This window comes from Dipteris shenzhenensis, chromosome 6 (assembly GCF_047967505.1).
Source record: "Dipteris shenzhenensis isolate YYH24624 ecotype China chromosome 6, Dip_SZ_1.0, whole genome shotgun sequence".
NCBI classification, from domain to species: Eukaryota; Viridiplantae; Streptophyta; class Polypodiopsida; order Gleicheniales; family Dipteridaceae; genus Dipteris; species Dipteris shenzhenensis.
The window spans coordinates 55,759,109-55,903,287 of NC_141601.1; the positions used below are offsets into that span (position 1 = coordinate 55,759,109).

A 144,179-nucleotide genomic window follows, 5' to 3' on the forward strand; every position below is an offset into this window, starting at 1 on the left:
AAGGCAGAAATAGTGTGTTATGCTTGATCGACAATGCAAAGCATATTGGATGGGCACAATACTTTGCACACACCTTCAACTAGGTGGAATTGACTTACATGCAAAGTGGCATTCCCATCGCATAAGTACTTGATCGGATAACACACCTAGCAGCGTGTTTTTTTTATGGATGTGCATGACAGGAGCAAAAATAGTATTTAATGCTCGATGGACCATGCAAAGCATATCCGATGGGCACAACACTTTTTGTACACCTCAACTAGGTGGAATTGACTTACATGCAAAGTGGCACCCGCATCCCATTAGTGCTTGATTGGATAACGTACCTAGTAGGCTCATGTTTTTTTACGGATGTGCATGACACTAGAGCAAAAATAGTATTTAATGCTTGATTGACCATGCAAAGGATAACTTGGCATGTCCATTTGATGAGTACTTGATCGGATAACTTCTCCCACTAATAAATTAAGTACTAATTAAAAATTATAATAAATAAGTAGATTATTAAAAAGAGACTAATATTTATGTAATTGTTGCCACTGCAGCTTGCTTGCGAAGGACTCTCACAAAGGAGATGGCTATAGATTTTGTTCCAGGGATGGATGTGATTTTATGTAGCAAAAGAGAAGTAGTTGCATTTGCTACAATCCATGATAGTGATCCCAATTCACTTTGCCACTTTCGAAGACTTGGCGAAGATAAGGTAGCAGTTACTATATCCCATGGTACATATTGGGATTTAGTCACCAAGGCAAAGGGCGGCAACAAATTTAGCATTCACGGTAATAGAGGAAGGTCCAAATCAAGAATCTCAACTGTCAGGGCAGCAGCAATTTTACAAGACTTCATACATGAAAATGCTTTGCCTCAACCCCATATATCTACCAAACTCCCTAACGGTGACGCGATTACTGAAATGCACCTTCCAATGGGCTTGACAAAGCTCGAAGTGTTTGGCTCTATTGCGGAAAAGCAAAGGCAAAGAGGGGATGCTGTAGCTTCTTCTCATACTTTGTATACTCTTTGGAAGAAGAACTTTGGATATGTTAAAATCCCAAGGAGGCAAAAAATGTCAAAGTGCAATGTCTGTGATGATTTAAAGCGAGCGATTGAGAGTGCAACATGTCCAAATCAAAGGGAATTATACAAAAAAAACCGAAAATCTCATCATGACCTTATTCGACATTCCAGACAAAAATATGCATTTTGGAAGGAGCAAGCTATTTCGCATCCTGATGACTACATGTGCCTTATTGTAGATGGCATGGATCAGAATACAACAACATTGCCTCGTTTTGTTGCCACTCCACCTAAATTACAAGGAAAGCACTTTCTAAAGACACATCTATGTGGAGTGTTAGTGCATGGAATTAAGTTCTTTGCAGATATATGGATTGATTCCTTGCATCTACATGATAGCAATCAAGTTGTAACATCTATTATGAAGGCAATTCGCAATGTACATGCAGAAAAAGGTCGCCTGCCACCGACTTTGAGAATACAAGCTGATAATTGCTGGCGAGAAAATAAGAATGTACTTATGTTTGCCTTCTGCTCCATGCTAGTTGCTCATCGAATCTTCAATGAGGTCGAATGTGGATTTTTGTATGTTGGGCATACACATGAGGATATCGATCAGGTTTTTAGCACAGTCTCAAGGGAGCTTAAATGCAAGGATGTGGAGACAATAGATGACTTGGTAAGAAGATGTGGCAGGCAAGTTGGTGGTCGTAAGGAAAGTACAGTATGTGAGAGGCTCGAAAGAATGTATGATTGGAAGAGCTTCATTCTACCTTTCATACAAACGGGTGGTGATGCATTGACAGGTCATACCAATCCACACTACTTTCGTTTTTTTTTAAAAGATGAAAAACCCGTAATGCAATGGCAACAGTATTCTCATGATACAAAATGGGAACCTGAAGAACCTTACAGTCTCTTAACTTCAATTCCCAGCAAGGAAAGGTATCCAACATGGGCTCTTATACAAGAATTTAATGAGAGGTCTAATTGTGAAATAGATGGATTAAAAGCATTTATTACATACAAAGAGGAAACGCTCCAGAGATATCCTGATTCGAAGCCTACTTGGAGAGAACACACTACCACTGTAATTAACAAGACACGACATTTAATAAAGGACCTTGAGAGAATGCGAGGCTCAAAGGATGTCAAGGAAGAATGCAATATGTTTTGGCCAAATGTTCATAACGATTTGCGCCCAGCTCCAGTCTTTGAAAATGATTTTGTATCATTACTCCCACGTCCATATTGTGGACTGAAGAAGAGAGAGTTTATGCCACAAGTAGATATAGAGGTTGATTGTTTTGTTGTGGTTCGGCCATCGGATGATGAATATGAGAATGTGAAGTTTTGGGTTGCAAAAGTAGTTGATGTGCAAAGAGATGACCAAGGGAGAGCTACAACATTTACAGTGGTATGGTATGAGCCAAAGGGCAGGAAGGAGAATATGGATAACAACACATTATATACTAATTGTATAATGAAGGAGTGGGTCCCAAATGATGAAGCAGTCTCTCAAGTTTTGACGGAGACAATCATAGTGTCTTGGCATTCAAGGGCAAAGAAATCAAAGAAGCACATGGGATATGAGGTAGAAGGAAAAATAAAAATACCACAGCAAACTATTTTGCATATACACGAATTTTTAAGGATGCTCGCCATGGAGGAAGTAGAAGGAGATAGCGCAAATGAAGAATGTCCATGATTAAAGCTTTGTATTGAAGTCCATTGATTCAGAAGGATTTTATTTGGGTACTAGGCAAGGAGCCAATCCAAGACAATTATAATCAGAGTCATCACCTCGTATGTCAAATGAGAGTCAAAATATGCACTGGATGTCACCCAAGGGTCAAGGCTTGCCAAGACAATAGGGAGTTAATGCAGATGGCACCTGGCAAGGGACTATCACATTGAGCAATAAGACAATGGGGAGTCAATGCACCCAAGGGGCAAGGCTTGGCAAGATAACTTGTGGGAGTTAATGCAGATGGCACCTGTATTTTGCACTGGATGTCACCCAAGGGTCAAGGCTTGGCAAGACAACAGGGAGTTAATGCAGATGGCACCTGGCAAGGGACTATCGCATTGAGCAATAAGACAATGGGGAGTCAATGCACCCAAGGGGCAAGGCTTGGCAAGACAAGCCTAGGTCAAATTATGCAGATGGCAACTGGCAAGGGACTGTCGTGACATTGAGCAATAAGACAATGTGGTGTCAAATTATGCAGATGGCACGAATTGAGGCTCTTTAAGAGCAACAATTTAAATTGTAAACATATGTTCAATCTATATCATTTTGGATATAAAGACTCTAGCTAAGAGCAACGTCTCTCAATGTAATCATATACATAAAGCTACAATTGCTATTATCCCTCTTTGGTCTTATGGCATCATGTCTTCTTTCTATTTATTAAAAGTTTTGTTAAATTTTGTGCATATTGCCGAGTGACAATGTTATTTTCATGAAATATTTAAGTCTCCTTTCATGGATTTATAAATTTATCACGTCAACGAAAAACGTCAAGGAAAAATATTTAAAATAATTAAATTAACAAATAACTTAGATATAGCTAGAATTTCTAATATAGGATTATTTCAAATTCTTGCATGTTGGTGCAAAAGTATAGATTGAAAAAACAATATTTGTATGTGAATATGATAGAGCCACAAAGTGAACTTTTGATTTGGGAAGGAAAAACGTCAAGGAAAAATATTAAAAATAATTAAATTAACAAATAACTTAGATATAGCTAGAATTTCTAATATAGGATTATTTCAAATTCTTGCATGTTGGTGCAAAAGTATAGATTGAAAAAACAATATTTTTATGTGAATATGACAGTGCCACAAAGTGAACTTTTGATTTGGGAAGAAACTTTTTAGAAAGTAAAATTTTGATTTGGAAAGGATATTTTCATAAAGTAAAGTTTTCATTTGGGAAGGATTTTTGGGCTTCGTCCAAAAACAACACAAAAAGTCCAAAATTAATGAAATAGGTGTTAGATGCGGTTGGTACACCGCCCATGAATAATAGCTAGATGATAGCTATCCTTATGTACTCTAGTTCATGGCTCAGTTAGTATGCCACCTTAGTTAGCTAAGTTTGGTTTGAGACCCACATATAGGGTTCTTCTATTTCTTTGTACTAGAGTTCTTTTGTCTTTCACAACTAAGAAGAGGAAAACTGTTTTCAGCCTCCACCTTTGTGTGTATTCCCCCATTGTGTATGTGAGAAAGCCGCAAGAGAGACTCCTTCCTTCTCTCCCACTATCTTCACATGGTATCAGAGCCTGGTTCATGGTAAGGAGGTCAAGAAAGCAAACCAAGTTCACGGTGTCCTAGTAAGAGGATCAGTGTTGCTTTCCTTTTTCGAGTTTGAGAGCAAATCTCTGCAAGTAGCACAGCCGAAAAGTGCAAGAGTGCATTGTCTGAAATTGAGACACCCTTCACGGTGTGACGAGAGGGTAGTATATTCTGTGGAAAATGGGCGAAGCCCTCCGTGACTTTATTTTTCTGATTCGAGGCCATTTCGGGGCCCGTTTTGGAGGCAGTAGTTCTCCGCAACCACTGAGAAAAAGGCCCTATTTTTACTGTGCGACCACTGCTCTGCAGGTCGGTGAAAAGTTGTCGTAGAAATTGCATCAAATGCCTGTGCGCAGAGATATTAAGAGTTATAGAATCATCCTTATTGCCTGTTCATGCAAAATCGTCACTAGGAAGTGATTGTGTGGTCAAATACCACTTTCGTGAGTTTTGCATATTTACCCTTGTGAGGCAGAAGCTGTGTTTTTTGCAGTGACAGAATATTTTGTAGTGTTCTATAATGGCGTCTGATTCTCTTTCATAGATTGTCACTGAAAAGCTTGACAAGAACAACTTCCAAGCATGGAAGTTTAGAATGACGAATTTCCTTATGGGAAAAGGCTATTGGGAGTTCATTACAGGAAATGAAGAAGAACCAGTTCTTCCTAATGTTCCCAATCGACAGGAAATGCAGGCATTTAAAGGATGGCATGAAAGAGCCAGAAAAGTTATGTACTGGCTGCCTATCAGTATTTCAGATTCTATGATTGTGCATATTCAAGAAGCAAGTACGCCAAAGGAGACATGGGATACTTTGGCAAAAATGTACAACACAAATACGCAAGCCAGGAAAATGCAGCTCAAGTAGGAGTTGCACAATGTGCAAAGAGAAAATATGAGCATCAATGACTACCACATGAAGGTGAAGAAAATTGCAGATGCACTTGCTTCCATTGGGTCGCCAGTGGAAGATGATGATTTAGTTTCTATGACCTTGAATGGTCTAGGAAAGGATAATGCATAGTTCTAGACATCCATTGCCGTCCATGAAAAATTTCCTGATTTTGAGGAGTTGTTTGCTCTTCTAATTTCTAAAGAGCAGAGAAATGGTGGTGCATCTTCTTCAAGAGGAACTTCAAAAGAAAATGTCTTCTACTCAAATGCTGGAAGAGGTAGAGGCAGAGGTAGAGCAGGCTCTGGAGGCCATGGTAGAAATCAGAATATGCAGCAAACTCAAGAAAACGAGTCCTATGGAGGAGGATGTGGTAACTCTAGAGGCAGGGGGAGCCAAAGAGGTCGTGGTGGATGGCAGAGAGGCCAAAATGCAAACAGCAATGTTGAATGCTACTATTGTGGTAAAATGGGTCATATGGCTAAAGTCTGCTATAAAAAGCAAAATGACATCATGAATGGAAAATTGCAACAAGGGAATTATGCATCTTCTAGTAGACAGGGTGATGACAGAAATGAGCATCTGTTTATGGTGCACCACATGACCAATTCTGTGACAAGTGCAGAAGAAAGCAATGATGTGTGGTATGTTGACTCAGGTGTGTCAAACCACATGACAGGTCATGCAGAATGGATGCAAGATGCAAGGAAAATGGAAAGACCAGGATTTGTGGAGATTGGTGATGATACTGCACATCCTATTGTGCAGATTGGTAAAATTCCTTTGTCTATGAAGGATGGGAAAAAGGAATACCTGTCTTATGTATTTCATGTCCCGAATATCACCAAGAACCTAGTTTCTATTGGTCAAATGGTTGAGCAGGGCTTGCAGGTCAGATTTAACCCTCATGGATGCTTTGTTGAGGATATGAAAAATAACAGTCGCTTGATAGCAAAAGGAAAGAAGAAGGGCAGGATGTTTACATTGGATGTGGACATGCCTAAATTGAGTGTAGCAATGTTTGCACATGAGACCGGTGTAGTTGTAGATATTGACATCTGGCGTAAACACATTGGTCATGTTAATGTACAGCGACTTAAATCAATGCAGGCCCAAAATATTGTTGCAGGATTGCCTAAATTCAAGGTTGTAGAAATGCATAAGGTATGTGAAGCCTGTCAATTTGGAAAACAGGCAAGGAAACCATTTCCTAGACATGTTCAAGAGAGTAATAAGCCATTGGAATTAATCCACTCTGATGTGTGGACTACTAAAGTTGCATCTATTGGAGGCTGTCATTATTTTGTCACTTTTATTGATGACTATAGCAAAAAAGTTTAGGTGTATTTTATGAAAAAGAAAAGTGAAGTCTTTGGGCATTTCAAAGCTTTTAAAGCTATGGTTGAAAAAGAAACAGGCCTGCAAATAAAATGCCTAAGGTTAGATGGAGGGGGAGAGTACCTCTCAAATGAGTTTGCAAGGTTCCTACAGGAGCATGGCATAAAGCAGCAATATTCATGCAGTCATACCCCACTGCAAAATGGACTTGCAGAAAGGAAAAACAGGCATATTGGAGAGGTATCTCGGGCCATGCTAAATGAAAAAGACCTACCAGATTATTATTGGGCTAAAGCAGTTGCTACAGCAATTTACATAATGAACAAGACTCCCACTGCAGCAATACATGGCATGACGCCAGAGGAGATGTATACTGATAGGAAACCAGATATTTCTCATTTGAAAATTTTTTGTTGCATTGCCTATGTTCATGTGCCAGATGAGTTGAGGTCCAAGTTGGATCCAAAAGCTGAGAAGTGCATTTTTATTGGTTATTCTCTGCATCATAAAGGGTATAGATGCTATAACCCTTCTACTTGTAAGTTTACAGTGAGCAGAGATGTTTTTTATGATATGAGCAGCTGGTATAAACCAGTAAATGTGATTGATGATGTAGATGCACAAAATGGTAATGCTGCATAAAATTCACAGCAGCAATCACAAAATATTAGTGGACCTGCAGTGTGCTCTGGCAGTGGTTCACATACTTTGCCATGGACAGGCAGATTGAGATCAGGAGAATCTCCTCAAAGCAATGCAAATAGTGGTATGCAGGTATCACGAAAAGGAAAAGAGAAGGTAGATCAGCCCATGTTTGATGTGAATGCAGGTCACTCTTATGGATTTACAGCCATTCACTATGCCTATATGGTCAAAGTGATACAGGAACCAGAACCCACTTCTTTTGAGCAAGCCATGGGAAAAGAAAAATGGGAGAAAGCCATGGATAAAGAAATGGATTCCTTGAAAGCAAATGCTACATGGGAATTGGTGCCTTTGCCTAAAGACAAGAATGCAATTGGTTGTAAGTGGGATTATAAGGTGAAGCACAATGCAGATGGTTCTATGAACAGATACAAGGCAAGATTAGTTGTCAAGGGGTATGCACAGACATATGGCATTGATTATGAAGAAACATTCAGTCTGATTGCAAGGATGGCAACTGTAAGAGCAGTCATTGCTATGGTTGCATCAAAGGGATGGTCTTTACATCAGATGGATGTAAAGAATGCCTTCTTACATGGTGATTTGCAAGAAGAGATCTTTATGGAGCAGCCACCAGTTTATGTTCATGCTGTTCATCCTGAGTTTGATTGCAGGTTGAAGAAAGCCTTGTATGGCTTGAAGCAAGCACCTAGAGCATGGTCTGACAAGATAGGATAGTATCTTGTCACTATTGGCTTTCAGATTTCCAAGGCAGATTTCTCACTTTATGTGAGAAAAACAAAGAAAGGTATTATGATGCTTGTCATTTGTGTTGATGATTTGATCATCACAGGTGATAGTGATGAAGAAATCCTTCATATGAAAATGCTATTGAAGCAGAAGTTTGAGATGAAGGATTTGGGAGAGCTGCGTTATTTCTTGGGCATTGAGGTGATTAGATCACCAAGTGGGATACGGCTCTTGCAGAGGCAGTATGGATTGGACATGCTGTCCAAATATGGGATGACAGGCTATAAGCCTATTTCAGTTCCTTTGGAGCAGAATGTGAAGCTAAGCGTAGATGCAGGTGAGCTTCTGGAAGACCCTACTATGTACAGACGCATAGTAGGAAGTTTGATTTATATGACTATTACCAAGCCAGATTTGAGCTATGTTGTTGGATTGGTAAGTCAGTTTAAAGAGGCTCCAAGGAAACTGCATTTGGATGCGGCTAGATGCATACTCAAGTATGTGAAGTCCACATTGCAGTATGGACTATTTTATGAGACTGGGGTTCAGATACAGCTGCATGGATACACTGATGCTGATTGGGCTGGTAGTATTTCTGATAGACGATCTATGAGGATTACCAGAAAGCGAGCGGAGAAAAGCGAGCAGTCCCAAATAAGCGAGCAAGATTAAATAGGTTTCAAGCGAGTGAGAACCTCATCTAGCATCTTATTCCTCTCAATATCATTGGAACAATTGATGTGATCATAAGCAAATTAAACATATTCCAACAATGAAGGCATGCCTAAAACTCACAATTAACTTTTCTTTCATCCCCATACTATCAATTTGAGTCGTTGTGGAGAGGTAGAGACACAACAATACATAAAATTTGTGATAAAAAAGCAAACACTACTCAGATTGAACATCCACACAGCAAGATAATGATAGATCACAAGGTAGAATATATGACTAAAAATATGTAAACATGATCATGTGCTACATATACATATCATGTCTTTTATGCTTGCAGAAGATCATCCATACATTCAATCCAAAAACATGGAAATAGAACTAACTATGTCAAAAGAAAAAAAACACATTTTCATCATAAGGATTAATTTTGCTTAGTGAAAATACCTATGTAATCTGGACAATACCATGCTTTAAAAAACTTAGGGAGCCAAAAAAGGATTTTAGCCCTCCATACTTCTATTATGACCAATGTCTGAATGATAGTTCTATCGGAACTAGAAATGAATGCATCTAACCACTATGTTGAGTGCTCATCCAGTATCATGTAGACTATTATGTTAAACTCAATACGTGACCACAAACTCAAGCATAAGAGGAGCATGATTCAAGTGAAATAATTGGCAAAGACACTCTGTAACTAGTATCCTATTGCATCTAACAAAAAATATGCACCAGGCATTAACAAGCTTCTATTTCCACCCGTATAAGCAAACTCGTATCCTGTAGTATGAAAAACTTTAAGGAAAACATTGCACTCAATGCATCAAATAAGCCAGTGACTACTCATCATGCACAATCAAACAATCATCAAGGAAAGTCTAGTCAAGCAAATTGAAGCAAAAAACCAAATATCTATTCGGATCTATGCCATGGTGTATCCGCCAACCATGAAAAAGGCAAAATAGGGATTATGCCACTCTACCATGATCACTTCCATGCTAAAAATAAGGGAATACATAGGCGTTTTAGGGTGCTTTTAGGGTTCATTCCCAACCACTAAAAAGAGAGCCAATGCTATCTATTTTTATTCATAAAATCTTTATGAACATTATCATGTTCAATATAAGGATAGGAGCCAGCTCAATGGGTAGTCTTAAACAAATATAAATACTATTCGAATTTTAACCTTATGCAAAAGCTTTTTTTTTAACACAAAGTAAAACTTGATTATACATATAGATGGGAATCAGGTCACCATTGTAAGTATGTATTTAGTAATTAAATTGAAAATATTCCCTTAGAAAAATAGCTCAATCAACATAGTACCCATATTATATATCCAAAATTTACAAGATCTCATTCATACCATTAGATTGTTTTCATCACTTGTCATGAGTACTAACCTCAATTGGAATTATGTATTTGGGTCAAAATAGTTTTTAGTATAGGATATAATGGAGCATAGAGTAATGTTGTCATTCAAAAATGATAATATACCTTCCTTGACCATATACAAGTATCATGCATTAAAAAGTTAGTCATAAGCTACAATATAATGTGCCCATAATGCATGTACATTAAATCTTCACATGTTAGAATGTGAGAAAGGGAATAATTTAACTATGAAATCAGGGATCAATGTAGGAAATGGTCTTTTATGCACACATATATGCTAAGGGTCCATCTAATACAATATTGGAAATTGATGTGAGTATAAGTGTATGCATCCATCGGTGATGTATATGAGTGTATGCATCCATTTGTGATGTATATTGTTGTACTAATCCATGGTGCTTTACGGCTTGAGTTGTTTGTAGCGCAATTAATCACAACAATGTTGCTCGCAATTCCAAGGCTGTCCCTTCCCTCATTGGCCAACTCCTCTACTCCTCACGTCATCCTTCTCCTCATTTTGGTGTCTCCAATGAATAGCTTGGGGGTCTTGTTTTTGGAGGGGGGAAGCATAAGAATGGCAACACCTTAATGCGCTGTCATTTTTCATGCTTTTGCCACCCAAAAACAAGACCTGCAAAGCCCTTGCCTAAGCTTGAATGAGCCTCTTGATTTTGGGCGTGTTAAGCCATTTTTGACCATTATACCCCCAAAATCAAGAGGCTCATTCAAGCTTAAGCAAGGGCTTTGCAAGCATTGCAAGTCCAGTAAATGAAATCAATCAAATTAGGAATTGGCAAACTCAATTTGGGAATGGTCAGAAATACTTTGTCTTTGAATAATGCCTTGGATCATGGGATGGGGTCCCATGAACTTGCTGCCTATGATGACGAATGGTGCTGCCCTCGACTAAAGGTGATGCGTGTAGTAGTAAAAGGATAGCCCTCATGGAATCTCTAAGGGGTCTTGATTTTGGCCATGATTTGCACATTCTAGCACTTGAGCCATACATCAATTTCCAACACTTGAGGCATATAGTGGCTTTGCCCATGCAACATTTCCAGTTGCAATCCAAACATCAAGCAATCTCATATTCTGTATCCAGAGACATCATGAGGGGTAGAGCCTCATTTTGGTAGTCTCACTAGCAATATGTATTGAAAAAAAATGTATTCAATTATTATATTCTTCCTTGCTATATGAATGCTCTTAATGCATCCAAATTGTAGAACCACTTCAATACTACTTCTTAGTTATATTGTATAATAACCTCCATATGTATGCTCGTGAGACAACAAAAAAGAGACCTGGAAACCAAAAAATGATAGTGCATTGATGCGCTACCATTTTTGGGCTACTAGGCCTCTTTTTTAATGTCTCCTAAACATAAGAACAAGCACTTATGTTCCTTACCTTTCTTTCCAATGGGGGTCTTGATTTTGGGGGTGTATGCCAAAAATTGATAAACAACATTATTTGATGCATATAGTTTTATTAAATCGATAAAATAGGCATGAAAACATCTAAATTGGCTCTTGCCATTTGATTTGATGTATGACATGACCCCATTTGGATTTGTAATTCCAAAGATACGGGGTCTTACTTTTAGGGCTTGAATGCCTAAAATAGGCAGCGCATCAATGCGCTGCCTATTTCATACATTTAGGGGTCAAAAGTAGGACCCCATGTAGGACCAAATGAGGTCCTACTTTTGAGGCCTAAATGCATGAAATAGGCAGCACATTGACAAGCTACCTATTTCAGGAATTCAGGTCCTAAAAGTAGGACTCCGTATCTTTGGACTTACAAATCCCAATGGGATCATGTCCTATATCAAATCGAACAGCAAGAGCCAATGTAGATGTTTTTCATGCCTATTTTCTCCATCAATCAAAACTGTATGCATAAATATATACATCAATATATGCATCAATATATACATATGTATGTATGTATGTATGTATATATATATATAGATACATACATACATACATACATACATGTGTGTGTGTACACACACACACACACACACACACACACACACACACACACATATATATACACATATAGATATATATGTATGTATATACATACATATATACACACTTACATACATACAGCAAAATGGGGGTCTTGATTTTAGGGGGGGTATGCCAAAAATTGATAAACAACATTATTTGATGAATATAGTTTTAGTTGATGGAGAAAATGGACATGAAAATCATCTAAATTGGATCGTGCCATTCAATTCGATATATGACATGACCCCATTTGGATATGCACGTCCAAAGATACGGGGTGCTACTTTTAGGGTCTAAATGCCTAAAATAGGCAGCGCGTTAACGCGCTACCTATTTCATGCATTTAGGCCTCAAAAGTAGGACCCCATTGTGTTGCCAATGGGGTCCTGCTTTTGAGGCCTAAATGCATGAAATAGGCAGCGTGTTAACGTGCTGCCTATTTCAGGCATTCAGGCCCTAAAAGTAGGACCTCGTATGCATTAATATATACATCAATATATACAAATATGCATCAACATATACATACATACATACATACATATATATATATATATATATATATGTATGTATGTATGTATATATATATATATATATATATATATATATATATATATATATGTATGCATATATATATATATATATATGTATGTATGTATGTATGTATGTATGTATGTATGTATGTATGTATATGCATATATATACATACATACATACATACAAACATCAAAAGTAAGACCCCATTGGTTTCCCATGTCATGCATTTTGTTGTCTCATGAGCATAAGAACAAGCACTTGTGTTCTTTACCTTTCTTTGCAATGGGGGTCTTGATTTTGGGGGGGAATGCCCAAAAATTGATCAACAACATTATTTGATGAATATAGTTTTAGTTGATGGAGAAAATGGACATGAGAACCATCTAAATTGGATCTTTCCATTCGATTTGATATATGACATGACCCCATTTGGATACGCAAGTCCAAAGATACGGGGTACTACTTTTAGGGCCTGAATGCCTAAAATAGGCAGCGTGTTAACGCGTTGTCTATTTCATGCATTTAGGCCTCAAAACTAGGACCCCATTGTGTTGCCAATGGGATCCTACTTTTGAGGCCTAAATGCGTGAAATAGGTAGCGTGTTAATGTGCTGCCTATTTTAGGCATTCAAGTCCTAAAAGTAGGATCCCATATCTTTGGACTTACAAACCAAATGGGATCATGTCATATATCAAATCGAATGACAAGAGCCAATTTAGATGGTTTTCATGTCCATTTTCTTCATATATCAACATTGTATGCATCAATATATACATCAATATATACATATATGCATCAACATATACATATACATATATATATATATATATATATATATATATATATATATATTGGTTTCCCATGTCATGCATTTTGTTGTCTCATGAGCTTATGAACAAGCACTTGTGTTCTTTACCTTTCTTTGCAATGGGGGTCTCGATTTTGGGAGGGTATGCCAAAAATTGATCTCAACAACATTATTTGATGAATATAGTTTTAGTTGATGGAGAAAATGGACATGAAAACCATCTAAATTGGGTCTTGCCATTCGATTTGATATATGACATGACCCCATTTGGATATGCAAGTCCAAAGATACGGGGTGCTACTTTTAGGGTCTGAATGCCTAAAATAGGTAGCGCGTTAATGCGCTGCCTATTTCAGGCATTCAGGCCCTAAGAGTAGGACCCTGTATCTTTGGACTTAAAAATCCAAATGGGGTCATGTCATATATCAAATCAAATCGCAAGAACCAATTTAGATGATTTTCATGTCGATTTTCTCCATATATCAAAATTGTATGCATCAATATATACTTATATGCATCAACATATACATACATACATACATATATATATATATATATATATGTATGTATGTATGTATGTATGTATATGTTGATGCATATACATGCATACATACATACATACAAACATCAAAAGTAAGACCCCATTAGTTTCCCATGTCATGCATTTTGTTGTCTCATGAGCATAAGAACAAGCACTTGTGTTCTTTATCTTTCTTTGCAATGGGGGTCTTGATTTTGGGGGGGTATGCCAAAAATTGATTAACAACATTATTTGATGAATATAGTTTTAGTTGATGGAGAAAATGGACATGAAAACCATCTAAATTGGATCTTGCTGTTCGATTTGATATATGACATGACCCGATTTGGATATGCAAGTCCAAAGATACGGGGTCCTACTTTTAGGGCCTAAATGCCTAAAATAGGCAGCGCGTTAATGCGCTGCCTATTTTAGGCATTCAAGCCCTAAAAGTAGGACCCCGTATCTTTGGACTTGCGTTAACGCGCTGCCTATTTCATGCATTTAGGCCTCCAAAGTAGGACCCCATTGGGCAACCCAATGGGGTCCTACTTTGGAGGCCTAAATGCATGAAATAGGTAGCGCGTTCAGGCCCTAAAAGTAGGACCCCGTATCTTTGGACTTGCATATCCAAATCGGGTCATGTCATATATCAAATCAAACGGCAAGATCCAATTTAGATGGTTTTCATGTCCATTTTCTCCATATATCAAAATTGTATGCATCAATATATACATCAATATATACATATATGCATCAACATATACATACATACATACATATATATATATATATATATATATATATATATGTATGTACATGCATATACATACATACATACTTACATACAAACATCAAAAGTAAGACCCTCGCAAGGGAAGCAAAGGAGGGCAAAAGACTCACTCCAGAACAATTTGTAAAGATAAGCTCATTCCATTATACAAAGGAATATACAGGAGTTATTCCAGTTTGCAACCTTGAATCTTTCTGCATTTATATTAGAAAAACTGAATACTGTGTGAGCAATAAGATCAGTCCCTTTATATTTTGATATTCATAACTATATAGCTAAGTAGAGTTATAAAAAAATATACATTAGATCTCATGCATACGAACATTTTTAACATTAATGAAGGGAAGTAGCTAAGGAATCAGGTTTGATTTTCCCAGAGAATGGTGTATATACAAGATCTATACTTGAATGCTAGTTTGATGTGTGTTGTATAACAGAATGAGGGTTATTGCAGATAGTAGAACTGTGTACATATAGGAATGCTAGAAATTGAGATTGTACTTTTGGAATATAATTGAATAAGTGCAGTCCCCTAGAGGAAGTTTAGAATACTCCATATACATCTTTTGGAAAGTATCAAGGGAAGGGGACTTGTTAGCATGCTAATAATGACATTCTACCACTTTTTTATAACCATTTATTGATTATTTTTAAAGTTTCAAGTGCCAAAATGTGAGTGATTGCAAATCGGGAGGATTGACATGGATAACAACTATGTGCCAGCATGGAAGCCTACAGTCCCACGTTTAAAGATCCTTGTTCTAACTTGTTCTTTATGTGGGTGAGTTGGCACACTTCTCAACCAGATTTGCAACAACTGAAGGTTTTTTATGATTATACTGGCACACTATCTGCTACTGGCGGGATGGATAGATATAGCCAATTATCCTATCGTACTAGTTTTGCTTTTGCATACAACCTTTGGATAACATTGAGAATTTTGGGAGGTGATCTTCCTATGTATGGATGTATCATATACATGGGTGTTTTGTGATGACTCAATGATCCATAGTTATAACTATTAGCAAATAGTTTCTTGGAAGACCAAATATGTATCCTTTTGCACCCATCCACCTATTTACTATATGAGGGATTCAGAGAAAAAGGAATGTTAATGACAGTTTTGGGACAATTTATAACCCCTTTCCTAATTATATGTGGATGCTTATACCACAAAGACTTTGTCTTTTGCAATGTTAATCTACATATCTGTAGTGTATTTTGATTCCTCTAAATGGAAAATGAGAAGACTTGGAAGAAAAAGAATTTGGAAAGTTTCATATATGAGAGATATGATTATTGGAGTTGTGAATGGTTTATTTGGGGTTATTAATCAGTTTTAAAGTAAGAAGTGAGTAAGGGTTCCTGGAAGTAATGAAATAATATGATTCTAAAAATATCCATGGTATTTGATGGAATTATGGAAAAGGATAGTAGAAATATAAGAAACACACACACACACACACACACAGCAGGCTCATCGTAAACGAGGCCATCGAGATGGTGGGAGACAACGTAGGGCACTTGGCAGAGATATTCGACTAGTAGGTGTACATTGATAGCAGGGGTGACTTCTTGGTGTCACTTGAGCGGCCAAGCAGAGCCGGAGCTCTCACTTGGACAAATGAGGATTGATAGTGTGCATGCCCTACATGGGAATTGGTAAACCATGAATTTGAGAATGAACAGGATACGAGACCAGATTGGGTCAACCTAAAGGGAAAGAAATTTCTAGTTTGGGATGGAAACCATCGACTCAAGGCATCGTTAGGGAGGATAAACACAGGTACAATCTTTTGCATTTAGTGTATGTAAAATTTATTTCTAGCATGTGTTTTTTTTCCCCTTTTAAATATTAAGAGTGAACTTGCTTTACAATGTATTCAAATACAATGGATCAGCACATTTGAGTTCGTTGCACGTTCTTGCAGTTCGAGCATACATAGGAGGGTGAGGTGTTAGCTCTAGCCGAGGTCAATAGGTATGAATTCATTGTCATGCTTGTTGTTATGCTTTGACTTTCTAGTTTTTTGGTGTCTTAAAATGGTTATCTAACCAATTGTATGTCCAAGTGTAGGCTTGCACGTGTACATGTCCTGCACACTATCACACATGATATATTTATGATGCAAAAATTTGGCACTGCAAACAAAGAGACACTCATGTGCTATTTTGCAATAGCGGAGGACAAAAGATTGGTTGAGGATATGTTGTTGAAGGAGAGGAGTGGGCCCTTAAAGGCATGGTACAACTTGCCCATGTCCATACTTGGACAGTTTGTTTTTAGGTTGAGTGCCTTAAAGATGTTGGTTAATTACTTGGTAATGATTTCTAGATTATGTTATGTCAAAAAAGTTGTGGTTCCTTTTTTCATAGGATGAGTACCAAAAGAAGTACTAGGAAGAGATGGGCAAAATGGACACTTTGAACCTATCACTAGAGGAGTGTGAGAAGGTACAAGGCAAGGCATTGGAGAAGGTGAGGAGTAGAGGATATCATTTGCAATCGATTGCCAATCCAATGAATGGTGAGGGATTTTTTAGCGTCTTGTTCTCCATAAACTGGAAGCAGAAAGGAAAGATCATTACGGAGGACAAGCTTACCATGCTTGGTGCATCGAAACTATCTACAGAGAGGTTTCTCTTCCATCTCTTTTGTTTATTTCTTTGTGTTGTATGCTTCAACTTGTTGGAAGATAGATTTGATTAATGGGTTTTCTAATGGCAGGAGAAAAGAGGTCTTACAAACATGTAGATGGAGCTAGGCATGCCACGTGATAATAAGGAGTGGAGGAGGTACATTGCAAGGGAGACATATTGGTCTCAAATGATTGAGAAGGCATGCGAGATGATAGGATAGATGAATGTGCCATTTGATGGTCTAGGCATTTCAGTCCCCTGGTAATGCAGTGAAGTATTTTAGAGCATGCAGGCAGATTCACTTCCAGAATACGTTTCTGGACTTAGTAGGTGAGAAATTCTAGTTTTGGGAAATCGTTTGTGCAATCAAATATTTGAAATCATGCTGGAACATTCTCTCATAAAAATTTTGTCAATAACATACCAGGCGATATGAAGAGCTCAGTAGTTGCAAAGAAGTAGTCGCAAATGGCTGTCTGTACGGCATCTAGTGTACACGTAATGAATGTTGGATGCTCTAGTCCATACAGAAAGTCACATAATAATATATGATGATGGATTAATAGTTATGTGAATGGCTTGCAGGTGGTTTTTAAAGCTAGTAGGAGAGCATGCTCTAAATGAGGAGTGCCATGATTGGTTGATAATGAAAGGGACACTATGCATGTTTCCTGACACATGGTCACAGTGCCCTGGGGTTGTCAGAGTGGGAGATGCAAAGATGCCCTTGGTGGTTGGATTATCCTCTCAATAAGGTTCCTGAATCAGAGAAGGAGCTATGCAAAGGTAAATATGTGTTCCTCTCGATTCATTGCTTGTCAAAACCATTCATATTTCAAGGAATGCATTGGAATTAACATCATTTTTATGCATAGTTTAGAATTTGTCATGTGGAGGTAAGCACTAGGCAAGAGGACAAGAAACATTAGTTCCATGACAAAGGAGCTATGTACCAAGAGAAGGAATGATGGGAGAGCGTTGTAGGCAAGCAGGGTGTTGCAATTTGGTACTGAGGTCATTGAAGGAAGGGGTAGTCACAAAGATGAGGGGGACAACGAATTTGATGACACAGAATCAGAGAGGGGAGATGGTAAGGGAACAAAGGGAGAACAAAGGTGCCTCCAATATTATGTTCAACACCTATTTCATTAATTTTGGACTCTTGCACTGTCCAAATTTATTTTGTGAGATAATTCTGGATAAAACATTTCAAAAAAAGAGGCTCTTATAAAACAAAACATTGAGTCAAAAATGAAGATTTAAAAAAATCAAATTAGAAAAAATGACGTGAGATGTTAAAAATAGAGTACATCACATTGTTAAAAGAGACAAAAAAGTAAGATTTTAAAAAATCAAATTAGAAAAAATGGCATGACATGTTATGAAAACTAGAGTACATTTCAAAAAAGAGCACATCACATTTGTAAAGAAGTAGATCATATTACTCAAAGCCATATGGTGTCAAAAAACACCTTAATACAGTCTCTCTTAACATCATCTTAACATCACATTTGTACAAGAAGTAGATCATATTACTCAAAGCCATATGGTGTCAAAAAACACCTTAATACAAAGCCATATGGTGTAAAAAACACCTTAATACACCTTAATACAAAGCCATATGGTGTCAAAAAACACCTTAATACAGTCTCTCTTATCTAAGTCTAGAAGATCTCATCATTGGTCTCTCTTATCTTCTCAACAACCCAATCCTTCACTGCCTCCACAGCTGTATCCTCAACATAATTAAATGTGAAGAAGAAGTTTAAGCAATCACAAATTGTTTCTTTATAATTTCTTTGAGAGGCTCTTATTGTTCTCTCAGCATCCGCATCAAATCGCCCATGACGAGAGCTGCGATAACGCAGGTTACTTAAGAAGTCTAATAGATCTTGTCGTGCTTTTATCATACGTCTTAGAAGTCTTTCACTGTCTGCTATCTTGAGAGTCTCCTCCCTCTCTGCGTGCCTTTGTGTAGCAAATTCCTCTCTGTCCATGTGTGTCAAAGGAGAACCTTGTCGAATTCTGGCCTCTCTCTGTGCTCCTTGGTCAGCAATCCATTCTTTGAGATTGTTAATTCCGAACTCCACGTCTTCGACAATGCCAAGGACATCCATGGGTGGGGAGATGATAAAGAAAGGGAGATGGACTACGGTGCAAGAAAGAAGAGAGTGTCTGCGGAAGAACTAGGATAGAAGAATACTTGGTTATCAAGATGGATGAAAGAAGACTCTGAGAGTGTTTGCGGAAGGACTAGGATAGAAGAATACAAGTTAATGAGAAGCACTAGGATGCAAGAAAGAAGAGAGTGTCTGCAGAAGAACTAGGATAGAAGAATACTTGGTTATCAGGATGGATGAAAGAAGACTCTGAGAGTGTTTGCGGAAGGACTAGGATAGAAGAATACAAGAAGAATACAAGTTAATGAGAAGCACTAGGATGGATGAAAGAAGAGAGTGTTTGTGGAAGAACTAGGATAGAAGAATACTTGGTTATCAGGATGGATGAAAGAAGACTCTGAGAGTGTTTGCGGAAGGACTAGGATAGAAGAATACAAGTTACTCAAAAGGACTAGGATGTAAGAAATAAGAGAGTGTTTGTGGAAGGACTAGGATGGAAGAATACAAGTGCACTAAGGCACGATGTGTTCACTACGATAAGGATAAGGGTTGGAATAAAGTGAGTGGCACGATGTGTTCACTATGATAAGGGTTGGAATAAAGCGAGTGGAGATTGAATGCTCTACTTTAAGTGAGTGGAGATGATAAGGATAAGGGTTGGAATAAAGTGAGAGAAGCATTGCGAATGCTCTACTTTAAGTGAGTGGAGACTGTCCAACTGAATAAAATTCTCATCACACAAGGATTTATTTCCAAATAATCACATCATCACACATTCATATCATAAAATTGTGTGCATGAAGAAATATATTACAAATATTACATCATCACATATTCATATCAAAATTCTCATCACACAAGGATTTATTTCCAAATAATCACATCATCACACATTCATATCATAAAATTGTGTGCATGAAGAAATATATTACAAATATTACATCATCACATATTCATATCAAAATTCTCATCACACAAGGATTTATTTTCAAATAATCACATCATCACACATTCATATTATAAAATTGTGTGCATGAAATAAATATATTACAAATATTACATCATCACATATTCATATCAGAATTCTCATCACACAAGGATTTATTTCCAAATAATCACATCATCACACATTCATATCATAAAATTGTGTGCATAAAGAAATTATATAAATATCATGATTATGCCACTTAAGTAATAAGTCACAAATTGGTGTATAATCAACAAAAACTACAAACACAACATCATACATGCATCACAACTCTTGTGATGCTTCTAGTGGAGACTCTGGCAACTCTTCGGATGCTTCCAATGGAGGTTGTGGTGCTGTAGATGTACACTCGGTCTCTACTTCTTTTGTAGTATGTAGTGCTTTCGGAGTAGACTCAGTATCCTCTTCCTTAAATGCAAGCGGAGGCGGTGGCAACTCTTCTAATGCTTCCAGTGGAGGCTATGGTGCTGTAGGTGTACATTGGGTCTCTACTTCTTCTGTAGTATGCAGTGCTTTCATAGTAGACTCAGTCTCCTCTTCCTTAAAGGGAAGCTCTGGTATTGCTTTAGTTGCACGTTGTATTCTAATGGCAGCAATTAGGTCTCGAATGATTTCAGCCCTAAACAATTGTATATCCTCCTCTGAATATTTGAGCTCCAAAGAGTCTTCCGATGAGATCTGTGGCATAAGTGAGAAAATTTCTTTGAAAATCAACATGCAGTTGTAGGCAACTCTCCACCCACAACTATGCCCATCTTCCTGCTCTACTACTAAACGCTTTTGGAAGTCTACCGAGTCTTTGTACTGTCCTGTTTCTCTGATAGCAGATACCAACTTCTCAATCGACCTGCTCATCGTGACATATTAAAAAAACTTAGTGTATCTATCACATAAGGTACATAATATAGAAGTAACAACAGATTAATAGAATACTTACGTTTGCACTGAGCCATGAAAGCCTGCAATGGAGTTAACAAACCAACAATAGTTGTCTTCAAGGTTCCAAACCACCAGACTCCAATGTTCCCTACACGAATAATTAAGAACCATTATTATTTAACACAATGTTGCCAGTACAAGACGAAAATAAAGGTTGCCATGATACTTACATCTCATGATATGCCACAAATAGGACTCGCACGCCATGTAAATGTAAAGGCTATAATAATTTACAAACATCGGCTATTGTCTTTCTGCTATCGCTAAGTATAGGAGAAAGGAGGGAATCCAACATATACGCACGATTTTGTACGACTCTACCAAATCGTGAGATAACTATACTGCACCAACAAATAAATGAATATTAGCTTATTAGATTTAATCAAAATAAATGAATATTAGCTTATTAGCTTATTAGATTAAATCAAAATATTAAATTATCAAGTAGAGAAAAAGTTTGTATCAAACCTGAGAATGGCCATCATAACGTTGTTATTGACCTCATTTGAAGCTCTAGAGAGAATTGAAATCTCTTCTCCCCCAAATTCAAGATACTGAGGTCTATGTTGAATCATAACCCTAACATTAAAAGAGCTTCCCAATTCTTTTAATGAGGCCATGTTTGTAGAGTTGAGGTCATCTATCCTCTTTGACTCTTTGATGGCATTCATTTCGCAATCAATGATTGCTCGAATCGTACATGTTATAAATGCATAGAGATGCAAATCCGTATATGTTGATAGTGTGGTGTCATTTTGCATCTCAAAAATTTGACCAAGTACCAAAAAGCAATTGTAGCAAAGCAATTGTAGCCCACCCTCCATCCAAAATTATAGATGTGGCTATTATCTTGATGTGATACCTGACATGTTATATACTCTATTTGTTGTGCCAAGTCACATTGCCGCATTACTATGTCGATAGCATCTACTAATTTTCGAGCTGATCTGCATATCAAAACATATAACAACAGTGAATATGTGCATTGCATATCAATCTACATGTCAAGAAGTGACAACAAGTGTAGTCTATACTTACTCTAACACATTGCCATGGACGGATGTCATTGAGTTTGCAAAGAAGCACTTCTTCGCAAGGATGTCCACGACTACCAGACTCCAATGTGAGCTGCATTATCAATAAAGAATAATTACTGTGTTTGAGACAATTCTAGCAATGCAATAGAAAAAACAAGTAGGGTTTGATGCTTACTTCTCATAATATGCTGTAAAAATAACTCGTGCGTCATTCATAGGAATATGCTTCAACCACTTGCAAACATTCTCTATGGTTTCTTCTTTGTTGCTAAGCACTTCCGAAATACGAGGATCGAGCATATATGAAACGCTTTGTATATTTTGCGAAAAATTTGCTATAACATTACTATATTAAAAAAAAAAGTATTAGCTTCTTGGGTTTAATCAAAATAAGCAAAGTATAAAGCCAAGGAAAAGGCTGCATCAAACCTGAGGATGGTTGTAATGACTTTGACATTAATCTCATTCTTAGGATTCAAGAGGATTGAAATCTCTTCTTCACCAAATTCAAAAAAATGAGGTTGTTGTCGAATTAACAACATAGCAGTGAATGAACTTCCAATTTGCTCCAATAGATTCATATTTTTATGACTCATCTTATTGAGGGAGTAGTCTACATCGTATTCTTCTTCACTTGCTATGTCCTCCACATCCTCCTTCTGCCATAAAAATATAAAAAAGTTATGCGATGTACACATCCCAAATAAAGGCTTAAACAAGCAGATAAGGTTTCATACATGCTTTCATTAGTGTAAGTCTCTCCTCTGCTTGGAGCAAAAATTTAAAAAGGTTTCATACACGCTTTCATTAGAGTGAGTCTCTCCTTCTCTTGGATGAAAAATTTAAAAAGTTATGAGATTTACACATCCCAAATAAAAATAATGGTTTAAATAATCATAGAAGTATAAAGATAGCATGCTTTCATTAGACAAGTTATGAGATTTATACATCCCAAATAAAATTAATGGTTTAAATAATTATAAAAGTATAAAGATAGCATGCTTTCATTAAACTCATTCTCTTCTCCTTTTGGAAGAAAATATAAAAAAGTTATGAGATTTATACATCCCAATGAAAGGCTGGAACAAGTATACAAGTATAAAGATAAGGTTTTATACATGCTGCAATGTAGTCATATTTTCATGTTGTTTCCCAATGGTAGTAATTAGATGCTAAATACTCTCAGCCCGAAATGCTAGCAGATCAGCTTCTGTATATGATTCCATTTTGACTGGTAACTCCAGATCAAAAATCTCTCTAAGAAACAACATGCAGTTGTAGGCGACTCTCCACCCACAGCTGTGTCCATCTTTTTGCTCCACTGGCAGACGTCTTTTGAATTCTACTTGATCTTGTTGCTCCGTGGTTGTTCTGACAGCAGATACTAGCCGATATGCAGCACTATCCAGCATGACATATGAAATATATTAATATGTCATGATTATAAGATACAAAATAAGAAAGTATCAAAAATATTAAGAGAATAATTACCTTGGGGAGTTGGCATGATAGCCTTCTATTGAATTCACAAACCATAAATGGTTGAGTTCAAGGTCCCAGAAGATCAGACTCCAATGTGAGCTACACGACCAGAATAAAAATGATTATTGTTTTACACAAACTTGCCAAAGAAATAGTAAAAATAAGGTTAGAGTTGATACTTACGCCTCATGATAAGGCATTAAGATGACTCGCACCCCATCTAAATTCAAAGGGCTTAACCAGGTACAAACATCTTCTATAGTCTTTTGAGGAGAGCTAAGAATAGAAGAAAGGAGAGCATCGAGCATGTAGACACGATGCTGCACTGTACTAGGAAGTTGAGAAATAACTACACTGCACCAAGAAATAAACAAACATTAGCTCATAGAATTGATTTGCATTCTGCACTAGGAAACTGATATATAACTGAACTGTGAATAAATAAACAAATGTTAGCTTATTGAAGTAGCAATAAATAAATAAACATTACCTGAGAATGGCCAAGATAACATTGTCATTAACCTCTTTGAAAGGATTGGAGAGGATTAAAACCTCCTCTCTACCAAAGCTTAAATACTGAGGTTCTCGTTTCAAAACGATCTTGACTTGAAATGAGCTCTCCATTTTATCTAATGTAGCTAAATTTGATTTTTCAATCAAATTTAGAGGTGGTTGCATTGTTGAAGTAGAAGGGAGTGCCTCCGTATTGACTTCATCCATTTCTTCTCCCTCTATTGCCTGTAAACAAATATGAGAGATTAGATTCATTATCTTTAAATTTAAATCTTATTTAAAAAATTGTATTTAGTTGAGAAATAGAGAGTTCATACCGCTAAGTATTGTCGTAGTGGCCTTTTTTCATAACCCTGCGAGCCATAATTATCAAAGAGGGCATCATCATATTTGTCTTCATCCACCAACCTCTCTGTGAATGGGTCATGTAAGTCCATCTTTTCATCATCAACAACTGGGACATTATGATCTTCAAGGTAATCATCCATGTCATCGGTGTCCTTGTGGTCTATCTCTTTTTCATAGCCTGTGGTTAGATCTGCTTGAAGCTAGAAATAGGCCATGAAATGCTTATTTTCAATAATATTGGTGGAGTTGCCTTTTCTTAGGAGATCCTCAAATAAATATCCCATCCTGCACAAGGTGACCTCCCAACCTGCCGGCAGCAAATTCTCCATCATGGTAAGCAAGAGACTCCCACTTTTTGTAGGACTTCCATAGTTGTTTTTTTGATAATGTATGGACCTGGGAATATCTTGCTCTTCTAGCATCAATCTCAAATTATTTGAATTCCCTCTTATGTTCTTTTGTAAAGAGTGATCAGGGTTGGGACTCCGCATACACAGAAAGAATGATTCAAGAGTTTGAATCGCTATGCCACATTCTCTCTTGCCTCTCTTTGCTGCATAAACACCACTATAGATCTTCAAATCTGATGAATATGCTCACTCTAGAGTAACCTGCATGGCTTCTTTGTCTTTTTTATCAACAAATATGACAATGTTACAAATCGCCACTTTGCTAATGGTGGTATATACTATTCTATCAATGAAGTTATGGATATCATCGCTAGAAACTTCATTGATAAAGAATAGTTGTGGCTTATCCCATGCTGACTCATTCTTAAAGAAGTCATCTTCTGAGACTCCCCTGAAGTTGACAAGCTTTCTAGACTCTGTCGTAACCTCTACATTGAATTGAAAGCTTTGGTGCATATCTGTCGGCATTCTTATCTCGCTGATTAATCTTTCCACATATGCAACCACCTGTTGTGGGATCTCTTTTCTCATATAAGAGGTTACTATTTCCGACCCATCTTCATCCTTTTTAATCCACCTGTTTGCCCATAGCTTTACCTTGGGTGTTGACAAAGAAGCTATATGCTTCACCACATTATAGTCAATGTTACAATGAGTAAGTGGAATTTGTTTCTCTGACAGCAAATACTTGATGGCACTATGCACTGCATCATGCCTCACCTATACATTGATGCATTCTTCCATGCAGTGGTCTTTGTCTTTTTTTCCAAAAAACCATTCTTTCTTTAAAATTCTTTGTGCTGCATGGATGCATACTTATCAGGTAAATACTTTACAGGCCTCCACATCCTTGCCGTCAACTCCTTCTTATCCATTACCTTTGACTTGCTGGAGATAAACAAAGGAGCTTCATAGGTCAGCTGTCCACGCTCACAAGCAATGCACGTTTCAAGCATCTCATTGAACACTTCAACAGGACGAAATATGATAGAAGTATAGTCGGCATATCTGTCCCTCACCACCTTGAGGCTTGTCATACTTTCTTCCCGCTCTTAGGTTCCCCTAGGCACAACTGCACTCAAAGAAGTATAAAAGTTTGTGAGTGTGTCGGCGTCTGCTTTTGTGACCTTTCGCTTCAAATCAGGATGATTTGGGGAACCAAATGTTGTCCATATCACCCTTGCCTTCTGTAAGACCTCTAATGTTGAGGATATCTTACGCTTTCCATGGACATAATGATTAAGTCTTTCGGACTCAATCAAATACTTAATCTCATGCTTGAATATATAGATCGTTGCAGGATAAGCATAAGCCCAATGTTGACCATCAATGGGCTGGAATCTGCAATGAAGGAGAAATTCCTTCTTGACTTCCTTTAGCATATTCTCTCCTTGTGCCTCTTCGCCTTGTTCATGTGGAATATTTTTTAGAGTGTTTTTAAAGAATTGACTGAAGATCTCCTCGAAATGTGTAGGCCCTGTAAATGTTATTTGATCCAGAAAACTATTTTTGGTTGGACAAAACATTATTGGGCGCAACACCACATTACTTGCCACAGGTTTCTTACCATCTCTCAAAGCCTCGTATATTTGCATTGCATAGGATATATCAAGGCTTCGGCTATTAGTAAACAGAGCTGCAGCTTCCACATCTTTGGCATTCACAAACCACATCCTTTGACCCCAGATATATCCCACATCATCATCTGTAACTGCTTCATTAAGATGCAGATTAAGATTTTTAATTGATGTGAGTTCATCTTGATCATCTTCAACCTCGGATTCTGAGTCTTCTTCATCTTTCTCTTTTTTTGACCGTTTTTCATCCACATTATCTTTCTCTACAGTGGGACGATGTCTTTTCTTACTGCTTGGAACTGTGGCTCTTGCAGTACTAGCCTTTTGCATTTCATGTCGTGGTTTGCTAGCAAGAGCTTCTAGCATAACTGCAGTGGATCGACCTTGATCTTCTTCAATTTTTGCTAATTCCCGTGCACTCAAGGCTTGTTTTTCATCATCCTTAGTTACATTCACCATTTCTGGCTCTAGAAGTTTGCGCTCATGTTCTACAGGTTTGTGACAGTGTGCCTGTTCTTCTTGTCCCTGCATTGAAGTCTGAGCTTTTTGATCTCCTTCATGTGATGATTCTTGCATATGGAGAGCATATTCTGCATCCTGAAAGTATTCAAACATTATCTTTGCATGCATCCTTTTTGCCACCACACTAGGAAATTGCTCCCAAGTATATGAAAGAGTCTCCAATGCCCTTTGCAGCTCTGGAAACTTTGATGGTTGAGGAGGAGGCATCACAAAGGTCTTTGCGTCTCTCCTTGACACAATAAAATGCATACCGCCAACTTCAGGATCTGAACTCTTTGTTAAAATATCCACAAAGGTGTCTTTTCGCTGAATTATTATGCCTACTACAAGGCTTGAAGTCATATCTTTTTTGAAGAAAGTAGCATCCCATGGATCTTCAACACCATTGAACTCCCTTTTTGACATAAGTAGAAAGAGTCTCTTTTCCTTTTGATGAAGAAACCAAGCTCTTCTACCCATGTGATATCGAGTCCACCTACCAAAGCCATTGGGGCTATATTCCTTTCCTTTGAAATTCAAAGTGACATTAGAAACCCATTCTCTGATTTCAGAGTCATCTAGCATAGCCATCACATTAGCTGATTGCTCCATAATCCTACAAGAAAAGATAATGAAGAATTTAGATACATACAAGTAAAGTACAATATACAACCCTTGATACAATAAATGTGGAAAATAGCCCAAAAGGCTTTACAAGGCTTCATATGGCAATAAATGTGGGAAATAGCCTAAAAGGCTTTACAAGGCTTAAATATTTGTACAAATGTAAAAGAATTAGCCAATAAAGCTTTATAAGTAATATAAAATGTCGTCTAGTGATAAAGCTTCAATCTTCGTGAAGATTCATGTAATCTGTCCATCCATTGATATCTGAGCATTGATACCCAACTGGTGCAATCTATCCACTAAAAACTGTTCCACTGATATCCACTTATGCAGCCCACATGATATCCACTTATGCATCCCACTGATACTCGTTAATTAGTGAATGGTCGGGATGGTCGGGTTTATTACAAGGCGCTTCATATGACAATAAATGTAAAAAATAGCATAAAAGGCTTTACAAGGATTTTTATGACAATAAATGAGCTTAAATATTTATACAAATGCAATAAAAATAACCAATAATCATCAAGCTCCAATATGTCCCATGACATGTAATCTGTCCACTGATATATGCAATCTGTCCACTGATATCTGCTCATGCAATCTGCCCACTGATAAACTTCTTGGTAAATGGTAAAAGGTCTTATTTAATAGCATGTTATGAGTGTTAAACCGCATGTGAGCGAAGGGACTGACAACAATTAGGAACTAGTTAGAAAAATTTGAGCATGGCTTCGATTGGCAACTTGGAGAATTGTCTCTCCTCTAAGGCAATCTAATCTATGCTAAACTATGCTAAACCAACCGTCGAAGCGAAGAAAAGCAATAAATAATTTCTTTTTCTGTGTTCATTTTAATGTGCTGGGGTTTAAGAGGCTTAAATATGCAAAAGAAGGGGTTGTGATGTAGAGGCTAAACCTGCATGTGATATAAATAAAGAACAAGTATCTAAAGAAAAGTTAACATTTTTCAATTTAAAAGATGAATATATATAAAAACATTATCTCACCTTCAAAACAAACCATAAATTCACTCTTTTATAATTTTTTAAAAGTATAATATAAAAGGTGTAAATATATAAAACTCTCTTTACTTTCTCTCTCTCTCTCTCTCTCTCTCTCTCTCTCTCTACTCCTAAATCTCTTTGTAGCCATAGTCAAGACACCTCATTCTCTCTCTTAATCTCTCTCTCTCTCTCTCTATAACTCTTAAGTATTTTTCATTCCTCTCTCTCTCTCCCTCTCTCTCCCTCTCTCTCTTTCTCTCTCCCTCTCTCTCTTTCTCTCTCTCTCCCTCTCTCTCCCTACTCTCTCCCTCCCTCAACAAGCAGCCACGGTCCCCAAGAGAAGCCACGGTCCCCAAGAGACCCGCTTCTCTCTCTTAATCTCTCTCCATCTCTCTCCTCTCTCTTTCTTTCCCTCCCTACTCTTCTCTCTCATTTAAAAATATAATATAAAAGATGTAAATATATAAAACTCTCTTTACTTTCTCTCTCTCTCTCTCTCTCCTCCTAAATCTCCTTGTAGCCATAGTCAAGACACCTCATTCTCTCTCTTAATCTCTCTCTCTCTCTCTCTCTTTGACAACTCTTAAGTATTTTTCTCTCTATCCTCATCCCACTTATTCTCTCTCTCCCTCTCCCTCCCTCTAGCACAGAAGTTTCATTCCTCTCTCTCTCTCTCTCTCTCTCTCTCTCCTCTCTCTCTCTCTCTCTCTCTCTCTCTCTCTCTCTCTCTCTCTCTCTCCCTCTCTCTCCCTAAGTCTCCCTCTTCTCTTCTCTCTCTCTCTCTCTCTTTTCCTCTCTCCTCTCGCCACGTTTCATTCCCATAAACATCTCTCTCTCTCTCTCCCTCTCTCTCTTTCTCTCTCTCCCTCTCTCTCTTTCTCTCTCCCTCTCTCTCCCTACTCTCTCCCTCCCTCAAGTAGCCACGGCCCCCAAGAGACCCGCTTCTCTCTCTTAATCTCTCTCCCCCTCTCTCCTCTCTCTTTACCCGCTTCTCTCTCTTAATCTCTCTCCGCCTCTCTCCTCTCTCTTTCTTTCCCTCCCTACTCTTCTCTCTCATTTAAGGAGCCCCTCTTCTCTGTGTGAATCTCTCTCTCTCTCTCCCTCTCTCCCTCTCCTCTCTCATTTAAGGAGCCCCTCTTCTCTCTCTTAATTTCTCTCTTTCCCTCCCTCCCTATTCTCCCATTTCTCAAATTTACAAACTCAAATATAAACAAAAAACTAATTAAAATAGAACTCAAAAACTCAAATAAGAAACTAATTTAAAAAGAATTGTAATGCCTTCTAAAAGACCACCCTCCTCAAAAACTTTAAGAATAAACTAATTGAAAAAGAATTATTAGTAAAGAAAAAGAATTACAATACGAATTTTAAGAAATAGAACTCAAAAACCTTAACAAGAAACTAATTGAAAAGAATTGTAAGTAAAGAAATAGAATTACAAGACGAATAAAAAAGAATGCAAGTACCTGGAAAAAGTGAAAAAAGTAAGGCTCGGCTTATCCTTTCTCTTCCGCTCTTGGTTGCTTCAATGAAATGAGGAGAGAGTTAAAACTAGTCCACTCCTACGCATAAATTTGAATTTTCAAAAAAGAGAGGGAAATTTGAATTCATTATAAATTTGAATTCAAATTTGTGTTCAACATTCTTCTTATACTTTCTTCTCATACGTTCCTTTTGAATTCAAATTTATGTTCAACATTCTTCTTGATACTTTCTTCAACATTCTTCTCGATTCTCGTAAGTCCTTTTCATTCTCGTAAGTCCTTTTCATGTAAGTCCTTTTCATTCTCGTAAGTCCTTTTCATTCTTCTCGTAAGTCCTTTTCATTCTTCTCGTAAGTCAAATCTTATTTTTCGTTCTTGCTCGTGATAGTAAGTCAAATCCTCCTCTCCCATCTCTCTCCTTCTGCTCCCTCCTCTCCTCTCCCTCTCTCTCTCTCCTCTCTCTCCTTCCTCTCCTCTCCTTCCCTCCATCCATCCCTCGACCCAATCCTCTCCTCCAACCTCCTTCCCTCCCCTCCCTCCGCTGCCAAAACTCCTCCCTCGACCCCTCCCTTCCCCTCGCCCCCCCTCCTTCTCCAAAATCCCCCTCCCCCCTCCCCCCTCCCCCCTCCCCTCCCGCTACCCTTCCCCCTCTCCCGTCGCCTAACCTCTTCCTCCCCTACCCCTTTTTCCCCCTACCCCCTTTTAACCTTCCCCCCTTTTCCCCACCCCCCTTGGCGACCCCCCCAACCCTTCCACCCTCTTCCCCACTCTCCCTTTGGCCCCCTCTCAACCCTCCCTCCCTCCTTGGTGACACCCCCCTCCTCTCACCTAGCCCCCCCTCCGCAACCCCTCCCTGGGGCTGGCGGCCGCGGCCGCCAGCCCCCCCCCTCCTCTCACCTAGCCCCCCTCTCTTCACCCTCCCCCCCCCCTTCGCAACCCACCCATCCCCCCCCCCTTCACCCTCCCTGGCTGGCGGCCGCGGCCGCCAGCCCCCCCCCTCCTCTCACCCAACCCCCCCCCTCTCCTCTCACCCAGCCCCTTCGCAACCCACCCTCTCCTCTCTCCCTGGGCTGGCGGCCGCGACCGCCAGCCCCCCCCCCTCCTCTCACCCATCCCCCCCCCCTCTTCACCCTCCCTGGGCTGGCGGTCGCGGCTGCCAGCCCCCCCCCTCCTCTCACCCAGCCCCCCCTCTTCACCCTCCCCCCCCCCTTCGCAACCCACCCATCCCCCCCCCTTCACCCTCCCTGGCTGGCGGCCGCGGCCGCCACCCCCCCCCTCCTCTCACCCAGCCCCCCCCTCTCCTCTCACCCAGCCCCTTCGCAACCCACCCAGCCCCCTCTCCTCTCTCCCTGGGCTGGCGGCCGCGGCCGCCAGCCCCCCCCCCTCCTCTCACCCAGCCCCCCCTCTTCACCCTCCCGCCCCCCCTTCGCAACCCACCCATCCCCCCCCCTTCACCTTCCCTGGCTGGCGGCCGCGGCCGCCAGCCCCCCCCCCTCCTCTCACCCAGCCCCCCCCCTCTCCTCTCTCCCTGGGCTGGCGGCCGCCGCCAGCCCCCCCCCCCTCCTCTCACCCAGCCCCCCCTCTTCACCCTCCCCCCCCCCCTTCGCAACCCACCCATCCCCCCCCCTTCACCCTCCCTGGCTGGCGGCCGCGGCCGCCAGCCCCCCCCCTCCTCTCACCCAGCCCCTTCGCAACCCACCCAGCCCCCTCTCCTCTCTCCCTGGGCTGGCGGCGGCCGCCAGCCCCCCCCCTCCTCTCACCCAACCCCCCCCCTCTTCACCCTCCTGCCCCCCCTTCGCAACCCACCCATCCCCCCCCTTCACCCTCCCTGGCTGGCGGCCGCGGCTGCCAGCCCCCCCCCCTCCTCTCACCCAGCCCCCCCCTCTTCACCCTCCCCCCCACCCTTCGCAACCCACCCATCCCCCCCCCTTCACCCTCCCTGGCTGGCGGCCGCAGCCGCCAGCCCCCCCCCTCCTCTCACCCAGCCCCCCCCCTCTCCTCTCACCCAGCCCCTTCGCAACCCCCTCTCCTCTCTCCCTGGGCTGGCGACCGCGGCCGCCAGCCCCCCCCCCTCCTCTCACCCAGCCCCCCCTCTTCACCCTCCCCCCCCCCTTCGCAACCCACCCATCCCCCCCCCTTCACCCTCCCTGGCTGGCAGCCGCGGCTGCCAGCCCCCCCCCTCCTCTCACCCAGCCCCCCCCCTCTTCACCCTCCCCCCCCCCCCTTCGCAACCCCTCCCCCTCCCTGGGCTGGCGGCCGCGGCCGCCAGCCCCCCCTCTTCACCCTCCCCCCCCTCCCCCCCTCAGCCGCGGGCCCCCCCCTCCCCCTCTCAGCCGCTCACCCCTCCTTTGCTTCCCTTGCGATCTGATTACAAGCATAAGCCCAATGTTGACCATCAATGGACTGGAATCTGCAATGAAGGAGAAATTCCTTCTTGACTTCCTTTAGCATATTCTCTCCTTGTGCCTCTTCGCCTTGTTCATGTGGAATATTTTTTAGAGTGTTTTTAAAGAATTGACTGAAGATCTCCTCGAAATGTGTAGGCCCTGTAAATGTTATTTGATCCAGAAAACTATTTTTGGTTGGACAAAACATTATTGGGCGCAAGACCACATTACTTGCCACAGGTTTCTTACCATCTCTCAAAGCCTCGTATATTTGCATTGCATAGGATATATCAAGGCTTTGGCTATTAGTAAACAGAGCTGCAGCTTCCACATCTTTGGCATTCACAAACCACATCCTTTGACCCCAGATATATCCCACATCATCATCTGTAACTGCTTCATTAAGACGCAGATTAAGATTTTTAATTGATGTGAGTTCATCTTGATCATCTTCAGCCTCGGATTCTGAGTCTTCTTCATCTTTCTCTTTTTTTGACCGTTTTTCATCCACATTATCTTTCTCTACAGTGGGACGATGTCTTTTCTTACTGCTTGGAACCGTGGCTCTTGCAGTACTAGCCTTTTGCATTTCATGTCGTGGTTTGCTAGCAAGAGCTTCTAGCATAACTGCAGTGGATCGACCTTGATCTTCTTCAATTTTTGCTAATTCCCGTGCACTCAAGGCTTGTTTTTCATCATCCTTAGTTACATTCACCATTTCTGGCTCTAGAAGTTTGCGCTCATGTTCTATAGGTTTGTGACAGTGTGCCTGTTCTTCTTGTCCCTGCATTGAAGTCTGAGCTTTTTGATCTCCTTCATGTGATGATTCTTGCATATGGAGAGCATATTCTGCATCCTGAAAGTATTCAAACATTATCTTTGCATGCATCCTTTTTGCCACCACACTAGGAAATTGCTCCCAAGTATATGAAAGAGTCTCCAATGCCCTTTGCAGCTCTGGAAACTTTGATGGTTGAGGAGGAGGCATCACAAAGGTCTTTGCGTCTCTCCTTGACACAATAAAATGCATACCGCCAACTTCAGGATCTGAACTCTTTGTTAAAATATCCACAAAGGTGTCTTTTCGCTGAATTATTATGCCTACTACAAGGCTTGAAGTCATATCTTTTTTGAAGAAAGTAGCATCCCATGGATCTTCAACACCATTGAACTCCCTTTTTGACATAAGTAGAAAGAGTCTCTTTTCCTTTTGATGAAGAAACCAAGCTCTTCTACCCATGTGATATCGAGTCCACCTACCAAAGCCATTGGGGCTATATTCCTTTCCTTTGAAATTCAAAGTGACATTAGAAACCCATTCTCTGATCTCAGAGTCATCTAGCATAGCCATCACATTAGCTGATTGCTCCATAATCCTACAAGAAAAGATAATGAAGAATTTAGATACATACAAGTAAAGTACAATATACAACCCTTGATACAATAAATGTGGAAAATAGCCCAAAAGGCTTTACAAGGCTTCATATGGCAATAAATGTGGGAAATAGCCTAAAAGGCTTTACAAGGCTTAAATATTTGTACAAATGTAAAAGAATTAGCCAATAAAGCTTTACAAGTAATATAAAATGTCGTCTAGTGATAAAGCTTCAATCTTCGTGAAGATTCATGTAATCTGTCCATCCATTGATATCTGAGCTTGATATCTGAGCATTGATACCCAACTGGTGCAATCTATCCACTAAAAACTGTTCCACTGATATCCACTTATGCAGCCCACATGATATCCACTTATGCATCCCACTGATACTCGTTAATTAGTGAATGGTCGGGATGGTCGGGTTTATTACAAGGCGCTTCATATGACAATAAATGTAAAAAATAGCATAAAAGGCTTTACAAGGATTTTTATGACAATAAATGAGCTTAAATATTTATACAAATGCAATAAAAATAACCAATAATCATCAAGCTCCAATATGTCCCATGACATGTAATCTGTCCACTGATATATGCAATCTGTCCTTGAACATGGCTTCGATTGGCAACTTGGAGAATTGTCTCTCCTCTAAGGCAATCTAATCTATGCTAAACTATGCTAAACCAACCGTCGAAACGAAGAAAAGCAATAAATAATTTTTTTTTCTGTGTTCATTTTAATGTGCTGGGGTTTAAGAGGCTTAAATATGCAAAAGAAGGGGTTGTGATGTAGAGACTAAACCTGCATGTGATATAAATAAAGAACAAGTATCTAAAGAAAAGTTAACATTTTTCAATTTAAAAGATGAATATATATAAAAACATTATCTCACCTTCAAAACAAACCATAAATTCACTCTTTTATAATTTTTTAAAAGTATAATATAAAATATGTAAATATATAAAACTCTCTTTACTTTCTCTCTCTCTCTCTCTCTCTCTCTCTACTCCTAAATCTCTTTGTAGCCATAGTCAAGACACCTCATTCTCTCTCTTAATCTCTCTCTCTCTCTCTCTATAACTCTTAAGTATTTTTCATTCCTCTCTCTCTCTCCCTCTCTCTCCCTCTCTCTCTTTCTCTCTCCCTCTCTCTCTTTCTCTCTCTCTCCCTCTCTCTCCCTACTCTCTCCCTCCCTCAAGGAGCCACGGTCCCCAAGAGAAGCCACGGTCCCCAAGAGACCCGCTTCTCTCTCTTAATCTCTCTCCCTCTCTCTCCTCTCTCTTTCTTTCCCTCCCTACTCTTCTCTCTCATTTAAAAATATAATATAAAAGATGTAAATATATAAAACTCTCTTTACTTTCTCTCTCTCTCTCTCTCTCCTCCTAAATCTCCTTGTAGCCATAGTCAAGACACCTCATTCTCTCTCTTAATCTCTCTCTCTCTCTCTCTTTGACAACTCTTAAGTATTTTTCTCTCTATCCTCATCCCACTTATTCTCTCTCTCCCTCTCCCTCCCTCTAGCACAGAAGTTTCATTCCTCTCTCTCTCTCTCTCTCTCTCTCTCTCTCCCTCTCTCTCTCTCTCTCTCTCTCCCTCTCTCTCCCTAAGTCTCCCTCTTCTCTTCTCTCTCTCTCTCTCTTTTCCTCTCTCCTCTCGCCACGTTTCATTCCCATAAACATCTCTCTCTCTCTCCCTCTCTCTCTTTCTCTCTCTCCCTCTCTCTCTTTCTCTCTCCCTCTCTCTCCCTACTCTCTCCCTCCCTCAAGTAGCCACGGCCCCCAAGAGACCCGCTTCTCTCTCTTAATCTCTCTCCCCCTCTCTCCTCTCTCTTTACCAGCTTCTCTCTCTTAATCTCTCTCCGCCTCTCTCCTCTCTCTTTCTTTCCCTCCCTACTCTTCTCTCTCATTTAAGGAGCCCCTCTTCTCTGTGTGAATCTCTCTCTCTCTCTCCCTCTTTTAAGGAGCCCCTCTTCTCTCTCTTAATTTCTCTCTTTCCCTCCCTCCCTATTCTCCCATTTCTCAAATTTACAAACTCAAATATAGATAAAAAACTAATTAAAATAGAACTCAAAAACTCAAATAAGAAACTAATTTAAAAAGAATTGTAATGCCTTCTAAAAGACCACCCTCCTCAAAAACTGTAAGAATAAACTAATTGAAAAAGAATTATAAGTAAAGAAAAAGAATTACAATACGAATTTTAAGAAATAGAACTCAAAAACCTTAACAAGAAACTAATTGAAAAGAATTGTAAGTAAAGAAATAGAATTACAAGACGAATAAAAAAGAATGCAAGTACCTGGAAAAAGTGAAAAAAGTAAGGCTCAGCTTATCCTTTCTCTTCCGCTCTTGGTTGCTTCAATGAAATGAGGAGAGAGTTAAAACTAGTCCACTCCTACGCATAAATTTGAATTTTCAAAAAAGAGAGGGAAATTTGAATTCATTATAAATTTGAATTCAAATTTGTGTTCAACATTCTTCTTATACTTTCTTCTCATACGTTCCTTTTGAATTCAAATTTATGTTCAACATTCTTCTTGATACTTTCTTCAACATTCTTCTCGATTCTCGTAAGTCCTTTTCATGTAAGTCCTTTTCATTCTCTTAAGTCCTTTTCATTCTTCTCGTAAGTCAAATCTTATTTTTCGTTCTTGCTCGTGATAGTAAGTCAAATCCTCCTCTCCCATCTCTCTCCTTCTGCTCCCTCCTCTCCTCTCCCTCTCTCTCTCTCCTCTCTCTCCTCTCCTTCCCTCCATCCATCCCTCGACCCAATCCTCTCCTCCAACCTCCTTCCCTCCCCTCCCTCCGCCGCCAAAACTCCTCCCTTCCCCTCGCCCCCCCTCCTTCCCCAAAATCCCCCTCCCCCTCCCCCCTCCCCTCCCGCTACCCTTCCCCTCTCCCGTCGCCTAACCTCTTCCTCCCCTACCCCTTTTTCCCCTACCCCCTTTTAACCTTCCTCCCTTTTTCCCACCCCCCTTGGCGACCCCCCCAACCCTTCCACCCTCTTCCCCACTCTCCCTTTGGCCCCCCCTCCCTCCCTCCTTGGCGACACCCCCCTCCTCTCACCCAGCCCCCCCTCCGCAACCCCTCCCTGGGGCTGGCGGCCGCGGCCGCCAGCCCCCCCCCTCCTCTCACCTAGCCCCCCCCTCTTCACCCTCCCCCCCCTTCGCAATCCACCCATCCCCCCCCCCCTTCACCCTCCCTCTCTCCCTGGGCTGGCAGCCGCGGCCGCCAGCCCCCCCCCCCTCCTCTCACCCATCCCCCCCCCCTTCACCCTCCCTGGGCTGGCAGTCGCGGCCACCAGCCCCCCCCCCTCCTCTCACCACCCAGCCCCCCCCTCTTCACCCTCCCCCCCCCTTCGCAACCCATCCCCCCCCTTCACCCTCCCTGGCTGGCAGCCGCGGCCACCATACCCCCCCCCCTCTCACCCAGCCCCCCCCCTCTCCTCTCACCCAGCCCCTTCGCAACCCCCTCTCCTCTCTCCCTGGGCTAGTGGCCGCGGCCGCCAGCCCCCCCCCCCCTCCTCTCACCCAGCCCCCCCCTCTTCACCCTCCCGCCCCCCCTTCGCAACCCACCCATCCCCCCCCCCTTCACCCTCCCTGGCTGGCGGCCGCGGCCGCCAGCCCCCCCCCTCTCTCCCCCCTCCTCTCACCCAGCCCCCCCCTCTTCACCCTCCCCCCCCCCTTCGCAACCCACCCATCCCCCCCCTTCACGCTCCCTGGCTGGCGGCCACGGCCGCCAGCCCCCCCCCCCCTCTCACCCAGCCCCCCCCCTCTCCTCTCACCCAGCCCCTTCACAACCCACCCAGCCCCCTCTCCTCTCTCCCTGGGTTGGCGGCCGCGGCCGCCAGCCCCCCCCCCTCCTCTCACCCAGCCCCCCCTCTTCACCCTCCCGCCCCCCCTTCGCAACCCACCCATCCCCCCCCTTCACCCTCCCTGGTTGGCGGCCGCGGCTGCCAGCCCCCCCCCCCTCCTCTCACCCAGGGGGGTCTTCACCCTCCCCCCCCCCTTCGCGACCCACCCATCCCCCCCCTTCACCCTCCCTGGCTGGCGGCCGCGGCCGCCAGCCCCCCCCCTCCTCTCACCCAGCCCCCCCCCTCTCCTCTCACCCAGCCCCTTCGCAACCCCCTCTCCTCTCTCCCTGGGCTGGCGGCCGCGGCCGCCAGCCCCCCCCCCTCCTCTCACCCAGCCCCCCTCTCTTCACTCTCCCCCCCCCCTTCGCAATCCACCCTCCCCCCCCCCCCCCATTCACCCTCCCTGGCTGGCGACCGCGGCCGCCAGCCCCCCCCCCTCCTCTCACCCATCCCCCCCCTCTTCACCCTCCCCCCCCCCCTTCGCAATCCACCCATCCCCCCCCTTCCCCCCCTCAGCCGCTCCCCCCCCTCCCGAGCTGGCGGCCGCGGCCGCCAGCCCCCCCTCTTCACCCTCCCCCCCCCTCCCCCCCTCAGCCGCGCCCCCCCCCTCCCCCTCTCAGCCACGCCCCCCCTCCCTCCTCCCCCCCCTCAGCCGCTCCCCCACCCTCCCGGCCTGGCGGCCGCGGCCGCCAGCCCCCCCTCTTCACCCTCCCCCCCCTCCCCCCCTCAGCCGCGCCCCCCCCCCTCCCCCTCTCAGCCGCGCCCCCCCTCCCTCCCCCTCTCAGCCGCTCCCCCCTCCTCTCAGCTGCGCCCCCCCCTCCCCCTCTCAGCCGCTCCCCCCTCCTCCTCTCAGCCCCCCTCCCCACCCACCCGCTTCCCTCCCACCCGCCGCGCCAGCCTCCCCTCCCACCCCCTTCCCTCCCACCCACCTCCCTCTTCGCCCCTTCTTCCCCTCCCTTCCTCCTCCCTCCCCTCCCACCCTCTTCCTCCCCTCCCTTCCTCCTCCCTCCCCTCCCTCCCCTCCCCTGAACCTTTCTCTCTCTAGTTTCTCTCTCTTCAAATTTTAAAAAAGAAACTAGAAAAAAAAGTTTGCAAGTACCTGGAAACAGTTTGTAAGTTTGCTCTTTCTTGCTTTCTTGCTCTTCCTTCCTTGCTCTCTTGATCGTCCTTGCTTTCTTGCTTGAATGAAATGAGGGGAGAATGAATGAATGAAGGAAGACTATATATAAGAAAAATTAGGTTTTCCTCCTCCTCTCCTATTGGCTTTCCATTCCTCCCCTCTCTCCTATTGGCTTTTCATTTATCTCCTCTCCCATTGGCTCTCATTACTCCCCCTCTCCTATTGAACCCCCATCCCTCATCCATTAGCCCTCCTCCCATCCATCCATTTCTTCTTCCTCCCCATTGCCACCACTCCCATCCCACATTTCCACCACGTCCCATACTCCTCCCATTTTCCAAAATCCCATATTTCCCCATCTCATCCTCCTCTTTTTCATCCCCTATTAACTTCCTCACTCATTTCACTCCCTTATTAGCCTACTCCCCTATTACCTTCCCCTCTCCCATTCCATTCTTCCCTCCCCACTCTCACTTCCACTTCCCATTACTCACTTGCCATTTAAAAACTATTAATATATTATTATACTATTTTTTATACTTATTATCATACACCCTTATTACTTCCCTATCCTATTCCACTCCTCCCTCCTCATTCCCACTTCCACTTCCCATTACTCACTTGCTATACACATTTGCAAACTATTAATATATTATTACATGATTTTTTATACTATTTGTAAACTTACATATGGGCAAAATCACAGGTGTCAAAGCGATCCTATTGTGGTCATACAACAACTGTGCTTTTATTCAAGGGCATATTTATCCTCATCAACAAGCTTATTTACTCAAGGTATGAAGTGCATAATTTGTGCACTAGGTGTTTACTTTGTGCCAAAATTGTTTGCCACACACACACACACATATACATATACCGAGAATTTTCTAATATTATCGCATCTACATTTCTCCAATGGGCACAAAACTTTGTACACTCCTCAACCTAGGTCTTATTGACTTGCATACAAAGTGGTGCACCCATCTCATAAGTACTTGTTCGGATAACACACCTCCTATGTATTTTATGACGATTGTGCATAACACTAGCAACAAAATGGTGTATCATGTGAGACAGACTATGCAAAGCATATCCAATGGACACAAGACTTTACACGTTCCTCAACCTAGGCAGTATTGACTTGTGTGCAAAGTGGCATCCCCATCCGATAAGTACTTGTTTGAAAAATACACCTACGATCGTGTTTTTTGACGATTGTGCATGACACTAAGGCAACAATGGTGTTTTATGCTTGATCGACAATGCAAAGCATATCCGATGGGCACAATACTTTGCACACACCTTCAACTAGGTAGAATCGACTTACATGCAAAGTGGCATGCCCATCCCATAAGTGCTTGATCCTATAACATACCTAGAAACGTGTTTTTTGACGGATGTGCATGACACTAGAGTAAAAATAGTATTTAATGCTCGATCGACCATGCAAAGGATATCCGATGGGCACAAAACTTTTTGTACGCCTCAACCTAGGTGGTATTGAAATGTTCTCAATGAGGCACACCCATCCGATAAGTACTTGGTCAGATAACACACCTAATGGCGTGTTTTTTTGCGAATGTGCATGTCAATAGGAAAAAAATGATGTATAATGCGTGATCGACCATGCAAATCATATCCGATGGTGACAATACTTTGCACGCACCTCAACGTAGTTAAAACGGACTTGCGTGCAAAGTGGAGCCCCCATATGATAAATATTTATTTGAATAACACACCTATGGCCGTGTTTTTATATGGTTGTGCATGACACTAAGGCAAAAACGGTGTGTTATGCTTGATCGACAATGCAAAGCATATCCGATGGGCACGATACTTTGCACACACCTTCAACTAGGTGTAATTGACTTACATGCAAAGTGGCACACCCATCGCATAAGTGCTTGATCAGATAACACACCTAGCAGCGTGTTTTTTTACGAATGTGCATGGCACTAAGGCAAAAATGGAATTTAATGCTCGATCGACCATGCAAAGCATATCCGATGGGCACGATACTTTGCACACACCTTCAACTAGGTGGAATTGACTTACATGCAAAGTGGCATTCCCATCGCATAAGTGCTTGATCGGATAACACACCTAGCAGCGTGTTTTTTTACGGATGTGCATGGCACTAAGGCAAAAATTGTATTTAATGCTCGATCGACCATGCAAAGCATATCCGATGGGCATAATACTTTACCTACACCTCAACCTAGTTGTTATTAAAATGTTGTCAAAGAGGCACATCCATCCGATAAGTACTTGGTCAGATAACATACCCAAGGGCGTGTTTTTTTGCGGATGTGCATACCACTAGGGAAAAAATGGTGTATAATGCGTGATCGACCATGCAAATCATATCCGATGGTGACAATACTCTGCACGCACCTCAATTTAGTTAAAACGGACTTGCGTGCAAAGTGGAGCCCCCATCTGATAAGTACTTATTTGAATAACACACCTATGGCCGTGTTTTTATATGGTTGTGCATGACACTAAGGCAAAAACGGTGTGTTATGCTTGATCAACCATGCAAATCATATCCGAAGGTGACAATACTTTTCACACACCTCAACCTAGTTGAAACGGACTTGCGTGCAAACTAGAGCCCCCATCTGATAAGTACTAGTTTGAATAACAACTGCGTTTTTTTACGAATGTGCATGACACTAAGATAAAAACGGTGTTTTATGCTTGATCGACAATGCAAAGCATATCCGATGGGCACAATACTTTGCACACACCTTCAACTAGGTAGAATCGACTTACATGCAAAGTGGCATGCCCATCCCATAAGTGCTTGATCCTATAACATACCTAGAAACGTGTTTTTTGACGGATGTGCATGACACTAGAGTAAAAATAGTATTTAATGCTCGATCGACCATGCAAAGGATATCCGATGGGCACAAAACTTTTCGTACGCCTCAACCTAGGTGGTATTGAAATGTTCTCAATGAGGCACACCCATCCGATAAGTACTTGGTCAGATAACACCTAATGGCGTGTTTTTTTGCGAATGTGCATATCATTAGGGAAAAAATGATGTATAATGCGTGATCGACCATGTAAATCATATCCGATGGTGACAATACTTTGCACGCACCTCAACGTAGTTAAAACGGACTTGCGTGCAAAGTGGAGGCCCCATCTGATAAGTATTTATTTGAATAACACACCTATGGCCGTGTTTTTATATGGTTGTGCATGACACTAAGGCAAAAACAGTGTGTTATGCTTGATCGACAATGCAAAGCATATCCGATGGGCAGAATACTTTGCACACACCTTCAACTAGGTGGAATTAACTTACATGCAAAGTGGCACGCCCATCGCATAAGTGCTTGATTAGATAACACACCTAGCAGCGTGTTTTTTTACGGATGTGCATGGCACTAAGGCAAAAATGGTATTTAATGCTCGATCAACCATGCAAAGCATATCCGATGGGCACAATACTTTGCACATATCTTTAACTAGGTGGAATTGACTTACATGCAAAGTGGCACGCCCATCGCATAAGTGCTTGATCAGATAACACACCTAGCAGCGTGTTTTTTTACGGATGTGCATGGCACTAAGGCAAAAATGGAATTTAATGCTCGATCGACCATGCAAAGCATATCCGATGGGCACGATACTTTTCACACACCTTCAACTAAGTGGAATTGACTTACATGCAAAGTGGCATTCCCATCGCATAAGTGCTTGATCGGATAACACACCTAGCAGCGTGTTTTTTTACGGATGTGCATGGCACTAAGGCAAAAATGGAATTTAATGCTCGATCGACCATGCAAAGCATATCCGATGGGCATGATACTTTGCACACACCTTCAACTAAGTGGAATTGACTTACATGCAAAGTGGCATTCCCATCGCATAAGTGCTTGATCGGATAACACACCTAGCAGCGTGTTTTTTTACGGATGTGCACGGCACTAAGGCAAAAATTGTATTTAATGCTCGATCGACCATGCAAAGCATATCCGATGGGCATAATACTTTACCTATACCTCAACTTAGGTTGTATTAAAATGTTCTCAAAGAGGCATACCCATCCGATAAGTACTTGGTCAGATAACATACCTAAGGGCGTGTTTTTTTGCGAATGTGCATACCACTAGGGAAAAAACGGTGTATAATGCGTGATCGACCATGTAAATCATATCCGATGGTGACAATACTTTGCACGCACCTCAAAGTAGTTAAAATGGACTTGCGTGCAAAGTGGAGGCCCCATCTGATAAGTATTTATTTGAATAACACACCTATGGCCGTGTTTTTATATGGTTGTGCATGACACTAAGGCAAAAACAGTGTGTTATGCTTGATCGACAATGCAAAGCATATCCGATGGGCACAATACTTTGCACACACCTTCAACTAGGTGGAATTAACTTACATGCAAAGTGGCACGCCCATCGCATAAGTGCTTGATCAGATAACACACCTAGCAGTGTGTTTTTTTACGGATGTGCATGGCACTAAGGCAAAAATGGTATTTAATGCTCGATCAACCATGCAAAGCATATCCGATGGGCACAATACTTTGCACATACCTTTAACTAGGTGGAATTGACTTACATGCAAAGTGGCACGCCCATCGCATAAGTGCTTGATCAGATAACACACCTAGCAGCGTGTTTTTTTACGGATGTGCATGGCACTAAGGCAAAAATGGAATTTAATGCTCGATCGACCATGCAAAGCATATCTGATGGGCACGATACTTTGCACACACCTTCAACTAAGTGGAATTGACTTACATGCAAAGTGGCATTCCCATCGCATAAGTGCTTGATCGGATAACACACCTAGCAGCATGTTTTTTTACGGATGTGCATGGCACTAAGGCAAAAATTGTATTTAATGCTCGATCGACCATGCAAAGCATATCCGATGGGCATAATACTTTACCTATACCTCAACTTAGGTTGTATTAAAATGTTGTCAAAGAGGCACACCCATCCGATAAGTACTTGGTCAGATAACATACCTAAGGGCGTGTTTTTTTGCGAATGTGCATACCACTAGGGAAAAAACGGTGTATAATGCGTGATCGACCAGGTAAATCATATCCGATGGTGACAATACTTTGCACGCACCTCAACGTAGTTAAAAAGGACTTGCGTGCAAAGTGGAGGCCCCATCTGATAAGTATTTATTTGAATAACACACCTATGGCCGTGTTTTTATATGGTTGTGCATGACACTAAGGCAAAAACAGTGTGTTATGCTTGATCGACAATGCAAAGCATATCCGATGGGCACAATACTTTGCACACACCTTCAAATAGGTGGAATTAACTTACATGCAAAGTGGCACGCCCATCGCATAAGTGCTTGATCAGATAACACACCTAGCAGCGTGTTTTTTTACGGATGTGCATGGCACTAAGGCAAAAATGGTATTTAATGCTCGATCAACCATGCAAAGCATATCCGATGGGTACAATACTTTGCACATACCTTTAACTAGGTGGAATTGACTTACATGCAAAGTGGCACGCCCATCCCATAAGTGCTTGATTGGATAACATACCTATCAGCGTGTTTGTTTACGGATGTGCATGAAACTAGAGCAAAAATAGTATTTAATGGTCGATCGACCATGCAAAGCATATCCGATGGGCACAATACTTTGCACACACCTTCAACTAGGTGGAATTGACTTACATGAAAAGTGGCACGCCCATCACATAAGTGCTTGATCAGATAACACACGTAGAAGTGTGTTTTTTTACGGATGTGCATGGCACTAAGGCAAAAATGGTATTTAATGCTCGATCGACCATGCAAAGCATATCCGATTGGCACGATACTTTGCACACACCTTCAACTAGGTGGAATTGACTTACATGCAAAGTGGCATTCCCATCGCATAAGTGCTTGATCGGATAACACACCTAGCAGCGTGTTTTTTTACGGATGTGCATGGCACTAAGGCAAAAATGGTATTTAATGCTCGATCGACCATGCAAAGCATATCCAATGGGTATAATACTTTTCCTATACTTCAACTTAGGTCGTATTAAAATGTTGTCAAAGAGGCACACCCATCCGATAAGTACTTGGTCAGATAACATACCTAAGGGCGTGTTTTTTTGCGGATGTGCATACCACTAGGAAAAAAACGGTGTATAATGCGTGATCAACCATGCAAATCATATCCGATGGTAACAATACTTTGCACACACCTCAACCTAGTGGAAACGGTTTGCATGCAAATTGGAGCCCTTATTCGATAAGTACTAGTTTGAATAATACACCTAGGACCGTGTTTTTTCATGGTTGTGCATGACACCAAGGCAAAAACGGTCTTATGCTTGATCGACAATGCAAAGCATATCCGATGGGCACAATACTTTTCACACACATTCAACTAGGTGGAATCGACTTACATGCAAAGTGGCACGCCCATCCCATAAGTGCTTGATTGGATAACATTCCTAGCAGCGTGTTTTTTGACGGAAGTGCATGACACTAGAGTAAAAATAGTATTTAATACTCGATTGACCATGCAAAGGATATCTGATGGGCACAATACTTTGCACACACTTTCAACTAGGTGGAATTGACTTACATGCAACGTGGCATTCCCATCGCATAAGTGCTTGATCGGATAACACACCTAGGAGCGTGTTTTTTTACGGATGTGCATGGCACTAAGGCAAAAATGGTATTTACTGCTCGATCGACCATGCAAAGCATATCCGATGGGCATAATACTTTTCTCATACCTCAACCTAGGTGGTATTAAAATTTTGTCAAAGAGGCACACCCATCCGATAAGTACTTGGTCAGATAACATACCTAAGGGCGTGTTTTTTTGCGGATGTGCATACCACTAGGAAAAAAACGGTGTATAATGCGTGATCAACCATGCAAATCATATCCGATGGTGACAATACTTTGCACACACCTCAACCTAGTGGAAACGGACTTGCATGCAAATTGGAGCCCTTATCCGATAAGTACTAGTTTGAATAACACATCTAGGACTGCGTTTTTTTACGAATGTGCATGACACTAAGATAAAAACGGTGTTTTATGCTTGATCGACAATGCAAAGCATATCCGATGGGCACAATACTTTGCACACACCTTCAACTAGGTGGAATCGACTTACATGCAAAGTGGCACGCCCATCCCATAAGTTCTTGACCGGATAACATACCTAGAAGCGTGTTTTTTGACGGATGTGCATGACACTAGAGCAAAAATAGTATTTAATGCTCGATCGACCATGCAAAGCATATCCGATGGACACAAAACTTTTCGTACGCCTCAACCTAGGTGGTATTGAAATGTTCGCAATGAGGCACACCCATCCGATAAGTAATTGGTCAGATAACACACCTAGCAGCGTGTTTTTTTACGGATGTGCATGGCACTAAGGCAAAAATGGTATTTAATGCTCGATCCACCATGCAAAGCATATCCGATGGGCACGATACTTTGCACACACCTTCAACTAGGTGGAATAGACTTATATGCAAAGCGGCACGCGCATCCCATAAGTGTTTGATTGGATTACATACCTAGCAACATGTTTTTTGACGGATGTGCATGACACTAGAGCAAAAATAGTATTTAATGCTCGATCGACCATGCAAAGCATATCCGATGGACACAAAACATTTCTTACGCCTTAACCTAGGTGGTATTGAAATGTTCTCAATGAGGCACACCCATTCGATAAGTACTTGGTCAGATAACACACCTAATGGCGTGTATTTTTGCGCATGTGCATATCATTAGGAACAAAATAGTGTATAATGCGTGATCGACCATGCAAATCATATCCGATGGTGACAATACTTTGCACGCACCTCAACGTAGTTAAAACGGACTTGCGTGCAAAGTGGAGCCCCCATCTGATAAGTACTTATTTGAATAACACACCTATGGCCGTGTTTTTATATGGTTGTGCATGACACTAAGGCAAAAACGGTGTGTTATGCTTGATCGACAATGCAAAGCATATCCGATGAGCACAATACTTTGCACACACCTTCAACTAGGTGTAATTGACTTACATGCAAAGTGGCACGCCCATCGCATAAGTGCTTGATCAGATAACACACCTAGCAGCGTGTTTTTTTACGGATGTGCATGGCACTAAGGCAAAAATGGTATTTAATGCTCGATCGACCAGGCAAAGCATATCCGATGGGCACGATACTTTGCACACACCTTCAAACTTGTGGAATAGACTTACATGCAAAGTGGCACGCCCATCCCATAAGTGCTTGATCGGATAACATACCTAGCAGCGTGTTTTTTGACGGATGTGCATGACACTAGAGTTAAAAAAGTATTTAATGCTCGATCGACCATGCAAATGATATCCGATGGGCACAAAACTTTTTGTATGCCTCAACCTAGGTGGTATTGAAATGTTCTCAATGAGGCACACCCATCCGATAAGTACTTGGTCAAATAACACACCTAATGGCGTGTTTTTTTACGGATGTGCATATCATTAGGAAAAAAATGGTGTATAATGCGTGATCGACCATGCAAATCATATCCGATGGTGACAATATGTTGCATGCACCTCAAAGTAGTTGAAACAAACTTGCGTGCAAAGTGGATCCCCCATCTGATAAGTGCTTATTTGAATATCACACCTATGGCCGTATTTTTATATGGTTGTGCATGACACTAAGGCAGAAACGGTGTGTTATGCTTGATTGACAATACAAAGCATATCCAATGAACACAATACTTTGCACACACCTTCAACTAGGTGTAATTGACTTACATGCAAAGTGGCACGCCCATCGCATAAGTGCTTGATCAGATAACACACCTAGCAGCGTGTTTTTTTACGGATGTGCATGGCACTAAGGCAAAAATGGTATTTAATGCTCGATCAACCATGCAAAGCATATCGGATGGGCACGATACTCTGCACACATCTTCAACTAGGTGTAATTGACTCACATGCAAAGTGGCATTCCCATCGCATAAGTTCTTGATCGGATAACACACCTAGCAGCGTGTTTTTTTACGGATGTGCATGGCACTAAGGCAAAAATGGTATTTAATGCTCGATCGACCATGCAAAGCATATCCGATGGGCATAATACTTTTCTTATACCTCAACCTAGGTGGTATTAAAATGTTGTCAAAGAGGTGCACCCATCCGATAAGTACTTGGTCAGATAACATACCTAAGGGCGTGTTTTTTTGCGGATGTGCATACCACTAGGGAAAAAACAGTGTATAATGCGTGATCGACCATGCAAATCATATCCGATAGTGACAATACTTTGCACACACCTCAACCTAGCTGAAATAGACTTGCGTGCAAACTGGAGCCCCCATCCGATAAGTACTAGTCTGAATAACACATCTAGGACTACGTTTTTTGACAAATGTGCATGACACTAAGACAAAAACGGTGTTTTATGCTTGATCGACAATGCAAAGCATATCCGATGGGCACAATACTTTGCACACACCTTCAACTAGGTAGAATCAACTTACATGCAAAGTGGCACACCCATCCCATAAGTGCTTGATCATATAACATACCTAGCAGCGTGTTTTTTGACGGATGTGCATGACACTAGAGTAAAAATAGTATTTGATGCTCAATTGACCATGCAAAGGATATCCGATGGGCACAAAACTTTTTTTACGCCTCAACCTAGGTGGTATTTAAATGTTCTCAATGAGGCACACCCATCCGATAAGTACTTGGTCAGATAACAAACCTAATGGCATGTTTTTGTGCGAATGTGCATATCATTAGGGAAAAAATGGTGTATAATGCGTGATCGACCATGCAAATCATATCCGATGGTGACAATACTTTGCACGCACCTCAACGTAGTTAAAACAGACTTGCGTGCAAAGTGGAGCCCCCATCTTATAAGTACTTATTTGAATAACACACCTATGGCCGTGTTTTTATATGGTTGTGCATGACAGTAAGGCAGAAATTGTGTGTTATGCTTGATCGACAATGCAAAGCATATTGGATGGGCACAATACTTTGCACACACCTTCAACTAGGTGGAATTGACTTATATGCAAAGTGGCATTCCCATCGCATAAGTACTTGATCGGATAACACACCTAGCAGCGTGTTTTTTTTATGGATGTGCATGACAGAAGCAAAAATAGTATTTAATGCTCGATGGACCATGCAAAGCATATCCGATGGGCACAACACTTTTTGTACACCTCAACTAGGTGGAATTGACTTACATGCAAAGTGGCACCCGCATCCCATTAGTGCTTGATTGGATAACGTACCTAGTAGGCTCATGTTTTTTTACGGATGTGCATGACACTAGAGCAAAAATAGTATTTAATGCTTGATTGACCATGCAAAGGATAACTTGGCATGTCCATCTAATGAGTACTTGATCGGATAACTTCTCCCACTAATAAATTAAGTACTAATTAAAAATTATAATAAATAAGTAGATTATTAAAAAGAGACTAATATTTATGTAATTGTTGCCACTGCAGCTTGCTTGCGAAGGACTCTCACAAAGGAGATGGCTATAGATTTTGTTCCAGGGATGGATGTGATTTTATGTAGCAAAAGAGAAGTAGTTGCATTTGCTACAATCCATGATAGTGATCCCAATTCACTTTGCCACTTTCGAAGACTTGGCGAAGATAAGGTAGCAGTTACTGTATCAAAGATTCTTAGCGCACATGTTGAGCTAAAGTATAAATGTGGAGATATGGAAACACTTGGAGATGTTATGCCCTACAATACATCCAACAAATCATTTATAGCATGGGACAGAGATGAGACTTATGCTGAGACTTATGCAACAGACATTATCAAGAATACAAAGTGCACCACCTTGGATTTTACTATAGGGGACATTTTACAAATGAGATCATTTGCAAATAAGATTGTAGCAGAAGGTGAAGTATTGGGATTTGAACAAGTGGAGCAATGGTCATTTGCGCAGATGAGGATTCTAAAAGTCACTGATGATGGTATGGTTGATAACATAACATCCTTATGTGATCCCTACTATGAGGTAGGCAAGAATATGAGATGGAGCATGCAATTTTTAAACATGAGAAAGAGGCACGTGGTTTTCAATGATAAAGACAACGCATACTACAATATCAAAGGACCTAAAAAGCGTGCCCATGTGCCAGGCTCTATCACTTCAAATGTGGATGATTTCAATATACTCAATTATAGAAGTGACATCTTATCTGCAGTGGATGAGTTCATTGGTTCCAAGAAACAAAATGATTTTAGAAGCGAAGCCTTATCTAGGGTGGATGAATTCTTGCACAGTGAGAAGGGCAAAGGTTTCAATAGCGATGTCTTGTCAAGTGTGGATGAGTTCATGCATATTAACAAACCTGGTGTCAATCAAGGTTGTGGATTTGTGAAAGCCATGCAAGATGTCCCAATGAGTGATGTTCTCTCAGGAGTGGAAGAGTTTCAAGGTTCTCAATACTCTCGTAGAATATTGAATTCATTGAATGGTCCTAAGAGTATGTTAAAAATGAGGATGAGATCAACAGAGGATTATTCAGTATTTAACTTTGATTGTGATATGAACAAGGATGCAACGACCAATCATGGATGCTTGGTTACAAACAAATGTGAGGAGAAGAAGTGCATAAATACAGATAACAATGTGTACGAGGAACGAAAACGGTCATATATATGCATGAAGAGAAAGAGAATCCAGGCAGATCCACAAAAGCAACCAAAGAGGAAGAGAGTAATGAAGGAGGAGAACATGTTAAATGCATTGGGATATCTATGTTGCAAGCGAAGATATACTTCATTGATCTTGCAGACATCAGGGAATGTAGAGGACACGTGTGGCAAAGAAGGGGAAGCGAAAGAAATGAATACCTTCTCACAAGTCTCTCTTGCTTTCTTCAGAATGGCAATAAAAGGCTAAGTTCAAGACAAAAGGTAAAACCTCTCGTAAATGGAAAAAGGATTTGCAATAAGGCATATCGCAATATTACTAGATTATCCCATGGTACATATTGGGATTTAGTCACCAAGGCAAAGGGCGGCAACAAATTTAGCATTCACGGTAATAGAGGAAGGTCCAAATCAAGAATCTCAACTATCAGGGCAGCAGCAATTTTACAAGACTTCATACATGAAAATGCTTTGCCTCAACCCCATATATCTACCAAACTCCCTAACGGTGACGCGATCACTGAAATGCACCTTCCAATGGGCTTGACAAAGCTCGAAGTATTTGACTCTATTGCAGAAAAGCAAAGGCAAAGAGGGGACGCTGTAGCTTCTTCTCATACTTTGTATACTCTTTGGAAGAAGAACTTTGGATATGTTAAAATCCCAAGGAGGCAAAAAATGTCAAAGTGCAATGTCTGTGATGATTTAAAGCGAGCGATTGAGAGTGCAACATGTCCAAATCAAAGGGAATTATACAAAAAAAACCGAAAATCTCATCATGACCTTATTCGACATTCCAGACAAAAATATGCATTTTGGAAGGAGCAAGCTATTTCGCATCCTGATGACTACATGTGTCTTATTGTAGATGGCATGGATCAGAATACAACAACATTGCCTCGTTTTGTTGCCACTGCACCTAAATTACAAGGAAAGCACTTTTTAAAGACACATCTATGTGGAGTGTTAGTGCATGGAATTAAGTTCTTTGCAGATATATGGATTGATTCCTTGCATCTACATGATAGCAATCAAGTTGTAACATCTATTATGAAGGCAATTCGCAATGTACATGCAGAAAAAGGTCGCCTGCCACCGACTTTGAGAATACAAGCTGATAATTGCTGGCGAGAAAATAAGAATGTACTTATGTTTGCCTTCTGCTCCATGCTAGTTGCTCATCGAATCTTCAATGAGGTCGAATGTGGATTTTTGTATGTTGGGCATACACATGAGGATATCGATCAGGTTTTTAGCACAGTCTCAAGGGAGCTTAAATGCAAGGATGTGGAGACAATAGATGACTTGGTAAGAAGATGTGGCAGGCAAGTTGGTGGTCGTAAGGAAAGTACAGTATGTGAGAGGCTCGAAAGAATGTATGATTGGAAGAGCTTCATTCTACCTTTCATACAAACGGGTGGTGATGCATTGACAGGTCATACCAATCCACACTACTTTCGTTTTTTTTTTTAAGATGAAAAACCCGTAATGCAATGGCAACAGTATTCTCATGATACAAAATGGGAACCTGAAGAACCTTACAGTCTCTTAACTTCAATTCCCAGCAAGGAAAGGTATCCAACATGGGCTCCTATACAAGAATTTAATGAGAGGTCTAATTGTGAAATAGATGGATTAAAAGCATTTATTACATACAAAGAGGAAATGCTCCAGAGATATCCTGATTCGAAGCCTACTTGGAGAGAACACACTACCACTGTAATTAACAAGACACGAAATTTAATAAAGGACCTTGAGAGAATGCGAGGCTCAAAGGATGTCAAGGAAGAATGCAATATGTTTTGGCCAAATGTTCATAACGATTTGCACCCAGCTCCAGTCTTTGAAAATGATTTTGTATCATTACTCCCACGTCCATATTGTGGACCGAAGAAGAGAGAGTTTATGCCACAAGTAGATATAGAGGTTGATTGTTTTGTTGTGGTTCGGCCATCGGATGATGAATATGAGAATGTGAAGTTTTGGGTTGCAAAAGTAGTTGATGTGCAAAGAGATGACCAAGGGAGAGCTACAACATTTACAGCGGTATGGTATGAGCCAAAGGGCAGGAAGGAGAATATGGATAACAACACATTATATACTAATTGTATAATGAAGGAGTGGGTCCCAAATGATGAAGCAGTCTCTCAAGTTTTGACGGAGACAATCATAGTGTCTTGGCATTCAAGGGCAAAGAAATCAAAGAAGCACATGGGATATGAGGTAGAAGGAAAAATAAAAATACCACAGCAAACTATTTTGCATATACACGAATTTTTAAGGATGCTCGCCATGGAGGAAGTAGAAGGAGATAGCGCAAATGAAGAATGTCCATGATTAAAGCTTTGTATTGAAGTCCATTGATTCAGAAGGATTTTATTTGGGTACTAGGCAAGGAGCCAATCCAAGACAATTATAATCAGAGTCATCACCTCGTATGTCAAATGAGAGTCAAAATATGCACTGGATGTCACCCAAGGGTCAAGGCTTGCCAAGACAATAGGGAGTTAATGCAAATGGCACCTGGCAAGGGACTATCACATTGAGCAATAAGACAATGGGGAGTCAATGCACCCAAGGGGCAAGGCTTGGCAAGATAACTTGTGGGAGTTAATGCAGATGGCACCTGTATTTTGCACTGGATGTCACCCAAGGGTCAAGGCTTGGCAAGACAATAGGGAGTTAATGCAGATGGCACCTGGCAAGGGACTATCGCATTGAGCAATAAGACAATGGGGAGTCAATGCACCCAAGGGGCAAGGCTTGGCAAGACAAGCCTAGGTCAAATTATGCAGATAGCAACTGGCAAGGGACTGTCGTGACATTGAGCAATAAGACAATGGGGTGTCAAATTATGCAGATGGCACGAATTGAGGCTCTTTAAGAGCAACAATTTAAATTGTAAACATATGTTCAATCTATATCATTTTGGAGATAAAGACTCTAGCTAAGAGCAACGTCTCTCAATGTAATCATATACATAAAGCTACAATTGCTATTATCCCTCTTTGGTCTTATGGCATCATGTCTTCTTTCTATTTATTAAAAGTTTTGTTAAATTTTGTGCATATTGCCGAGTGACAATGTTATTTTCATGAAATATTTAAGTCTCCTTTCATGGATTTATAAATTTATCACGTCAACGAAAAACGTCAAGGAAAAATATTTAAAATAATTAAATTAACAAATAACTTAGATATAGCTAGAATTTCTAATATAGGATTATTTCAAATTCTTGCATGTTGGTGCAAAAGTATAGATTGAAAAAACAATATTTGTATGTGAATATGATAGAGCCACAAAGTGAACTTTTGATTTGGGAAGGAAAAACGTCAAGGAAAAATATTAAAAATAATTAAATTAACAAATAACTTAGATATAGCTAGAATTTCTAATGTAGGATAATTTCAAATTCTTGCATGTTGGTGCAAAAGTATAGATTGAAAAAATAATATTTTTATGTGAATATGACAGTGCCACAAAGTGAACTTTTGATTTGGGAAGAAACTTTTTAGAAAGTAAAATTTTGATTTGGAAAGGATATTTTCATAAAGTAAAGTTTTCATTTGGGAAGGATTTTTGGGCTTCATCCAAAAACAACACAAAAAGTCCAAAATTAATGAAATAGGTGTTGTTCGTAGATGGCATTGCAAGTACTTGCTTAACATTGTGTTTTCTACTAGCTGTAGAGGCGGCTATATCTCATAGGGTACTGGCTAGATGTGCACTTGTCCATGTGGATGGAAAGTGGCACTAGTATGTATTCAATAGTTTGCAGGTGTATTTTAATCAAAATGCTATGAATATGATTATTGATGTGAATGTCATTTTTCTTTAGGTCTCATGTGAAAGTAAGGAATTTTCTTAAGCTGCTGACCCCTCCATACATCACAATTGAAGAGAAAGAAACAAAGGCAGCTGCAAGCATGATGTGGGCAGACTTTCCTACATCATCTCTGGTTGAGCGCATCTCTAGAAAGTAGATTTCGGAGTGGAACTATTTAAATATGGGTCTTGTGGAGGCTATTCCAGCATTTGCAAACCATATAGTCAAAGATGGGGGGTGGCTCATCAGTACTTGCTTGCCAAAACATATGTGTTTTGTCTAGTTAGGAGCAATGGATAATGGATTTGAGCTAGTTCACACGGTGATGGTATACCTTGATTGCAGCTACATGAAAGAGAATCCCAAGTAGATGGTACATGAAATCTTATTTAAATGGTAGTACAATTTTAAATATGTTTATGCAAAAATTTGAGGAAGTTTGACTTGTTTATGTTTTCATGGTTACAGATGACCTGGCTAGTCTTGGGTATGGATGCAAGATCCCCACGTACTACAATAAAGCCTTAGCAGAGAAGAGCCTTGGCAATGACATATGTGCTAGCCAGTCAAACTGGATAAGGGAGACAAAAATCCACACCTTCAAAGGCACCCAAGAGGGATGCACATTCATGCGAGGTGGTGCGGAGAGAGAACTTTGGTTGAGCAGGTGATTTTAATTTATAGATGCTTTTTTCAATCTTTGTGTATGGTTGGTTTGTTAATAGTTGAGGATCTTGTTTCCAAGTTTCTCTTGCACACATTCACGTAGGAGGGGGACATGGTTGTGGCTACATTTGCAAGCACAGGCAACATGGCATGTGCATGTGCAGAGATAGGCAGACAATGTGTCTCTCTTAAGAAAGATGATGACATGGTGACTATTTACTTGAGGCCTTTAGAGCGTAGGCATCCAGATGCCAAGAAAGGGGAATGAGTCTTTCCTATTTTGTGATGACAATGTACATTTGTGCTTTAGGGCTTTGAATAGATGTTTATGTATTTGAACTTATATTTGTTTAATTTTATGGACCATTGATTTGAACAGATGTTTCATTTTTTCTCTATGGTTTGTGTTTTTCACTATTTGTTACATCCATTAGGAAAAAGAGTGTAGATAGCAATTTTTGAACATAGATATTAGATGATGTGTGAGGAATAGAGTAATGAAGTGAACTAGGAAGTTGTAGACCATTGAATGAGCTTTGATTTTGTTTTTGGAATCATGTTAATCGAAGGCCTAGAGAGAGATACATTTCATTTTATCTCTATGGTTTGTGTTTTTAACTGTTTGTTACATCCATTAGGAAAAAGAGAGTAGATAGCAATTTTTGAACATACATATCTAATGATGCATGAGGAAGAGAGTAATGAAGTGAACTAGGAAGTTGTAGACCATTGAATGACTCTGACTTTGTTTTTGGAATCATGTCAATCGGAGGCCTAGAGAGAGAGATAAATACGTTTCATTTTATCTCTATGGTTTGTGTTTTTCACTGTTTGTTACATCCATTAGGAAAAAGAGAGTAGATAGCAATTTTTGAACATAGATATCAGATGATGCATGAGGAATGAAGTAATGAAGTCCTTTAAAGGCTTGCATGGTGAGCCAATACTCCTTTCAAAGTGGAGCTGCTCTATTTATGTCTGACCTTTTCCATGGGATGCACCTCAAGATGCTACACCTTAGGAGGCAAACAACGATTGCATGAGCTTGCCTCTAATCACCCACTAGTGCATTGTAGCATGGCATAGCATAGTCCCAAAAATGCCCCAAAAATACTTTTTGAATTGGTACACCTGATCATGCATAAGCCTTGAATGATTCCCAAGAAGTCTCCCCTCAACAAATGTTTTCATGTCTAGTGGTCAGTTACATTCCATAATGCACATTATGGTAGTGAATAGTATTTTGGAGCCTCCTAGTACCAAATAAAAAAAACATGGTTCCCACATTATGGTGTAAAATAAGTAAGGCCCCACACTATGGCATAACACTTGTGACATCCCACACTATGGTGTAGTCAATAACATATGTTTCATGTCCATGGTGGCTTAGATAGACCAGTCCTAAACATAATTGGCTTGATGAGATGCCTCTTCCTCCTCCTTAGTATTATCTTCTTTTATGAGCAGTGTTTGGGTCTTATTTTGCAATGAGTGATTCTTTTCTATGTGATTTTTCTTGCCATAAAGTCCATGTGTCATTTTTTCCTTGGACTGGTTGTCGATGAAGAGGCTTCTTATTCTTGTTGTTGGTGAATTTGCTCTTGGAATAGTAAGCTCCATCATGACTATAACCTAGGTTATCTTGCCTTCTTTTATATTGTTCAAGTAGAGATTGCTCTATTCCATCAAGCTTAGGATCATGACAAATTTATAAGGTGGATACAAGGTGACCATATTCTTAACTTGGTGTGCTTTTCAATCATATTACCATTGCATATTCCTCATGAATTGGCACACCAATTTCCCACAAGCTTAGCCATAAGGCTTTTCATGTAATTCAAATGCTCTAGAAGGGTGTCATTTGACTTCATCTTAAGTTCAAAGAATTATATCTTTAAACTTGTTGTTGAGTTTTTTCACTTTGCACAAAAGTTCTATCTAGGGTGTCCCATGCTACATCACTTACATTGGTGATGTGATGTATGTAGCTGTCACTCAAACCAAGGCCAATAATGGTAAATGCTTCTTCATTACATACTAAAAATGTTCCCTGATATTCTCTTGGGTTCGGTTTCTTCTCCTTACCATTTGTTATTGTACATAAGCCTTGTCTGTTTGAGTAAAAAATTGATTTTGGTTTTCCATGTACGGAAACCTTTCCATTCAATTTATTGTGCAATCTCAACAGTGACTCGCGTGTCATGGGGATCTTGAAGGAATTCCATTGGAGCCTCCACTCCAAGCTACTTCCTTATGAGAATAATGCAAGCACAAGCCGTTCAGTTGTCACGCAAGCGACTTCCAAATTGTTGCAGTGTGTTTCCACGAGAGAAAGAGGGAAGGGGGAGAAGGGAGAAGAGAGGGAGAAGGGAAGGAGAAGGAAAGGGGAAGAGGAGAGTGAAGGGGGATGGAGTGGCAAACACAAAGGCACTACAAGGAGACAAGAGAACACCCAAAGGCACTCTTAGAGAGAAGAGGGAGCTTGTATTCCAAACTTGTGCATACAACAACGAAAACCAAAGTCAGCCATTTGGTCTTTTATACATGTCACCTTTAGAAGGGCGGGCCAACCCTTTTCCTTTTAGCACTCTCTCTTTCTTTACATTTAAAAGGTCTCTTGGGCCTGTAGGGTGCCAAGGCATCTTTGCTATCCTTTCCATCTCTCCCCTACTATTCCACTCTTGTATGTTGGAAATAGCACTTGTGTTAACCATATAAGAGCGCTAAATAGCGCTTGTGTTAGCCTCAAGCCTCCGAGGATGAAACTATTTGGGGCTCAAACCCCCTGTGTGAGGCTCAAAACCTAGAGTGGTCGATCTTTTGTAATGTGTCCATAGCTTTGGACGAAAATATATTGATTTTGTGGTTTCTATATCTAGCTTGGATCATTGTCTATTTACTAGTCTGCACGTCTATGTGAAGCACACAAGGTTAAGAAGCTTGTGATCCCCCACACACACACTCTGTGTGAGCTCCTGGGCTATTCTATCCAGCTTCCAATGTGCATACCTCTACAGGTCATATTTCTAACACTTTATTTGTCATTGGAGGGTGACGACTCCACTAACTCAAGTAATCTTGGGGTTTGGACTTTTACATGTTTCCTCACATGCATGCTCGGAGGAACTCCACATGCAACTCTTACAAGCTTGTTAAGACTTAACTTTGTGTGCAAATTTGCATGGACATCTTAGAGGACTTCCATGTCTGCACAAAAAACTCCGTGGATATAAAGGCAAAAAACTCCATGGAGATCTTGTGAAAGACTTGGAAGCCTTAAAATGAGTGAATGTAATGAACAGAGGCAAAGATGACTTGAGGATAAGTTTTGTGGTGACGTATGGTTGGAAGGTTCACACAAAGGTCTCAAAAAAGCACAATGACTTTCACCTTGATTAAAAAGGGTGAACTATATGTTCTTTGTGTAGCCCTAAAGAGTAGATTTTCTCTAATAAAACAATTATTTCATATCCATATTTATCCTAAAAGTAGTACTTGTTTTTGCCTTCACCTTCTATATATACCCTTTTGATGAATGCAAGAGGAAGTAGGTAAGTCTTATAGTATGTACTTGGACAAAAGGCTGGTTTTTGTGTGTGCAGTTTAAACCTGCTTCAATTTTAAGTGAAGGGTGAGGGAAATTTTTCGGCCTTTATATTTCATTCCGTCACATGTGCAATTGCTTTACTTCTTTACAAACATAATTAGTGCATTCTACTAACAAGGCATCTTCTAATTTTGGAAAAGAGAAGGCAACTCAAGTAGAATCAAACATCATGGTATTGCAAACTCTCACATTCACACAACATCCAACCTTTGGGAGTGTGTAGATTTCAAAAAAATACAACAAATTGGCAAGCCCACTAAGGAAACCTTCAAATTTATCAAAAGGAAAAGATGTCAAGAGGAGATTCCCCTTCCTAAAAGACCAAATAGCCCTCAATTATACGACTCTAAGGAGAATATTGAATATATTCAGAATCACCTCAAGGATCTACTCTCTAGCACTTACCCTCCTAATGAGGACACTAAGAGAGCAAGATAGCTTTACCAAATAATAAGAAATAAGGTTGTTAAATCTTTTGACCTCCCCTATCTAGAACAACCCTTCAATCTAGAAGAATTGAAAGAAGCTGTGAATGTCATGGCAGATGGGAAGACCCCAAGGGAAGATGATCTACCTATTTAATTCTACAAAGCATTTTTCAAGCGCTTGAAAAGCAAGGGGCAAGGAGTAGCACACTTACATTAAAGAATATTAAGTCTAGTATGGCAAACAGGCGCAAACCAATGTGCATCTCTTGGCCATAATGACAAACCAATCAAGTCCAACACAAGAACAAAACAATGTTATTACCATTGTGAGACCTGCCACCAAAGATCTTGTATACCTCAAGGAATAAGGGGACACTCGAATAATTCATTCCACATCTCAAATCTTGACTTTTGAGGAGTGGATATATGCTCAAGAAGAGAAGCAACATCAAAAGGAATACTGAGAGGTGCAAGATGCAAAAACAGAGAGCAACAATGGAGAATAATACCAGCCCCATATGCCCGAGATATGAGAGGATGGGGAGACATTTGGTCAAGCACTCGCGAAAGGAGCAACTAGAAATGTAGAAAGGAAGCACCATGATAGGAGCCTAGGTGATTAGGAGAGGAAGCTTCCATACACAACATTGGAAGTTGACAAGATGCCACCCATCATGCAGCAGTAATCATGCGTGGCACAGATGGTTTTGGAGGGCAAGAGATGTTTGGAACATGCTTGAAAGATTGCGGAGCCAATCACTTCCACCATTGCATGAATTAGAGCATTCTTCGTCCAATTTAACTTGTACGAATGCAAACATTTCCACCAAGTGTGCAATGCAATAGTGCCAAATGCACAATGCAACCCAAACGTTATACAGCATTTGTTCCAAATGCAAAATTATAAAGGACGAAAAATTGGAGTCCCAACCAAAAGATTAGCATGTAAGGGAGATGGAACTTGGAAACGAAACAAACGTGTTATTAGCCAGAAAATATCCTCTCCAATCAATGAGGCTGTGTCAACGATTCAAGGATCACAAAGCATACCCATAATTAGTTGCAATACACATTCATTGATTGCGACGAAGTATTTCTCCTATACATCAAACCAGTACTCGTGAGCACTGCCCTTAGAGGGATGAGTTCATTTGGGAAGAGAGAGAGAGAGAGAGAGAGTTGATTTGGGAAGGGGGGAGGAGAGAGAGAGAGAGATCACTCAGGATAGAAAGTGGAAAACGTGGCCTAAAATAACTGGAGGGACACTTTTTTTAAAAAGTGCCAGGAGAGCACTGCCTGCGGGGCAGTGCTAACAAAACAGTCCACACACATTAACTGCCTATTCACATACTACATTTCCTAAACAAAATCAACATGTGCCAAAGCAACATTGTCACTAATACTAGGGCGCTGCCCACGTATGAATAGTCAGTTTCAATTTGTTATGGAGGAACAATTATAATGACCTCCAAAAACCTGAAGATCATGACTACGCATTAGAAGATCAAAGACTATTTCGATGAAATGAGAAGTACTCACTATGCCATTAAAAGGCTCAAGAAAAGCACAAGCATGTTCACAACAAAGAACGGCCACAAAAGAGCCTACACAGCCTGCCAGCTTCACAAACCTCAGAAACAATAATCTGTGCAGACTCGTCTGATGTTCAACATTAGCTACAGCAACACAGTGGAAGAAGCACAGAATATTCAATCAACAGCACAAGCAGGAAGCATCATTGGCAACAGCTACAAAAGCACACAATACACAGCACACAGCGGTGCAGAAGTAATGAGGACACAGTAAGAAGATAGACTCAGCAGTAGTCAGCCAGAAAGTAATGTAGCAACTTGCAGTAACGCAGGTTTCCACACAGCAAAGCGAACAGTTGTTGTCCTGTACAGGGAATTTCAAACATGCTTATGGAGAGAATTATTTCATAATAAAGAACAAAGTGTCAATTCATTCTTGGACGGTAATAAATAGTCCCCATCGATATTCCCCCTCCCCCTTGATGATCAACCTCTCTTCCAGTCTCTTTCAGCTCCGTCCCCCCCAACGAATGACAATTTCAATGTTTGGAGACTATTTCAATGTATGGAGACTTGACGTTCACACATGCACACAAAGTAATGGACGTGCATTTTCCTCTTTTGATCGCAGAAGTTATATTCGGGGTTAGCTTCAAAGGGTCGACACTCAGAGGTAAACGAGAACAACCTTCTCGAGAGGATTAGAACAGATATCCCAACCTCATTCTTTGGAAGCGCAGCATCCAAGAAAAACCTCTACTGCCTCAATCCACAAAACAGAAGTATGTTCTATAACAATCCCAACAGAGACAATTACATCGTAAAATCAAGCAATCATCGTCGCATGAAAGTTGAAGTACAATCACACAGCCTGCCTCATCAGAGCGTAATCACCCAAAACAGGGGTGTCTCGAGAAGTCAAATCTGTAATCGAAAGGAGTACACCCCTCAACAACACTTTAATAGACGAAGCTCGACCTTCTACTGAATCTTCAAGATTATCTACCAAAGTATATGTTCACAAGGGTGCATAGGACGCATCCTAATCCATAGTGTTTGATTTCAAGCAACAAGTATTAAAATTGACGCAGCCAATTCATTTGAGGCATCATACACGTAACATGTCAACAAAAGAAGAAAAGTGAGCCGACTACAACTCTTTAGAAAACCAAAAAGCACAGAACTATAAAGCTTTAAGCAGTTACATCAGTTTGCATTTCCATCTGTTAGAACAACCATTATTTTCCTCAGATGGCGCACACCACACGCACATTTATCAACTAAGCTTAACAAAAGACTGTCACAAGTCGTCCCAACAGCTGGACCATTACGGCTTGCTGCTGAATGGTTCCTAGTTCGCACATGCACTATCTACATATTATCGATCACAAAACCTATATGGTCAACCACTAAGATGCAAGACCTTACTTCTAATATGATGATATCTCAAACATCATCGGTTCTCAGATCTGTTTCGCAGTCCACTCGCTCCAATCCGGAATTTGTCAGGATCCACTGCGAACTCTGGTTTCTTCAAAGAGAGTATATCACGACCCCCTCCTGTGCCTGTGATCCGGACTGTGATCTCCTGCCCCACCTTGAATAATCGCTCTAGAATAGCCAAACCACCAGTGAAATTCAGGTCTAATGCTGGAAGGTAACCTTCTCTGCCACTGGGCATCGTTACAAAGTAACCCACAGGCATGACGTCCTTGATAATAGCTTGGTAAGTTCCCGGCGAACCCTTCTCGAGCATCTTCTTCGGGTCCATATCAATGTTCTTTGCTTCCTCTTCAGCGTCAGCATTTTCCATTCTGTACGCATTCATGCGCCTCCTCCTCTCCGCTGCGTCCACGTAAGTGCGAGCGAAATGCTTGGCGGGGAACTCAGGCAACCTCTGAGAGAGAACCGCAAAGGACTGAGGAGCAGCTGGGCAAAGGACGTTACCCTTGAGCAAAGCATCGAAATCCTGGCGGACAAATGTGGCAAAGCCTCTCGAAGATAAATTTGCTCTCGCACCGAGGCCGGCAAGGTGAGCAACATTCTCAGTAGCAGGCGAGAATACAGGCTTAGTTGCAGAAGACTGAGAGACGAGGCGCGATGCAGGGCGGAGAAGAGCAGCTTGCTTCATCTTGACTGAAAGCTTGGGAGCAGAAAACACGATGATTCAAGAACTTCAAATTGAACAAGAAAGAAGCCCCTTCTTAAACCCTAGCCCCAGATGCCACTTCTAGAAACATCTCTTCTTTCAGCATAGGGGTTAAGTTTTAACTTTCCTCACCCGCGTTGGTCACAAGATTGGAGGAGACCAAACTTTAGGCACTTAAGCTCATCAAGGGGCTAACTGTAAGAAGAAAGAGTGCAAAAGGGCATGCACAAGAAGCATGTCAGGTGTTGCTGCCAATTGTTGAAGTGACGCCAAGACAAACTAGTAGGCTGCAATCGCACCACAAAACGACATCAAGTATGGACTGTGCAAAATGGTCATGAAAGCATGTTGGAACATTGTTGTTCCCAATGTGCTATATGGCCAAAAGCTTATTATATCAATTGTACTGTTGCAGGACTGAACTCATGCTAAAATGTCCCCATGGCTACAATTAGAGGGTTGGCTTCAAGGAATTCTTGCTCCGCATCATCATCCAACTCCCACCACATATTCACACATTATGCAATTGGTGGGTGATTTTCTTTTTTCAAGATCAGTTTTGGAATCATGTCCAACTTCAGTTTCTTTTTCCCACTAAGGATTGTGATTTTGGAAGCACCCCAACCTTGTTTGACTTTAGCTTCTTTGAACTAGGGTCTCCCCAATGACATTGGGTATGGTATTTCCCCTTCCTCCATTGCAAGAACTACAAAATTGACATGAAACGGTAGCCCTTGTACCAAAATCTACTGGTTTTGAATAATATCCAGTGGTTGTACCTTACATTGTTATGCTATTTTTACCTGAAATGGTGTCGGATCTAAGTTCGTCAGGTCCATCCTGTCATACATGAATTGACAAAATATGAAGAGGGGAGAGGAGAAGAGTGGAGATGAGGAGAGAGGGCACAGCTAGAGAGCACACCACAAATGACTACCTGTACACTAGATTTAGTTGAAAATGTAGAATATATACAAACCCATTTAGGGTTAGGGTTAGGGCATCTAACCCTTTCCTTTACAGCACTCTATAAGTGTTAGTGCTATGCACATGTAATCACATGATGTTGAGCGTGGTCTCTCAACACCTTCCCTCAAGATCAACATCATGAAGTAGGCCTTCCCTTAGGATGAATATTTTGGGGAATTGAAGAAGGACTGAGCATCACATTCCATCACACCCTTGTAATGGGAATGTCCTTCCTCTGCGTCAAACCAAGAGCTTGTCGATGTTTCTCGAAAAGCTCTTTACCGAGTGGTTTGGTAAAGATGTCTGCAACATTCTCTTTGCTATCACAATGTTGCAATGTGATGTCACCAAGTAACACTCTTTCTCTGATGAAGTGCTCTCTGACATAAATGTGGTTTGGTCCTAGAGTGATATACTGAATTCTTGGCCAATGCTTGAGCCAATTGATTATCACAGTATATTGTTGTTGGCTTTGATTCATCAAAGTAGTCTGTTTCTGACGATAGTCTTCTGAGCCATATAGCCTCACATGCACCTGTATAATGAGTGCCTTATATTCTGCTTCAGTCGAAGACAAAGAAACAATTGGCTGTTTGTTTGACAACCATGATATAGCCCCTTGACCAAGGAGAAATGCATATCCCTATGTGGATCTCTTGGTCTCATGATCTTCGGCATTGTCATTGTCACAGTATCCATGCAACCTTGAATGACTTTCTTTGTATTCTAATCCAAACTGTCTTGTACCTCTGATGTATCTCAAGAATCTTTTGACTGCATTCCAGTGAGACTGTTTGGATTTTCCATAAACTGTGCCAGTAAACTTACAACATAACAAATATCTGTATGTGTGATAGTTAGATATATAAGAGATCCGATGAGCTGCATCTGGTACCTGTCATTGATTGTAGGCTTTTCTTAGTCTTTTGTAAGTTTCAAACTCTGTTCCATGGGTGTCGCTGCAATCTTGCAATCTACCATATGAAACTTCTTCAGAAGACTATCAACATATTTGAGCTGACTCATAAAGGTACTGTATGAATCTCTCCAAAACTTAATTCCAAGACAATAGTGCATAAGTCCAAGATCTTTCATATCGAACTCTGTAGATAAGTCTTGTTTCAATTTCTTGATGAAGTTATCCTTGCTTCCGGTCAAGTTCAGAAGTAATGTCTTCCCCTTGAACTTTGTAGTAGAGCGTATGATCTGCATTAGACTTCATGTATCCCAGATTAGCAAAATACTTGTCGATTATGCTATACCAACTTCCGAGTGCTTGCTTTAAGCCATAGAGACTTTTCTTAATATGGCAAACCTGATTCTTCTTTCTTGGTTCAACATAACTTGGTGGTTGTTGCATGTAGACTTCCTCGTCTAGATAACCATTGAGAAAAGTATTCTTGACATCAAGTTGGTACACATTCCATCTGATGAGTGTCGCTAGTGATATCAAGAATTGTATGGAATCCATCTTTGCTACTGGAGCATAAGGCTCGTCATAATCCTGACCATATTGTTGTGCAAATCCTTTTGCAACTAGCCTGGCTTTGTATCTTTGAATGCTTCCATTTGGATTGTACTTCACTTTGTATACCCATTTGTTTTCTATGGCCTTCTTTGCTAGTGGAAGGTCGCATAATTCCCAAGTATTATTCTTGTACAAAGCATCCATTTCTTCATTCATAGCAGTTTGTCATTCTAGCTTGACTGCTGCATCTTCAAAGTACATTGGCTCTTCTGAAGCCATAATGGTAGTCATAAGAGCATAGTTGGTGGTTTCAACTTGAATTGCTTTGCCTTTCTAAGCATATGTCAATCTGGTTGGAGGTTTGCTTTCCCTAGTAGACCTTTTAAGTTGCTATGGTTCTTCTCGGGGTGTTTCTAGCAATTCTTGCTCTTCTTCACATCAACCTTTTCTGTAGATGACTGAGTAATCGGTGCGTCTATCTCCTGTGTATTTGAGGTTTTCCATTATGATTCAGTGAAATTGTTCATAGGGATGATGCCCGTCCCTTGAACTAGATTCAGTGTATTATCTACCATGTAGATGACATTCTTCTGACCTTCTAATGGTTTCATCTCTGTGAACCATTCTTAATGATTTTTTCATATCAGATGATTCACCATTGTCGATGTACCAAGGATCTTGATCTGCTTGGTTGACTTGATAATTGAAATCCTCTTTTGAATTGCAATCAGTGTCAGGTACACTGTATCAATTTTCTACAATGGCGGCTAGTGTCGAATCCACACAGTTGTAAGAATTAGCTAGTAGCTCTGAGAAGAGTTTACTAGAACTAGAACTTTAAAAGAAGCTACTCAAAAGGAACCTCACCAAAACTCATGAACGTCTCCTCTCAAGCTCACTAAAACCTTCTCTCAAGATATTTCTCTCTCTCACGAAGAAAGTGAAAACTATCTCTCTCAATGAAGAACGCTCCCTATCTTTCTCACAAACTCTCGAAGGAGATGATCAAAACTTTCTCACCAAATGAATGGATGGAAATTCTCTCAACGGAAGTGAATGGAAAGAACTCATGCTCAGTCAAGAGAAATCTCAACCTCTCAATCTCACAATCAATCTCTCTCACTCTCACAACAAGGATGGCGCCTCAACGGAAGGCAAAACCATGCTCTAATACCATGACAAAATATGAAGAGGGGAGAGGAGAAGAGTGGAGATGAGGAGAGAGGGCACAGCTAGAGAGCACACCACAAATCACTAACTGTACACTAGATTTAGTTGAAAATGTAGAATATATACAAACCCATTTAGGGTTAGGGTTAGGGCATCTAACCCTTTTCTTTGTAGCACTCTATAAGTGTTAGTGTTATGCACATGTAATCACAGGATGTTGATCGTGGTCTCTCAGCATGAATTGTGGCAAGATATTATCCCTAATCATCCCATCCAGCAAAGTGCTTGGTAATCCCTCGCCAATGCAATGTACTTGCAACTTCAAGACTTTATAATCGACATCCTAGGGTTTTGCTTAAAGAACTGCTGGATTTACCCTTACTTTCAGAACTTCTTTGCTCTGTTTCCTACAAATTTGTTCCTTGTAAGAGATATTGGATTTCATTTTTTTGAAATTCTAGAACAATGGACATCAATTGGTCCAATGTAATTTGAATCTTCACCTTCTTGAAGGTCTGAAACAATTCATCTGATGCATTTTCTTTTGTAGAAAATTGACTTCCAAGTTCAGCCTTTGGGATTCCTTCGAATTCACTATCGATGTTAGAATGATCGCTCTATCGGACTTTTTGTTTTTTTTATTGATGTTATCACTGGTTGCCAAACTGGGTCGGCTATCTCCTTGACCTAAAGTTGTTGCACTACAGACAACTGGAGTTGCTAGTGGTTCAGGTATGTGCAGTTGCCACCCTAGAAATGTTTGTATTGGAATTTTTTTCGGATGGAGTCCAGAGTTCATGCACTATATCCGAGACTAGAATTGGATCCAGATCATCAGTAGTAGTGGAACAAAAGCATAATTCAAAAGCATGTGAAAAATAGATGCATAGAACCTGAAGGGTCAAGGAAGACTTTCTTTAGAAGTTTAATATGGGAATGGTAGAGAAGCGCCAAACAGACAAAATAAGTGTGCATACTCAAGGGAAATTTGGGAAAGAGTTGGTTCAGGTGCTCTGGAATATAAATATGTTTTTGCTTGGGAATACACAGATATGTGGGAGTAGACCCAAAGTTGTGTCCATAAATTTGATTTGAAGAAGGATGTGACCCCTATAGTTCAGCAAAGGTATATGATGAATCAAAACTCTGTGAAACCAGTGAAATGAGACTGACATATTGTTGAAAGTTAGATTTATTATCCGCTGGAGAAGGTGACATGGCTTTCACCTATTGTGATAGGTTCGATAAAGAATGAGAAACTATGCATTTGTGTAGATAACATAAAAGTAAATGCGAATAAGATACTAGAAAAGGTAGGAAGAGGAGTGAGAGCATAGGGTTGGCGCTCCCTTCAAAAGGTGACTTGTATAAAAGGCCAAAAGTCAAACTTTGGTCTTCAATTGTTACTTGCAAGTTTGAGAAATAGAAGCTCTCTTCTTATCCGTGTCTTGTGTTTCTCTTGTCTCTTGCCTTTGTGAGTGCCTCTCATCCCCCTTCCTCCTCTCTTGCCTCTTGCTTCCCATCCCCTCTTCCTCCCCACCCTCCCTCTTCCTCTCCCTTCTCCCCTTCCTTCTTCCCCTTCTTCCCATGAGGATTATATTGCGACAAATCCAGAAGCCATTTGCGTGACACTTATGGCCCATACGTGCTTGCATTGCTCCCACAAGGAGTAGCATGGAGTAGGAGGTTCCGAGTCGGTGGGTTGACACGCGATAGTGAAGGCGGCGAGTTAGAGGGTGGTGATAGAGGCGTGGCTGTAGCCTTAAGTAAGGCTCTGCCTTTATTAAGGCCGTGGCTGCAGGGTGCAGACCGCAGGGTTGACGGGGACGCATCGCGGCAGCTACATGCGGTTCCCAAGCACGGGTCGTGATAGAAACTGCGGCACTGCGTGCCACACGGGCGCCTTGAGCCTTATGCAAGGCCTTCACAAGGCCTTTTCTCAAGGCCTACACAAGGCCTTTACAAGCCACGAGGGGGGGGCATAATTAATGAGGTGTGCGGACTCCCTGAAAGCCCACGATTGGCAGTTTTTTTTCAATGGCAGTTTTTTTTTCAATGAATGTACTGAGCATCTCCTTGCGTGCTGAAGAAGATAGAGATCTAATTTTAACTAAATTTTAGAGGGGAAAAAGAGAATGAAGCCCCCTGGTAACTCCTTTAATGATGACTTCACATCGATATCAGCAGTGACTATTGCAACTTCCACATGGCAGGCTCTCACTGTCAGAGGATCTTGGCTCTGATACCACTTGTCATGCTCTTCAATACAGGGATGCATGTGTGTGTAGATTGATGCATAAATTGAGAAGCATTGGCCCTCCAAATGGGGTGGAAGGAGTGCCCACGTGAGTGTACTTTTGCTATTGACCACTCTAGAATGCTCATGCCATCCACAAACCACATATATGAATGCATAATGCCTCATGCACACATTCCATGCATACGAGAGCTCACAACCTCTCATGCCTCTTGGGATCCATCCCTTGGGCATACCCCATTATTCTACCCTTAGCCTATGACTCTCTTATGTCTACCATTTATTAATGCACCCATGCATTCCTAACCTAGGACCTACATGTGTAAGTGCACCATTTAATAATCAATTAAGATATGTCCAATACATTATCCATATGGCATTCAGCCATTTAAACCTACCTAGCCTACCTTCTAATTAATACATTTCAATCAACCTAGCCTAATACATTCTAGGATATAAAATCGTGTCGTGACACTGGTGAGTTCAATGGCACCACATGTGCACTTCTATGAGGGAGCACCCTCATTTAGTGATAACTTTGAGCCGAGGATGCCAAGTAGTTGTCAGCCAACACAAAATCCTATGGCACAAATGGCCAAGCATATTGCACCAAGGGAGGACACGTTACCCCGAATGTCAACTTTCCAACCCCTGTTATATCCAAGTTGGGAAAGTGGCTTAGAAGGTACCCCCTATTTGGCAACCGCTCCCTATAGATCGGTGCTCAACCCAAGTGTGCCTATGCCCAGGCCATCACTAGTGCAGCTACTGGTGAGACCAAGTCTGCCTTGTATGCCGGTCTCAGGATCTAGTGGGTTAAGAACCACCAATCCCACTTTTGTGTGACCAATGACAGTTAACAAACAATTCACCTCCACTGTAGCACTTATGGGACAGTGCCCTCCCCATCAATAAATCTTGCTACGCCACAAACGGTGCTTATTTACTGATGAAGCCTTGAGGATCCTAGTGAAGGGGGGCAAGGCCACCAAGCTTCACTGGAAGGGATACCAACTCCTCTAGGAGTAAACTAGTCATAATCTCCAAACTCATCACTAAGTTCAAGGCGAAGGAGATCCAGTGTCCCATGTGGAAAGATTTGAGTAGATTCGTGAAACTTTTGGGGAAATTGGAGACCTAGATAAGGGCAATGCTTTTGGGATGAGCCTAGATGGCAAGGCAGGTCAATGGTATAGGGATCTAAACCCTGAGGAGAAAATTATTTAGGAATGCTACAAAGATCATTCATGGAAGGTTTGCCCCATGTGGTCCCAAATGGAGCCAATGAACAAATATGGAGAGGGAGAGGAGAAGAGTGGAGATGAGAAAAGATGGCATACCTAGAGAGCACACCACAAATGACTAGGTGTACACTAGTATTAGTTGAAAATAATGAGCATATACAAAGCCCTTTAGGGTTAGGGTTGGGGTTTCCAGCCCTTGTGCCTTTTAGCGCTCTTTTGTGTTAGTGCTATGCACATATGATCACATGATGTTGAGATGCATCCTCAACACCTTCCTTCAAGATCAACATCATTAGGCCTTCCCTCAAGATGATGATTATGGGGAATGGAAGAAGCACTAAACATTACATTCCATCATAGCCCTTTAAAGGGAATGTCCTTCCTCTGAAGAAAACCTAGAGCTTGTCAGTGTTTCTCAAAAAGCTCTTTTCCCAAGTGGTTTGGTAAAGATATCTGCAACATTCTCTTTGTTGTCACAAGGTTGCAATGTGATGTCACCATGAATCTATCTGTGCAAAGATGAACAAATCATAAAGGTCCTCAGACATGGAAAGCCCACCCGATGACCAGTAATGTATTCGTCGTCGAGTCTGATACTATATAGAGGTCCGCCTTCGCAAATGTGTACCAAAGGCATGCAATGAAAAGGATGAAGGAAAGGACCAAGACAAGCATTAGTATACCCTGCTACTAGAACCCAAGTTCTCACAAAACTTCATGCATGCCCTACCAACCATAGACGTGGTCGAGAAAATAGGGACATGTATGGTGGCCTATGATCCCAATGTGCCTCAACTATAGTCCCCTTAAACATAATTAATATCTTGAGGGCATCAAAGGATGGCCAAGGGGTACGAAAGGTTAAGACGAATCTTGACTGGTTGAGATATGTGGGTGTCGAGACAGTGCGCCAAGAGTTCTCTTCTAATTAGGAAGCCAGATTGGATAGAATCAAAGCCCTCCTAGGATCCCTTAAGGTAGAGGAAGCTCCTCTAGTTGCGGACAAGGCCCCATCGAAAGCTAAAGCTCCCTGGAAAGACAAGACCCCTAAGGCAAAAAATACCAAAACTTCTCCTAAGGAGAAGCAACCTACCCCAAAAGCCTTGGAGGACGATGAAGAAGGGGACGCTGATTTTACCGTGAAATTTTTTGCGGTTTTCCCGTTTGATCGGTTTGGTGCGACTTCTCTTAGTGTTGCATTCAGTATGCATGCGCTAGTCCTACATTGCCCGTTTATAGGAATGTGGTGATTGTTGAGGAGCTGAAGGGGGATAAGGGGACAGCGGGAGGGGAGGAAGCAGCTAGGTGACCGGAGGGGTTAGGTTAGCCATATCCCCAAGCACTCTAAGGCTTATACGGTTAAGGACTGCAAAATACTTCTTATGCAAGCTAAAAGATTAGCAGAGGAAGGGAATCAACATGGTTACGATTGTCCAGCTAAGGTCAAGGAAGTGACCTTGTAATAGAAGGAGAAGACCCTAAAGTGGTCTACATAGTGGACGACCTCACCCCCGAGCAAGAAGAGGCTCTAATTGCACTCTTGCATGAGTATCAAGATTGCTTCGCTTGGAAGTACACTGATATGAAGGGTGAGCCACCCGAGGTCGTACAACATACCATCTCTATGATGGATGATATTAGACCAGTGATGCAGAGACCCTACCTGATGAATCCAAAGGATGCGATGATTGTAAGAGAAGAGATATGAAAGTTAATTGACATCAATTCATTTATGAGATTAAGCATACAGATTGGGTGTCCCCAATCATCATTGTTCTGAAAAAGAACGATAAGATTTGAGGACGCATAGATCTAAAAAAGGTAAATGTTGTGACTCAAAGGACCCATACCTGCCACTGCCCTTCACGGAGCACGTGCTGAAAAGAGTCGCCGCGGAAAGGAGGCTTATAGCTTCCTCGATGGATTCTCTAGATACAAACAAGTATCCATAGTACTAGAGGATCAATGCAAACCACATTTTCGATGGAATGGGGAGTTTATGCTTCCAAGGTGATGCTCTTTGAGTTCACCAATGCTCCTGAAACATTACAGAGACTAATGATCATGGCTTTTAAGAAATATCTGAAGGATTTCCTAGAAGTATTTCTCGATGATCTATGTGTTCATTCCAATTGGGATGACCACCCCTATGACTTGTTTTCGAAAGGTGTCGCCTCTATCGGATCTCCCTCAACCCACTCAAATGCCAATTATGGGTTAAGTACGAGGTTATACTCGGACATGTTGTGTCCAAGAATGGAATCTCCATGGACCATAATAAAATCAAACTCATCCTAGAGCCTGCCAATGCAAAGGGTGTACAGAGATTTACCGAGCATATGGGCTATTATCCTAGATTTATTTATAAGTATCCCTTTGTATAAGTTGTTGATCATTTTTCATTGGACGGAGAAGTGCCAAATCTCCTATGAAACTCTCAAACTCATTCTAGATTCAGCCCTGATCTTGTGACCACCAAACTGGGATTAGATATTCCATGTTCATATTGATGCCTCTAAGTTCGCAATAGAGTGGATGTTGGTGCAACCAGGCGAGTATAATCTAGATTATCTGATTTATTTTGCAAGCTACCAACTTAATGATGCAAAAATGAACTATACAATGATTGAGAGTGTTATAACAAATTAAAATTAAACATGATCACAAAAAGAAAAAGAAAAATATGGAAAAATAAAAATATGGGAATAGATTCGTATCTCCTTTGTCCTTCCAAATCTTTGCTTGCTTGGTTGAGCCCCAATCAACTTTCTTTTGCTTCCCGTTCAATTGTTGGTCTAATAGGTTCAAAGGAGATTCCTTGCAGAGCCTCTCTTTCATAGTGACCTCATCATATGCAACTTAAGTAAAGCAATTAAGTTTAAAGAAAGAAGAAGGATGAAAGATGTATCTAGAGATGCCTTGGTCATCTCGTCACACAACACTTGTATGCTTGATAGTGTCTACTAAATTGACAAGAGAAATTGCCGATTGTTGTTGAAGCAATAGCATGCATGTAGTCCATCTATTTGTTCTTGTTTCATCCACAACTCTCGATTCTTGATTTGGTCCTATTGCTTTCTTCCAAATTAAATAGTTGCGGTCTTTCCCTTAGGAGAGTGGCATCCCTGTTGCGATTTTCATATGACTTCCATTCTTGAAATCACATGATGCTACTATTCCTTCAAATATCATTCATTCCCTAAGCAAATGAATCTTTTCTATCATCATGCCCTAAGATTAAGTCATCTCTAGTTGTGGCTGTTCATGTTTCTATCTAAAGACTGCTTCTACCAATTTGTTTAACAGTAAGCAGTGAAAAGAAACAATCATAAATTTCTTACCTCAAGTTGGAATATAGTGATCCAACCACTCAAAAGAACCAGTGCATATCCTTTGAACAAGCTATTAGGGGCCATTTTTGTCAATTGCAACTGTAGTGTCAATTTTTAGAAGCATCTTTGATAACTTTTGCATACGAACTCAAAACCTAGCAATCAAGTAGTCGAAACGATAAGAAAAAACACCTTGAGAACAACTGTGTCATCAGATTGGAGAAAATCATGTCGGTTGACTCCCACAGTTAGGCTAGAGCGTAGTCATGGCTCTGATACCATTGTTACGACAATTAAAATTAAACATGATCACAAATTAAATTTAAACATGATCACAAATTAGAATTAAACATGATCACAAATTCATGATAGAAACCAAGAACAAGGAAACAAGTGGATGAGAGAAGAGAAAGACAGAGCGACATTGCATGGGGTCCAATCTGCCCCCCTAGATGGTAGCCCTTGCATCCCATCTAGAGTATTTATAATTGTAATTCCAAAAAGCAAAGAGCCAATAATAGCACATTCAAAAGTATCCCTTGTCCAACGGGATTAAAATATCACAAGGCTTAATATGTCCTCATCCACAATTAATAATATTTATTTGCCCACGGCTTAATATTCATTACTTTACAATATGGCCCATGGCCTTTGGCAACCATTCAATACTTTGATCAATCCAAATCACCTTCACCATCTTCGTTCCTCATTATCCAACTCACATGCTTATTCTTCTAGAGTTTGATTTCACTGTAGCTGTACATAAGGGTCGCACCCACTTTATGGCTAACCACATGTCCCTTATTCCCAATGGAGAACCGATGATTGGAGTGTATTTTGTTCTTCCAGATACCCCGCTATTCCTTGTAGATCTTATTCCAAAATGGGCCTTGGAGATCGAACACTTTTTGGCCAATGGGTTCCCCGAAAACAAGGCCCTCAACAAGGATTGGGCCAGAAAAAGCATTAAGGACGCAACACCATACCAACTGATAGTCGCCAACTTTATCGAATGGGGAATGATGGTATAATACGCTGTTGTGTCTGTGAGAACGAATTTGCAAAGTTGTTGGACAAAGCCCATTTGGGCATCGCAGGGGGTCATTTTGAATAAGGACCTACAAGAAGGAGACCTTGTGTTATTATATAGCGTGAGGAATATGAAACATAAGTTGAAATATCGTGGTATGGGTCCATACCGAGTTGTGGAAATCATGCCACAAGGCTTAATGGCGTTGAGATGGATGGTTACATCAACGGTAGTAAGCTCAAACACTATTATGGTGCCCTAACGCTTCAAACGATGCAAGCCATCCATCGGGAAAAAGAGCTAAAGACAGAAGTCACTCGCATGAAGCGGCAAAGCGATAGACACATCTCGTACACATTGCAAAAGCTCCACATACTCTTGCATCTCAAAATAGTCTTACTAGCGCTGCATCTTCTTTTCCCTAATCTCACACACATCTAGAATACTTCCTCAAATACTCTTATTAGCACTACATCTCTTCTTTTCCCTACACATACTTCTGCAGCAATAGGATCACTAGACATGGATAAAAGAAAGCGTGAAAATGACTAAATTGAATCTTTTTGCCTTAGAGTATCTCTTAGAGGATTAGCTTATATGATAATCGATGTTTAATGCACTAACAGTTATACAAAACGTTTGCATATATAGCATGTTGGTTGAAAGAACACGATCACATGCATATAAATTTAAACTTTGATGTTTGACTTATTAAAGGTTATCCAAAATGTATGCATCTAGAGCATATTGGAAGAACACAATCATTACATGCACATAAATCATAGACTCATGAGAATGTTTTAAAGAAAGAATATAAAGTTTCATTTCGTATCTTCAAGTATTTTTGAGATGATTGCTGACATATCTAAGGTCCATAAGAAATTCCATTCTGATATAGGAAAGTTTCTATTAAACCCATCTTGACCATATATCCTTTATCCATGGCATGCACGTGCCTTCTTGCTTATTTTGAAGATGTGTGACACTAAGAGCCCATTCACGCGGAAGCCACAATTGCAAACCACTCTTATTGGATGGTGCTCATGCATGCCAATTGGGGAAAGAAGCCCTACTAGTGCACGCATTCGAAATTGGTTTTTCTGTGGGCCCCTACTCAAGAGCAAGGGCTCGTGGGGTAACCAGCCCCTGCACCATCTAGAGCGAGTTGCTAGGCTTCATTCTAACACTTTGCCACTCATTGCTCCACTACCCGCTCGCCTTCCTGCATTGCTATCTGCTGCTGCTGCTGCAGTAGCAGCAACCGGCGGCCCTCCTAAAAAAACCAAGTTGTGCAAGAGTGCAATTTCCGAAAACCCGAGGGTCCACGAGAGGCAACGAGGTTGCAAGCCGGGCGCTTTTGGGTAAACAAGCTGTGAGTGGTGGAGGGTCCACCAACTTGATTTTGATGGAGACCGGGGTTACCGAGGACACAACAAAATTATCGTTATCCAATTGGATGTGCTAATGACAAATGGCAGCACAAAGTTAACGCAACTTTGCGGATCGCCAATTTGTTTCACAGAACAACAATCCCAACTCAACTCATCTGTGAAAGAATTCAAGACAACTTATTTGTTTCTCGATTGATTGAGCCTTCGAAGGATTCAATAGGCAATCGGACAATCACAACAACGACTGCTTTGCTTTGGCATCCGTCGTGCCAGAGGAAGACAAGAAGATGACCACCAAAGTCTATGTTATGTGAGCTTCCCATCATCTCTTCCTCTAACATGAACGTGTTGCAGTAAAGAACAGGACGACTGTTTTCGACGTGCATCGAGAGGAAAATATATAGCCGTCGTTTGAGACAAATCATTAAGTTTGTTTTTCAACTGCTCTTGTTTACCCACCCGCCACCCCCCCGTAGTCCTAACGAGGTTCCCGGAAATTCCTAATTTAAATCATCTTTGCTTGGAGATGATAAATTCGGATCTGGTGGATTGCAGCAAAAAGTACAGGAGCTGGCAAGAGTTGGACGTATTTAAGAGAATTCATAGGATTTGTACGGAGTACATTACACACGGTACGATCTTGGCAAAGCTATTCAACGAGGCGACTTGTTGTGACATTGTGACTCACCAAGCAGTCACACCTGAATCAGGATGAGAAGTGCCTTCTTTCCACCTTTGGTCAAGCGATTTTAGCTACGGCAAGTCTTGGTTCTTTAGCGGATGACTTCCGTACGAAGCCTTTCGAGGATTTAAAAAAAAACTCCAGCACGTCCTTGACGACTCATTTTCAACCCCCGCTTTTGGCTGAGTTTTTGTACTCGGTTCAGTATCTTGTGGGCATATCTACTCCTAGGTTTCACAGAGTCTTGGATATTATTTTGCAATTACTCAAGAAGAACATCGTACACATTAATAAAGAAACATACCAAAGGTAACCTCTGGTTGGTTGTTGCTCAGAGGTAGAAGCAATATGCAGCATATATACTTAGAGGTAGAAGTAATATGCAGTAAATATGCTCAGAGGTAGAAGCAATATGCAGTACAGGTGGGCTTTCATAACGTATCTGTGCGCCAGGCGGAGCTATTATGCTGAAAGTGCCAAAAGAGAATGTTAGTACTGGTAATACCTAGGTTGACTAGAACGGAAGGTTGGTCAGAGAGGATAACAGAGAGTCAGATTTGACTACTTTGAGCCTGTCTAGAATAAAAAGGTTGGTCAGAGAGGGTTATACGGGGTACTTGAGAGAGAGATTTGACTACGTTAAGGCCAAGCTAGTTTCCTCAGTTACCTTCCTCTCTGTGGTTATAATGATGTGGAGAACTGTGTCTGGGAGCTTGTGCGGTTTGGCCATTGCTGTGTTGCCAGCAAGGTGTCGTCCAGCTGGCGTGTCACTTCTCCCGAACTGAGTGTTCTTGTTTGGAGAACTTATGTTCTGCCCTTTGGTCCCTTCTTCTTCAGGCTGTGTATATGAGCTTTAAAAGTGTTGAAAAAGGTTGATCTAGCATGGGGATTTATGTGGATGTAAAGCACAACTAGTATTCCATGTGAGTCAACTGAACTGCTGGTCACACTCAGGTGGTTATGGTCTGGTGAAGCTGTAAAAGGGAGCAAGTGTACTATGAACGAATAGGGTAAAAGGATTAGAGGGATCGATTGATTCTTGAGATTTTGGAAAAGTAGGGATTAACTTTAAGTGCCTCTTCGGATCCTTTAAGGGATTATGCCAAGCAGTGTTTTATAGTGTGTATCAGGATTAGGGAAGCGCATGAATGGTAAAATCATGTATTGGCCAAGCTGCATTTGGTTAGATTGTGAAATGAGAATTTGTCAGTTGTTCTTCATTAGTAATTTGAGCGATTATCAATTGATAAGCAATGTTCAATAGGCAGGTTATCAAAATTGAAATGACCCCCTGAAATAAAGGATTTTGTTGGGCAAATTTAAGTGAATTTGAGTCATTGGAAGATTAGAAATTACTACCCAAGTTAGAGAGTTCTCAAGTGACTGGTGTTATTGATGAATTGAAGAGCTACTGAGGAAGAATTGGGCTTATTGCCACGTATAGCAAGCGTTTGGCCTGAAAGGTCCACTTTATCCTTTTGTGTCCAAGCTGTCAATCAAGGAGAATTTCATGAGACCAAGAACCAAGTTAGGGCATTATGTGAGCGGGCATTTGTCAATTCTTTGAACGCTTCAAGAGATTTTTAAGAGCTCTGACGGAAGTTCTCGGAAGTGGAGCTTGAAGGCAAGGACTTTGCTGAAGGACGCCCTTGATTCATCGCTCGGAGGAATTAGCTTCGGTGTCTCAAGGCTTCTACCCAGGCGGGAGCTTAGGTTCAGGCAGGTGTCTGAAGGATTGTACCCAGGCGGGAGGCTCAGGTTTAGATAAGTGTACGACACTCTAAACTCTTTGTCTTTTAGTTCATTATCATGGCCAATAGATATCAGATCCCAAATTTTGGTGAGACAGGCAAGCTCGAGGGACCAATTACCCGTTGTGGAAAATGAAGGTATGGAGCCACTTAGTGCTGAGGGAGTCGTGGGGGATTGCGACAGGGACAAAGCTGTTGCCTCAGGCCACCGTAACTACTCCAGCCACATCAACCTTGGTGGTGACAACGCGAGTGGACCCTGGATTAGTGAGAGCATGGCAGATCGGGGATGCGGAAGCCTTGGCTATCATTGTGGGTACAACGGCGGATATGGTGTTGCCTCATATTCAAATGGCGAACTCTTCTTTCGAGGCTTGGATGAGATTGAGGGATATGTATGAGCTCAACAATGAGGTGAGAATCTTGGACCTTGAGACGGAGCTGTACAGCATGAGGATGGATGAAGGGGCATCGGTACAGGAAGAGCACTCAGCACGCAGTCCTTTGGCAGCACATACAGTCCCCATAGCTTCTCCAGTGACCCTCCTCTCATGGGGTCAGTTTCCCCTACCACACAACCTCGGTCATTGTCAGTTTCCCTCAGCCTCTACAGCACAACCTCAGTCATGGACAGTTTCATAGCCTCACCCTAGCCCTTCAGTGGGGACTCAAATCCATGCCCTCTTCAATGAGGGAAATTAATAGTTGTACAGGGGGGTATTACTAGATATTGTAGGGTTCCAACATAAAGAATTAAGTGAGTAGTTAGCATAACCCTGATGCGATGTCAGCAATGTCCACAGTTCTCTCTCTCTCTTTCTCTTCACCCTTGCTCATTACGGGTGCAAACAAGCATATCTTGATCAAGGGCAGTTGCTTACTTCACACTATCAATCATAAAATGGTTTGTGTGCGCCCTCGTTCTCTAGTGCCTTTCTTGATGTAGCAAACATGAATTCTCAAAATTTCATTATGAACTAGGCAAGAAGATTCAAGTTAATATTTCAAGTTTCGCTTAATCATCTATTATTAGCCTTTGATAGGAAGGATTTAGTAACACCAAGCTCTCAGGGAACCAACATAAGGTCTTTTGATTGATGAATTTCAAGTTTAACTTAACCTTCTACCATCGACCTTTGATAGAATAGTTGCATTGAGCTCAAGGATTGAATAATCTCAAGTTCTTAGGGGAGCAAGGTAAGGTCTTTTGATTAATGAATGGGCTTACGGTGGTCTCATGATGCAGTCTTTTAATTTTTTGGACAAACGATGATTTCATGATCAACCCTGGTTGTGCGCTTTATCGTGTTACAAATCACATGGAAGTATTGTGCTTTAAGAAAGTTCAACTTTGTGGATGTGTACGGTTGCTTAATTATTGTAGCTGGGTTTGCAGATATTACTCCATGTACGGACATGTTGAGAAGCTAGCTGAAGAGATCGCAAATGGAGCCAATTCTGTAGAGGGAGTGGAGGCTACTCTTTGGCAGGTTTGCTTATAAAAACCATTTGCAAAGATTTCCAAAATTTTCTCTCATAGTGAGTGACACATACATTTGTCCAGATATACATAAATGCAAATTTTACAACCATGAAACAAGTTCTTTCTTCAGGATTGATACATTGCTGAATGAACATTCAGTTCTTTATCAACTCTATGAAAAAAGACCATCTCAATAGGCTCTCCATGTTATACCAAGATCTTCTTGTGCAATGTTGGTCTTGTAATTGTTGAACATCTTACCTCGGGCCTTCAAATATTATTGATCACAAAAATGGGGCACACAGAGGTGACATAAGGATAGTCTCTACGTTAAGGAACATCAACATCCCTATCTGGGCCAGGGATGATCTCTCTTCCCCTGGAGTATGTATCAATGAATGTGGACAGCTCATTGATGTAGAGGCTTAACAAGGATTGTGATAAAAGGGAAATCTTGTTTGATCCGTATGCTCCTAACGATCCCCTTTGTCCATCATGCTGCCATATGAACTCATCACAAGACTCTCATAAATTATCAGATGCTTTCTTGAAATTGTTGGAGTTTACATGGTCACCTTACCCATCTATGAGCCTCTAAATGAGGAGAGCATGGGGGAGGTGTACCAGCAGATAATTGGAGAGGCAGGCCTGCCATATGGGCAGCATGTAGGCTACCTGTGGGCAGCATAGGGACAAGACATGTGACTAAGAAAGACAGAAAGGGCTGCACAGAACAAGACCAAAACGGAGCTAGAAAACAGGTTGAATTTGTACCTAACAGAAGTGACTGGGAAGCCACGCGACAGTCAGGAGCATCAGGAAGAGGCAGCTGTTTGAAGCTGGTCCAGGTTAGAGAAGTGCAGATCCACATAGGCCGGAGCAGATCTGCTACCGTCAAGGGTCTGCCAACACAGCAGCAAGGGAAGACGGAATCAAGGGAGACTTGTGCCTCATCGTTGGGATGCCTTCACAGCAAGGAGGTGCACTGCCTTACAATAGGCTGTCCAAGGGAGCAGCAGGAAGCGTGATTGTAGGGTACCACTATGAGGCCTCTTGGAGAGCAACGCAAGCTGAGGCTTTAGGAGGTTCCATGAGAAGGTAGGAGAACAGTTTTGGGGAGCCACTAGGGTCCACATCTAGTCAGCACTTTGCTGCTATAGGCTAGTACATTGTGCTCATTTTTTGTATGTGATTTGGTGTACATTGGACAAATATATATTGCTGTTTCTACATCTCTCTCCAGCACAGATCATTCACATCTACACATCATGAAAAGAAGTGAGACTTGAGTTGGCACGGTGTGACTCCATACCTAGCCTTCTGTGTCTCCATCACCACGCCAGTCACATGGAGAGCCCCCTCCACGCCTACTTGTGTACGGGTCCACTTTGACCGGACCCTTGACCCCGTCTACGTGAGTCATTTGGAGCTCCTAGGTTTACTACTTGGTGACGAGGTAGACCTCACCCATGCATTAGACACCCTCGCCACAATGGTCATGGATGCAGCCATCAGATATTTTCCTACGACTCGATGTGGACTGTAAGAAATCCTAGATTTACTATATTTAGAAATGTACTAAGGAACAGAAAGGAGACTGAAATAGCAGAGAACAAGGAATATTTGTATTGCTTGCAGATAATGAACTGATGTAGAAAATATCACGGTAAATTCTGAAAATACTGCTGTAAAATGTCAGGGTACTGCTGTAAGTCTTCATCAGATTGCCAAGTAGCATCGGAGTCGTCCAGATCTCGCCAAAGAACAAGGAATTCCGTGATAAGTTGATGTCGAGTCTCTCGCTGTCGATGGTCCAGAATACGCTCAGGAATAAGGAGAACATAATCGTCTTCGATTTCTGGGACATAATCACCTGCAGGAGGAACTACTTCATCGCCTGGAATGTACGTCTTTAGCCAAGAAATATGAAATGTCGGATGGATTTTACCCCATGATGGTGGTAATTCCAATTTGTAACTTAAAGGTGAATTTTTCTTGACGATCCGGAAAGGTCCATAGTATCTTGGTCGCAACTTAGGAAACACAGACTTAACTGTCTTATAGCGATGTGTACAAGACAGCTTTTCGCACTCATCTGAGACCAGTAGTATGTTGCAGTGAGTAAGCTTGCAGAGACTTAACCGTCTTAACCTTGTACTCATCTGAGGCCAGTAGTATGTTGCACTGAGTAACCTATAAGTCTTATTGATGCCTGGATGGGCAGCATAAGGAACTACATGATGCTCTTTTAACAAAAGACGTCGAACATCCTTGTCATGTGGTACACAGACGCGATCTTGATAATACAGAAGGTCGTTCGTATAAGAATAGGATGAGAAAATCTTCTGTTCGGAAGTCGAAGGTTGATCTTTTGAAAGAACTTGTACTGCTGTGCCGAAGTCAGAAGCGTCGGTCATGACCTCAAATGGAAGGTTTGGGTCAGCAATAGCCATAACTGGTGTGGTAGTCAGTGCTTGCTTGAGTTGTTGGAAACTATACTCTGTTTCGGGAAGCCACTGAAAAACTGCTGTGCTTTTCAATAATTCGGACATAGGAGCTACGATTTCGGAAAACTGATAGACCTTTGTATGGTAGAAGTTTGCCAATTTGAGAAAAGAGCCGACATCATGAACAGTCTTAGGAGTAGGCCAGTTTCGGATTACTCTTAGGAGTAGGCCAGTTTCGGATTACCTCGACCTTCTTGGGATCCACAGAGATGCCTTGAGCTGAAATAACATGTCCCAAATATTCGAGTTGGGTCTTGAAGAACTCACTCTTCTCAATGTTGATGTAGAGAGAATTTGCGCGGAGAACTTCAAAAACTTGGTGAAGATGTTGTTTGTGCTCATGTAGGGATCGGCTGAAAACGAGGATGTCATCGAGGTAAACGATGACGAACTTATCGAGGAAAGGCCTGAAGATGTTGTTCATTAGTGTCATGAATGTGGCCGGGGCATTGTTTAACCCAAAAGGCATGACCAAACATCCATAGTGTCCATACTTAGTTCGAAAAGCTGTCTTGTACTCATCGCCTTCTCGTATGCGAATTTGATGATAACTTGAACGAAGATTAATCTTTGAGACTTGTGTTGCGTGTAGAAGTTGATCGAAGAGGTCATCGATGCGAGGCAATGGATACTTGTTTTTTATAGTGAGCTTATTGAGGGCTCGGTAGTCGATGCAGAGGTGCATTGACTTATTCTTTTTTTCCACAAGTAGTACAGGAGATCCGAAAGGGCTGCGACTGGGCCGAATGTGACCTTTGTCGAGTAGTTCGGTCACCTGTCTTTGGATTTCTTTATTTTGAGTGTATGAAACCCGATAAGGAGGTTTCGACGGTGGATTACTGCTGGGAATAAGTTCGATTGGGTGATCCACTGGTCGTTGAGGTGGTAACTGCTTTGGCAATTCCTGTGGAAAAATATCCAGGTAGGGCTGGAAAAAAGGTTGGATGAGGTATTCAGGAGGATCCTTTGTTGGTGTCTCCTCTACTGCCGTAACCAATAGAAGTGAAGTCTTTACTTGACGTTTACGAACCTACTTCTTTACTTGTAGGGCAGAGGCAACTGAGGTTGAAGGAGAGTCCCTAGAACCAGTTAGCTCAATAAGTTTTCCATGGTAGACAAACTGGATAGTATGGCTGCGAAAACTGATTGATGGATCATAGTCGTAGAGCCACTGTTGTCGAAGTAGACATCGTACCGAGAAAGAGGCATGATGTCGAAGTTCAACTTGTCCGTATAATGTTGGATGCGAAAAGACAAGTTTTTGATCCTGGTGTTGCATAAGAAGGTAGTTCCATTTACGAGTTCAATCTGATAGTCCATGGGCTAGGACTAGTGGTCAACCAAAGTTTGTCGACCATAGAACTAGCTAGGAAGTTATGAGAGCAGCCACTGTCGATGAGGATAGTGACCGTTGTTCCACGAATCGATCCTTGAACACAAAGTACTTGAGTGGCCAGGGAAGGTTCGGGGTTGCTGGCAAGGCTCAAGTGGATGGTATTTGCCATTCGAACAGCTTTGCCTTTCTTGTCTTGTGCTGGGGTAGCATCTTCTGTTTGGGAAGTGCTAGGTTCCATATTGGAATTTTGCTTTGGTCTCTTGGGACAATCAAACCATCTATGGTCGCCTGTACAGATGGTACAAAGTCCTTTTGTGCTGGAGTTGTTCTTCTTGTCAGTGGCCGCACCTTTATGTTGGGGATGACGGTGATGACTTTGTTAAGAAGAAGAGGCGCGATCCTTGGAGGAGTGCTTCTGTTGGAATCCAGCATATGATTTCTGAGACTTGTGGGGATCTTGAGACTGTCGTTGACCTTGATTACCCGAGTTTTTTCTAAACCTGGTGTTATCTTGAAGGCGAGCACCTTTGGCCATAGTAGAGTTCTGTGTTCTATTAGCACTCTGCTTCCCTGTGTTTTGGAAATCTATTATGCGCTCTGCGTAAGCAATAGCGCCAACTGTGGTGGTGATGTTTGCTTTGAGGACATCAATGCGTAACGAGGGATTTAGGCCTGAGATGAAAGCATGAAGGCGATCATCCTCAGTTAACGCATCAATCTCCAACACCAATGTGGTGAACTGACAGATGTAGGAAGACAGGGAGCCTGTTTGCTCCAACTGTCGGAGTTTTGAATGTGCTTGGAAGTTCGCATTGGCAGGTATGAACTGCTTACGGAGCACGTGTTCAAAACGTTCCCAGGTTAACACACTTTTGCCGTCCTTTAAGCGTCTTTGCTACCATAGGAAAGCTGTATCCTTAAGAAGGGAGGCTGCCAAGGCGATCTTTTTGCCTTCAGTGAGGTCAACAGTATCAAAGTACATGCGCAATTTTGCGAGCTATTGGTCAACTGTTCGGCGATTTCGTTGACCAGTGTAGGCTTCCGGAAGTTTAATGTCAAGTCTTTTAGTTTTGGAAGCCTGGAGTAAACGGTGGAGGGCACAGAGTTCAGTGTTTTCTACCTCTGGTGGGAATGAATCCGGGCATGGAAACTGGCGCTGATCTAGCGCTGGCAGGCTGGCAGGGACTGGCAGGAACCCAGGGCAGCAAACCGGCGAGGGGGGGTCTGCATATGGCGTGGAGACATGGCGGATCCTGTGTGACCAGAATCCGTACGGTCAAGGGAGGCGAGCCTGCTGACAGAAATCCGTACGAGCGTCAAATGGATCGTCCTTTTTTTTTCGTTTGTGGCTGACTGTTGGGTGGTTGCCCAAAATTAATGTGTGGGTTTAATTAACCCGTGGGTAGTCTAGGGTAAGACCTAAGGTATGGGGCTGGGTTTTCCTTTTAGCCCCTCTAGGTACCCTTTTATATAGGGTGCTTGGTGCCAAAAGGTGTGCCTATTCGAAGGGGTGTGACCCTTGGAATAGGTGTACCTTTTCATGAAGGGGTGTGTCCCTGGTTTTAAAAGGGGTGTCCCCACACGAAGAGGGGTCCTTTTTTCCACGATGGGGTGTGTCCCTTGGGTGCGGAGTCAAAACTCTTCATCAAAAGGTGTGTCCGATGGTGGAAAAGGTGCGTCCCTTGGTCTTGGGACAGCCCAAGCACTTGAAAAGACACGATTTTTGTCGTGTCCATTCACATCAACTCGTGATGTGTGGGAGATGGAGAGGCCATTGATGACTTTAGGGAGGGTTGGCGCTAAAAATTTTTACGCTCATTCTCTCCATCTCTTCCATGCACAATGTGCACGGGTATCCTTCTAGCGGAAAGAGGTGTATCAGATAGGCGCTAGAAGGTGGGGGGCATTTCCTACAGGCAGGAGCGAAATTTGCTTTGATACCACTGTAAGAAATCCTAGATTTACTATATTTAGAAATGTGCTAAGGAACAGAAAGGAGACTGAAATAGCAGAGAACAAGGAATATTTGTATTGCTTGAGTGTCTGTAGTGTCTGTAGTGTCATCCATACAGTTGGGCCTCTCTTATATAGAGAGTGAAGAGACACATGAAAAGGTGTGTACTCCAAAGTGTATGAGGTGTGTACCCCTTGTGAAGGGTGTGACCCTTGATGAGAGGGTACATTACAATAGGAGTGTCTCTTCCATAGAATGTCTCTTGTGAAGGATTGTGCCTCATAGGAAGTGTCCCGTCGAAAGGGCATACCCTTCCACAAGTGTCCATTCATCAAACCATCCATAAGTCTAAGATATAGAGAAAGGAATACGTCACAGATCGTGATAGGACGCGTTTCGTGAAGGCCAAAAGTTGGCCAAGTTAGTGGGGGTTAGGATTATTAGTACTTGCAAGATAGAGAGGTCAAAGGGATAAGGAGTACTATATAAGTACGCCCCCCTCATGTGCAAGGTACTTTTGATGCGACATCTAATCCTATCTACTCTCCCTCCTGCTTCCTACTTACAGCCTACAATTTCTCTCCCCCAATCTCTCTCTCTCTCTCTCTCTCTCTCTCTCTCTCTCTCTCTCTCTCTCTCTCACGTGGACTTTAATACATCTCTCTCTCTCTCTCTCTCTCTCTCTCTCTCCCCCTCCCCCCCCCCCCTTCTTCCGACCTCTTCGTCTCTCTCTCCTCCCCCTTCTCCTTCCTGCTCTCCCTCATCATCTCTCCCTTCTTCTCTTCTATCCCCCTTCTCTAATTTGCCCCTACCCCCTTTTCTACAAGAACAGTCAGGTGAAGTTTTTACTCATAATGTTTGTATTTATCTAACACCTTCTGTCACTAAAAAGGAATGAATTACGCTATTGTAATGTTATTTTGCCTTACTTAGTTATTAAGAAAATGATTAATGTGAGCTAACACTAGCTGTTCAAACTCCAGGTTCCAGAGACACTTTCTGAGGAGGTATTCCAAAAACTGAATGCGTTTGCCAAGTCAGATGTGCCTGTTATACAACCAGAACAACTTGTGGAAGCAGATGGATTTATTTTTGGATTTCCTTCTCGCTTTGGAATAATGGCAGCCCAGTGCAAAGCTTTCTTTGATTCAACAGAGGGCCTTTGGCAGGCTCAGCGACTGGCAGGCAAGCCTGCTGGCATCTTTTATAGTACAGGCTGTCAGGGTGGCGGCCAAGAGTTAACCGCGTGAGTGGATTTCTAGATCCTTTCTATAAATGGTCGTTAAATTGCATATCTTTGGTCTTGATGGCATACATTTCTCCCTTTTACATTTTTTTGTTACAGTTAGAAGTTGCCTTATTTGTGTTGCTTTTTGCCAAGTTAACTGGTTATGTAGATGTAAAATGATGATGTTACTCCAGGTTGTAAAGATTTGTTTGAGAGATCCATCCCATCATTGTAGAAGTGATGTTCCCTTCAAGAGTTGTCTGAAATTGACAAGGATAATGAGACCTTTTGCACAAAAAGAAGCTCTTTATCCATGTGCATGTATTCTTCTTATGCTAGAAGAACAAATCTGAAGGGCTGAAGCACTTGTCTAGAATTCAGTGCTGCAGAAAGAGGAGAACATTCTCCTTGTTCTCTTCGTGCTTAAATCTTAAACTAGGAAACTCCTTTTTAACTACTACATCTAAGAAATGGTGACTGAAATTTTGTACTTTACTTAAAGTTGTGACTGTTACTTCCTTCTTTCGAAATTTACATTGCCTAGACAATGCTTAAAGTTTGAGTTCCAAGTGCAAATGATTGGCTTGTGCAATTTCTGGTTTGTGTCCCTTACTTGTTGCAGTCACCGATTCTTATTAGGCCCATTGTTTCTGCTCTACTAGCTCTGTGGATTTGTTTGGAGCTTACATTTAGGTTGGAAATTGCTTGTGCAATTTCTGGTTTGTGTTCCTTACTTGTTGCAGTCACCGATACCGATTTCTTATTAGGTCCATTGTTTCGGCTCTACTTAGTACTAGTTCTGTGGATTTGTTTGGAGCTTACATTTAGGTCTTTTTAGAACTAGTTCCATGCTTTTTAATTCTCCACTTAGCCTTTGACTGACGCTTGGATATGCTGATGGAAATCTACTTGAAAGCATCCGCCATATTTTTTTCAGAAAAGGGGCCCTTAAGCATACCCAATTATGTGAAACTCATTCTTCCTTATGCTGCAGTTGACTGCAGGATATTGGTAGGCTGGTAGTAAAGGGATAGTCAACAAAGAAAGAAGCAGACACCTTCACTGCTTCATAAGTTCAATAATTAGGCTTGAGAGTGAGTATTGGATTTTCTACCCAAGAGATATTCGTCCATCAATGATAGGAATGACATTAGTGGAAGACGTGCCAGTATTTTGGTATACATGCTGCATCATATCTACCCCATAAAAGTCTAATGTAAAGTATCGAACTACGGAGACACAGGTTGCCAAGGCACCACTTCAACCCCTCCACTCTACTCCTGTAATAGCAGAGATCACACAGCCTTTGAAAATTGTTGAAATAGCATTTGTGACCTCTCTCAATAGTCCCTCTTGACCCGACAGAGAACTCACAAGAGGTATGATAATTTTGTATTCCAAGTCTGAAATTTTTTGAAGTCTGCCGTGGACAATTATTTGTGAGCTCGCGCGTGTTTTCTGCTTCCTCTTTGTAGCAGATTCCACAAACTTTATTTAGAAAATATATACCATTAAAAAAATTTCAGCATAAGATTTGAGAGGAAACATCATTTTATTCAGGAAATAGTTAATTTTGAGGCCTCTATTCTTTTAAGCTTATTCTTATCATGAACAATTTTTCTCCTGACAGATGGACAGCCATTACACAACTTGCTTATCATGGTATGATCTACGTGCCTCTTGGATATACATTTGGTCCAGGTATGTCTGAGATAGAGCAATTGAAGGGTGGTTCCCCCTATGGCGCTGGAACATATGCAGGTGATGATGGCAATCGGCAGCCAACCAAGCTAGAGATGGACCAAGCATTTTACCATGGCACGTACGTTGCTGGTATTATCAAGAAGCTTAAGGGATAATTGGTGATCATCAAGCATTTGTTCTTCTTGATTAATGTACATAACTAGTCTCTATCAGGCAAAGCAGTTATGCCATATGATTTTCCTCTCCAAAAGCTGAGCTCTCATCTTTGAACTCTCTGAAATTCCTCGTATATAATAGAGCGTACATTAATAATCTTTAAACATCTCCCTGTTCCGGTTTTCCTTTTAAGTTTCTCTGACTGTCTTTTTTCTTGTTGGTATTGATTATTGACTTTTGGCTAATCTGCACTTCAGAGCATTGCTTTAACTAGTTTATTGGGCCTTAAAGGGAGGATCTCTATAAAAACTGTATAGTTAAGCAGCTAGGATGAACAGTAAAGTAGGTAATCAATGCTTCTGTTTTTAAGAGTAGTACACTATTCTCACACGGTGGTTTGTTTCAATGATGGGGGAGCAAAAGCGAGGATGCTAGTATGTTTCTGTATTGGTTCTAGCCTAATGGCCCCTGACCATTCTGCGATAGAGGAAGTTCTCTGGGTCCTCTGTTGTGCGTATGTAAGCAAAGTGAAATTGTTCCATGAACTCTCATTTACTGAAGTTGCATTTATGTTCATCCAACTTCCATGATGACTTACATACACGCAGTTTTCTGGCTCTCTAGTATTCAGAAGAGACATGCACTGCATGTGGGTTTCTTGAGTGCCTATCCTAAGTGCATGCTTGCCATAGACATACTACACATTTCCTGTCAAAGCTTCCTTTACTTGTAGTTGTGATTGGGAGCATTTCAGTTTGGCCCCCTCCCTCAGTGAATTCCTAGCATCATGTTTCTGTAACTCTGATACAGTGCAACTTTCTTTTAGCTTCAGTATTTATCCTATATGGTATTTCTTAGTACAGCACAACCTCCTTGGTGGTTCTACCTATCATCGGGACAGAATTTTGGTTTGCCGCGCTTCCTCACTGTATTCATAGCATTATGCTTCTGTAGCTGTGATACAGTGCAATTGTCTGTAGCTTCCTGATCATCGGTGGTATTCATTAGTACAGCACTACCTGGCATGCCTGTTGATTTCTCAAGTGCACTACTTTGCATGTAATATCAGAGCATGCATTCCTTTAACTTGCAGTTTATAGTTGTGGGGTTACTCTCTATGGTGCTTCATTCTATGACAGCAGCACATCTGTGGTGATTCTGGTTGTGTATCGTATATCACCATGTCACCATTATGCTGTGAGAGAAAATATGAATGACGAAACATATATCCGTAGTAAGCCTTGCGGGCCTTCAGGATCAAGATCAAGATGGGGAATCGCTTCTTGAATGCCGTAATCCACCTGTGGCAAAACACGTCTTGCGTATTGAACGATATATGTGTGCTCTTCCATAGCTACACACTACCATATATGCACACAGCTTCCATATCCCTGTGATGTCTCTGTCCCTCATGTAGCGTGATATATTCCACAAGCAACAGGGCATGCTACTAGAGAAGAGGACTCACAGGAGAGACGTCCAACAAGACGAGAGAGGGTGACATGATTGCAACACGAACATCGGATAAGCATATAAGAAGCTAGAAAATCAAGTTGCCATTGGAGGCATCAACTCATAGTATGCATGCTGAAATTTTTGATCACTGTATATGTTGCACATATTTGTACTCATCGCTACGTACATTTGTAACCTCTAGCGAAGAACCTGCATCATGCAGCTTGTTAAAATCCACCCATATAAACATAAGAATCAGATCCAATAGATACACTACTCATCCCCTATGCTTGAGTCTTCCTCTCTTAGGCCACCAATGTGTACACTTGCAGTGATCCCCTACTATAGGTAGTTTACCAAGCTCACACAGCTTGAGCTCCTCATAGAATCTTCACCATCAATGCCTAGAGTATTCTTATCAAGCCTTAGAGAATCAAGCAATTCACTTCCCAACACAATAAACTCCATTCCAGATTTTATTAACCAACTCACACCAGATGTCAATATATCTACGTAGTGGATCCGAGGACATCAAGGCTTGGTGACACATTTGTATGGGCATTAGTTATGCCTCCCAACTTTGCATCATCTATATAATCTCCATAACCATAGCCATGCACAGCACACACTAGAAGCATCCTCATCATCAAAATAGTCGCAACCAAGTTCTATATCTAAGGACATACTAGTTTCGGCATGCACATATAGCTCATCAATATCAACATCATACTCACAATTTTCCACATCAATAGTTTCTACCTTTGCATGTGTACTCATTCTTCTTCTTTGCACATGGGTACTTAACCACCTTCTTTATAAATTAGCCCTTATCTTGCAGTAAAACTCAACCAAATGAGCTATGCTTAGCTATGTATGATCATTGTGATGCGTTTCAAAGAAATGCAACTAGTTGTCGATGCAATAGAGACTCAATGAAAATAGGCAGTAGCAGGGCAATCTCAGAGAATGGTGTTGATTGTAGCAGTACCAAGATCAATGGAGAGAGAAATAGAGAAGTGGGGGAGAGAGAGAGAGAGAGAGAGAGAGGCGTGCCGTGGCAGCGCGCGCGAGAGAGGAGTGGGAGAGAGAGAGAGAGAGAGAGAAGAGAGAGGCATGCTGTCGCGGTAGCGTGCAAGAGAGAGAGAGCGGAGAGAAGCAGAGGGACGCGTACGAGAAAGAAAGAAAGAAACTATTATTATCGTCCTCTGGGGGCCTGAAATCGACCCATGGGACGATAATAATCAAGGTAGATGTCGATAGAGCAGAGGTAGCTTTTACCGGTAGGAGATACTCAGGCTTATAGGCCATAGCAAACAAATGGGTATACAAAGTGAAGTACAATCCAGCTGGAAGTATTCAAAGATACAAAGCCAGACTAGTTGCAAAAGGATTTGCACAGCAATATGGTCAAAATTATGATGAGACTTATGCTCCAGTAGCAAAGATGGATTCCAGGCGATTCTTGATATCACTAGCGACACTCAGTAGATGGAATGTGTATCAGCTCGATTTCAAGAATGCATTTCTCAATGGTTATCTAGACGAGGAAGTCTACATGCAACAACCGACAGGTTATGTTGAACTAGGAAAGAAGAATAAGGTTTGTAATCTTAAGAAAAGTCTCTATGGCTTAAAGCAAGTACCCAGAAGTTGATACAATAGAATTGACAAGTATTTTGCTGATCTAGGATACATTATTTTGCTGATCTGAGATACATGAAGTCCAATGTAGATCATACTCTCTACTACGAAGTTCAAGGGGAAGACATTACTATTGCAGTTTTATACGTAGACGATCTGATTGTGACAGAAAGTAAGGATAGCTTCACCAGAAAGCTAAAACAAGACTTATCTGTAGAGTTCGACATGAAAGATCTTGGACTTATGTACTATTGTCTTGGTATTGAGTTTTGGAGTGATTTAGGTGACAGAAAGTAAGGATAGCTTCATCAGAAAGCTAAAACAAGACTTATCTGCAGAGTTCGACATGAAAGATCTTGGACTTATGTACTATTGTCTTGGTATTGAGTTTTGGAGCGATTTAGACAACACCTTTATGAGTCAGCTTAAGTATGTTGACAATCTCTTGAAGAAGTTTCATTTGGCAGATCGCAAAAACTGTACTCAGTCTCTATGCTCGACAAGGCAATTGTAGGCTGTTTCTTGCTGCTCCAAGTGACTGCAGCACTCCCAAAAGAGAACATATATCCACTTGTAGATCGTCTATCAGAAATACGACCAGCCCAATCAGCATCAGTGTATCCATGCAATTGTATCTGAACCCCAGTCTCATAAAATAGTCCATACTGCAATGTGGACTTCACATACCTCAGTATGCGTCTAGCCACATCCAAATGCGGTTTCCTTGGAGCCTGCATTGGCAACTAGTTGACTAGAACCCTAGGTGGTTGCTATGTCAAAACAGTTCATTATGCAGCAAGGGGCTTTTTTGAAGTGATCACGGCAGATGAAGAGCACAGGCAGATTTTATTGGAGCACTCTCCTCTTTTCTATGGATAGTAGATGGTTCATGTATTGCCCTGGTCTCCTACCAGAGATTATCAGGCATTGATCCGACACAGTTTGACTGAATCACTCATCTTTGGCCTTTGTCTTCAAAAGAAAGCGTGCTATTATGTCAGGCTAAATTATGTCTCCAATCGAATGATCAAAGAAATCTTGTTGACTATCACACGATCAAATATTTGTTATGTAGTAAGTTTGCTAGCAGCAAGGGGCTTTTTTGAAGTGATCACGGCAGATGAAGAGCACAGGCAGATTTTATTGGAGCACTCTCCTCTTTTCTATGGACAGTAGATGGTTCATGTATTGCCCTGGTCTCCTACCAGAGATTATCAGGCATTGATCCGACACAGTTTGACTGAATCACTCATCTTTGGCCTTTGTCTTCAAAAGAAAGCGTGCTATTATGTCAGGCTAAATTATGTCTCCAATCGAATGATCAAAGAAAGCTTGTTGACTATCACACGATCAAATATTTGTTATGTAGTAAGTTCGCTAGCACAGTTTATGGCAAACAATTTCATTGAAATGCACCCAAAAGAGGCTTGAGATACTTTAGAGGTACAAGATAGTTTGAGATAGAATACAGAGGAAGTCATCCATGTTGATATTGTGACAGTGACTATGCCGGAGATCATGAGACCAAGAGATTGACACAGGGATATGCATTTTTCCTTGGTCAAGGTGCTATATTATGGTTGTCAAACAAATAGCCAACTGTTTCTTTGTCTTCGACTGAAGCAGAATATAGAGCACTCACTACAGGTGCATGTGAGGCTATATGGCTCATAAGACTATTGTTAGAAACAGATTACTTTGATGAGTCCAAGCCAACAACAATATATTGTGATAATCAATCGGCTCAAGCATTGGCCAAGAATCCAGTATATCACTCTAGGACAAAGCACATTGATGTCAGAGAGTCACTTCATCAGAGAAAGAGTGTTACTTGGTGATATCACACTACAGAATCTTTATCCAGGTAATTTTGCTAAAGATATAGTTGGTGACAGAGAGTTAGCTAGCCAAAATTGACATTCACTCAGATCGATTATGAACAATTGATTCCAGAACCAACACAAGAAGTCACTTTATTAACAGAAGAGAATCAAAATTGTGCTAATCAGTGTCCATGTGGTTGTTGGACAACTTCAGGCTGTCAAGGACTTGTTTATGTAATACAAGGATGTGTCTTCTTGGAGTTATACTGACTTGAAAGGAGTTCCTCCAGAAATTTGGCAACACAAAGTCCCACTTATTCCCAGATGCAAACCCCATTAGGCAATGTAAATATATATGATGAATCCTAATTATGCCAAACAGGCTAAAGCTGAACTAGATAAACTCATCCAAGCTGGATTCATTTATGCCATTGATAGAAATGAGCGGTTGTTTCCCATTGTGGTTGTACTAAAGAAAATTGGCAAACTTAGAGTATATGTGGATTATAGAAAATCGAATGCTCAGACTATTCCACACCCATTCCCCATCTCATTTACAAATGGTATTCTTGACTACGTTGCAGCACATGAGATATACTCGTTTATGGATGGATATACTGGATACAATTAAATTTCTGAAGCATCTGAGGGTCAAACTAAAGCTACTTTTGTTACTAAGTGGGGTGTTTATGCCACAAAGGTATGCCATTTGGACTAAAAAATGCACCATCTAATTTCTAGAGGTTTATGATAGAAACCTTCAAGGACTATTTAACCGAGTTTATTGCTATATATTTAGATGAATTTTGTGTTTATTCGGCTATATTTATACATTTGGTCTATCTTGGAAAAGTATTTGGCACATGTAGGCAGGTAGGTATTTCCTTGAATCCTGCCAAAAGTGTCCTCTATGTCCCAATGGGTGTTCTGCTTGGTCATGTCATCTCTCAATAAGGCATCAGAACTGAGCCAGCAAGTAAGATTCAAGCATAGAAAAGATGCCCGAGCTTGAGACATTAACTTAGTTCTTTTGTGGGCTTTATTAGTTTTTATCAAAGGTTTATTTGAGAATTTGCCAAGATTGCAGCTCCCCTACCTGAGCTAACTAAAAAGGGCACAAAGTTTCAATGGACTAACGAGTTTGTCTATTGCAATTCCATACACTAAAGAAGCATGCAAATGAAACAACCATTTGTAGACAACCTAGATGGGATGTTATATTCCATGTTCATTTAGATGCTTCTCTATATGCCATTGGTATCATACTATTTCAGCCAGATGGGAAGTTTGATTACCCCATCTTTTATGCAAGTAGATTGATGACTCAATCGGTGTGCTAACTATAGCACAACCAAGCATGAAGCTCTTGCTATGGTTTATAGTGTACAAAAATTCAAGCACTATTTTCTCAAGAATAGTTTACCTTCTATGTTGATCATCAAGCTCTATATTATTAATAATTGGATAGCTTACAAAGTCACAACCAATTTAGTACCATTTTGAATGGCTTTTGGATTAGAAGCTATTATTCTAGCAGAGTTTCTAGGCTCGAGTGTACACGTTGCTACTTATCATCACCTTGGTGAACCAGAGGCAATCAAGAGACACATGTAGTAGCTAAATTAACTGGATGAGTTCTGCATTAGAGTTGCATAGTCATAGTAGCAGGTGATACAGAGGGGGAGAAAAGACTATCATGACTGGCATATTGTTCAAAAAATTTTGAAAAAGGAAATGTTGGTGTTGCTGTATAATGCGAAACATTGGACCATTAAAACCCAATCTTAAATTTGTTGGAATAGGCCATACATGTTGATTGATGTTCATGACAATGGCACAGTTCAATTGGCTAATTTGCAAGGACAGGTGATTCTTGAGTTGATTAATGGAAGTTGAGTTAAGCCACATAAAGTTAAGGTGAGTTAAGCCATACGAAACTGCCACATTGAGTTAAGCCATACAAAACGGCCATAGCAAGCTTGGTGACAGTGAATAACTCATAGGTGCCTAGACAGATGCCATGTGGCAGCGAGCAGTTTAAACTCACTCTAACTAAGGATAATCATGAGACTAAAAGTGAGTGTGGTCCAGTTGAGGTGTCACATGGGATATTAAATTTGGCGGTGCATGTTGTCTAATGAGTTGTTTTGCTACATGCAAAAGCAAAGAGTATGAAGATTCATTGTTTCATGGAGAAATTTCTCATTGCTTAAGCTCTTTGCTACTGCTGCTTTATGCTCAGTATCACACTTGGAGGTGACCGTTGCATCCTATTTCTTGTCATCACCCCTACCTATGCCCCACTATGGCTTCAACTATCTCTAGATGCAGAGAGAGACCAACCACTAGATGCGGAGAGAGACCAGCCAAGTGACAAAAGTTATCTTTGCAGCTTCAAAGTTCTCATCGATCAAATAGGCCCCTATCAAAGTGAAGATGCTAAAGAGGAATGCCTTGTACATCATGATGAACCTTCTGTGGCATGAGGTGTGGAGCGCAGAGGTAGCTGAAGAGCTTCTTCACACATATGAAGGAGATACTCACACCAGCAACGTCCATGACAAACGAGTTGATTTATATAAATGTATTTATGCAAAGATCTTCCAGCTCACCCCAATACAGATCGGATTGTCAGATTGTACCCTAGTACCAAGTTTGATACATTGTGACAAAATGTTCAAAGAAAAGACCTTCCACTAGTCCCAGGGATTTCTAATAAGCAAGGCTCTCAACATCGAGATGCATCCCTTCTTTTAATTTTTGATAGGGTTTATTGGACTGAAGAAGACATCTAACTTCATCCCAAGGAGGACGTATGAAGTGAAGTCTCTTTTTGCATATGAACACAAGGTACAAATTGATTGGCTTGAAATCTTCACCAAGAACTTTGATTCTCAGCTCAAGAATGTCTATCTGAGGTGTCAAGCCCACTGCAAGCTCAGACCACACTTTTGCATGATTGTCGATCGGAGCTTGGTGTCAAGAGTTGTGAGATGGCTAGAGATGCCTTGACTGGAAGGTCCAACTCCACAACTCCTACTGACTAATGCACCAAGTGGATATGAAGGAGAAAGTGGATCTCAAGAGTAGTGGAAGACTTGAGTTCTTAGCTACTGAAGACCCAGACCCTAAAGGAGGTGAGAATTATGGAATCCTTGTCTAGAATCTATGTCTAAACCTCCCCCGCCTCCTCCTTTGCTGAGGAAAAATTTCCAATGAACTCAGTCTACCACCCTCCATCTCCATAGGAAGTATCTTCCTCTTATTTTTGAATCCCCTCAGTCTCCCCCTTCCAATCACGAGCTGATCTCTTCTCCTAATACACACTGTCTGGCCCTCCACCTACAACTCCCCAAGCTTCTCATGATGATACCTCTTTAACCAATACTAACCACGAATCTCTCCTCACACCCAAGCCTCACTAGTGAGGCTTGATGTGGAGCAACCACAGGGTGAAAAGTGGGAGTAGGCAAGTGGAGTTAATACAGCCATGTGTGAAGAGTCTACTACTGATGCCAAAAATGAGAAGTCAAATGAGGAGATGAGCATTGGGTTGGCTTAGAATGAAGATAGAACAGAGGGAGGTGGAAGAGGCCAGGCCAATCATGGACCAAAAATTGGAAAAGAGGTGGCCAAGAACAAAAAATGATAGGGCAGTGAAGACATCGAGCAGGAACCAGCAGACAATTTGCTAAAGGCCAATGGAAATTGATACAAGAAAATGTGTACACCAAGAAAGGGAGGGCCAAAACAAATATAGAGGCCATAGAAGGAATAGAGAAAAGTGTTGTCAAAGGCCTTGAGGCCACGACCACAGTTACAATAGAGGTCACTACAAAATCAGAGGAAGCCATGGCTAAAATATGGAGGTTCAAACTATCAATCCAATCCTAAAGATTTAGAAATGGGCATTGGCCTTGTGCCTTTGTAGACAAAGGAGGCTAACCAAACTTCAATAGATCACAAAAGGAAAAGAGTAATGGGTGGATTGACTAGTTTAAATGATCAAAAGTCTCTATGTCAGGAGGGCATGCCACAAAACTCTAAAGCACAAGACATGCAGGTAATTGACTCAGGTAAGCATTAGTCAGCAAGTTATACATAGGACATGATGCTCCAACATAGTGAACAAAATTTTGGTGTCCATCTCTAGATGATGCTCGTCAAATCCGTGGGTTACCTCCTCCATGACATGTGCTATCCAATGGGGGTATTCACCCTTTGTTCCACTTTGAAGGGATAGCATCCCTAGAAAATGTGACAAACAATGTATACATGGATGCCAATTGGGTGCCTCCATAGGTTTTGATCTATGTGCAACAGGAGCATAAATGCTACTCCAGAGCTCAAGGACTCTTGACGAGATTGTTGAGCTTCTAGAGGAAGGGGAAAAGAAGATCAATGAGAAGATCAATCATTTGTAGAAAGCTTGTGATTAGCTCCTAACCAACCATGGAATTCTGCTCCATCGATATAATGAAGCCATTGTATCAGTCACAACAACCACTTGGAAAACCATTTCCTCTCAAATACAACTCAAGGTACATTAGGAGGAGAGATAGAAGCCTCTTAGTAATGTCAATGCTGAGTTGCTTCATAGTAGGCAGGAGAATGAGGCACTTTAACAGTGGGTGGTGACCCTCAAACAAATCTAGGAACTACTCCAGGATCTTGACCTGCCTTCTGAGCACCCAAGTGTGCCTCCAAAAATAAATGATCTTGAGGATGATGAGAATGCCATTGGACAAGGCAGCACAACTCGAGTACTGGAACAAGGTGGCTCAGTTGGATGATAGAGCATATGGATGACTCTAGTGTAGCCTTGGGGCATCTACTCTTCGCAATAGCAGCGAGAGTCCCCGATTAGGCAGTCTAAAGGAGCGTGGTAGATCCTAGGGATTTCCCCGTGGGCATCATAGCAATGGCCCATTGTTGCTAAACATAAACGTCCAACCCAATCCCGCATAACCTCCTCCATATAGCCCAAGCCTCAGGCACAGCCTGTGCTCATTAGCACAATAGAGGCTCTACTTAGAAGGCCTTCTATAGCAATTCTAAAGAGACAACCCATTACAAAAAAAGGAAACTCATTTTGGGGCCTTTTAGCCTGAAAGGAAAATAGCCGTCCACCAATCAAAAAGGAGGGCCAATGTAATGCTGAAAAAATACAAAAAAGGAAGAAAAAAGAAATATTGTCAAGTTTGCATTCAGTGAGGATACTTGAGCTACTTTATTATATTTGACGCACTATGTAGAATTCAGTACTTCTGACATCATCGACACATCCTCGAAACGACATTTGAAACACTGAAAACGGGCACCTGAAGCCCCAAAAAAGGCCAAAAAGCCCCTGCAAAAAAAGTGTACTAAAGAAAGCGATTTGAGAGGTTGGCCGGTGCATCAGTGGAGTTATGTCGTATTTTAGTGTTTTAGAGGAAATAAAAATGAAGAAATTGTGAATTTCTCTCAGGGCCCCAAAATGAGCTCCCTCTTTTCCTAATGCCCCAATGCTCATTAACACAATAGAGGCTCTACATAGAAGGCCTTCTATAGCAATTCCAAAGAGACAACCCCCAATGCTGGTACAACATCACTAGTAATAGGCTCCACCTCGTAAACAACGCATACATAGTTTTGGCTGATAGCGTTCCACCAATGGGCCTCTAACATTTAGACAGAGGTGGATTGAGTCCAAGAAGAGTTGTGAGGTTACAACTCAAGCTAAATTGAGGCAAGTGCTAACCCTTGGGTTAGGCAAGTCTTGAGTATATAGGAGTAGAGTGTGAGTTATAACAGTATTTTTACTCGAACTAGTCTTGTCTTGTTGTGTAGAGGCTAGGAAGATAGAGTTTGAGTTGCTATGCTCATAGAGTCTTGAGTCTTAGCCAAGGTGAGCAGGAGTGAGTGGGAGTGAGGTTTTTGGTTTTGTAACTACAAGCTGTTTATATTGCAACAGACTTCTAACAGACTTCTAGATTAATATAATTACTTTGCTTATTGAATTGTATTGTATCTTTGTATTTACTCACATTCCACTTAAGTGATTTAATACCCATTATCATACGCTTTGCCCACATAGCACGAACCTCGTCTAGAATCCTATTGTTGGCATCTATTTCTATGCTCCAAGTGCAATAGGAAGCTCAACAAGGCAACCTTAGGACTACAAGAGCGAGCATCATCCTATTGAGCTGAGCACACACCTAGACCGAGTTGGGCATGGGATTATAGTGAAACTTGGGGTGATAGAAAAAGGCCATTAACAAAGAGCCCACTCCTCGGCTCCTTGCACATCCTTGAGAGAAACTTGAACATATTGTCCAAACAAGTCCTTGTAGCATCAATCCATGGAAGCTGACTCACATTCTTCTACTTGAGCACCTCTAGTTGATGCAAGAGATCTATATACGTACATATATACATAATTACATACATACATCAAAATTAGGACCCCATTGGTTGCCTATTTCATGCATTTTGTTGTCTCATGAGCATAAGAACAAGCACTTGTGTTCCTTACCTTTCTTTGTAATGGGGGTCTTGATTTTGGGGGAAGTATGTCAAAAATTGATAAACACCATTATTTGATGAATATAGTTTTAGTTGATGGAGAAAATGGACATGAAAACCATCTAAATTGGATCTTGCCATTCGATTTGATATATGACATGACCCCATTTGGATATGCAAGTCCAAATATGCGGGGTGCTACTTTTAGGGCCTAAATGCCTAAAATAGGCAGCGCGTTAACGCGCTGCCTATTTCATGCATTTAGGCCTCAAAAGTAGGACCCCATTGGCGGGATCATGTCATATATCAAATCGAAACGACAAGAACCAATTTAGATGGTTTTCATGTCCATTTTCTCCATATATCAAAATTGTATGCATCAATATATACATATATGCATCAACATATACATATACACATATACATACATACATACATACATACACACACACACACACACACACACACACACACACACATACATACATACATACATACATATATATATATAGATCTCTGTTGCCTTCTATATAGTGAATGCTTCTACCAGCGCAGTTGAAAGTTGTGTCCAATCCTTTTGATGTCATCTTGAAGGACTTGATACCAAGTAAGAGCTGTTTCTTTTAAGAATTCTAGCAAGATCTTGTGTGTTGGTATAATTGCCCATTGTAGTGTGATACTCTTGATTAAATTCTCATAGACATTCCATAGGATCATCTCCTTGCTCTCTATAGAAAAGCAATGCTGCCATTAAACACTATTATGAAATCACATCTCTTCACTCAGTTTCTTGGAGAAGTAGCCTATGAGTCTTGCCAAATCTCAATTTACATTTCTTGAGATATTGCTTGACAAACTCCAACTTATTCCCAAAGACTTTCACCCTTGTATTGCATGAATTAGAAGAAGATCCCTCCAACTTCACCTTATACCTCAAGAAGCAAACACATCTTCAAGCTTGCTTCCAACTTCTATAAAGTGTCTCAAGAAAAGGCTTGTAGATATGCATCCCCATACATAAGAAAGAAAACTTGCATGCCTCAACTTATATTTAGCTCGTACATTAGAATGTAAAGTGTAAAATATGAACCTGCACAAAAAATTACAGATTCAACAATAACTTCTTCATTATGCAACAAAACGTAGTCATGTTTGCACTTAAAATTCTTAAAACAAACCCATTTTGTAGGCTTAAGTAGACTATTTGACAAAAAGCAACGCATTTAGAAGTCAACATTTTGTTGAGGAGGTACATACTTTTTCTCCAATATAGCAAAAATCAAAGATTTTAGCTATAACTTTTGTGTCCAGCAGCTTAACATAGTTATGTTTGGACTTAAAATTCTTAGAATAGACTCAATCTACAATCCATTGCTGTCATTTTTAAAGGAAACAATAATCATGAAACATACATCTGTAGCAAGCCTTGCGAGCCTTTGGGATCAAGAAAAAGATGGAGAACAAAGGAAACAAAAGCTTTTTCAATGCCAAAATCCACCCATGACAACACACTGCTTGTGAATCAATTGATATATGTGTGCTAATTGTTTTGATCAAAAAGCTCATACAACACAAGTTAAACATGAAAACAAATAAGATGGCTTGGGTCACATAGTTCATGTGATAGGAACAAAAGAAAATAGCCTAAAAAGATATCCCATAACACTAAGGAAGCATCAAATAGGGAATCTTCTTAACTCTTATCAAGAGTAAGACTCTAGAAGAGACTCTGCCTCCTAATCTTCCATTCTAATTTCAATTTTCTTTGGAACAATGAGAGAATAGGTGTTAGTTACATGCATTTTATCAATTCAAATATCACTTTTCTATTGTTAAGAAATCAAACATAGAGCACATAGTGCAACTAAATTACAAACTAAAAAGGGGACCCACTAAGCATTCACCCAAGTAGCAATCTAGTTGCACCTTGATGATGAGCACATGTGAGGAAAGTTTATGCATAGATTGCGGGTCGAACCTAGGTTATAGACCTAGGGCATATTGAACTCTTGAGATTAGCACCCCGCACAAGTACGATGGTAGGTGCACAGTTCAAAGCACCAACACTATGACACTTACATTGAGCTAGTGGAGAAACATGAGACTTTGCAAAACTTTTTCACTAGGAAGGCTAATTACATGAAAATAACTCTAAGTCCTCATTGGAGTAAACATGGTAGTCAAATTTAACAAAGGATGAGGACTACCCAAAATTAGGTATCATGAACATCTTGACGATCACGTTGTGACTACAAGCATATGTAGGAGAGATTGACAGGAAGCCATTTGCTCATCCATTGCTATAGAGCATTCCACAATCTTAGAAGCAAGGCTAATAAACTAGAGGAAGAGAAATGCAAAAGCCAAGAAAAAGACTGAGGCAATTGATGATGAGGATGCCACAACAAAGCTTGACAAGATGAAGTTAACATTAAAGAAGGCCTTGAAAGAATTGGATTTTAGATAAAAGCCAAGTCAAAAGGAAAATGGTGCAACAAATGCTGTAGAAAAGGACACACAAAAGATGATTGTAGATCAAAGTACTAAGGAGCTTGTTACAATGAGTCCAACTGTTAGGACTATGCAAAGATACACTAGGTCAAGCCGACGAGTCTAAGGCTAAGGAAGTGCAACCATCAAAAATAGAGTATTGTAAAGGCAAAAGGCAAAACAATAAGGATAAAAATCAAGGTCCTTCACAGATCCGGTGTTACTTTTTACAATGGTAAGCATACCAAGTCCGATTTTCCACTTTGTCAAGAACATTTGAAATTTCTTCAAAGTAACAGGGAAAGATGGGAAATGGATCTCGAAAGCCAAGTCACAGTGGCAGAACTTTCAAATACTATGGATGCCAATGCAGTAACCCAATTGCAAGGTCCAGTAAATAGTGGGGATAATAACAAATCTCTTATAGGAGACATCAATTGGAAACAACATAAGCAAATTGCCTCTTGAATATTTTGGGAATTGAAAGTAAAATCCCTAGCTATGGATCTACCACCTGATCTAAGTGTAGTTCCACTAATAGATAACTCGACCGGTGCTTCCACTAGTAAGTCTTAGATAAGCCAAACTCTAAAGAAGGCCCAAGCCCTAAAATGGTGAAAGTGTGGGAGATATTCTAGAATACTAAGGCTAGCTTGACAATAGTGGAATTATTGAAAATTGCACCTTATTGTAGAGATTTCTCGTACATCAACTCTAACCTAATAGATTTTGTCACCATTCTAGTCATTGACACTCCTATGGTGGATGAAAAAGTATCAATTATTAATGTGAAAATAACAAGCAAAATGTGGTAGGCATAGTTGTTGATGGTGGCTTTGGAATAAATATTGTTTCAAAAGCTATGTTCAATAAACCGAAGCTCAAGAATATGACGCCTTTACCATTTTGAGTTTGAATGGTGGACCAAAGGCCAGTTGAACCAATAGGTATGCTTTTTAGCGTTGTGCTTACCATTGGTGTGAATTATTGAACAATCAGTTTACCGAGTGATCCCTAGGAAAGAGAATGCCTATCCACAATTGCTTGGAAGATCTTGGCTCCATGATTTGGAAACCAACTTAATGAAAATTAAGATTGGGGATAAGGAACTACATATTCCTACTAATTCTAGCAAAATACCTAAGATTTACAGACCAAGGACCTAGAAGTACGAGATCAATCTCCAAAGGATGTTGAAACTCAACTGATGGAAGTGTAGACCTTACTAGTAGGAGTGTCATTTACGAATCCATTTCCTATAATATGCACGAATGGTATGCTAGAATAGGTTGCCAGACATGAGATGTACTCATTCATGGATGGATACAGTGGTTATAATCAAATTTTAATTACACTCAAAAATTAGAATAAGACTGCTTTATGTCACTAAATGGGGAGTATGCCACCAAAGTCATGCCTTCTGGACTCAGGAATGCACCATCTATTTTCCTAAGGTTTATGGTTGAGACCTTCAGAGACTACTTAATCGAGTTTATTGCTATTTATTTGGATGGATTCTATGTATACTTGGTCGTTTGTGTTCATTTAGTTTATTTGGAAAAATATTTAGCAGGCGCATATAGGTTGGTATTTCATTGAATCCTACCAAAAATGTATTTTGTACCTGATTTGGTGTTCAGCCTTGTCATGTGACTTCTAAGGATGGCATTACAATTGAAGAAGGAAAGACTCAAGCCATAGAGAAAATGTCCAAGCTTGCAAACTTGATTTACTTGAGATATTTTCTTGGTTTTATAAGTTTTTACAGAAGATTTATTTGGGACTTTGCTAAGATAGCGGCTCCATTATATGAACTCACCAATAAGAATTGAAGTTTCAATAGATAGACAAGTTGTCTCATGATTAAAGAAGCGTGCTTCTGAAATAACCATTCTTAGGCAACTAGGGTGGGATATAATTTTCCATGTTCATGTGGATGCTTCTGGTTATGCAGTTGGAATTAGACCAGCACAACCAAATGGGAAGTTTAGATTACTTGATTTATTATGCAAGACAGGTAATGACTCAACCCAAGTGTACTATAGCAAAACTGAGAAAGAACCACTTGGTATGGTTTACAGTGTGCAACATCATCATACACTGGTATATACCCTGTGGCAATGAATGGTCAAAGTAGGTTCTTTTTCCACTCATGGATCTCATTTGGAGTCATGACTGGTGTATAATCAATTGTGTGATGTGGATAACTCCATGCTGGAGGTGGCGGCGGTCTGGTGCTCTATGTGCAAGAGGCTTACTTGTGTACTAGCAAGAGTGTCTACCCATGAGAACTATGTGAGAGTTGCCGTTGGGGGGCTTATGCTAAACTGTTAGAACCAAGTCATGTGAGAACTTTTGTATGCCAAGGATCAAGCCTGTAGTAGAATGATGGCAAGGTTGCATGTAGTTTCTTGCTAATCATTGCTTGAGTCAAGCCGACTGTTGGGAGCCTTAGCAGCTTGGGCTCCTTTGTAGATGGTGCTCGATGGTGCTGAGTCTTTCATTTGACCTGCAAATTGAAACCTAGAGATTTCTAGAACCAAAGAACTAGAACTCGCACAACAAAAAACCTCTCAAGACATGAAAAACTCATGAGAATGGATCACTCAACTTGAGATAGAAGAAGCTCTGAATGACAGAATCAAAAGCTTTTTGGGCTGCAACAACGGAGAGTGAATGGAACTTTACAAAGAGAGCTAAAGAGGTGATGAAGGTGCCTCATGGGGAGGTCTTGTCACCTCAATGAAGCAAGGGCTTGACACCTTGACAAGGGCAAGGGCTTGCTCTCTCTCTAACATAAAAACTCTCTCAATGGAAGATGCCTCATGCAAGGAGGACTCGACACTCATGAAGGGGGTGGGAGAACCTGGTGCTCTGATACCATAATAGTGGAAGTGAGAGAGGGAGAGAGAGAGAGGAGTGCACATGATGTAGCTACCTGTACACTAAGTGTATTGACAATGAAACATGAAGATATACATGTGAGAACCCCTTAGGGTTAGGGTTAGGGTTTGCCCCTATGCCTTATGTGGATACTGCAATTTACACTATCTTTAATAGCTCCCAAGGAGGGGCATCTTATGAACCCCCAACCTTCCCAGTGCCACCGACCTTCGCCAACTATGTGGCCCCACGAGTTCCACCCTATCGCCCAATGCAAGGAACCTTCGTGCCAATGCCCCATGACCCACCCCCTCCGGGAGTCTGACCGTTTCCAGTGCATCTATTGCTCAAATGAATGTAGGCCTTGGTGTGTCTACCCCAATGTTGGTACTAGCAACTCAATGGATTTCACCACCAGTGCCAACTTAAGGCCACCCCTACGTCTTGTTAGGCCCACAATGGTGCTGCCGCCACCAGCTGCCCAAATGGTGTTAATAGATGAGGCGATGTGCATCTTAGAGTGAATGCTCTAAGAAGGGGGGTCACACCACCTTCGCCCGCCCCAGTGTTTCCTGCAGGGATCCCTAATCCATCAAGGAGCCAACCCATAGCCATCTCCAAGTTAATGACCAAATTCCTTGGGGAAAGAGACTCGATCTCCCACATGGAGCGATTTGAGTAGATATGTGAAGCATTTGGAGCTCCTGAAGATCTTGAAATGGCTAATGTTTTGGTCTCAGTCTGGATGACAAAGTAGGCCAATGGTATAGGGCTCTCACCTTGAAAGAAAAAGTCAACTAGGAGACGCTGAGAAAATCCTTCATTATAGGGTTCATCCCCAATGGACATAAATGGAGCCTGATTAATCAATCATATGAGGTGAAGCAGAATGACAAGGAATCCCTTCAAGATTACATAGCTAGAATCAAGCACCTCAATTCCCATTGCGAACCATACGAGTGAATGAGCGACGAACGATTGTTGCCTTGCTTCCTCATTGGATTGGTAGACCTGAAGTTGCATGACCACCTGATGGTTATGAATCCTACCTCCTTCAAACTATGCAGCAAGGTGGCTATCCATATAAGTGATAATATGATGAACAAAGCTAGCTCGGATAAAACCCCGACCCCATTAGAAGTATCACCATCAATTAGGTCTTCCAGTGTGGAGATGACCAAGAAGGAGATCAACGAGCCCAAGGGCTTGGATATGAGTGAGATGGCCTCAAATTTGCTAAATCAACTTGGCCAACAATGGAGGTCAGGGACCTCCAAGGAGGTGCCAAGCAATTGTTTCCATGGAGAGACATTTGGTGCAGGGTATATAATGGCAATCATCCCTCCAATGAGTGCCCCTGCCTTAGGGCAAGGCTGGCCCTCTATTGCGCACACTATCAGAGATGGGGAAACCACCATACCTCCCAATGTCAATTTTCGAGGTCCCTGCCCCAACCTATGTATCAAGTGTGACCCCCATTAGCCCTAACAGATTTGCCTAATCCTATGAATGCACAAGGTGCCCCTATGGCTAGTACAAAACACAACAGGCTCCGTTACTACTGCCCATATTGGGTCCTCAACCTCCCCTACCCCATATAGCCCCTGTCAATCAAGTATTGGTAGAGGAAGGGCCCAATGATTGGGAGGAGACTAATCCATACCACAGACCCCTCGACTACTACCCCTACGAGGAAGGAAGTGGCACCCTAAGTCACTACCTCCTGCAAGAGGATCAGCAAGTCCTCGTGTTCCAAACCGCTCCCTTGAATGCAAGGGCCGGAGACCTAAACTATGTTGCTCAAAGGCCCCCGATCCAATGCTATATCTACTAGGGCCTGTAGAGGGCAAGTGAATGCCCCTACAAAGGTACTTTGAACCCTCTAGTGTCATGCTTCAAGTGTCAAGGGCTACCCCTATAGGGATCTTACCCCAGCTGCTCCTCCCATGACAAGCCCTACACCCATGTGTGCGGGGTGCAGAATTGAGCATCTGTTCAAGGACTATCCCTTGAGAAGACCAGTAACCCCAGTCACCCTGCCTAAGAGCACCAACCTTAACTTTCTTAGTATCAAACAAGGCCATGTGGCCGTGGTACCCTTAAAGGTAATCACAAGGATGCCAGCCAAAGCCATAGGTAGGGCAATGAGGAATCATGGGAGGATAGAGGGCCCTACTACAAGGCCATTCGCAAACCCGGTCCAAGAAAGCCATACGGGTAGGTGATGGGCCTGACCAGGTGCTCATTCAAGATGGTTCTAATGAGGAGACAACCACCCTCGCTACCTCCTCTGCCTCAAGATGTGCTTCCACATAGCGTGACCTGGAAGTACCTCCGAGCTCAGGTGTAAACAAGCCAGTGCAGGCCCAAGGCCTCGTACCCCCACCCACATATAAGGAAACCTATCCAGACCTAGTCCTAGAGAATCAATATGTAATAGAGGCTCAGAACATGGTACGGGACTACTAGGAAAAGTTCGTGCATAGACTTAAGGTGAGCAGAGGGTTGGATACCATCCACCCAGTCCACCTGACTAACCACCAAGGAGCAAAGAAGCTTAAGGTGTCAGAAAGGGTGGAAGAAGAGGAACGTTTCAACTTTGATAAGTCAGAGGCTCCAGATCTGATGCAACAAATGTTCCAAGAGGACCCAATATTGCAAAACCTATAGGAAGAAGGAGACCTTTATGGTTTCGAGGACCTGCTACTGTCAATGGGAAGGGAGTCCTCATAGGAACCCTCTGATAGCACCGGGTTGGATGCCTTCCTCTTGATCCAGGTAAAAATGTCGATCGCCTCCCTGTTGAGAGGGAATCCCATCCTTTGGTGATACCTATCCAACTAGATGGGAAGATGCTAGGCTCGTATGTCAATGTCCCTACCCTATGAATCCCAAATACGTGCTCATAGTGAGGGAGGAAATCCAAAAACTCATAGATGCGGTATTCATCTATGAGCTCGAGCATACCGACAAGGTATCACCCACCATTGTGATAGTGCTGAAGAAGAATAAAAAAATTCAAGTATGCATGGACTTGAAAAAAGTTAATGCCACCACCTGGTGTGACCACTACCCCTTTCTATTCATAGAACATGTCCTAGAAAGGGTAGCAATAAAGGAAGCCTATAGCTTCCTAGACGGATTCTCTAGATATAAGCAAGTGTCCATCGCCTCGCAGGATCAACACAAAATAGCCTTTGCAACTGAGTGGGGTGTGTATGCAGCTAGAGTAATGATATTTGGGCTGACCAATGCGCCTGCCACCTTCCAACGGATGATGATCACGGTCTTCAAGGAGTACTTGAGGGACTTCATGGAAGTCTTCTTGGATGACATATGCATGAGCTTGACGTGGGATGATCACCTGAAAAACCTAAGACTCATCTTGGAAAAGTGCTTTTGTACTGCATATGCCTGAACCCCTTTAAGTGCCAATTCTGGGTTAAGCATGACGTAATTCTCGACCACATAGTGTCTTGGAATGGAATCTCCACGTACCACAAAAAAATCAAACTCATTTTGGAATTGCCACCCTACACCAATGCCAAGGGAGTACAATGATTTACTGGTCACACGGGCTACTATAGAAGGTTCATCTTGTTCTATGCAGACATAGCCCACCCATTATACAAGCTATTAGTATTCTTTGAGTGGACCGAGGAATGTTAAAAATCCTTCAAAACCCTCAAACTAGCCCTGGCCACTGCACTAGTGTTGAGAGCACTAGGCTAGGATCTAATATTCCACGTTCATATACATGCCTCCAATTTTGCTCTATTTAGTGTGTGTTAGCCCAACCAGTGGAGCATAACCTGGACTACCTGGTGTACTTTGCGAGTTGGCAATTGAATGAGGCCGAGGTCAACTACACAACAATTGAGAGGGGGGGTCTCACCATGGTCTATGCAATCAAGAAGTTCAGGAATTACTTATTGGCCAACAAGTTTGTCTTCCTTGTGGACCACCAAGCACTGTTATACTTGGTCAACAAGCCATGCATGACGGGACACATCACCAGGTGGATGCTAATCCTCTTGGAGTTTGACTTCATAGTCTCGTTGTTTGTAAAGGGAAGACCCATGTCCTAGCCGACCATCTATCAAGAATCCCAAATGGCAAAGCCCCAACGGGAGTCAAAGATGACCTCCCTGATGCTTCCCTCTTTCTCATCAACATCATACCTGAATGGGCCGCTGAGATTGGTCACTACTTGGCCAATGGCCTACCCTTGCACCAAGCTCTCAAGAAAGATAGAGCCCGCAAACACATTAAGGATGCAACGCCATATCAGCTAATTACAGGCCAACTATACTGCATGGGCAAAGATGACATCATGCATAGATGTGTGTGCGAGCATGAATACATCAAGGTGATCGAAGAAGCCCACTCTAGAATTGCAGGAGGGAATTTTGTCACCGCTGATGTTACAGGATGTAAAGTGCTCCAAGCTGGCCTTTGGTGGCCGAATCTCTTCGGAGACACAATCGAATTTATCAAGTGATGTGACCCCTGCCAACGTGTACAAATCCCACATAAAGTGGACATGATGCCCTTGATCAGAATATTAACCCTTTGAGAAATGGGGCATCAATTTTATTGGACCTATAAGCCCATTGGCTAAAGAAACTGGGTCTAGATACATCATCTTAGCCCCACAGATTACTTCACCAAGTGGGTAGAAGGGAGAGCCACTGTGAAGGCAGATGCAAGATCCACCCTAAATTCTTATATGAGCAAGTTATCACGTGGTTTGGATGTCCCTTAAGCTAGTTAGCAACCGAGGAACTCATTTCCTCAATGAAACTATAGCAATCCTAACAAATAAATTCATGATGATACATAGGAAATCAATGCCATACTATCCCAGGGCGAATGGCTTGGCTGAGAGCTCCAATAAAACTTGCTATAAGATCATAACTTGCATAGTAGAGGCCAGTTGTACCGACTAGGAGCATAAGCTCTCTATAGCCTTATGGGCCTACAAAACCTCCTACAAGGTGGCACTGCACCCCCTTTAGCCTAGCCTTTGGGGTGGAGGCGGTGATGCCAATGGAGTATGTAGTGCCTAGCCTCCACCTTACTATCCAAGAAAGGCTCACTAGAATGCCTTGGCAGAACATTTAATTGACCTTGAAAAGCTAGATGAGACAAGGTTGCATGTAGCCTACTACCTTTGAGTGGAGAAGGCCCGATGCAAAAGTGGTTTGCCTACAACCTCAAGAACAAAGACCTTGTAGAGGGCAATCTTGCACTCCTCTACAATGTCCACAATATCAAGTGCAAGCTCAAGTACCAAGGCATGGGTCCCTACCACATGGTAGAGATCACTCCATAAGGGGTGTGCTAATTAGCCACCCTCGATGGAGTAGAAATGGAAGGCTACCTTAATAGGAGCAAATTGAAGAGATATTATTTTCCACTCACACTGCTTACCCTTCAAGCCATCCATAGAGAAAAGGAACTCAAGACCAAGGTAGCCCAGATGAAACACCAAGCCATTGAAGAAGCCAGGGCACGTAATGCCAAGCTCAGATGGCATAAGCAAATGGCATTGCTTAAGGCAATGCTTGAACACCTAGAACTGACGGATGAACTAACAATAGAACCAAGTAAGTTGGATGTTCAATTGCAGGGTCCAAGCTTGTGCATCCGAGCACTTGTGGATCCAGGAGTGAGCCACAACTTCATCTGCCATGAGTATGGAAAAGCTACAGGTACCCCTAAATCTCATCATTGCTTCAGTGAGGGCTATCAATGGTCAACTCTTAAGCACCTTTGGTTTTGTAAACTTGAATCTAACGGTTGTTCGCCAAGCAGTAGAAATCCGCTTTTATGTTCTCCCCACAGAAGCAACTGACGAATAGATTATATTGGGAAGGACCTAGTGTTACGCCGTGAACTGTCAAATTGATTGGCGGGCTAGAACAACTTCCCTCATCACAAATGATGGTGGTAGAACTACAGTAATTCCACTTTGTAAACCATGTCTTGCTCCTTCTACTGCACCCTTTTCGGCCCATGGTAAGGAAGCTTTACTGAAGGGTAGACTTGAAGCTCCATCCACCTCCAACCCTCCAACCATTGACCCTCTAAAGAAAGTCCGACCCCAAAAGGAGTAGAGGACCAACTATGAGGGCAACTAGGTGTAATTGTCCATTACTCTGCCACTATTGTCCCCCACTCAGGAAAGCCATGAACAGTACAAGAGGCTATTCTCTATGCTCAACACTACTTCAACAACAACCAAGGACCAAAAAAGATCCAAGCAGGGCATCACTCCCTAATCACTTCGGGAATGTCTCTATCGAAGGCAACCCCACCTAGGAGAAGGACATGATGCCATCCGTTGCTTCAACTCCCAGGCCCTAATCCATCCCCTCAACTGCAACATCACCCAAAGCACTGGATTGCCACCAAGCTCTTGGAGGCTCAAGATAATTACAATGGCAAGCAAGTCGTCTGGGTACTAAAGTTCAAGTCCCAAACTAGAGGGCTTCTGAAGGTAGCAACACAAGAACCTATGTTGACCCTGGATGTAGTACAACAAGAATGTACCATTGAATTGACCACAACAAATAAACCCCAAAGTCTCGAACGTGCCCTAGTACTACGAATCATACAACTCAACACAAAGATTGTGCAAGACAACGATGGAGCAGCCAACCCCTACAATGAGGGGAGTTACACAAGAACCTTCCTCCAAACCTAAAGGCGAACAATCAAAGGTAGTTTCAATCATACCATCACCAATGGCACTACCCAACTCACAAGAGCAAGTGTCTATGCCATCAAGGGTGGTCACATAAAAACCCACTTATCCCATGACAAAGGATCATCCCACAAGGAATTGATACCATGCCAATGCACCTCTAGCATCTAAGGTGAGACACAAGCTGGACACATGCTCTACATGGCTTTTAACATGCTATGCAGTAGCGTAGCATTCATCAACACCACATTCCACATGATTATCGAGTCCAGGTCTAGGTGAGTCAATACAATAGGCATATCACTCCAATGCACCTGCAACCCACAAGTCACTTCCTTGCACATATACCGACACGTATGCACGATCAGCACTAGGTGATTAGGGCCAATATGTCCCTTCTACATTTTTTGTATTCTTGCATGCTAACCTCATAGTCAACCCCATGCCTCACTTGTACACCTCATGTACACAACCGCCACTTCCTAACCCTTTCCCCTCACTCTCACACCTTTCCATTTTCCCCATTCTTTCCCTTTCCTCACTTTCCTTAGATAGTATCCCACCAGTCATTTGACTATCCCATCGACCATCGCCATCTGACTATCTCGCCAACCATTGCCATCTGACTATCCCACCAACTATCACCATCCGACTATCCGGCTAACACCATCTGATGCTCTCGCCAGTCGTTGCCATAGCACTCTCCCACTGATCATCACCATCCAATTATCCTGCCAACTATCGCCATCCAACTATCGTGCCAATTGTTGTCATCTAATATCCTGCCAACCATCACCATCTAACTATCCCGCTGACTGTCACCATCCAACTATCCCACCGAGCACCGTCATGCCGTCTGATTATCCCGCCAATTGCCACCATCCGACTATCCCATTGACCATTGCCATCCCATTATCCCATCGACCATTGCCTTATACCATCCCCCGCGACCATTGCCTTATGCCATCCCCTTGGCCGAGGGGATAACAAAATCTATATAAAGGATCCCTATCCCAGTGGGTCATTGCCATAGCAGTTACCCCCAGACTTTGTCAAAATTCTATTAGACTTCTTCGAGCCCCTGCCCTCTTCCATACAACAATCCAGCACTCAATATATGTCCTCAAGCTCCTCCTCTTCCACTGATTCCCTCATCACTCAGTTGCCCTCCTTCTTCCCAATGTTTGTGAGTCAGAGCTTGGCCTCCACCCCCGACCCCCTATCCCACAAGTCACCAGTCCCTCTGACTCGCAAAGTATGCCCTTGGCCACGATCTATATGCCCTCTGACTTTCCAGCCAAAGATTTACAAGTGGAGGAAGAAATATCTATTCAACAGGCCACACAGGAGGTACCGAGAATAGCAGGCACACCCCCCTCAAGATGTCAAGAATGCGCACCCCGGCTCTAACACAAGGGGAGTACAAAATCGTGCACTCACAAATGCACTCGCCGCTTGGAGAGGCATGGCTTCACCAACTCGATGCATGCATGATCCACTCCCGCTATGCATATGAGGGGCATGATTACACCCTCCATTACCACACCGCAATGGCGTATGAAGTGCTAAAGAAGCCAACAGTGCAAGATGCCCTCACAGTGATGATAGAGGCCGGGGATCCGTGGTGGCATACCACCTTCCTTGCCACATGGACATGAGGCTTTTGGGAGAGTTCCTCCAGACCTATAACTCCAACACTTCTACCATCTCAACATAGACGTGGCACTCCCCACTTCTACCTCTCAACGTGGACATGGTGTGAGCCGCCTTTGACCTACCGATCATCGGCAAAAAATATGCAATGAAGAAGAAGATGCTCGATTTCCCTCAGTAAAATTTGCCACTACGACCACAAAAAGAGCAAATGGTGCATTCATTTCACAGAGATCATCAAGCAAGAAGTGGAAAAGCCAACAGGGGCCTTGCAGTGGTGGTTGACTCAAGTTAGGCACACTAACCATCACCAGTCAATCGTGCCAAACATCTTGTTGCGGCTAGCAAAATCCCAGGTTACGAACTGCTGGGCCAATTACTTTTGTAATCACATGAGGGATGAACTTAAAACACATGGAGAGGCCATCGGCAACCCAATGTTGTACATGCCGATTCTCTACCATATGCTCTCCATATACTACAATAGCATCCGCTTATGGGTTGGCTAAAAAGTCAGCCGCCACGGGACTGGTACCAGTAGAATAAGAAGAAGCCAAGGTCAAGACAAAACAAGTAGGAACAGAGCCCACAAAACCTCTCCGGCTAGTTGTCCCACACAACCGGACCCACGTCAATTGCTTGCACAGTATGAGGTAAGCGTGCTAAAGTGCTATGATCCCCTAGGGCCCTATGAGTGACTCCTCATGATCGAGAGCCCCTTGGATTGCCAATTACTATAGATATTCCTATGCCATCAATTATGCCTCGAGTAATCAAATCCTCAAGACAAGGGCAAAAGTGTACAACACGAGCCCATCTTGGTGGATGACCCTTTGGGAGATGAGATAGTCATGATTAGCCTCCACCCAGGAGCTCAAGCTATCCCAGCAACCCCTCTTGCACTTGAGGTCTCAGCCTTCACCACAGCCCATCCTGAAGACACCACCTCCTTCATCACTGGCTCCTCCTCCTCTCCATCGCAAGCCTCATAGAGGCCATTTAGTTTTGCAGCGCACCCCATTATCGAGCACCAAGTGGTTATAGCCACATGACAGCAGAGCAACTCTCTCGTGCCGACCAAATGGAGTAGAATTTATTCGAGGCAATGGCACAACTCCCACAAGTGGCATGAACAATTCTCCAGAGGTGGCAAGAATAGGCCTCACAACTCTCCTCCAGGCACACCTCTCCATGCATGACCTAATGGTCGCTGCCCAAGCCACAGGGTAAATGGCCCTAGATTGAGCAGAGGAGTACCACACAAAAGCTTAGGAGCTAGAGCTGTCAATCACCAATCTCAAGGATGAGCTTACTGCCGCAAGCGAATCCCTAGTCCAAACACTCATGGGGACAAGGCCGACAATAGGCCTTCGAATGGCAATAGAGCAAAAGGCGCAAGTAGAGTCACATCACATACGGACTCAGGAAGACTACGAATGCTAGATCCAGACATTGCGGGATCTCCTTGCATAGTAACGAGCACACTGACCATGTCCCTGCAGGAATAGAACGAGTGGCTGCATACTCCCGACCACCCAAAAGACTCAGGGTTGGAAGACCAGGAGCAGTAAGAATTTCGGATGTATAGGGAGGTCTCCGCACAATTAACCACCTACACACTTGCCCCATGCACTATCCCCCAAACACTCCAAATGCTTCAAGGTAATCCGTGCACAAAATCTCATTTTCCACCTCGACCTCACTGTCCCACTCCCTCTTAACACCCTCCAAACCATCCTCCACCATAATCTCGATCATTGCTGCCCCATTCTCGCCATGTCTTATTTCTCATTAGACCTTCAACCATCTTGCCCCTCTGACCTCCAAACTCTTGCCACCCATCCCATTTTGCTTAATTTCCAGGCATGGTGTTGTGTCATCATGGATCCACAAGTTATCCTACGGACGATGGTGTGATGCAATTAGCGAAGCCCAAGGAGCTCAGCAGCCTGTGGGTCTGCACCCCATATAAAGTTGCAAGATGACATTAATTGAATGCAGACCTATGACCAAGCCTCTGCAATACAAATGCAAGGGCATCTCATGGCTTACCAATCCATTGCTTACTACGATCCCCTCAACATAATAATCCTCTTTAACCGGGTGCTACGAGCTCTCCTAGACTCATTGAGTCCTTAGTGAGAAATTTTGAAACAATCCATGTAGCATATCCTGAGGAAGTAGCTGAGGAGGAAGGCCAAGAAGCCATTACAATATTTAACTGTACCCCCCCCTTACTGAACTTCTATAGCCACCCAACCCCTGCCGCCCCCCCTTCCTCACACCAATCTGCCTGAGTACTCTTCCAATGCCTCTAACACCACCACTACATAGCACAGGAGCTCCCCGTCCATCTCGACTATTGCTCCAATCAACCTCCTAGAAGAGGCCCGCAATACATTGCTTAAGGTAGCCAATTTTGTATATATGCCCATCAATATGACGCCCACAGAGACAGTGGAGGAGGAACCAATGCCGATTGAAGATGATGAAGGTTCCTCAAACTCCTCCCTCCTCCTTGCCCAAAATGTACAATGGAGACCTGACTTGCAGTCGTTCCAAGAACTATTGGATAGTGCCCTCATGCACCATTGGAAGTAGTAGCTTGAAGGCTCCCACCTCCACCTCTGCAAAATCGTGGAGGTGCACCCCCTCACATAGTTCATCACCAAGTCCTTCAATGATTGGCGATACGACCATCCAAAGTGCACAAGAGGAGGTTACTACCTCACCCCCAATGCTACAGTTCCCTTGACCGATGCTGACGCTGGTCTACAACCTTCCTAGCACATTCCCTTCCTCAAAAAGGAGCAATTTTGGCATTACTACTGCAGTGCCTGTGTCGATCGCCGGATCCACCCTTGTACATGGCCATGGCACATCGATGGACTTGGGCCAAATTCTGCGAGCTCCAGCAACTGTGGACCCCAACATGTTGTACAATTTTCCCAAGTACAACTCCCCAAAAGAGATGACACAATATTTTGCTTCTGCCTCCAGTCCTTCAATGACAAGTATGGCTCGGTACTTGATCTATCCATTGTTGCTGTGGTCCACTTCAACCGCCTTCTCCTCTTACTCCTCTGCAATCTCCTTGCCCACAGTTGAGACCCATTGATGACTGCCTCCACAATCTCATCAATTAAATTGTCTTCAACCCTCACATCGGTCCCACTTAGTTTTAGGACCTCCGCCTCTACCTCCGCATCTGCAATCTCTATGGCCACCACATCTGCATGTACAAAGACATGCACACCACCCATTTTTGGAAGTTTTGCTCATACGTGACTTGTCTCACTCCACACCAACTGGCCCGCTATGCAGTCTTCCAGATGGTCCTCTCCACACACCTCCTTCAATGTAGTTGATCCAAGGGTAGACAACAAGGGGGGCATTTAACATCCACAAAGTACAGTCATAGAATGCAAGGTAACCAGTGATTAGAGGTGATTAGGCTTCATGATTTACTTCAACGGTTGCAGCCATGGAAGGAGTACAGTACAACCTCAAGGAGTTTGAGCCCCAGATATCCCAAATGGTCACAGGTTTAGGCTGCAAATTGCCACAAACACATCATGTGGTTATTTGCCTCACGGGGGTCAATCCATAAGTAGCTCAAGATCGGCTTCACCAACGTTGCCTAAATCCCATAGCCCAAATTCCATGGATATATGAAAGGAACCTTTCATTACACCAAAGACCTCTGCACCTTGTTGCCTTAGAAGACAACCTAGGTTCGAGCCCTATATGAGCTCAGTCTATAGCACCTCTGGGACTCCTCTACCTTCTAAATGTAGGCCTGAGGATGAGTCTTTTGTTGCTCTTGCTACTTCCCAAAGTGCTCGCTTGTTGGATGCATGAATGCCCCACAAGGGAGCCCTTTTATAGGGGCTAGTAGCCCCCCTTATGTGCGCCAGCGTGATGCCTTGTTGGTCAACCCAGCAGACCCTCCAACTGACCTCAACTCCCCCTATATGGGGTTGTGGGCTGCCCTTATGGGGCAGTGCGCTGGTTGACTTGGTTGGCCAGTCGACTGGCATGCCTGTGCTTTTAAAAAGGCAAGGTGCTAATCACTTGCAGCCCCTCCCTTTGGTGCACAACCTGGGCTCTAGGACGCCTTGCACCCCTGTCCTTCTACCAGCTCATGGTTTACCCTAATTGTGCCATTAGAGGCTCTATTGCAGGCCGTACACTTGCCCATGATCTTGCCATGTGTTCGCCTCTATCTCGAATCTGATCTAGCCCTATAGGCTTCGTCCAGCCTCTGTACAAATCCGTACGCCATGCTAATGTCAGTGCCATCTCATTGTCTCTTATCTCAGGTCCCCGCTGCGCCTTACGCTCTTGCAGATCTTGCCTAGCAACCAAGTAGCCTTGTCCTTTCTTCTCTCTTCTCAGGCATATGCCCTAGGTCTTCCTCCCCCACGTTCTCCTCATTTTGGGGCTTACAGAGGGGAGGCGACCTTTCCAATATGAAGATGGTCCTTACATTGGTGCTCAAAGGACAATGGAAAGGAACTTAGTCCTACATGCAAAACATTAGCGTATAAGGCCTTGAGTATAAGGGCTATAACGTCCTCTCTTCTAGCCCCTTAGGGTCCCCTTTTAGAAAAGCAAGGGGGAGATGTTGCATGGGTAGGTGAGGCTTTGCCCATGTGATTAATCTTGTATGCGTGACACCCTAGATGTGCCAACATAGTATCAGAGCCATTATGGCTCCCACTTGTAGATAATAGAGTCTAACAATGGGTTTGGTTGGATCAAATCCCACCCAAGATGTGATGATGCATGGCGATTGACAGTTAGTGGACTATGGGAAATTGCAACACAAATTATGGTGAGGAGGATTGATGGCCTATGATGGTTGGCTCATGTGCTCTTTATGGCGTCATGTCTCTTGATGGATCTAGAAGCTCTTATATCTATGACAAGTTAGGTCTAAATGGAAAATGGTGCAATTGGTCCATATTTTCCATATGAGTGGCGGTGGCTAGCTATCCTCAAGGTGATGTGATGGGATGAAGTTTGGCCTATGTGGGGGATCGTGGGGTTGGTGTAGGCTTCACCCTCTAGACACAAATGGAGATGGTGCTAACCTTGGACGAGATAGCTATTGGAAGGACACATGGCAATAGGTGTTGGAAGGACAAATGGCTATAGACTTAGTTCGACATACAAAAATTGTCCTTGAAGGCCTTGGAATATAAGGGCTATCATGCCCTTACTCCTAGATCCATTGAGACTCCCTTCCAAGAAGGGAGAGAGGTGCTTGCTAAGCTAGGCTTTGCCCATGCGGCCTAATTGTACACATAGCACGCTATAGGTCTAGCATAACTCAACCAATGTCAATCAAATTAGTTTTAATTATCTTAATCCATGTTTTAATCAAATCTAACCCAATCCAAGCCTCATCTTGTGATGTTAACATAACCAAAACTAGGTTTATTTACTGGGTTAGGGCAAGTCATTCATACATGGTGTAGTATCCTCAAGTCTAAACTAAAGCTTGATTTTCTTTCTGATCTTGTGATGTTAACAAAACCAAATCTAGCTTTAGTGATTGGGTTAGAGCAAGTCACCCACCAAAAAGGCAAGTCATGCAAGTATTTGAGATATTTTTATCCATCAACACCAAAACTAATAATTGCCCCAAATTTGCGTACTATACAATTAATCATGTGTTTAATCTATTTTCAATTTGGAATTCCCTATCATCATCAATACGTGAAAGAGGAAATTTTCAAATGTTTGTTTCATTGTAAGTATGGGTATTACTGTTATTGAAAAATTCATGATAAGATCACCTTCTTAGACTAGAGCAAAGATATTATGGGATATAGGAACAAACTTGTCAATATCTTTAAACCAAAGATATTATGGGATATAGTGACACAGGATGAGAGAAGACAACCATAGGCACTAGACAAAGCAAATGGAGTGAAAGAATAGCAGATTGAGTGGGATGAAAAAGTAGGTTTAATACTTGACCAATCTCACCCATATCTCATAATTCCATTTATTTGAGATAAGAAAGCGTGAACAACATGATTGACAATAGACCAAACTAAAAAGAAGTACAAGAAGAGCAACCTAATTAGGATGAAAAGCAGGACTAGCTGTTAATTTAATTGATACATGGTAAGCATTCATTATAAATTACAATGACAAACAATGATGAATCTATATGGTGCTTTGATTCATATGCCGACAAGAATGCCAATGAAAATGTTTTATGAGTGGAAACATATGAACCACATTAAAGCTACATAGAAAAGAACACAATATACGAGGATGTACTTTTTTAATGAGACATGACAACATCCATTATTAGTGAATAATTAGACATGGAAGTTGTCTTCAACAAATTCGGTTGCATAGTTATAGAGTTGATTAACAAAATGGCCAAAAAGGACTAGTTGTAATCATCAAAATGAAGATGCTTATTTGAGAACTCTATGGCATAAATATTTGAACATTTAAAATTTTATAAAATTTAGAAAGTTATCACTAGATATTCCTGCCTTCCACCAGTTTACTTTCAAAAGCATGTTTATGAATCTTATTGTTGTTAGAGTAAAGAAGGACCACAACCATTTCTAGCTGATGCTCTAGAATACATATATTATTCAATCATCAATCAAACATATGGGATTATGCTTCTACAATTATTAAATGGAGAATTACAATTTTGCGCTCTTAGAAAGAATTATTGCAAAAACTTGCATTTATTTTCTTAAACAAAAATTAAATGCATTGAATACTTGCAAAGAGTTGAAATCTCTTGTTGAGAAATCCATTAATGTATACATTTTTAAATGTGATGATGGAGAACACAAATGATATGTTTTTAATTCATTTAATAAGCATCACAACGTCAAAAGACAATTCCCTTGTAGGTAAACTCCTCAATAGAATGGAGGTATTGAAAGAAAGAGAAAAGTAATTTTAAGACCATCCAAAAGCATGCTATATAAGAAGAAGATATCAATATGTTTCTAGACAAAGGCTTATACAATAGCAATTTTATATGATGATTAGAATCTCTAAAATAATTTATACATGAGTGTATTACTCCAAAAGAAGCATTTATACATGAGTGTATCGTCAATCATTTTAAAGAAAGAAACAAATCCTTTGAATATAAATAAGATTATAGATTTAAAGCAATCTTAGATGGATCAAATGCAAATACAAAGGCTAATTAATTCCTAAATGTTATGCACATGGATATGGAACAAATTATGGTAGAACGTTTACATCAGTTACAAAAAGAAAAAGATGAAAACACTTATTGCTTTAGCTTTGTATTTTGATTGGCCAATACCTTATAGATGTTAACAATGCTTTTCTTGAAAGTTATTTAGATGAAGACATAATCAAAAGTTTGTTAGAAAATGATATTTTAAGAAAATTTTACAATTGCAAAAAATCCCTTCATGGTTCAAGACACATACTATGAGCTGCCAAAATTCATAGTCATTTTATTAGTATGGGATTTCGGCTATTCGATTTAAGTCCTACACTTTACATCATGAAAATAACACAACACATTGCTTATTGTTGATGTTTTAATAATTATAGGTTCTTATTTTTAAAGTCAAAGTTAATCTCATTATTTCTCATAATTTTGATATGAAAGAGATGCACAAGCCTTGTTAATTTCTTAGCATAAAAATATAGAGAGATGAGCTTGGCATTAGGTTTTAAACTCTAGAAAAGACACTCAAAAAGTTTTCCAACAAATTCACTTTTGTAATATTCTAAGCCACTCCCAAGTCTAATGGAGTCAAATCTCAAGTTGCTAGCTTATGACAATCTAATTAATACACGTCCATGTATTATAGATAGTTTATTGAAAGCATGAACTATTTCATGTCTATAAGGGCTTATGCAATTCATGTTCTGAGTCAATTCATGCAAAATTTCAACCAGTATACTTTCTTCATTGTTTGACATGAGAACAAGTTACTAGAGTCTTCACAAAAACAATTACTCTCAATGTTGTATTTCTATCAATACTTGCCCTAGCATTTTACATAAGCTTAGCCAAGTTAGACGTTTTATAGATGATTTATATGTATTAGACATTCGACTTTTAAGAATTTAGGTACAAAGACACTTATGCTTAGAGGCTGACATATATGATAAATGAAAACAACCTAAATATATGGGTTTACATATTATAAAGTTGTATCACATTAACTCAGACATTTCTGCTTTGGCAAAATATGGAATCATTTCTTCCCAACTCCATAGATTTTTTCTCCTTTGTACAACTAAGGAGTCTATTACACTCAATCTAGCAACTAAGTCACTTTACTATATAATACAGTTATAATCCAAGAAAAATAATGAAAAAAGTTTGCACAATCTTAGATATGAAGTCTTTAATCTATGGGTATCGAACTTAGGCATGTTTAGAATGATTGAACCTAAGTTGAAAACAAAAGACGGGGAGTTTAATAGCCAGTTTTTCTTTTAGTTTCAACAAGAGTTTGATGGAGTATGCATGTGCTTTCCAAGTTAGGATTATAATTTTGCATCTTTGTAGGAAGCGGTATATAAGTGTAAGAGGTTCATTTAGTTTTTTATGTTTTCAATAATTAATTCATTCTATAAATTCTTTCTTTCATTCCTATATGAGAGAGAGAGAGAGAGATTTTGTTCCACTCCGTTTTGTTTCTTGATTTGTTTGTTTATTTTTGCGGTCACCTTGCTTTCTTCTTGATGTTTTGTTATCTTTATTTGACGGATTTTAGTAAGCACGGGGTTACCCAAGAGACTCCATGGGTCTTCAGAAACCCAATATAACTACTTATGCTTGGCATAAATGTTGCTTTGCTTGCTAAGTATGCCTACCTTCTATTTTTCCACAAAAAAAATTTACCTCAATTCTCTTCTCTTTCGTTTTCTCTTTTATTTTCTTTGTAGAATTTTGGACATTAGAACAACAAAAATCCAAATCTGTATGATTGGATGTATTCTAGTCTTACAAAGGTATATATATAAAAACATTGTAGACATCAACTTAGAAGTTGCTAGAAAAAATCCCAATTATAGAAAGGAAAGTAACAGTCAAGTTGTACTTTATGTATATTTTTATTGTAGAGTCGGGTACCCATTGTCCATCCTATCTAATATTTACCATTATTATTGATTCTTCATTTTTACATTTCATTTCAAAAAACAAAAAATATTGTAATGCAACTTCTCCTTCCAATGCAAGGGTATTATAACATAAGAAATTACACCTCATAGTACATATAATCTAAGAGAACCCTAGAAAGTCCAAAGACCTAACTGTAATGAGCATGTATATAGAACTCAATTTGAAATCTTATCTAAAGTTAGTTGATGTTCTCTATCTATCCTTCAATCATGTGTGCACTCACCTCCCCTGTTCCATCCTTCCCATCTCCTACATCAAGTAATGGATACATGATTAAATTGTACTACATGCATGTTCTATGTGCATTTTGAGATTCTACTCGAACATGTCATCTCAAAGGATGGAATCATGATTTAAAATTCCGAGATCAAGGCTCTCAAATCATGCAAGAGCCAAGATGCTCAATCAGTTGAGGTTGTTCATTGGTGTGATTACTTTTGATCATAAATTCATCGGGGATTTTGATCAAGTTGTTGAAACTTGCAACAAGTTAACTCGAAAGGAAACCCAATTTTTGTAGATTATGGAAAGATCTTGTGGATTCCATGAGCTAAAAAGATGAGCAATAGTTGCCTATGTTGTACTAATTCAAGTGACATTGGGTTCCTTTGCAATCATACTTTGCTATTGGAGATATGTTGGCACTATTTATGGTAGGGAGCCTAGGAGCAAGTTTTGGTTTTTGAGTCTCCTTTGATTTTATGATTGATCTAAAGGCCTACAACACTCCTTTCAAATTTGACTCCAAAGCATAGGAATGCTTTTCACCACCTTTGGTTGTTTTTTAGCTTGCCCGCTCCTTTGCAAGAAGCAAAATTGTGTTTTATGTTTTTAGGAGTATTTTTTGGTGTATTTTTAAAGGTGTTGATTTCTCCTATTATTGTGGTCCCAACACGTGCCCACATGTACATTGATGAAGGGAAGGTGCCTGGTATTTTGTACACGTGACATTGGATATCCTGCACAACCATGTGGCATTTGCATGGGGATCTTTCTTGAAAGGTGCCTTTCTATTGTGCGTAGTGATTACGGATTTTCAACAACTCAGCAAATAATTACCGATTGACAGGAGCTCTTACTTGGGTGATTCGATAGGCTCTACTACACACGATGACCAGGGAGTTACTTCTATAGGATAGAGGGTCCGACTACAATGAAGAAAACTCTTGGAGAGGGTGGCACATGTAACGTATCCTTACAAATTAATGCCACTACAAGTGTATTGAAGGGAGATCCCTTGTAACATATTGGCGGGCACGTCTAACGTATCCTTACGGGTCAATGCCTCTACAAATGTATTGAAGGGTGACACATGTAACGTATCCTTGCGAATCATTTCTAGTATGAGTGTATTAAAGCTCAATTATCTAGACTTCTCGCTAGTACAAGTTTGTTAGCAACAACAATGAAGGTTGCAAAGTTATATGACAAAACATCCACACAAGACACTCCAAATGGATATGCAACAAAATATACAAAATGAGGACATCAACTTTACATAGACAAATAGAGGTTGTATGTCCATTGGGTGCTGATGTAGCAATAGGAGTTGCTACACAAAGCATTCCCATGTGCAAGGACCAGATCTTGGTAAACACAATCACCCCACAACACCAAGGAAGAGGACAAGGGCAACAAGGATAGCTCAAACCTTGTACACTAAGAAAATACAAGACTCGTCGAAGCATGCATTCATCTATTGTGGTTCCCTCACTTTCCAATCCAAATTAAGAAGATTAAATCCTACAACTAAAATGTTCTTATGTGCACATAGACTCATACCCTATGAAGTAACATTGCAAGAACGAACAATTTGCTCCCTCTCCTACAATCAAGTTTGTAAAAACAAGGTTCCCACATTATCAAAGAAAAGCATGACCAAGTTAAAGCAAAAACAAATGACACATCCCTTCTCAACAAAATAGAAGAACGATTAGTTTCAATACGAATATCATTTGCACAAATACGAGAGTTGCCTTATGAAGGGCAACTTGGGCTACATCGTAGTGTTATTAATGTGTTTGTAGATGTTGATAGAGCACGGCGTGTGCTACCACGCTTCCTAACTGACAATGTGATAGTGATGGTTGCGATAAAGAGAGAGCTCGAATACAAGCACAACTACGCTAGTGGCTTGGTCCATCCCCCACTAACAATGTGGGCTTTGAATGAGTTACTTGAAAGCCCTTTTTACAAGAAAACAAAGTAGAACTAAACTTTGTATTGTGGTGGGCCATATCACTAGTTTACAAGAACAGGAACAACAAGAAGCTTCCACTAACCCTATAGAGATTGATAACACTTTTCATGATGATCCACAAATTGATACATTACTGCACAGAATGTATAGAAGCTAACAAATGGTCGACTTCAAAGACTAGCCAATGATTGTTGCACCATCTAAGAGATTTTCACCCCTTAGCATTTTCAGATGTAAGCATTTAGAGGAGCTTGCATTTCCAACATTGTTCTATGGATACGCATGCGTATATGACATAGCGTCGCGAACAAACTACCAAGACATAATCGAGTGAGACTTAACAATCGAAGATAGATATTCACATTAAACATAGAAAACATCTTCTTCAAAACGATGAAAGTATTAGTGAGACAAGTTCTATCATCAACATCGGTATGACTACCCAAAGGACAACTACAAGGTAAGTCTCATTTGCATGCACGCATCAACGAACTACAGTCTAGAATTGGCTATTGAGTTTTCACTTGCATGCGCACATCAACAGACTACAAACAATGTCTAAAGAACTTATTCGCCATGGTCAAGCAATTAGGTCTCTTTTATGACTTTCTTCATTGTTGAAAAACTTTGGGCTCCCTTGATTAAATGTTTACAGGACTTGCAAAGTCACCCAACAACACCGAGTTGGCAGTACATCGTTGACGAACTATGGGACCACATTCGATTGGATCCCATCACAACAACTCAGTACTATGCCCACGAATTCCAAGCAATGAAAACTCTACTTAAGAGTAGCAGCAATATCCTTGAGGTTATCCTTTGACTTTTTCATTGTCATAAAATTCCAACATAGAGGGAGCCAAACGATCACGGCTTACTTTGGACAAAAGTTGCTCCTACGTACAGGTGATCCAATGACCGAGAAATAGAAGCATATATTGACAAGTACCTTTTCACAACTCAACCTACCACACAACGAGCTTCAAAGCCATAAAACACAAAAAAAAATGTTTAAGAAGAAGCACATATGATGTTACCTAATTGCAAGCCAACTCTATCATTAAGAAGTTGGCTAATGGAGTGTTGCACAGATGGGTACTGTGAATGAAAAGTCTTTAGTACTCAAAGGAGCACACCAAAATGTGTAAGTTATGGATAATTTGGAGCTATGCTAACAACCTAAAAAGTGATGAAGGCATAGCTGTGATGGAACAACTTCGTATTGTAAGAAGTGAGATGCTTGCCAATCCTTCTAATGAGCTAAATTGCTCAATGTGGTCAATGAGGCTAAGGAAATGTAGAAACATCACCATCAATATTCACTCGAGGACTTGTCAACTAAGCCATGAACTAACAATATTGCCAATTGAACTCATGCATGATTGCCACCCAATTCACTTGAAAGATCATGCATGTGAGATCTCATGACATTCTCACTCACTAGGTCCCAAGAGCCTTTTTGGCCTGCCCTTACAAGGTAGCCTTAGCAATGGTTCTACTTTGGCAAAGCTAAATAGGGGAGTTTTTAAATTTCATAAATTCCAAAATTTTCTCATTGGCCTTTGTTAAAGCTGTCAATCCAATAAATGGGGCAATTATGCACAACTAACTCTCAACTTCCCTCACTCTCTCAGCTTCCCTAACTCCACTAGTCCCTAGCCCACCCACCCTTCGCCTCCCCATTCTCTCTCTTAGCTTCCCTCACTCCACCACTAGTCTCTCTCTTAGCTTCCCTCTCTCCACCACTCGTCCCTAGCTCCCCCCCCTTCGCCTTCCAATTTATTTTGGGCAGCCTATTGAATGACATGTCATTCATCTTTTTTCACTTGTTCACTCTCTTTACTCATTTCTTATTTCCCACATAGTCATAAAGTCGATGTATTGTGGAATCCCGCCACCTGAGCACTATAAGCCTATCATAGCTATGGAATCCAAGAAGACAACCACTGGGTCGGTAAAATAGACTGCAGCAGAGACGTAGACACATCAGCCGCAAAACCAGCATCCCCAACAGCAGCTCATATACCAATGGTTTTTCCGTTCTCCGAAGATGGAGCAAGAGGTATGTACTAAAGCATCTCGATCAGTTTGCATTTTGGATTTCATACAAGAAAATGGGTGCCTAAGCAAGTGAGTTGACGACCTTTGTAGCCAACTGGAAGGGAAAGACAGTTAGTATAAGAGACGCCCAGGTTATAGGCAGAATTAGTACAGATGAATGCTCAAAGCGAAGCGTTTGCCCGACATTCCTTGGCCTTAACAGAGCATGTGGAAACCTACCATAGGCAATGCAAACAACAAAATAAATTAATTAAGTAGCTTGAGGAGCTTCTAGAATTTCCTGGAGTGATTGGCTGAAATTCCCACATGCATTCGGAGCTCAATGGGTGGAAAAATCCAAAGCTCTATCTCTTTGAATCTAGATCTTTTGGATCTTGTCTTCTAGGCTGTTGGCTCTCATGCTCATGCGAAGCAGTAGAGCACCAATCCCTCATAGGCAATTCTCTCCCCTCACGAGTTTTGTGGCAGTGTTAGATGGGTATCATACAGAGATAGACCCAGGTATTTTTTGGGCCTCTGCATGACAATCCCAGTCCCCTATGATATCCTCCTTTTACATGTGTCTGCATACAATGAGAACAAAGCAACAAAAAATTGTCCAAAACAAGCGGAGCAATGCATTACTCCAACACAGCCACATTTTGATACTGGTTGGATGTTTTCAGCAACATGCACTGTCGTACTATGGAAATTTACTGTCAAGAAAGGCAAGCACATCTGGAATCACTTGTGTGTGAGCCAAAATAGAAATGGACTGAGGCAAATCAGAAATAGATGGAGCGGAGATTGAAATATGCCCATTTGAGAAATGGTGCATGCAGATGCTGAGCACGTCATTTATAATACAATGAATGGAGAAGTTTGCGGATTCCATTGAAAATGTGCACATTCTCACCACTTACCTTAAGTTTGATTCCAGTTGCCCTGCAGCACAGACCAACTGTGGAATAGGGCCCACTTCCTAGCTGAGCCAGGTTCAGCACAACGTAGCAGGTCGAAGGCAGAAAGTTGGTCCAATTGAGAAGTCTGAAGCCACGAAACTTCTGATGACTGGAGTCGAGTTACGCCAAGGGGCCATGCTCCACTCTGACGACCACCCCGGAGCTGCACAGAGTCAACCAAAGGGCTTTCAGGAGACCACACCCTGAAAGCACCTCAAAAGCTCACCACCTTCCATTAACCTATTTATGATAAACCTAAGGCAACCGATGTTGAGTTGTAGTTCTAGAATAGATTCCTTCATACCAAGCTACTTGAGGAAGAAAAGGACTAAGCATTTGCAGTGTATTCATTATCCTCTTCATGATACAAATTGGTGGATAATTCATTTTTAAAATTCACTTGTCTTATTCAATTCTGTAAGGAAGCACTATAGGCACCTGTTTTACAAGAAGATACGTCAACCAGCTATAACAGATACTGATTGGCTACAGCACATATTGGATATGCCTCTAATTTCCATATCTTCTGATTTTCTTCAAATCAGCCATGTATGTTTCCAACAATAAGCCTGAACCAGATTAACAGATGCCCTGTTGCCTGCAGTCTTCCCCTCAAAAAAATATATGCCGATCTCTGTAGCTTCTCCTTTAAATTGTGCATTCATGTACATTGCTATTTTTTCTTAAGATGTGGCCCATTCTTCTTCTATGTGCTCTGTGTGAGCCATCTTCTTGTCCACTTCTGACATATTATTGTGAAATACCTTCTCGCCAATAGTAGCAATGAGCGGAAACGTTGCTCATTTGCTAATCCATGTCTCTATTTCAAAGGATTGCCAAGAGGGGATGATGCAAGCAATCTTGACATGCAGTGAGTCTATAGACGTGATCGATGTGTGTGAATATTGAAATAATAGAGGCACATAATGCTGAGGCCTTGCAATTCGTGAATCCTTAATGTTGAGGTCATAGGCTTCCTCACAAAGTTTGCTCTTGAAGACTTCCAAGGTCTCAGGTTGCATGCATTAGCTTGGATCCTATCACCAGAAAATACTTCCAAACATAATGCATAAAAGATTCTACTATGCGATTAGGAGCATAGGCTATAACTAAATCAAAGGTAGATGCAACTGTTATATTGATACTAACCAGTAAAAATTTACTGACTATTTTATGCTTCAACTGTAGGAAGACTGTCCTACAAGCAGAAATCATAAAGCAACTACATCTCATCTAAATCACATTGTACACACTTCATAACATGCTCAGAGAAAGCAACAAAATAAATAACTAGTCTGCCGCTGACACACATGGCCATTTTGGTACAAGATTTGGTTTTGCCTTGAAGATCCTAACCAAGAGTCTTTGATCTACAATTGTGCACACAATTTTGCCACATTCTCCTAAAAAGTCGTCGTTGCACTTGCATAACCCCTATGTATTGTAACGCTGATGGTAACTGCTGTCAATTACACATAATAATCAACTCACCAGAAGTTTTCATATTCTTTATGTAATATTCATGTACAAAGTACGATACAATAACAAACATCCTCTCGATACTATACACAGGCTTCCTCTCAAAGTTGCTCTTGAAGACTTCCAAGGTCTCAGGTTGCATGCATTAGCTTGGATCCTATCACCAGAAAATACTTCCAAACATAATGCATAAAAGATTCTACTATGCGATTAGGAGCATAGGCTCTAACTAGATCAAAGGTAGATGCAACTGGACTAACCAGTAAAAAATTACTGACTATTTTATGCTGCAATTGTAGGACGACTGTCCTACAAGCAGAAATCATAAAGCAACATCTAAATCACATTGTACACGCTTCATAACATGCTGAAAAGAAACAAAATAAATAACTAGTCTGCTGCTGACACACATGGCCATTTCGTACAAGACTTGGTTTTGCCTGGAAGATCCTTACCAAGAGCCTTTGATCTACAATTGTGCACACAATTTTGCCACATTCTCCTACAAAGTCGTCGTCGTGTTTTCATAACCCCTATGTATTGTAACGATGATGCTAACTGCTGTCAATTACTAATAATCATCATGTAATATTCATGTACAAAGTACGACACAATAAAAAACATCCTCTCCATACTAACGATGCTGCTACCCCCCCCCCCCTCCCTCCTCTGAAAAGTCAAATTGACAACTTATTATTTCTCTGTCTTCATGCCTTTTTTACATGCATAACCTTAAAGTCTGCAAATTCAGGAAGATACAAAACAAATTTCACATCCTTCAATAACAAAGCAATTGCCTTCCCTCTGAAACAGCAAGCATTTTGTTTTCCAATGGTATGGAGTACTGTAGAGAAGGACTATGCACAGTGACGACAATCCACTCTATTTGGTGAATTATGTGGTGCATATTCAGGAAGATACAATTTTACATCCTTCCCCTCCTCAAAGGCCTCCTCAAAAGCAGTTTAACAATAACAATTGCCTTCCCTCTGGAACAGCAGGCATTTTGATTTTCCAACAGTACAGAGTACTGTGGAGCAGGACTATGCATCATGACGACAATAGACTATGTGTGGTGAATCATTTGACAAATGCTTCCTTGAATCAGAATTTCATACGGAAGAGAGTAAATGAGGTGGCATATGAAGAGGCTGGATGGTCATCTGTGTACTCTTACAATCCAATACAAGAAAAATACTAGCCGCAAACCCCCCATTCTGATTAGAATGTAAGGTTAAATAATCCACCATCACATCCTCTAGAAATCCACAGGCCTTTATTCCTGTTTTGATGAGACTCCCATATGCTAATCTTCTACAAAACAAAACTTGAGATTTCTGAAGGACCAGTGAAGCTCAAATGCCAATGACCTACAATGGGCAAAGTTAGGGAAAACCTCTTTCAGCACATCTGTACATCAGTGCCAATGATCGGCAAAGGCCCAGTTCCCATAAGGCATTTGTCATGTGTGACTGACATCTTAGTTTAGTATCAATCTCCAAAAACTTTCTCACTGCTTCAAGAGTATTGCATATAATGGGGTACATAAGGTGCATGGGCTGGTTTGGACATCTGCACATCCTTTCCTAAAGTAGTCCTTGATTTTGCATATGGAGCATCCCTTGCTGCAGAGGCACAGGACCATCATCAGATAAAGTGCTTACTTATCTAAAAAAGACACAACTGACCTGGGTGATGATAATTACCTGTAGAAACTCGTTGTGCCCGTGCAATATTTTCTCGACGTTTATAGATGATAAATACACACACGCTGCTAAGGATAACCAGAAATATTGCTGATATCACAATTGCTGCCACTGATCCCTTTGAAACCACTTTTTCACATGGAGGTAGGCCTGGTATTCCACACAATCCAAGATTTCCTGAAAAGCTGAAACCATAAAAGGAAATTTATTCTCAGGGTTGTTATCGCCACAAGGCCTTCTGAAGGTAGCATACAACACTGTAACACATCTCGTAATGCCTGATGTGAGAGCACATACATGCACTTTGTTTCAATTATTGTGCATCTTGCACAAACCATATTTTGGATGATAAAAGATTCCCCGCCCCATCACATCCCATCCCCCAATATGTAGAGATACAGAAAATTAAAAGGGAAGACATATACCGCCAAAATATACCTTTGTAAGACTAGAATAAGTGCAATCATACAAATTTAGAATTTTTGTTGTTCTAAAGATCAAAAATCTACAAAGAAAATAAAAGAGAAAATGAAAGAGAAGAAAAAAGAGGTAAACAAAAACTTTTATGAAAAACAAAAGGAAGACATACTTAGCAAGCAAAGCAACACTTATGTCGTCATCAGTGCCCAAGCATAAGCAGCTATACTGGGTTTCTAAAGACCCGCGGAGTCTCTTGGGCAAACCCAGTGCTTACTATCTTGAAACTCTAAGCAAACTAAATCCATGAGGATAAAACATAGAGCTCAAAAGAGAGAGGAGGAAATGCAATGCATTTGAGGGGAAGATCACTTGCAAGAGTGGAGACATTAGAGCATAAAATGGTGTTAAAAGCACATTTTCGAATGGGCCTCGACGATTTGGGTTAAAGCCAAGGAAAAGAAGGTCACTAAGCTGAAGAAAGCTTTGTATGGGTTGAAGCAAGTACTTAGGACAGGACTTGCTGGCCTACGAGCAATCACGAATGTCTAGTCTCTAATGTTATAACTACTTGATATCCCTCATGCCTCAGTGGATAAACTCTCTTCGTTCGATTCCCCGAGTGGTTGTTGGAGTGCCCCAAAGTCGAGTTGTCTTTCTTGCGGCAGCTAGAGGAAAGGCACGTGGTATGGGACACATGTCTGGACTTCGAGGCTGCATGGCTCTCTGCGGCAATCTAGACCTCAGGCTCGAGGGTGGCTCGACATATTGAGTGGTACGACTGGGAGGTGAGCCGCTAGCTCCAACCCCTATGGGTTGTTTGCAGGTGCGCCCAATGGTTTGTTTGGACTCTGGCTTGAAGTTATACCCTACCAAGGTATGATGTAACTAGACTTGGACTCCGGGATGTTTCACCAAGGGAAGGCAAGATTTATGAGAGTTGAACTTGAGGGAAGGTGTTGAGAAATGCAATCTCAACCTCATGTGTAAGAGCAATAGGCATATATCATCTAGAATTAAATGCATAGAACCTAGTATGATATCCCATGTGCAAAAAAGCATTATGGTTAAGATTCTAACAAGCTTCCTGCATCCTTTCCCTTGTTTTAAACAGTGTGTGCACTCCCCCCCTTCTCTCCATCTCCGATCCCCCTACTCTTCCTGCAATCGATTAAATCATGCCAAATGAGAAAAGCAAGAAGATGAAGAGATAACTAACCACCTTATCATTGGCCCTTGGATATTTTAGTTTTTTTTTTTTTGGGGCAAAAAAGAGACTTCTATTAAGTATAAAAGAAAACCGTTAGAGCAAGCTCCATACGAGAATACGAGATACACCATGCAATGCATGAAAAGCTCAAGAGCCAAAAAGAAAGGATTGGGCCTGATAGTGCCATCTCAATCCGGTAGCAACCTCCGAGAAAAAGGGAGAACCCCTCCAACCTCAAAGAAATACAGTCCTCCTAGAAGAGGCTGCCCGTGAAGGGCCCTGCATGCTAGTCCATATGGCTATCAAAGTGTGAACCGTGTCACTCCAAATACCCGTGAACACCTGTGATGGGTGTATCTGGGTGTCATCCAAGGCCTCTGTGCATTTGACTCTCCAAATGTGCCAAGAGGAAATGCTAGCCAAAATCTCCCAAGAGGTGTCCACTGAAACATGTGAAGCTCTGAAAGGAATATGTGGAACATCTTGAAGAGAGCAGGGCCTATCACCTATTGGCGGATCGAGAGTGCCCAAGAAGAAGGCTCACCCTCAGAAAACACCTGGGGCCCAATAAGGGATAACCATGCAACTGAGCCCCAAGTCAGGAAGAAAGGGGAAGTATGAAAAATTGCTGAGTATCCGAGCAACTCCTTTCCAAACAATTCTCGCTTGATTGCAGTCCCAAAGGCAATGTCGCACTGGCTCCTCTGCAGAATGACAGCGAGGGCAAGTGGGATCAGCCCCAAATCGTGATCTCCACAGGTTCACTGCAATCCCTCCATGAATAGAAAGGCAAAAGAAAAGAGTGATCTTTCTATTTCTGAAGGATTTCCAGAGCCTCCTCCAAAAATTCCTACGCAAATCTGCGGTGATGAAGAAGCTATCCCAATGGGGAGTTCTAGAGGGAATCCAACCTCTGTTGCTCACCTGAAATCTCCTGGCATTACCAACCGTGAAACGAAAGAAGGGAATCCCCCTCTCTTGGTGCCCATGATCTATCCACTCCCACTCTCCTGGGTCCCACTGCAAGCACTTGATAGGTGCACCTCCATATAACCACAACCTCCAAGATCCCAGGGCCAAGAGCAGAGGTCGGGGTCTAAGTACCATTGCAAGCCCGCTCCATGGTCCACAAAACCAGCAATCCTGACAGGCTGAAAGGAAACCTCTAGAAGAATATCATCCATGTGGATCTAAAGAGTATACCTCCATCCCCAACGTCAAAGACTAGAGCATCTTTCCCGAGATCTCGAAGAGCGATCACCTGTAGAGGAACTGTTGTCCTCGAAAAAGCTCCCATCCAAATGGTGGAAGTAATAGGCATCTCAACTGTCCATTCCACCGGGATGCCTGCATCTACCTGTTGAATACTGCGTGCTACCCCTCTGAGGTGACTCACGGACTGAAGCCTCTAATCCTCAGGTAGCCTGATAAAAGCCTTCCAAGTGCTTACTGTGTAGGCGGGGCCTCTCTCTCATCTAGACCACTGCATATAATGGGAAGTGACGAGTGGTCTGCCATGCTCATCAAGTATACTATCGTTCGAAATGATTGGCTGCCTATCAATCTCTTCAAGGGTAGAGGGCGGAACCCTTCCAAGAGTGTTCCTGAAGCTCCCCCAAGCTTTTAGGATGGCAGTCATGAGAGGAGTGGCAGGAGACTTGAGAAAGGCGGAAGTAGAAATCCAGCGAGGGCTGTCCACCCAATCATCTCCCAAGATAGGTGTGCAAGCCTAAATGCGTCCAAAAAAGAAATCCTTCCAAGGTTCCTGCCCAAGCATGAGTCCCCTCACCACCACCTTACAAAGCAATGCCCTGCACTGCAAGTCTAGGTCAATGATATTAAGGCCCCCTTCCCATGTAGGGAAAATAATGGTCTCCCAGGCCACCCTTGCTGCAACATTTGCTGTGCCATCAAGTCCACTCCATAAAAAATTCCTGACTGATCTAATGAGGTGAGTGATGCAATCCCTAGACCGGCACCAGCAAGAACACACAAACCAGGCGGTGGCCAAGAGAACCTGGTTCACTACCACAACTCTAGAGGCAAGGTCGAGTTTGGCTGAGCTCCAAAAAAGGAGCTTTTTTCTTATACTTTCTAGTATTGGGGCAAACTATTGTAATGCAAAGATGCCCAATCCTACCTGGCATCCCAAATATCTGATAGGAACACCCCTCTGAATCTAGAAAAAGCCAATGTCAACTCCCTAGCCTAGAGTGTCCTCATCACTGATCTAAAAGCCAAAGGATTTATGCCAGTTAATGTGTGCCCCTGCAGCTGAGCAAAAAATATCCAAGGCTGTCCGGAAAGAATCAAGTGACTACGAAGAGGCCTCAATAAAAATAGCAGTGTCATCAGCCGACTCACAGTCAAGAAGCTCCTGCTTCTGTCTCTAAAGGCCATCCCTGACGAACTGATCTGGAAATCTGAAACCTGTCACTCCTTACCCTTCCAATCAAAACCTGGCTGTGGGCTGATCTGTAAAGGGAGGCCACCCCTCTAATCCATCCATCTGAAAATCCAAATTGTAGAAGAGTACCCTCAAGAAAACCCCAATCTACTTTGTCATATGCTTTCTCAAAGTCCAGGAGTAGAACTGCCAACCTCTGCCCGCTTTGCATAGCCCACTCAGTGGCTTCCCAAATTATCAAATATGCTCTTGCCATGCACGAAGCCTGTCTGAGTATCATGGATGAGGTCTGGAAGAAGGGGCTGCAATCGGATGCTGATCGCCTTGGCAAGGATTTTGTATAGACTTCCCAAAAGAGTGATGGGTCTCCAATGGGATACAAAATTCCTATTGCCAAAATTCGGGATAAGGTGTATGAGTCCTCAGTCAGTGAGTCACGCATCTCACCCGAGTCCCAAATGCCCTGCAGGGCTGAAGCAATATGATCACCTATCATATCCCAAAAGGCTGTAAAAAAAGGAGTAAGACCATCGGAACCAGGGCATTTGCCCTTATGAAGGATGGAGAGAGCAGTCTTGAACTCTGTGTTAGTAAAGCGTGCATCAAGTGACCATATCATCTCTGGTGTAACCAACACAGGTAAACTCTGCCAAATTTCATCTCTAGCCACATCTTTGGCCTGTGTGTTAGGATCTACAGAAAGAAGGGAGGCATGGAAGGCATACTCTGCTCTCTGATCAAGCAATGTCTGCAAGTGAGCCCTTGCCGTAGCAAGGGGCTCCTGTACCAAAGCATCTGATTCGTTTCTACTCCTCCCTCTGCAAGGTTGCCAACTGCCGGCGGATACCAAGCTCCCGCCTGAGTACCTCACCTCGCCAAGCACTAGCAACGAAGTGATAAAAGTCGCTGATACTGGCAAGTGCTGTGGCCACATGTGAAGGACCGGCCACCTGTTGGGGTAAAGGCACATTGCCACCCTTTATTAAAGATATGACACCTATGACTGTCTTAAGACAGTCATAGGGTGAATACCTAATCCCAATAAAACCTATGAGTTTGTGGTGTGGCTCATCACTTCACACCCGCATCTTTAGTGTCACTCCTCTCTCTCACTCTCTCCCGGTTGTTCTTCTCCCTCTTTCCTTCCCTCACAACTGGTATCAGAGCCATCATCTCTCCCTCCCCACCCCTGCCTACCTCCCCCTCTACCCCTCCTTATCCCCTCGGGACTCGTGCCCTCAGGCAGCGTGGGCGAAGCTTGGCATTGCGCAGGCAGCCGGGCTGCAGCGAGGCAGCGAGGGCGTAGCGCGGGCAGCTGCAGCGGCAGCGCAGGGCATCAGCGCGGGTTGCAGTGGGGTAGCGCGGGCAGTAGCGAGGGCGCAGCGCGGGCTGCAGCAGGGCGGCGCCGAGCAGCGCCAGCAGCTGCTGCTAGCTGCTACAGCCTCAGGGCCTCGAACAGGGCGGCGCGCGCGTGTACGAACGTACGGCCGTCCGTACCGCCGTACGGACTCCGTACAGGCGTCCGTACTGTACGGACGCCGCTGTACGTACAGGGACCTGCGTCAGAAATTTTCGTCAGGGAGCAGCATCAGAGAAGGGCATTTTCAAAAAAAAAATTTGGATCTGTACCCTGCACAGGTACAATGGTACCTTGCACAAGTACACAGGTACAGAAAGTACAGCAAGTACAGCAGTTTTTTTTTTCTTTCTTTGGGGAAAGAAGACAAAGAGAGAGCATTCCCGGCTGTTCAATCCTTCAAACTGTGTTTTTGAGGTACAGCAAGTACACTCTTGTCCCTCGTGCTTGAGGTGACTAGTACCACAGTTTGTGGTGGTTGCACAGTTATCTTGTTTCGGGAAGGTAATGCCTTGATTTTGCAGAGGATTTTTATGCTTTTGCTGAGTGCAAATCTCAGCTTTTGGGTGACATTTTCAAAGGGCTTTTGCCTGGAAGCTTATGCAGTGTATGCCTTGAGGCAGTGTGGAGCCAGGGAGCCCACATTGGTCTTGTTTCAGCAGTGTATTCAGTGACATTTTTGCAGGTCACATTTTGTGTACGACACCTCGGAAAATCTCAGTTGAGCCACGCTTGGCCAGGGCGCATCGAGTTTACTCGGTCCCTAACTGTCCATCGTTGACAGTGCTCAAAAGATTTTCTCTTCAGTGTTTGTACGTTGGGATCTGTGTTGTTATTGTGTACACAGGGCAGTTTATGCATTGCATTGTCAGGTGAAAGTGCCAGGAGAGCGCTGTATTTTGTATGCTACCTCAGTGTTGAGGTGTTTTTTCACTTGGTACAGGTGTCAAATCAAGGGGCTTTTGCCCAGATTTTGCTTGAGAGCACTTGGGTTACTGTTTGAGACCTTCAGATGCCTTTTATCCCCTTGGCAGAAGGGTGATTGCTTGGGATTTGTCCCATTTTCTGTTGCAGGTTTGTGACAGGCCGAAGTGTCTGGAGCTTTTTTTTTTGTGAACAAAACAGTGTATGACAAGTGGTTTATGCATATAAAATCAGTGCAATACCTCATCTGAGGTGGGAGAAGTGATCAGGACAGAAGTGTTTTGTGCTTCGTCAGCTGATGATGCACTGTTAAAGCACTTGTGGAACAGCTGCAGCATTCTGAAATTACTGTTTTATGCCTATTTGAGCACGGTACAGTGTGTCAGAAGGTACAGTAACTGGAGGGAAATTTTTTCTGTTTTGCTGCAGATTTTTTTGACAGTAAAAAGAGCACTATTGTAAGTGCTCCTGGCTCTTGATAGAGCAGGTTTTTTTTTTTCTGAGAAATCAGAATTTTATTCAGTCTTTTTTTGACTTACAGGGAGTCAGGTACTTTCCTTATCTGATATGGCATCAGGGGGAAGTGAATCATCAATTCTGAACATAAAGAAATTGGAAGGGGCACACAATTATGCATTATGGGCAGAACAGTGTTTGAATGTACTTCTGCTTAAGAAGATTTCTAAGCCCATAAGGGTGAAGGGTGTCAAGCCATCTGGGATGTCAGATGATGAGTAGGAGGAGCTAGATTTGTCCGCGAGGGCTGCTATCATGCTTACTCTCAGTGATTCTCTTGTGTATAATGTTCAGGCTGAAAAGACCTCTTATGGCGTATGGCAGAGGCTAGCAGAGTTGTATGCCCAAAAGAGTTCAGCCAGTAAGGTGTATTGGTTGAAGAAGCTGGTTGATCTTCGCATGAAGGAAGGTACAGCTATGACCTCACACTTGAGTGAGTTCAATGCCATCTTTACACAGCTGATTGCATAGGGGTTGAACCTTGATGAGGAGTTCAAGGCTACTTTCTTGCACAGGGGTTGAACCTTGATGAGGAGTTCAAGGCTACTTTCTTGTTGGGACACTTTCAAGACCACCCTGTCTAATTCAAATGTCACTCTTATATATGCTGATGTAGAGAGCTCTCTCCTTATGGAGGAGATGAGCAGGAAGAATAATGCGGGCAGCAAATCTTCAAATGCTTTGCAGGTACAGGAAAGAGGCAGGACTTAGCAGAAGGGGAGATCTGCTAGTAAGTCCAAATCCCGCAGTCAGTCCCGTGGCAAAAAGGATATTGAATGCTTTTATTGTGGCAAGAAGGGACATGTGAAGTCTAAGTGCTTCAAGTTTATACGGGATCAGAAAGCCAAGAAGGCTGAAGCAAAGGATGCAGGCAGTGGAAGCAAAGGCAAAGGCAAGGCCAAGGTAGATGACTTGGATGCAGTGAATGATGCAGCAGAGGACAGTGACAGTGACAGACATGATGTTTTATGCTCTTCTGTTGTAATTGCACATACTTTGGTTATTGATGGCCATGACATGCACACCTGGCTCTTGGATTCAGGTGCTTCTTTTCATGTTACTCCTCATAGGGAGTGGTTAACTTCCTACACAGGTACTCATGGAGTTGTTCACCTTGGGAACAACTATGCATGTCAGATTGCAAGGATTGGCAGTATACAGATAGTATTCCCTGATGGACGCATATTTATGCTTGATGGTGTTCGTCATGTGCCGCAAATCAAGAAAAATCTGATTAGCACTGGCTTGTTAGATGATAGTGGTTACCACACCACATTTGGGGATTCCAAATGGGTGATTACTGATGGCCAGGTTGTAGTGGTTGAGGGTTATAAGAGTGATACCTTGTACCCTCTTTATGTTTCCAGTGTAGGTAATCATGTAGTTGCCATAACCGAGCTGCCAAAGGTTTCATTGTGGCATAGCTGGTTCGGACACATGTCCGTTAAAGGAATGCAAGAACTGTCACGTTTGGGTTATCTGCCGTCTCTTTCATTTTCAGATTTGCCTACTTGTGATCATTGCATATTTGGCAAGCATTCTATGACTCCTCATAAGAGGAGAACTCCCCAAAATAGAGCACCGCTTGATCTAGTGCACACTGATTTGTGTGAGATGCCACAGTTATCACTAGGGGGTGCAAAGTATTTCATTACTTTTATTGATGATGCCACACGGAAAGTGTGGGTCTATTTCTTGAAGCATAAGAGCGATGCCTTAGATGCTTTCAAGAAGTTTGTCGCTCAGGTTGAGAATCGGACAGGTCGTAGGCTGAAATGCCTCAGATCCGATAATGGGGGTGAGTATGTGTCACATGCTTTTGTGCAGTTTTGCGAAGCTAAGGGCATCAAACAGGAACTCACAGCCCCTTATAATGCATCTCAAAATGGTGTAAGTGAGCGGATGAATCGAACTATTCAGGAGAAGGTTCGATGTATGTTGTCTTATGCTGCATTGCCCCATGGCTTTTGGGCAGAAGCCGTGCAAACAGCAGTTCACCTAATTAACAGGTCGCCGAACAAGGCTTTGGAGCTGAAAGTGTGTGGTCTGGCAAGCCACCTTCAAATAAGCACTTACGTGTGTTTGGCTGCGAGTGCTTTGCTCATGTACGCAAAGAACTGCGCACCAAATTGGAGCCAAAGTCTTTCAGATGCATCTTCATGGGTTACGGTGACGAAGGTGAAATGGGGTACAGGTTATGGGATCCCGTCAAACGGAAGATTATACGCAGCAATGATGTCATCTTTAAAGAGGATTGTGTACACAAAGAACCCGTGCAACCTGTGGAATACAGGAGGGTTGTCGGACAGCAAAGAATGCCCATTAATATGCAGCAGCAGACTGCTGTAGATAACCCTGTTCAAGAGGGTATACAGGCTGAAAATCAGCCAGACAATTTTGCCAATGATGCACCACTGGATATGCCAGCAAATGGGGCTGTAGAACAACCAGATATGGTGGTACAGCCACCCGTCATGCATGACGAACAAGCTAGACAGCAGCCTAATCCGGAACATTTTGTTAGGAGGAGCACCCGTGTACAACGGCCTCCTGACAGGTTTGTTCCAGGAGCCAACAATGTGGCTGATTTTATTATGCTGACAGATTGTGGTGAGCCTTCCAGCTTCAAGGAAGCTATGGGAAGAACTGAGAAAAGGAAGTGGGAGAAAGCCATGCAGTCAGAAATGGACTCCCTACTTCAAAATGATACATGGGATTTGGTGCATCTACCTGCAGGCAGAAAGGTTTTGCCATGCAAGTGGATTTACAAAGTCAAAGTGGATTCAAATGCTTTACCGAGGTATAAGGCCAGATTGGTTGCCAAGGGATTTAAGCAGGAGAAGGGCATTGACTTTGATGAGATCTTTTCCCCTGTAGTCAAGATGACTACTTTGAGAGCAGTGTTAGCTCTTGTTGCTCATGAGGACATGGATTTATGTCAGATGGATGTGAAGACTGCTTTTCTTCACGGAGATCTCCATGATGAGATCTATATGAGTCAGCCAGAGGGATATGCTGTTAAAGGGAAAGAGCAGCTTGTGTGTAAGCTCAAGAGGAGCTTGTATGGACTCAAGCAGGCACCAAGAGAATGGTACAAGAAGTTTGATGCCTTCATGCAGTCCCAAGGGTATCATAGGTGTGAGACCGATCATTGCTTGTACACCAAACGGGCAAAGGATGGCAGTTTGATGCTACTCATTCTATATGTGGATGACATGCTAATTGCCCGTAAATCTCAGCATGAGATTAGTGCTTTAAAGAAACAACTGCATAAGTCTTTTGACATGAAAGACTTGGGTGATGCAAACCATATTCTTGGCATGCGGATTACTCGTGACAGGTCCAAGGGACTTTTGTTTCTGTCACAGAAGGAGTAGATTGACAAAGTACTGCAGAGGTTTAAAATGGAGGGGGGGAAGTCTATTAGTACCCCGTTGCCTCCACATTTAAAACTCAGCAGTAAGGACAGCCCCAGATCAGATGATGATAAGGCTGAAATGGCCAAGGTTCCGTATGCATCTGCAGTTGGTTCTTTGATGTATGCCATGGTTGCCACTCGTCCGGATATTGCTTTTGCGGTGGGAGTCATCAGCAGGTATATGGCAAATCCAGGCAAGCGGCACTAGGAAGCAGTGAAAGGTGTCTTGAGGTATCTCAAGGGTACCAAAGACTTGCGCATATGCTATGGTAGGCAGGATGCATTGGTGCATGGTTTTACAGATTCAGACTATGCAGGGAATGCAGATAACCGGAAGTCTACTACCGGTTATATTTTCACATTTGCAGGAGGTGCTATATCATGGGTGTCTCGGTTGCAGAAATGCGTTGCACTGTCAACCACTGAAGCTGAATATGTTGCAGCCACTGAGGCTTGTAAGGAAGCAATATGGCTTACTCGGCTGGTGGGAGATTTGGGCATTACAGGAGATAGAGATATGCCAGTTTTGCATTGTGATAGTCAGAGTGCTATCATGTTGGCAAAGAATCCGGTCTTTCATCAAAAGACCAAGCACATAGATGTGAAATACCATTTCATCAGGGAGGTACTGGAAGACAAGCGACTTGAGCTTGTGAAGGTGCATACTGATGATAATCCTGCAGATTTGCTCACTAAGAGCTTGCCTACAGAGCGGTTTGCACATTGCCGCCACATCATGGGATTAGGATGAGACCATTCTTATTTTATGGTCTTGTATACAGTAACTGTATATTGCTGTAATTTTTATTCTTTTCTCCCCTTTAGGCACATTGGCCTTTAGGTGGGAGGTTGTTGGGGTAAAGGCACATTGCCACCCTTTATTAAAGATATGACACCTATGACTGTCTTAAGACAGTCATAGGGTGAATACCTAATCCCAATAAAACCTATGAGTTTGTGGTGTGGCTCATCACTTCACACCCGCATCTTTAGTGTCACTCCTCTCTCTCACTCTCTCCCGGTTGTTCTTCTCCCTCTTTCCTTCCCTCACACCACCCCCCCTGCATGTGAGAAACCCAAATCTCCAAGACTGCCTCTGTGAGAGTCTCATCCGTGTATAGGGCATCGAGGATCCTGATACTGTGAGACCATCCCCTCAGATGGGGCTTTGAGATGGACAAAACTACTGGAAAATTGTCGGAAGTGGAAACACCAAGTGCAATGCAAACTGTCCCTCCTCTATCAAAAGCCTAGTCATCCACATAGAATCCAGGTGCAATGCAAACTGTCCCCCCTCTATCAAGAGCCCAATCATCCACAGAATCTGTCAATCCGGGCATGGATAGGCATCTGCACCCTATGGTTCGACCATGAAAACAAAAGTGACTGAGACTAAACATGAAATGCATCATCTAACCAAACATCTCTGCCACTGAATCTGAACAAGAAGGCATCCCAAGCTGCTCTCTCGAGGGAATGAATACCACCTTCTCTGCCCCCTTGCTTATCAGAAGGTGCCTCAACCATGTTGAAGTCACCTCCAATAATCCACGAATCTGCAATGTCAGCCCACGAGAGCAACTCTTTCCAAAACAGAACACGGTCCCCTCTGTTGTTCGAAGCATAGAGGTTGAGGAAACCAACCTTACGTCCGTCAATCAAAAGTAAAATCCACTGGGCCCTGGAGGGGGTTATGATACCATGTCCAATGATCAGAGGGAGAATGGAATATGAAACTGATATGCATGTATCTCCTCTGGTTTCCAAGGCAAGAAGCCAAAAAAACCGACCTGAAAGGAGCTTACCTGACTTGGAGCAATCTCTGACATCCAGTTTGTGTTCCTGAAGAAAAAGAATGTCTAGGGAACCACCTCTGCCCCCTTGCTTATTAGAAGGTGCCTCAACCATGTTGAAGTCACCTCCAATAATCCACGAATCTGCAATGTCAGCCCATGAGAGCAACTCTTTCCAAAACAGAACACCGTCCCCTCTGTTGTTCGAAGCATAGAGGTTTAGGAAACCAACCTTACGTCCGTCAATCAGAAGTAAAACCCACTGGGCCCTAGAGGGGGCTATGGTACTGTGTCCAATGATCAGAGGGAGAATGGAATCTGAAACTGATATGCATGTACCTCCTCTGGTTCCCAAGGCAAGAAGCAAAAAAACCGGCCTGAAAGCAGCTTACCTGACTTGGAGCAATCTCTGACATCCAGTTTGTGTTCCTGAAGAAAAAGAATGTCTAGGGAACCATCTAAAACACCTGGATGGACCTGATTCCTGATGTCTACGACGGCAATGAGGGATGCCGCCCAATCCCTGTATATTCCAATTGGCTATCCTCATCGGCGGGAGGAAGCGGGTTGGAATACCTTCCCCGACCTGGTGGCGGAAAAAGAACCCTATACTAGAGCTGACCTCCTGCCATACACACGAGGTCCAAGGAGAGGAAAGTCCACAGGTGAGAGAGAGAAAGATCTCTCAAAAGGGATGCCGATAACTGGCTCTCCGAAAATGGAAGGTACAAAATAATCATCTGGGAGGTCAGAGAGGTCCTCCAGAGCGGAAAAGG

The 144,179-nt window shown here is 41.9% G+C and overlaps 3 protein-coding genes across 5 annotated transcripts in view; 1 reads left to right on the forward strand and 2 right to left on the reverse strand.

The window, feature by feature from the left end:
- Positions 1-61,989: 61,989 nt before the first annotated feature.
- Positions 61,990-63,045, reverse strand: LOC147901377 (uncharacterized). The gene has a single exon (XM_087376037.1). It carries the CDS (start codon positions 62,959-62,961, stop codon positions 62,284-62,286), a length of 678 nt encoding a protein of 225 aa, XP_087232163.1. The 5' UTR covers positions 62,962-63,045; the 3' UTR covers positions 61,990-62,283.
- Positions 63,046-76,057: 13,012 nt separating this feature from the next.
- LOC147901378 (NAD(P)H dehydrogenase (quinone) FQR1-like) lies at positions 76,058-88,806 on the forward strand. Its single transcript, XM_087375489.1, has 4 exons — positions 76,058-76,150; positions 79,670-79,763; positions 86,537-86,799; positions 88,412-88,806. Exons 1-4 carry the CDS (start codon positions 76,128-76,130, stop codon positions 88,638-88,640), a joined length of 609 nt encoding a protein of 202 aa, XP_087231615.1. The 5' UTR covers positions 76,058-76,127; the 3' UTR covers positions 88,641-88,806.
- A 39,033-nt stretch (positions 88,807-127,839) lies between these two features.
- Positions 127,840-144,179, reverse strand: part of RLP4 (receptor like protein 4) — a 58,771-nt gene continuing 42,431 nt past the window's right edge. Inside the window, exons 8-10 of one of the 3 annotated variants that reach the window (XR_015541176.1) lie at positions 131,362-131,546; positions 131,052-131,280; positions 127,840-128,339 (exon numbers count right to left, since the gene is read on the reverse strand). Coding sequence is in view for 1 of the 3 variants with exons in the window: in XM_087376069.1 (XP_087232195.1) it covers positions 131,174-131,280; positions 131,362-131,546 (292 nt within the window). In the remaining 2 variants the exon portion in view is untranslated. Of the gene's footprint in view, positions 128,340-130,437; positions 131,281-131,361; positions 131,547-144,179 lie in introns of those variants that run through there. The other 2 variants (XR_015541177.1, XM_087376069.1) reach the window with 2 other exon arrangements.

Bases quoted from the DNA above. Each gene is read 5' to 3' on its own strand.
- LOC147901377 (XM_087376037.1), bottom strand. From the start codon at position 62,961: ATGAAGCAAGCTGCTCTTCTCCGCCCTGCATCGCGCCTCGTCTCTCAG.
- LOC147901378 (XM_087375489.1), top strand. From the start codon at position 76,128: ATGACCACCAAAGTCTATGTTAT. The intron at 76,151-79,669 runs GTGAGCTTCCCA...CTGGGTTTGCAG, and splicing joins ACCACCAAAGTCTATGTTAT to ATATTACTCCATGTACGGAC. The intron at 86,800-88,411 runs GTGAGTGGATTT...TTCTCCTGACAG, and splicing joins GGCGGCCAAGAGTTAACCGC to ATGGACAGCCATTACACAAC.